We start from the raw sequence: 144,179 nt of genomic DNA, 5'->3' as shown, positions 1-144,179 counted from the left end.
CCTATCACTTAGGGCTTCCCTGGTGGCTCAGAGGTTAAAGCGTATGCTTGCAATGCAGGAGACCTGAATTCGATCCCTGGGTCGGGAAGATCCCCTGGAAAAGGAAATGGCAACTCACTCCAGTATTCTTGCCTGGAGAATCCCATGGACAGAGGAGCCTGGTAGGCTATAGACCATGGGGTTGCAAAGAGTCCGACACGACTGAGCAACTTCACTTTCTATCACGCCACATGTTTTTATTTTGCAGTGAGAATATTTAATATTTAAGATCTAGTCTCTTAAGAACTTAGAAGTTGATTCCATAGTATTGTCGACTGTGATTACTATGCTGAGCATTAGGTGCCCAGAACTTATTTATCTTCAAGTTGCATGCTTGTACCCTTTGGCCCCAAATGCCCCGACCCCCAGCTCCTGGTAACCACTATTCTACTCGTGCCTTTGAGTTCAGATTTTTTGGTATTAACATATAAGTACCTATATTGAATCTGGAGAAGGAAATGGCAACCCACTAAGTATTCTTGCTTGGAGAATTCCATGGACAGAGGATCCTGGTGGGCTGCAGCCCATGGAGTCACAAAGAGTCGGACATGACTGAGCACAGCACACACACCTATATTGAATATCAGGCTACATTTGTCTTTCTCTGTCTGAATTATCTCCCTGAGGAAAACACCTTTGTGATCCATCCATGTTTCAGAAATGACTGGATGTCCTTCTTTCTCATGGATGAATAATATTCCATTATATACATATATACACATATGCTGCTTAGTTGCTTCAGTCGTGTCCAACTTTGTGTGACTCTATGGACTTCTGCTGCTGCTGCTAAGTCGCTTCAGTCGTGTCCGACTCTGTGCAACCCCATAGATGGCAGCCCACCAGGCTCCCCGGTCCCTGGGATTCTCCAGCAAGAACACTGGAGTGGGTTGCCATTTCCTTCTCCAATGCATGAAAGTGAAAAGCAAAAGTGAAGTCGCTCAATCGTGTCTGACTCTTCACAACTGCATGGACTGCAGCCTACCAGGCTCCTCTGCCCATGGGATTTTCCAGGCAAGAGTACTGGAATGGGTTGCCATGCCCTCCTCCAGGGGATCCTCCCTACCCAGGGATCAAACCCCCTGTCTCTTATGTCTCCTGAATCTCCAGCAGGCGGGTTCTTTACCACTAGCACCACCTAGGAAACCTCTATATATTGTTGTTGTTCAGTCGCTAAGTTCTGTCCAACTCTTGTGACCCCATGGACTGCAGCACGCCAGGCATCCCTGTCCTTCATCATCTCCTGGAGCTTACTCAAACTCATGTCCATTGAGTCTGTGATGCCATCCAAACACCTCATCCTCTGTCATCCCCTTCTCCTCCTGCCTACAATCTTTCCCAGCATCAGGGTCTTTTCTAATGAGTCAGCTCTTCGCATCAGGTGGCCAAAGTATTGGAGCTTCAGCTTCAGCATTAGTCCTTCCAATGAATATTCAGGACTGATTTCCTTTAGGATGGACTGATTTGATCTCCTTGCAGTCCAAGGGACTCTCAAGAGTCTTATCCAACACCACAGTTCAAAAGCATCGATTTTTCAGCTCTCAATTTTCTTTATGGCCCAACTCTCACATCCACACATGACTACTGGTGAAACCATAGCTTTGATTTTACAGACCTTTGTTGGCAAAGTAATGTCTCTACTTTTTAATACACTGTCTAGTTTGCATAGTTTTTCTTCAAGAAGCATGTGTCTTTTAATTTCATGGCTGCAGTCACCATCTGCAGTGATTTCAGAGCCCAAGAAAATAAAGTCTGTCACTATTTCCATTGTTTCCCCATCTATTTGCCATGAAGTGATGGGGCCAGATGCCATGATCTTCGTTTTTTGAATGTAGAGTTTTAAGCCAGCTTTTTAACTCTCCTTTTTCATTTTCATCAAGAGGCTCTTTATAGTTCCTCTTCATTTTCTACCATAAGGGTGGTGTCATCTGCATATCTGAGGTGATTGATATTTCTCCCAGCATCTTGATTCCAGCCTGTGCTTCTTCCAACCCAGCATTTTGAATGATGTACTCTGCATATAGGTTAAACAAGCAGGGTGACAATATACAGCCTTGACATACTCCTTTCCCAGTTTGGAACCTGTCCGTTTTTCCATGTCCTGTTCTAACTCTTGCTTCTTGACCTGCATACAGAATTCTCAGGAGGCAGGTAAAGTGGTCTGATATACCCATCTCTTGAAGAATTTTCCACAGTTTATTGTGATCTATGCAGTCAAAGGCTTTAGCCTAGTCAATGAAGCAGAAGCAGATGTTTTTTTGGAATTCTCTTGCTTTTTCAATGATCCAACAGTTGTTGGAAATTTGATCTCTGCTTCCTCTGCCTTTTCTAAATCCAGCTTGAACATCTGGAATTTCTCAACTCACATACTGTTGAAATCTAGCTTAGAAAATTTTGAGCATTACTTTGCTAGTGTGTGAGATGAGGGCAATTGTGCGGTAGTGTGAACATTCTTCATCATTGACTTTGTTTGTGAGTGGAATGAAAACTGACCTTTTCCAGTCCTGTGGCCACTGCTGAGTTTTCCAAATTTGCTGGCATATTGAGTGCAGCACTTTCACAGCATCATCTTTCAGGATTTGAAATAGCTCAACTGGAATTTCATCACCTCCACCAGCTTTGTTCATAGTGAAGCTTCCTCAGGCCTACTTGACTTTGCACTCCAGGATGTCTGGTTCTAGGTGAGTGATCACACCATTGTGGTTTTCTGGGTCATTAAGATCTTTTTTGTGTAGTTCTTCTGTGTATTCTTGCCACCTCTTATTAATATCTCTGCTTCTGTTTGGTCGATACAGTTTCTGTCCTTTATTGTGCCCATCTTTGCATGAAATGCTCCCTTGGTATCTCTAATTTTCTTGAAGAGATTTCTAGTCTTTACCATATATGTGTGTGTGTGTGTATGTGTGTGTATGTAAATATATATATACATAACTTTATATATATATACATAACATAACATATATACATCTTCTTTGTCCATTCAACTAATGATGAACACTTAAGTTGTTTCCATATTTTGGCTACTGTGAATAATGCTGCAATCAACATGGGAGTGCAGATATCTTTTCCACATACAAGCAACTGGATTGACCTTGGATCTTGTCCTAAAACAATAGGAAGAACTTGGAATTTAAAAACGGGATAAATCATCAGCATTATTAGGTGATGCACCCAAATACAAAGAAGATATCAAGTATATGGAAAGAGCCAGCTCAGGAAAACATTAACAATATAAAATCATCTGTGATACTAAGTTGCCTTTGACAACTGACTCAAAAGAAATTGGGTAGCATAAATTGCCAGAACTTCCCAGGTGGCACTAGTGGTCAAGAACCTGCCGGCCAAAGCAGGAGACCTCAGAGATGTGGGTTCAGTCCCTGGGCTGGGAAGATCCCCTTGAGGAGGGCATGGCAACCCACTCCAATATTCTTGCCTGGAGAATATCATGGACAGAAGAGCCTGGTGTGCTACAGTCCTTAGCATCCCCAGAGTCAGACATGACTGAAGCACAGATGAATTGCCAGTATTCTTGTTCTCTGTACCTACATGGATGTGGGATAGTTTTCCAGATTGTTATGACTGACATGGAATGTGCTGAATGCACACAATTGCCCAGGGCCTCGCTGTATCCAGGCCCTCCCTCCTCCTCTCCTCTTCTCTGGTCACCTGCCATCCACCCTCCACTGCCCCCGCCAAGCTACCCTGCACTTTCAGGGCAGTTCTGTTGGGGCAGCGCCACCTGCTCATGCAAGAATTCAGCGTTGTGTAGTCAGCTTTGCTGTGAGAACTGACAACCCTAAAATCTCAGGCTTACACCAGCAAATAGTAATCCCCACTCATGTTACATGATGTCTGCATATGGGCTGCAGGTCTGACCCACATGTCTCTAGGACTTCAGGATCCAGGCTGAAGGAGATATCCCTTGGTGGGAAATGCCATGCTGGTGGGAGAGGGAACCTTCTCCATGGACCCGGCACTCTGCTCCTGCCCTTCTCATTTTACCAGCAGAGTAGGTGCCATGGGCCAGGCACCTGTTGCCACCTGTGGGGATGCTGACCCAACCTGGGAATGGGGAGGAGAGCTGGGAAGGATGACACAGTCTACCACAGCTTGAAGCCACTTTCTGCTGAATAAATCCTCACTCAGTGATCCCAGTTTAGAAGCTGTGGCAGAATTTCTCTCTTGGAATCCTAATTCCTCTCTGATAGATGTTGCTGTTTCCTTGCCAGGTTGCTGTCAAAAGCACTGACCCTCTGACCCTAAGCTCTGTGACTCCAGCCCCTCGTCCACAGCCCCTCTTCTGGCTGATGTCCCTGATGCAGACGTCTTGCCTGGAGGGCTGAGCCTTTCAGCATCCTAACTGCTTGTCCCATTCTCCACCTGCTTTTGGAGAAACCTTGTGACCTGGCATCAGGTCCTCTCCCCATGTCAGTTCTCCATCACAGTGTCGGGCTACCAGGTACTGATTTCTGTCGAGATACAGGATGTTCTGTTCAGCAGACTGGACTTCCTCCAGCAGTGACAGCTGGACCACTGCTCTTGTGCCCTCCTACCTGCCCCCTCTCAGCTACTGGCCAACCAGCCTCACCCTCCAGAGCCAACCAGTCCATGACAGCTGAGTAATGAAAAATGACACTCTCCTTTGCTTCTCAATTTGCCAAGAAACTTTCTGACTACCAATATGTGTAGCAGATTTGACTCTTAATCCATGTCCTTAGATGTGGATGAAATAAAACTCGCATATGTCTTTTGGTACTCACGTTCTGGTGCTCTACATAGGAGGGAAATTGCTGGTTGCAGGGATGTACTTTTGTTCAGACTTGGCGTACTGTAAAACAGTTTTCTAAAGAGATGATGCCAATTTACATCTTAGCAGCAACAGAGTCAGTTCCCAACAGCCTTGAATGTTAGTCATCATGATGGGTATGTAGCTGTCTCTTGGATGCCTTAATATCCATTTCATGATGACTAATGATGTTTAGCAGCTTTTTATATAAACATTAATCATTCAAAGACCTCCCTTCTGAGAAATACTTGGTCAAATATTTTCCCAAATTTTTAGTTGAATCTTTTTTCCCTGATCTGTAAAAGCACACTACATCACCTAGAGAGGCTCCTTTCTCTGTTTTTTGTGCCTGACATTTCCCCCCACTCTATGACTTGCTTTTTCATTATTATTAATGGCATTTTTTTATTATTATTAGTCACTATATCCATGAAGATATGTTCACAATTTTAATGTAATCTGATACTTTAATCTTTTTATATTTTAAGCTTTTTGTAGAAAGCTTAGGAAATCTTTTCCTACACCAGGGTCATTAATATACTTCATTAGAATATATTCTAACAGTTGTTTACTTGTCACATATAGATTCAAAGTCCATGTGGGCATTGTTTTGTGTGTGTGTGTAAATGGTGTGAAGGATCAATTTTTATTTTTTTCTGCATGAATATCAAATTGGCTCATCACTGTCATTGAAAGACCTGTTCTTTCTTCACCGCTCTGCAATGCCATGTCTGTCCAATCAAGTGTGTGTGTGATTCCTTTTGTGCCTTTATTATGTTCTCTTGGTTTGTTTGGCTATACTTTTGCCCCTACCATACTATCCTACTTATCATTGTCACTCTTAATATTTAGTATTGACTTATTTCGTCATGGCCATTTGAATTCCCATGTACATCTTACATTTAGCTTACCATCATTCCCACAGTTACCTAGCAAGCTGTCTGTTGTGATTCCATTAAATCAATGTATCAATTGTTAAAGAATAGATTTCTTTACAAAAATGAGTGGTTAATTCTCTTGATCTGTGAACGTACACATTTTATGTTTTATAATTTTAAGTGTGGCTGTTTTGCACATTTTGTTTTTATTGATTTCTTTATATTCTATAGTTTTTGATATGGCTTTTAATTGGAGTCTTTTAAAATTTTTATTTTGTAATTGTTGCTAATTAAAAATACATTTAAGTTCTCTATGTTGACTTTGCTTTTAGCAATTTTGCTAAACACGTTGTCTGTAGATTCTCTGGGGTTTTTTATAATGCAAGTATGCTTCCTGGGAATAATAACAGTTCTGTTAATACTTTGTTCCAATCTTATAGATAATAATGTTTTACTTTTGGAATAAATTTTAGATCTAGAGAGAAGTTGCAAACATAATGAAAAGATAGACTAATCAGACTCCTTAAAGTTAACATCTTTCATAACCATGGTACATTTGTCAACAATGTATTGCTATTAACTAAAATCCAGAGTTTATTCAGATCCCCCAGTTTTTATTCTAGTATTCTTTTTCTGTTCCCAGAAGTGATCCAGGATGCCCTACTGTGTTTGTTCATGTTTCCTTGATGTCGTTGGTCTAGGACAGTGCCCAGTCATTCACCATCTTCATGACCTTGATAATTTTGAGGGATACTGGCCAGGTATTTAGTAGAACATTCCTTAATCTGGAACATTATCTGATTGCTTTTCATGGTTAGATTAGGTTTATGAGTTTTTGGAAAGAATGTCAGAGAGATTAAGTTCCCTCTTCATCACAGCATGTCAAGGGCACAAGCCATCAACGTGACCTACCGTGGGTGACATACCTTGACCATCTGGTCAAAGTACTGCTTGCTAGGTTTCTCCCCTTTCAGTGCTCTACATTTTGGACATGAATAGCTGGATTCACACCCAAGGTGGAGGTACCATGGGCATTCCATTCCATTCCTGGAGGAGACAGTAACTATTTATATTATTTGAAATACTTCTATAAAGATTTGCTGCTTCTCTCTCTCTAGTCTCTGAAATTTTGTGTAATAGCATTCTCCTCAAAAACTTATTAGTGATTAAATTTTGACCTGGGGTTTCTTTTTGACAAAGTATTTAATTACAGATTCAACTTCATTAATAATTATTGGATTGTGAATATTTTTATTTCTTTTGGATTGACTTTAATAAATTATGTTTTCTAAAAATTTGTCTATTTTTCAAATTTTGACATAAAGTTGTTAGTAATACTTACTAGCTATCTAGTTTATATCTGTAGATAAATGAACTTTTGAACTGGAGGAGACACTTAAGAGCTCCTTGGACAGCAAGGAGATCAAACCAGTTAGGCTTAAAGGAGGTCAACCCTGAATATTCATTGGAAGGATTGATGCTGAAGCTGAAGCTCTGATACTTTGGAGCTGTTCTATTACTGTTCTATTAATAATTGCGAACAGAACTGTAGGAAACAAAACAGACAATAGCTTCTCATGAGCAGACTCATTGGAAAAGACCCTGATGCTGGGAAAGATTGAGGGCAAAAGGAGACTAGGGCTACAGAGGATGGAATGGTTGGATGGCATCACTGATGCACAGGACATGAATTTGAGCAATCTCTGGAAGGTGGTGAGGGACAGAGTAGCCTGGCATGCTGCAGTCCATGGGGTCGTGAAGAGTCGGACACGACTTGGCAACTGAACAACAATGAACTTCGGTGATATTTCATTTTCATTTCTAATATTTGTTATTTATATATTTATGATATATATATCTCATATATAATTATATATTAATATATATAATATAATATATATTATTGTCTTTGCAATTATATATGTGTATATAATTATGTATACTTTACATTTATAATTATATTGCAATGTTAATTATTTTCTTTATAGAAAATCATATATATATAAATTAAATGCATAATTATATTTAATTTTAATTATATATTTATATATGTATGATTTTATATATGTGTACATATATAGAGAAAGAGAAAAGAAGAAAGAAAAGGGAAGAGAGAGAGAATAATTATAGCAAACTGCCATTAACTCATCACCCAGCTTCAAAAATTGTCCACTCATATTCAAATGTTCTCTCTGAAATCCCACAAACCTCTTAACATGAACACACGGGGCAAAATTATTTTAAGTTTCAGTAATCTTTGGCCATAGAGTGAATTCAATGGAGAATAACCTGTTTCTATTGGGTTATTTTCTTTCTCACACTGACTTGTAACCTATTAGGTTCAAGAATAGAGTTTTTATATTTTTCCTCCCTAAATAACCTATCTAAAATAACATCCCTCATACCCTGCAAAGCTCTGTGTTTCTTCAATTGCTTTATTTATCTCTATAGCACTTACTAAAAGCCAAGATTGATAACTGTGCTTATTCATTTATTTACTATTGCCTGTCTTTCCTGTGAGGAGTTATTGTCTGTTTTGTTTCCTACAGTTCTGTTCGCAATTATTAATAGAACAGCAATTTGCATATAACAGACATTCAATAAGGATTTGTTGAATGAACTAATATATTTGTGTTAGATTAATATATATTCTGGATGTACTAATCTGAATATATTTAAATTCTTGTCAGTCAGATTGCATCTGTTTAATCTCTGTAGGTTTACGATGCCTCTTGGTGTGCAGTTGTGTTTAATTTTAATGTTGTCAAGTTAAGAAATATTCTCTTTTATGACTGTCTACTTTAATAAAACTGTGCCTATCCTGAGAGTATAAAAATATCCTATATGTTCTTTTAAGCATATATTTCATTTTGCCTTTCACATTCAGGCTTTCCTATCTGAGACATTTTGATACATGATGTCTTGATAGAAATCTACATTTATTTTCTCTGAGTGGGTAGTCTTGATCAATTTGTTCAATAATTTATCTTTTATCTGTGATGTCATTTCTTCGCATTGAATATTTTATTCTCTTTTAGTCTGTTAATATTTTCTGTTTCTATGCCATTGTCACACTTTAAATCTCCATAGCTTCACAATTATTTCTGAAAGATTTGAGCTAGTGAGTGCCCACCCACATGGGTTCCTTTGTCAGGGTCCTTTAAAAACCGGCCCAGGTGTGACGATTTGTTAGAAGGACACAGGCTGTTATACTCACTCAGTTACTGTTTCTTACAGTGAAAGGATACAAATTAGAATCAGCAGAGGAAACAGATGGGTGTGGCAGAGCACAGCAGCCCCTAAGTGTGAGCTCCCAGTTCTGCTCTCCCATTAGAGCCACAGAGGCAACGGCACTTGATTCTCCCAGCCACCATGTATACCATTTGCACACAGTGCTGCCAATGAGGGAAGCTTTCCCAAGCCTTAGTGTCCAGGTTTTTATTGGAATCAGTTATATAGGCATGGAGCACCCACATCACTGACTTTAGCTACTCAGTCTCCAGGGACCACACCCCAACCCCTAGAGGTCAAAATGATGCAAGGTGGTCCAAAGTTCCAGGTACACAAAAATAGTTCACGATGAGTCTCATTGTTAGCATATACCACTGGACATAACTCAAGGCTCTGGGTGTACAAAGTTACACTCGTATCAGGCAGAATATTCCAAGGGTTCAAGGTTACCTCTCAAGATTTCATCAGAGGCCAGTCCTGAAGACTTTTGGAATATGTAGGGGTTGTATGGCACAGGCTTACTGCCGTTCTTCTTTTTCAAAATTATTTTAATATTTCTTGGCCTCATTCATAAGAATTTTAGATGTGTTAAGTTCAATTAAATATCCTGTTCATCTTTACATTTGAATTGCTGAGTATTTTATGACAAATATCTTTGTGATATTTAGACCTCTGAAGCAAAAACTTCACCTATTTAGTTTGATTTTCTTTTCTGTCTTTGAAAGAAAAAACTACATATATTTATCCAAATAAAAATTTGCCCAGCTATGTAAGGTATATTTTTAAATATATTACTTTCTATAAGCATTGAAAATTTCATGTTCTATTTTTTAATTTATTTACATCTCTCTTTGTAAGACATCTTGGTTTACAACGATTTCTTCTTGTACTTTTCTTGTATTTTTCTATTTCTAGTCTCTCTGGAACAGGTGATATAAGTATTTAAATATTGACTCAGTTGTTTTCAAGTATTGATTTAATTCATTCCAGAAATGTCCTATCTTATGTAGTTAAGTAAGATATATTTCTAGTTTCAGATTTATTTCACCAATTTCTATTTCCTTTATAATTTAAATGCTTTTGATGTGTCTTTACATATATAAAGATTTTAGCCCAAGTATTATTCCATTTGGGCCTTTTCTCTTTATTATGAGACAGGGCTAAAGTTTGTCAATTAGTGTTTTTAAATATTAAATTTTGGTTTTGTTTAACTTACTTTTGAATCTTTATCATCTTTGTTTCCTGTTTCATTAATATCAGCTATCTTAGGCATTTCACTCATCTAATATTTCTTTCTTTTTATTTTTACAAATCCTAAGCACTGCATTATCTGCTTTACATCCTTGTGGGATGCTTTTATTTAGTTAGTTATAACATATTATGGTAATTTTAAAATACATCCCCATGTCTGTAACACTTTCCGTCAAAGTTGGGTTCTATCATCCTTCCCTATGAATGTGGACTGTTAAAATTAGTAGAGAGCTTCTGAACAAACAGAATGTGGTGGGAATGATGTTAAGTGACTTCAGTTGCTAGGTCAAGAAAAGAATGACTTGCGCCTGGCTCCCTCTGACAGTGGGACCTCCCTATTTCTGGGGAAACCCAGTCATCACCGGAGGGGACACCTAATGCAGCCCTGTGGAGATGCCCATAAGGAGAGAGACCAACCTATCAGAATTTTCTTCTCAGAAATGTGAATAAACTCCTTGGAATTGCATTCTCTAGCTCAGGGCAAGTCTTCAAGTGCCTGCAGGCCCAGACAACATCTGGCAGCTGCCACCTGAAAGCCCCCAAGCCAGGACCACATGATGAAGCAATTTTCAAATTGCTGATACTTCCCTCACCAAATGAGACATAATGAACATGACTGTTTTGAAATCACAAAGTCTGGGAATGACCTATTACCAATAATAGATTATTAAAGCAAACATTCTATGGCTATTATAATTTTTGACTAATGAATAATCTAAAAATATTTTTACATATTCACATATAATCTGTTGACTTTTTTATTTTGGTTTCTAATTATATTGCATTGTGGTTGAAGAATGTTAGATAATGTCTGTATTCTTTTTTATAAATTTTTATTAGAGTGTGGTTGATTTTCAATATTGTGTTAGTTTGAGGTGTACAGCAAAGTGAATCCATTATTTATGTACATATATCTACTCTTTTTTAGATTATTTTTCCAAATAGGCCATTACAGCGTATTGAGTACAGTTCTGTACGCTATGCAATAGATCCTTATTGGCTATCTATTTTACATATACTGCTGTGTGCACTGCAGGAGCCACAGGACACGTGGGTTCAATCCCTCGGTCAGGAAGATCCCTGGAGAAGGAAATGGTAACCCACTTCAGTATTCTTGCCTGGAAAATCTCATGGACAGAGGAACCTGGTGGGCTACAGTTCATGGGGTTGCAAAGAGTTGGACACAACTTAGCAACTAAACAACAGGTGTGTGTAAGTCATCACAATCTCCTGATGTATCCCATCTCCCTTTATCGCCTGGAAATCATAATTGTGTTTCTACATCTCTAACTCTCTGTTTTGTAGATACGTTCATTTGTACCCATTATTTAGATTCCACATATAAGCAAGTATGATATGTACCTTTTTCCATCTGACTTATTTCATTCAGTATGACAATCTCTAAGTCCATCCATGGTGCTATAAATGGCATTATTTCATGGCTGAGTAATATTCCGTTGTATATATGTACCACAACTTTGTTATCCATTCCTCTGTCGATGGACATTTAGGTTGCTTCAGTGTCCTCACAATTATAGGTAGTCCTGCAATAAGTACTGAAGTGCATGCATCTTTTTGAATTCTGCTTTTCTCTGAATATATGCCCAGGAGTGGAATAGCTGAATCACATGGTAGCTCTTTGTAGTTTTTTAAAGGAACTTCCATACTGCTCTCCATACTGATTTTACCAATTTAAATTTCCACAAACAATGTTGAAGGGTTCCACACGCTCTCCAGCATTTATTATTTGTAGACATTTTGATGATGGCCGTTCCGACCAGTGTGATGTAATACCTCATTGTAGTTTTTTATTTGCCTTTCTCTAATAATTAGTTATATTTGGCATCTTTTCATGTGCTATTTCCATCAGTATGCTTTCTTCTGCTCTTTTTTTGATCATGGTTTTTTTTTTTTAATTGAGCTGCATGAGCTCTTTGTATATTTTGGAGATTATTCTCTTGCCAGTTGCTTCATTTGCAAATTGTTTCTCCCATTCTGTTTTTCATTTTGTTTGTGTTTTCCTTTGCTGTGAAAAAGTATTTGTTTAATTAGGTCCCATTTGCTTATTTTTGCTTTTATTTTCATTACTCTAGCAAGTGGATCAATAAAGATGTTTCTGTGAGTCATGTCAAAGATTGTTCTATGTTTTCCTCTAAAATATTATAGTATCCAGACTTATATTTATGTCTTTAATCCATCTTGCAAATATTTTTGTATATGGTATTAATTTCATTATTTTCCACATAGCTGTACAGTTTTCCCAGAACCTCTTATTGAAGAGACTGTCTGTTCTCTATTTTATATTCTCGTCTCCTTTGTCATAGATTAGGTGATCATTGGTACTTGGATTTATCTCTGAATTTTCTATCCTGTTTCCTTGATCTATATTTCTGTTTTTGTGCTAGTACCATAGTATTTTGATTAATGTAGCTTTGTAGTATAGTCTGAAGTCAGGAAGATTGATTCTTCCTCATTTTTTCTTTCTCAAGATGACTTTAGCTATTCACAGTCTTCTGTGTTTCCATACAATTTGTAAAATTTTTTTGTTCTAATTCTGTGAAAAATACCACTTGAAATTTGAGAAGAATTGCATTGAATCCATAGATTGCTTCAGGTAGCATATTCATTTTCACAATATTTATTCCTCCAATCCAAGAACACAGAATATCTATCTGTGTCACCTTTATTTATTTCATCCGTGTTTTACAGTTTTCTGAGTACAGATCTTTTGCCTGCTTAGGTAGATTTATTTCTAGGTATTTTACTCTTTTGGATGTGATGGTAAACAGAATTATTTTCTTAATTTCTGTTTCTGATCTTTCAATTTGAATGCAAGATATTTCTTTGTATTAATTTTGTAACCTGAAACTGTTGGTAAAGTAATGTCTCTGCTTTTTAACATGCTGTCTAGGTTGGTCATAACTTTTCTTCCAAGGAGTGAGTGTCTTTTAATTTCATGGCTGCAGTCACCATCTGCAGTGATTTTGAAGGCTAAGAAAATAAACTCTCTCACTGTTTCCATTGTTTCCCCAGCTGTTTGTCATGAAGTGATGGGATGGGATGCCATGATCTTAGTTTTCTGAATGTTGGATTTTAAGCTGGCTTTTTCCACTCTCCTTTTTCACTTTCATCAAGAGGCTCTTTAGTTCCTCTTCACTTTCTGCCATAAGGGTGGTGTCATCTGCATATCTGAGATTATTGGTATTTCTCCCAGCAATCTTGATTTCAGCTTGTGCTTAGATGGGAGTATGGAAATACATTTTTCTGACAAGAGTATAAATTTCTGAAATAGTATAATGTCAAACGGATTTTTTTCCATATTTCAGCCCAGAAACTTGGGGCACAGAGTTTCCTGCCTGAAATATGAATTTTGTCCTATTTCATCCCAAAAACTTGGGGCACAGAGTTTCTGGCCTGAAGTACAAACTCTGCCTTATTTCAACCCAGAAACTTGGGGTGTAGATAAAAATACAGGAAATACATCTTCAGAGTTAACACCTTTTGAATTGCTTTTGAAAATATCATCAAAATTTTTATGTGTCTTATGATAGTTCTCATTATCAGAATGTGACTTTTGCATGGCTTTCTTGTCCATATTTATCTTGCTGGTAGATTCATTGGCCTCTTTTGACTAATTCGTTCTGTTCGAAGCAAAGATTAAAATGGCAAATCTAGTTTATGTGATTGTTAATAATCTCATCCAAAGCAATTCCTCAACTGGTTTTTCCATCGTATAAAATTTCCCATTTTCATTTTGTTCCTTTTTTCTTCTTGTTTTCTTTTGTGTTTGTAACTATACCTCCAGTTTTTCCTGTAATTGAAGTACAATTGATTAACATAAGTATATTTGTGTTGTGATACAACATAGTGATTCAATATTTTTACACTATCAGCTTTATTTAAATACTACAAAATTGTGAGCTGTTTGTTGATTTAGGAAATGAATTGCTTGTGGATATCCTGGTTTGCAAATATTTCTTTACATTCTCGGTTGCCTTCTTCATTCCTTAAGGTTTCCTTTTCTGAGCACCTGGTTTGAGACTGAAGTTGGTCTCCTTTTCCTGGTTTTGGTTTATTTCTCATTGCTCTAGGAGATGGATTCTGAAAGACCTTGCAACGATGTCACCCAAACGCCAAAAGGCCTTGTAGTTTATATCATCATGTGTCCTGCCTATGTTTTCCTTAAGACTTTCATAGAATCTCTCCTAACCTTTAGATATTTGGGATTTGGAGTTAATTTCGTGTATGGTGTTAGAGACTGTTCTAACCCCATTCTCATTTTCTTTCTTTAATAACCCTCACATGATCTTTCATAGTGTCTCGTACCAATTTATATCTCCAGCATCAGGGGAGGAATATTCCCTTTTCTCCACACCTTCTCCGTCAGTGTTGTCAAGTTTCTGACAATGGCCATTCTGAGTGCTGAGAAGTAATTCCTTCCTGTGGTTTCAATTTGCATGTTACCTCTCGATTCAGCTTCTTGCAATTCGTCCCTGTTTTAAATTATTTTCTGATGACTGCCCCTAGGACATTTGTTCAGATCAGCTGTTTTCGACTAGGCGCAATGCCCATCACTACAGCTTTTCAAGCTGTTGTTACAGAAAATGGCCACAAGGCGGCAGAATTTTTCACCCCCACAAATTTTTCCACCAGTCATTTCCGTGTGTTTATATTGAAATAGAGATGATTTCTGATTTTATGTGTGTTTCAGGTGTACAGGAACTTGATTCATTGATGTATGAACATTTATCTCTTCTCTTTCAAGTTCTTGTTCCCATCTAGGTGATTACAGTGTGTTCAGTAAACTTCCATCTACTATTCAGTAGGTCGTTTTCGATCATCTATTGGATACATATATGTGTGTCTGCTGCTGCTACTGCTAAGTCACTTCAGTCGTGTCCGACTCTGTGTGACCCCATAGACGGCAGCCCACCAGGCTCCCCCGTCCCTGGGATTCTCCAGGCAAGAACACTGGAGTGGGTTGCCATTTCCTTCTCCAATGCATGAAAATTGAAAAGTGAAAGTGAAGTCGTTCAGTCGTGTCCAACTCGCAGCGACGCCATGGACTGCAGCCCACCAGGCTCCTCCATCCATGGGATTTTCCAGGCAAGAGTACTGGAGTGGGGTGCCATTGCCTTCTCCGATATGTGTGTCTACGTTAGGTCAAATCTCTTAATTTACTTCACCTGTGACTAAAGATTGAGGACTCCTACAGAGTGTTCTTGCCTGGAGAATCCCAGGGACGGAGGAGCCTGGTAGGCTGCCATCTATAGGGTCACACAGAGTCGGACACGACTGAAGCGACATAGCAGCAGCAGCAGCAGCAGAGGGCAAGAGACACTCCCGAAACATCATGGGGTCACACTGTCTGTCACATCCTCCCAGGACCCTAAGCCCCACAACAATCCAGCCTTCGGACCCAAGCCTGCCCAGTCTCCAGAGATGGGATAACAGCCAAGGTAACCATCAGATCAGATCAGATCAGTTGCTCAGTCGTGTCCGACTCTTCGCAACCCCATGAATCACAGCACGCCAGGCCTCCCTGTCCATCACCAACTCCCAGAGTTCACTCAGACTCACGTCCATCGAGTCAGTGATGCCATCCAGCCATCTCATCCTCTGTCGTCCCCTTCTCCTCCTGCCCCCAATCCCTCCCAGCATCAGAGTCTTTTCCAATGAGTCAACTCTTCGCATGAGGTGGCCAAAGTACTGGAGTTTCAGCTTTAGCATCATTCCTTCCAAAGAAATCCCAGGGCTGATCTCCTTCAGAATGGACTGGTTGGATCTCCTTGCAGTCCAAGGGACTCTCAAGAGTCTTCTCCAACACCACAGTTCAAAAGCATCAATTCTTCGGCGCTCAGCCTTCTTCACAGTCCAACTCTCACATCCATACATGACCACAGGAAAAACCATAGCCTTGACTAGCTGGACCTTTGTTGGCAAAGTAATGTCTCTGCTTTTGAATATGCTATCTAGTTTGGTCATAACTTTCCTTCCAAGGAGTAAGCGTCTTTTAATTTCATGGCTGCAGTCACCATCTGTAGTGATTTTGGAGCCCAGAAAAATAAAGTCTGACCATGGGAAGAGAGAAATAGAGTCAGGATATGTTTCTATATTTATAGTGTTTATCCTATTATTTGAACTTGAGTGTATAGGTGAATTACAAGGCAATTAGTGTTTTGTTTTGTTTTTTAATTCATAGCCGCTTGGTTCACTCACACATAGATATGTATATGTTGTATTTCAAGAACTTTTCTTGCATAGATTATTACAAAAAGTGGAGATCATTCCTGGTGTTACCAAGAGGGTACCCAGGATACTGTGGGTACCCTTGCCTCCAAAAATGTTGCTTTTCCCTGACTATATTCCCAGGCATGTGATTGCTGTTTCTTAAGGCACTTCTTTGTTTTGTTTTTTAAAGATTCTCCATATTGCTCTTTCTAGTGGATGAACTAATGGACATTTTTAGTAATCTTATCCAAATTAATTTCTTGATGGGAATTTCTATTCCTAAACTTTTCCCATTTTTACTTTGCTAACCTTCATTACTGATTATTTCTTGTGTTTGTAGCTATTCATTCACTGTTTTTTTTTTTAACTGAGGTACAGTTGATTAACACTGTTATATTTGCTTTGAGATACAACATAGTGATTCAATATTTTAATGGAATATATGTCATTTAAAGACATTATGAAATCATAGCTATATATCACTCCACTGCATACTATCCTATTATTTTCCTTTCATTATGCATAGAGATTTTTATCTCTTAATTTCTACTTCAATCTGGCAGTACCCATAACCAAATTCCCACAGGCATTCATTTGTTTCTGGATTTGTGAGTCTCTTTCTGTTTCACTGACAAGTTCACTTGTGTCGTATTTTAGATTGAACTTAAATGTGAATTCCTATGGCAGTTTGATGTGTGTTTCTGACAACCTTGCCTTAGATGAGAATATGTAAATATACTTTCCTGAAAATAGTATAATTTTCAGGAATAGTATAATTTCAATCAGAATTTTTTCCATATTTCATCCAGGAATGCACAGAATCTTAACCACTGGACTGCAGGGAAGGTCCCCTGCACATTCTTGTTTAAATTAACCCTTATTTCATATTGTAGTAACATCGATATACAGTGTGTTGTTGGTGGCAGGGGAACGGAATGTATTTTCTATTTTGGTGATGTTCAGTCATCATGTCTGACTCTTTTTGTAGGAGCATTCCCTTTTCTCCAGGCCCTGTTACACTGGTAAGACATCTACTTGTTTATACATAAGTGTACATAGATATAAACATCTGGGTACATAGAGATGCAAACGTCTACATACTTAGATGCATAAATGTTTAGGTACATAGAAATGTACATTCTACTTACATAGAGATATAAATGTCTATGTATATATATATGAATCAAGGCAAATTGGAAGTAGTCAAACAGGAGATGGCAAGAGTGAACGTCGACATTCTAGGAATCCGCGAACTAAAATGGACTGGAATGGGTGAATTTAACTCAGATGACCATTATATCTACTACTGTGAGCAGGAATCCCTTAGAAGAAATGGAGTAGCCATCATGGTCAACAAAAGAGTCCAAAATGCAGTACTTGGATGCAATCTCAAAAACAACAGAATGATCTCTGTTCGTTTCCAAGGCAAACTATTCAATATCACAGTAATCCAAGTCTATGTCCCAACCAGTAATGCTGAAGAAGCTGAAGTTGAATGGTTCTATGAAGACCTACAAGACCTTTTAGAACTAACACCCAAAAAAGATGTCCTTTTCATTATAGGGGACTGGAACGCAAAAGTAGGAAGTCAAGAAACACCTGGAGTAACAGGCAAATTTGGCCTTGGAATACAGAATGAAGCAGGGCAAAGGCTAATAGCGTTTTGCCAAGAGAACGCACTGGTCATAGCAAACACCCTCTTCCAACAACACAAGAGAACTCTGTACACATGAACATCACCAGATGGTCAACACTGAAATCAGATTGATTATATTTTTTGCAGCCAAAGATGGAGAAGCTCTATACAGTAAGCAAAAACGAGACCGGGAGCTGACTGTGGCTCAGATCATGAATTCCTTATTGTCAAATTCAGACTTAAATTGAAGAAAGTAGGGAAAACCACTAGACCATTCAGGTATGACCTAAATCAAATTCCTTATTATACAGTGGAAGTGAGAAATAGATTTAAGGGACAAGATCTGATAGATAGAGTGCCTGATGAACTATGGATGGAGGTTCACGACATTGTACAGGAAACAAGGATCAAGACCATCCCCATGGAAAAGAAATAAATGTCTAGGAACATAAATATATAAATATCTAGGTACATAGAGATGTAAATGTCTAGGTTCACAGTGATATAAATGCCTGGCTACATAGAGATAGAAATATCTACATAAAGAGAAATATAAATATCTATGTACATATAGACAGAAATATCTATGAACATACAGATGTAAATATCTATTATAAATACATATAGATATAGATACTTATATACATAGACATATCTATATACATGGAAGATGGTTACACAGTGGACAATGCAATAGACAATCTTATAAAGTAGACAAAAGAAGTGATACAGATATTGGCAATCAGAAGATCATACTACGAGAGAGAAACGTAAGCAATTTCAAAGCAAAGGGCACAAATCTAACCAGGATTCATGTAACTACTTTTAATCTGGTGGCAGTAAACCATGAAGTCCACAGGGGATTCAGGTAGCAATGGCAAATTCTGGAAGGGTCAGGTAGTGAAAAAAAAGTGAACTGTTTAATCTTTGTTTACAAAGTATACCTTATCAATTTATGGATACATGCTTGTTGATACCCCCTTAAGTATGTATTATCCCATACATCTTCATATGCCCTCATCCAGCCTGTTTCAACTCACATCATTCCAAGCATAACTCCAATTTGTTGCAACTCTAGTTAGTCATTTCTTGCAATTACATAAAAAAGACACATGGTAATTCATTCATATAGACCAGTAAAGGCTAGGATTTCTGTCTAATGTTTTTTTAGGGGCCTTATAAATCATGTAAAATTTCAACCCTTCTCCCTGCTTCACCATGTTCTGATTAAATTGATATGGGAAAAGCTATGGAAAGACTGTTTGATATAATCTGAATTTACCAGGTATCTATTATTTGGTGTACATGAAGATATGAGAAGTGGACTTTGATGGATATAAAAAGAAATGTTTTGAATGTAGGGACATGATTAGAAATTGGGAGAGTCATTTGACCAGAGAGCAATCACAATGAATCAACTCCACCTCCCTCATCCACGAGGACAAGGTTATCTTGGTAATAACATCAGCAACTGAGGAGTTAAAATATTATTCCTGTGAAAAATTATTAACAGAAAGTGAAAGTCTCTCAGTCATGTCCAACTCTTTGTGACCCCATGGACTCTAGCTCGCCAGGTTCCTCTGTCCATGGAGTTCTCCAGACAAGAATACTGGAGTGGGTTGACATTCCCTTCTCCAGGGGACCTTCCCAACCCAAGGATCGAACTTGGGTCTCTTGCATTGCACACAAATTGTTTACAATCTGAACCACTAGGGAAGCCTTAGTTCACAGAAAGGGCAGAGGAAATGTTTTCATAGATAGGACACAACTTTCCAAGAGGAAAACTGCAATTCTTTCTAAATTTCAGATAAATATTTTATTATTTGAAATGTTGAGTGGATTATGTATAAGTTTTATAGACTGTCCAAGGTAACAGTCTATTCCTTCCTGGAATGAATACATCACCTTTTGATTCACACACTAGTGACACACTTAACCAGACTTAGAGATGATCTATATTGGATAGTATTCTAAACCAATTTGTGCAAAACAGCTGCAGATCTGACAAGAAACATTTACTCTCACGTTGTTGTAATTGTTGTTGTTCAGTTGGTGAGTTGTGTCTGACTCTTTGTGATCCCATGGACTGCAGTGCACCAGGATTCCCTGTCCTTTGCTATCTCCTGGAGTTTGCTCAAATTTTTTTCCATTGACTTGGTGATGCCATCTAACCATCTCTTCCTCTGCCTTATTTTCCTTTTGCCTTCAATCTTTCCCAGCATCAGAATCTTTTCCAATGAGTTGGCTCTTTGCATCAGGTGGCCAAAGGTATTGGAGCTTCAGCTTCATCATCAGTCTTTCCAATGAATATTCAGGGTTGATCTCTGTTAGGAATGACTTGTTTGATCTCCTTGCAGCCCAGGGGACTCTCAAGAGTCTTCTCCAACACCATAGTTCAAAAGCATCAATTCTTCGGTGCTCGGTTTTCTTTATGGTTCAACTCTCACATCCGTACATGACTACTGGAAAAACCAGTAGCTTTTACTCTCACATTTTCTTGGGCTCCAAAATCAATGCAGATGATGACTGCAGCCATGAAATTAAAAGATGCTTGCTCCTTAGAAGAAAAGCTATGACAAACCTAGACAGCATATTAAAAAGCAGAGACATTACTTTGCCAACAAAGGTCCATCTAGTCAAAGCTATGGTTTTTCCAGTAGTCATGTGTGGATGTTAGAGTTGGACCATAAAGAAGGCTGAGCACCAAAGGATTCATGCTTTTGAACTGTGGTGCTGAAGAAGACTCTTGAGAGTCCCTTGGACTGCAAGGAGATCAAATCAGTCAATCCTAAAGGAAACCAATCCTGAATATTCATTGGAAGGACTGATGCTGAAGCTGAAGCTCCAATACTTTAGGTTGACTCATTAGAAAAGACCCTGATGCTGGGAAAGATTGAAGGCAGAAGGAGAAGGAGACGACAGAGGATGAGATGGTTGGATGGCATCACTGACTCGATGGACATGAGTTTGAGCAAGCTCCAGGAGATGGTGAAGGACAGGGAAGCCTGATGTACTGCAGTCCATGTAGTAGCAAAGAGTCGGACACAACTGAGAGCCTGAACAGCAACAATGGGGCATCAAATTTGTCTTTACATATTGCCTACTATATTTAGACTCTTGGTTCATACTTCATGTAACCAGGTAGTGTCGTAATTAAATCCAATTAGAAACTAAGCTTATTTTAAGGATGTGGTTTGCCTACTAGCAGCATAGGAACCTTCTGTTTTCACAAGCACCTGTTACCCTGGTGTGACGTCTCAAAACTCAGGAACTCTTACTTGTTGATATGAGTATCAATTTCATTTTAGCACAGTTTGAATAGAGAAGTGAAAAATCAGAGTGCCTATTTTATCAGGTGTCTTGAGGGAGGAATTTGAAACTGTTAGAAGGCAAAGGGCATGCAGCTTATGGGCTCTTTGACTCACTAATTTTTGTAGGAATTTTCTTACATATTTTTTCAAGTGTGACCTTTCATTCATAAAATAGCAAATAAAAGAATTAGAAGAAACTAATTTGACATGATGCCTTTTTTCTACCCAAAAAATCTGAACACAAAGGAGTCAATGGGAACTGCACAGATCAGGTGGCCAAGCTTTTAAGAATATTTTAGGTTGGCAAATAGTAACTAGTGTGCTTGCAATTTCAACAATATATGTTTTATTCTGATAAAGAATATCCTTTTCTGGAAGGCTTCCAATATGACTGCCTCCTGCTGGAAGCCTGGGATGATGGAATCAAGCCACTTCCTGTTTGTCTTCATAGGACACTGGGCTGAACTCTAAGAAATCCCTGGGTGTCCCCTGGATCCTGACCATCACATGGCCAGATACTGGTAACAGTTTTGTTTTGCCTGTTGAAGTGTTTAATGACAAAGGTTCTTTGAGTTTCCTGATGTGGGTGAAGTGGGGAGCCTAGTGATGATTTCTTTTTTAAGAACTGTACATGCTAGTTCCCACATGCAAGTGAGCCCCAAGTCCAACGATGAGAGACCCTGCGTGTGTGTGACCTGTGCTTCCTGGGAGAGCAGCTTTAAGCTAGTTTAAACCTGACCAACTTCTATTATACATGGTAGATTCAGACCTCTCTAAATCCTGTCTATGGGCTTCCCTGGTGGCTCAGACGGTAAAGAATCTGCCTGCCACTCAGGAGACCTGGGTTTGATCCCTGAGTCAGGAAGATCCCTTGGAGAAGGGAATGGCTACCCACTCTGGTATACTTGCCTGGGAAATCCCATGGACAGAGGAGGCTGGAGAGGGCCACAGTCCATGGGTCACAAACAGTCGGACATGACCGAGCAACTAACACTTTCACTTTTGAAGTCCTGTCTACACTGATGATGTTTAGATGAGACTGCATACTTTGTAAAATGAGAACGTTTACACTTGACAATATTCTCTGTGCATGAGGACATGGTGACCTGGGTGGAGACCTGGCCTGGCCTCTGTCCTAGAAAACTCCATGCCTTTGTCTGAATGTCAGTGCTCAGATATCTGGGGTCTGGAGCTGAGGTGGGCTTCTCTGGGTACCGTGCTCTCCACTGAGTGGGCTTCCATGACCCTCCCGGGGTCAGTGCTGCAATAAGGCTCATAGTCTTTTCCCTGCCAGGTTCACCTTCCCTGGGGCTCGTGGAGACCCCTCAGGTGGGCTACCTGGTAATCATTCCAATTTTCCAGCACATTCAGGTTGAGTAGGGAGGCAGATGCACCTGGTGAATTGGTTCCAGGGCAAAGGGATGGGCAAAAAGCCAATGGGAAGCAGGTGAGGCTCCTGCTGTGCTCTCCTTCCAGTTGGCTCTCTCCTCCGAAGACAACTGAGCTGCCCCTCGTCTTTCAGCCCAGCTCTCCTGTTTTCTCAGCACCTCAGCAGGACAAGACAGAGCCCGCCAGAACCAAGGTAGTGTGTTCAATTCTAGCACGAGCTTTCAATCCAGCAAAAAATCACACAAAACCGCAGTGAAAACAGGAGGGGCCTGACTTCTCAGGGACAATTGTAGGGAGAAGAGATGATTCCTACACTTCTTTCTAGGGTCCCCAGAGGTCCCAGGGACCTGGCTTGTTTACACATTGTGAGTCCACCAACCACAGCCTTGGTGTCCTGACCAAGAGGACGTGTGACCCCAGGTCGGGGGTCTGGGGACTGTGTGAGTCTCACCCCATCTCCATGGGTCAGGATCACGTGTACGGGGAGACCCCACACACACAAAGCTAAGAAAAAGGGAAGAATACGTGTGAGTTTCATTTGTGTTTAGTAATTAATGCTTTATGGCGTTCACTTTATAGACATGTGCCTGTTTGTCTCCTTTATCCCTTCAAGATTCACCCTCCCTGGGCCTTCTGGAGACTCCTCAGGTGGCCTACCTGGTAGTTATTCCAATTTACCAGGACAAGCATGGTGGGAAGGGAGCAGGTTTATCTGGGCAATTGATTACAGGGCATAAAAGGCCAATGGGCAGCAGGTGAGGTCGCTGCTGTGCTCTCCTTCTGGTAGATCGTCCCTACTCAGCAGAGAGCAGACCTGGACCTCGTCTCCCAGCCCTGCGCATGGTGTGTTTTCTCTACACCTCAGTGGGACAAGAAAAACCGAGCCTGCCAGAACAAGGTAGTGTGCGCAACATTATCATGACAGCTGTGAAAAACAGTTAATATCATGCAACCAAAGGGAAGAGAGGAGGACTTCTCTGGGACAAGTGTGGGGAGAGGAGACTGACCCCACACTTCTTTCTACCATCCCAGGAATGCTGCAGCCAGCGCAGCAGGTAGGGATCAAAAGTGGTTGACACACAGTTTGGGAAAAAGAAGCTAGAAACAGAATTAAAGTTCTAAAGATGGGATTGGGGGACTCAAGACCACCTGGGTCAAGAGCCCTGTTCCTCGGCCACATCACTCTTATTTAGTGTCTTGGCAAGCAGAAAGTATCTGTCGTGCCACGATGAAGTCAGCCTCCTGTGTCCCCAGTCACATCTCCCATTTTATTGATTACTTTAAACTATCTTTGTTATTTTCTTGTACAAGGGCTGTCACCTAGCTGGACGTCACAGACCCGCATAAGCCTTGGGAAAACATCTTAGTGTGTGCACAAGCAGTGTTCTGAATTTGCGCTGACCTGGTATTCTAAAGTCCACACTATGTTTTTCCTTAGCCTAGCAGGGCATGACAACCCCAACTGATCAACCCGGTGTGCTTTTATTTGGGTTATGTTGTATTGCTGTATTTTGCTTTTATTCTTTTCCCATGGTGATTTTCTCATGGCTTAGCCACAGCAACAGGCAGCTATTAACCCCTGCACAGGAGGTTACAGGAACCCACTCGTTTCCCACTTTAGAGGCCCAACCAGCAGATACTGGTGTCCTAACCAAGGGTTATGTGACACCAGGTGCAGGGTCTGGGGATTGTGTGGGTCTCACCCCATCTTCATGGGTCAGGATCCTGTACCCAGAGACCCCATATCTGCTCTTTACCTGCAGTGTGCCTGGTCCCCTCAGAGATCCCCAACATCTGGGAATTGAGGGTGTTGCCCTGATTAGCCTGTGGTCCTTTTTCTTCTCTTCACCTTGTCACATTCACATGAGGCCAGGTACCTCCGAGCAGGTTGCTGCTCTGTGTTCTGCTGAGTGAAAACCTTTGGTGGTGTCATATTAATGTCGTTGCATATCACATGTCTAATCCACAGGGTCACCACTGTCTGGTGTCTCCTAGATGGATCTCAGGTAATTTAATTTGTAATTTAATTTTTATTTTATATTGGAGTCGAGTTGATTTCCTATTGTTTTGTTAGTTTTAGTTGTACAGGAACTTGATTTTACATAAAGGTGTATCTATTCTTTTTCTATTTTTTCTCATATAAATTATTACAGTTTGTTCAGTAGAGTTCCCTGTTCTATTCACTAGGTCCTATTTATCAATTTGATCAATATTACTGTGTGTATTTAAATCCTAAATTCTTAATTTATCCCTCCTTTCTAGCTTTCTTTGGATAATCATAATCTGATTTTCTCAGGCTGTGAGTCTGTTTTGTACATTAGGTCATTGGTATGAAATTATAGATTCCAGCTGTAGGTGATAACTCATGATATTTGTCTTTTTCTTTCTTACTTACCTTAGTATGATAATTTCTTAGTCCATCGTGCTGCTGACAGTATCCTTATTCTGTTCTGTTTTATGGATGAGCAGTATTCTAGTGTATAGATATCCTCATAGTCCTCAGGTGGATTCTAGGGCTTGCTTATTGTAAATAGTGCTGCCCTAAAATCAAGGTGCACGTCATTTTGAATGGTGATTTTCTCTGGCCCTAAGCCCATGAACGGGATTGCAGGATCCTATGATACCTCCATGTCTTGTGTTCCTCGGAACTGCCATGCTGTTTCCATAGTGGCTTCACCATTTACATTCCCACCAAGATTGGAGGAGGATTTCATTTTCCATACATTCTTTGCAGATCTTTTATTTTCCTTATTTATTTTATCTTTATTCTTTGTAGATTTTTTCAATGATGGCTACTGTGACCAGTGTGAGGTGATACCTTATTGTAGTTTTTATTGACATTGATTTAATAATCATTGGTGTGGAGTAATTTTCCACGTGCTTTTATTATTTTATACCTTGTGAGTACAGTGTACCTCTTGAAACTGGCTTCTTGAAACTTGATGATTTACCCCAGGACATTTCTTGAGGGCAGGTGTCATTTACAGCCCTGTCAAACTTGTGACTATTAACAGCCCTTCAGCACCTGTTTTATGGCTTCCCTGCTGGCTCAGTGGTAGAGAATCCACCTGCAGTGCAGGGGACTTTCGGGAGACACAGGTTTGATCCCTGGGTTGGGAAGATCCCTTGGAGGGGGAAATGGCAACTCACTCCAGTATTCTTGCCTGGAGAATCCCATGGACAAAGGGGCCTGGCAGGCTACAGTCCATGGAGTCAAAAAGAACGTAACTGAGCAACCAAGCAACAACAGCATGTGTTTTAAGGTGTGAATGTTGAGCTGTACCAGCTAATTACTTCCTGCCCCCAATTTTCCATTTTGCTAACTGTAAGTTTCTAAGTCTGTGAATCTGTTTGTCTTTCGTAATGAAGTTCATTTTTATCCATTGAAGTGATATTCTGTATTATCTGCCTTTCCCTGTCTCACTTTACTCAGTATGATCACCTCTAGTTTCTTCCCTCTAAATGGAAATGGCACTATTTCATCCTTCTTTATATCTGAGCAATATTGCATTGTGTATATTTACCCCATTTTCTGTATCCATCCATCTGTACTTGTACATATAAGTTGCTTCCCTGTCTTGGCCATTGTACCAAGTCCTGCCATGATCTTTGGGGTGCAGGTGTCTTAAAATTTTGGTTTTTTCTGGATCTACTCCTAGGTATGGGATTTCTGGGTCGCTGTATCACTGGATTCTTCTCTGTTTAGTTTTTAAAAGAAGCTCCATAATGTTCTCCCTAGTGGATATACCAATTTACATTCCCACCAACAGTGTAGGAGGGTTCCTTTCTCTCCACACTCTCTGCAGAATTTATTGTTGTGGGTTTTCAACATGGCCGTTCTGATCAGTGTGATCATTTGATTTGCCTTTCTTAAAGAACTGGAACCTTCCTTCATAGCTTAGTCAGTAAAGAATTGGCCTACAATGTAGGAGGCCTGGGTTCAATTCCTGGGTCTGGAAGATATTCTGGAGAAGGAAATGCAACCCACTCCAGTATTTTTGCCTTGAAAATCCCACGGACAGAGGGGGCTGGCGGGCTACAGTCCGTGGGGTCACAATAGTCGGGTATGACTTAGCGACTAAACCACAAACCACCAAAGAACAGTGATGCTGAGCATCTTTTCATGTTCTTTATGACTATCTCTATGACATTTTCAGAGAAATACACATTTAGGTCTTTGGCTGATTTTTTTATTGAGTTGGGTTTTTGTTTTTTTAATTGAGTTGTACTAGGAGAAGGCAATGGCACCCCACTCCAGTACTCTTGCCTGGATAATCCCATGGACGGAGAAGCCTGGTGGGCTGCAGTCCATGGGGTCGCAAAGAGTCGGAGGCGACTGCGCGACCTCACTTTCACTTTTCACTTTCATGCGTTGGAGAAGGAAATGGCAACCCACTCTAGTGTTCTTGCCTGGAGAATCCCAGGGACAGGGGAGCCTGGTGGGCTGCCATCTGTGGGTTCGCACAGAGTCAGACACGTCTGAAGTGACTTAGCAGCAGCAGCAGTGGTTTGCACCCACTCAACAGACATGAGTTTGAGCAAACTCTTTGGTGAAGTTTGCTTAGTGAAGGACAGGGAAGGCTGGCGTCCTGCAGTCCATGCAGTCGCCACTGAACAACTACAAAAACCTGGATCCTCCTGAATATTAAATGCCCAGCAGTTCAGCTCTTCATGGTGTTTTTACACAAGGCAGCAGAACTTCTTCACGCTGCATTGCTTTTTTCCTCTCTGCAATTTCCTTGTTATTTTTTATTGGAATGTAGTTGATTTCTGATGTGTTTGTTTCAGGCTTACAGGAACCCAGTTCAGTTATATTAATACATAGATGTTTATTCTCTTTTGGGTTGTTTTTTGCCTACAGGTGATTAGAGTGTGTTCATAAACTTCCCTATGCTATTCAGTAGGTACTTTTTGATTACCTATTTTATATATAGTTATGTGCATATGTTAATTCCAACCTCTTAATTTATTCTGCCTGTATTTGGAGGTTCAGCACTCTGCTAAGGCAACAGGCACTCCAGGTCCATTGTGGAGGCACACTGCCTGCCCCAAGTTCCCAGCTCCCTCAGCCCCAGGACTCTCCAGGTGTGTGACACCAGCCTCGGTCACTATGTCCTGAGGGATGTAGAGTTAGCATTTCTTTTTCATTTTTCCTGCTTCTCTCCCATTATTTGAATTGGAGTCAGGTGGCAGTAGTGGTAAAGACTCTGCCTGCCAGCGCAGGAGATATAAAGAGATGTGGGTTTGATCCCTGTGTTGAGAAAATCCCCCAGAGAAGGGAATCCCACTCCAGTGTTCTTGCCTGGAGAATCCCATGGAGAATCTCAGAGGCGGGAGGGCTACAGTCCATAGGGTCACAAAGAGCCGGACACAGCTGAGCAACTTAGCACTCATATAGGTGAATTACAATCTTGGGGGGGTGGTTTCCCTTTCCCTTTTCCTTCTACCACAACTTGTTTCACTTTTCTTAACACATAGATGTATTTTTTTCCATACAGTTTATTACAGAGTGTGGAGTAAGTTTCCTTATGTCCTACAGAGGGTCCTGGACATTTATGTTATCAATACTAGTATGCATATACTAGTCTGAAGCAGCTCACTTCTCCACACCACACATCCTTGTATATTAGTGACCAAAAGCTTATTTTCTAAGTCTGTGAGGCTGTATCTCCAGGCAAGAAGTTCATTTTTATCCATCTTTTAGCTTACACCTAGAAGCAATGGCACCCCACTCCAGTACTCTTGCCTGGAAAATCCCATGGACGGAGGAGCCTGGTGGGCTGCAGTCCATGGGGTCGCTAAGAGCTGGACGCAACTGAGCGACTTCACTTTCACTTTCATGCATTGGAGAAGGAAATGGCGACCCACTCCAGTGTTCTTGCCTGGAGAATCCCAGGGATGCAGGAGCCTGGTGGGCCGCCATCTATGGGGTCGCACAGAGTCGGACATGACTGAAGCAACTTAGCAGCAGCAGAAGTGATATCATATGATATTTGTCTCTCCCTGTCTCCCTTACTTCACTCGGAATGATCATCTCTACTTTCTTTTCTGTGGCCATGCTTGGCCTTATTTCCTATTTCTTTAAGGTTGAGAACTATTGCACTGTGTTTATGTACCCTATCGTCTGTGTACATTCATCTGTGTTTCTACAATTAGCTTGATTCCCTGTCTTGGCTATTGTATGTAGTGGGGCCGAAATCTCAGGGTTACCCATCTCTTTTAAAATTTTGGTTGTCTCGACCACCCCAGTCCAGACATGAGGCACACATCTGCTCAGGCTCCAGGGGTGGGATAGCAGCCTAATTGAGGAGGTTGCAGGGAGTAAACTAGGCATTGCTTTTTTTCCTTTTCTTTAATCTCATGCCAATGCTATGTTGGAGTATAGTCAATTTGTGCTTGCTGATTTGTGCTTGCTGTCAGTGTACAATTGCTGGATTCAGTTGTGACATGTATATACAGCATACCTGTTCTTTTTCGGATTATTTTGCCATAGAGGTTATTGCAGAAGGTTAAGCACAGTTCCAAGTCCTGAACATCAGGTCCTTCTTGAGTATCTATTAGAGATACAGATTTCTGTGTATACATGGAAGGAAGGAAGGAGGCAATCCTTTTGGATTATCTATGACAGCTACAGATTTCTGTAAATATGCTGAGATATACTTGAAACTGACTTGAATATTGTGTTTGGAATTCGTTTCTTCAGTGCTCTCTGCTGAGGGCAGCTGTCATTAAGAGAACCTCAAGTGTTGTGAATTAGAGGTGCCAGTAAGCCCCGGTGGTTAGGTTGTAGTCAAAGGAAATGTCTACAGGTGGCCACACTTTTTCACGCCCATCTCTGGTTCCTGAGGCAACTGGAGCTTTAGGGAAAGTGGGCTTCCTGGGCTGTGAATTCATGTGGAATGTGCCTGAGCAAACATTTAGGGCTTGTGTCTCACTACTTCCTCCCCCTAAAGCTTCACACCCCGACCCCAGACTTGTCCCAGCCAGGGCCGCAGCACCCAGCCAGGGATGCTAAGGTGCCTAGGAGGCTGCACTCTCAGTAAGGAAGCTTGAGCTGGGAACCCCAACACCAGGAGACCTAGAGGCTAGGTGACCTTTCCAAGGTCCTCAAATCCAGACGGTCAGGACACCATTCTCTGGATGCACTAGAAACTGTGGTCCCAGCCAGATCAAACCAGACAGGAGAGGTTTAATCACTAAATTAAGGGCACCCTGTCTGGTCGTTTCAACCCCACCACAGTGCAGCCATGAAAACCAAGACTGCCCAGCCTCCAGGGATGAAACAGAAGCCCAAGCCAGGTGCATATTTCATATACTAAGATAGAATTTTCTATATTTCATGTATGATAATATAGGTGCAAATTTCATATATGAAATATAGACTTTTCAATTTCATATATGGAAATATGGGGGCAGATTTCCATCTATGGCAATAGAATTTTCTGTTTCATCTATGAAAATGTAGGGGCATATTTCATACATGAAAGTAGAATTTCCTGTATTTCATGTGTGAAATTATAGGGACACACTTCATACATGAAGGAAGACTTTTCTATATTTCATGTATGAAAATATGGGGGGTTATTTCATACATGCATGTAGAATTTCCTATATTTCATGTATGAAAATATGGCATATTTTACACATGAAAGTAGAATTCCTATAGTTCATGTATGGAAATATGGGAACATATTTCATGCATGCATGTAGAATTTCCTATATTTCATGTATGAAAATATGGGTATGTGCATCTGTAGAGTGAATTCCTTTGCTATTGTTTTTTCAAGAAAAGAAGCAACATTTTACTCTAACTTCTAATGATACTAATTCTTACAACTTTGTATTGGTAAATCATGAGTTTCACCTGGACTTGCAGGGCAATAGCTCTCAAACTTCAATGTGCTTCAGAATCACCTGGACAGTTTTGTGAAATGAAAATATCTCCTGCCATGTTAATAAACAAGTAACGTCATAGCCAGCAGTGATTTCTGGCCTCCAATAAGAGCTCCCCAAACTTCGATCCAGTGAATGGAGCCACCCTCCACGGTGATTGCAGAGAACTGGGGGAATGCGAGAAGCAAGCTGAGCAAGGAGAAGGGATTGACCCCAGACAGCTGAGGTGCGTATGAAGGGAGTGAATTCAGTGAGCCCAGAGGCTTGCATCTTTGCATACACCCGGATACCTGATCTTCAGGTTCAGTTAGGACTGGCTGCTCCCTTTGTTGCAAACTTTTCGATAGCCTCCTTGGAGCGTTTCCTCAGAGCTACTGAGATGCTGTCTCTGGGGCTCAGAGTCCTAAACATTCCCCCAAATAAAATAACTCTGCTTTCAGGCTGTGACTATATTTTTTAGTCGACAGCTTATTAACTCACATTGTCAGATGTAGAGCCAGAGGTTCTGATTTAGTAGATTTCCACATACCAGTCTAGGGATCATAATGAAAATCATCATGACTTTTATTTAATGTATCTCTTCTAACCCAAGGATACTGTCTTACATTTTAATACTCACAAAAGTCTTCATATGAAATAAGAAGATTGGTAAGTGACTTCTTCATTAGAGCATTCTGAACTGAACTCAAAATGAAAGCACATTAAAGTGCTCTCTCAGAGAAGATAAACAAAAGCAAGTTAAAAAAAATTTATCCTATAGTTAGATTAATTGCCTTGATTTAACTAATCAGTTCTTTGTGAAGCAAAAATAAAAAGAGTAAACCTACTTTATGTGATTTTTAAAATCACATAATTAGTTTCTTGATGAAGTCTTCTATTTTTGAAAATTTCTCATTTTTATTTTGCTAACTTTGTTTCTTATTGATTATTTTTTGTGTTTATAGCTAGCCAGCAACTATTTTTTAAAAATTGAAGTACATCTGATTTACATTACTATATTTGTTTTGGGATACAAAATAGTGATTGAATATTTGTATGTAATATACTCTGTTTAGAGGTATTACAAAATACTGGCCATATTTCTGTCTGCTGTGTATCCTTGTTTCTTATTTTATACATAGTGGTTTGTAGCTCTCAATCCTCCGCCCATGGCTGGCCCCTCTACCTCCCTCTGCCCACTGGTAAGCTTAGTGCTCTGCATCCGCGAGCCTGTTTCTGTTTCAGTTTCATAGATAAGTTCATTTGTCGCATGCTACATCCCACATATAAGTGATATGGTATTTGCCTTTGCTTTCTCTCTTCACTTAATATGATAATATCTAGGTTCCTGTTCCTGAAAATGGCATTATTTTAATCATTTCTGTATTTCATGTGTGGAACTATGGGGCAGATTAACATATATGAAACATAATTTTGTCTTTAATATATGAAAATATGGGTACATATTCATATTTACAAATAGAAGTTTCCATATTTTACATGTGAAAGATGGATATATGCTTTTGTAGTGTGAACTCCTTTACTATTGTTCTTTAAAGAATCAGCATTTTACTATAACAAACATAAATTCTTACAACTTTGTGTTGGCAAATCGTGAGTTTCGCCTGGACTTGTAGGCAATAGCTCTCAGACTTCCGTGTGCTTCACGCCTCAGATTCACCTGATTGTGTATTAACTGCAACTGTCAAACGGCAGTTCCGGAGCTTCCGATTTACTAGATTTGCAGACACCAGTCCAGGGACCGTAATGGAAATTATTGTGCCTTTGAGTAATGCTTTTAAAGACTTGACTTTTGTAACCCAAGTGTACTGTCTTGCATCTTGGTACACACCAAAATCTTCATTTGAAACAAGAAGATTGCTCAGTGACTGCTGTTTTAGGGCGATGTGAACTGAAATCAAAATGTAGGCATCAAAAAACTAATACAATTATGTAAAGTTTAAAAATAAAATAAAATTTAAAAAAAATGATTAAAAAAGTGTTTTCTCAGAGAACATTGAAAGAAGCAACTTTAAAAAAAAACATATTTACCCTGTAAGACTAACTTGACTAATTGTTTCTTTGTGAAGCAAAAATGAAAAGAGTAAATCTACTTTATGTGATTTTTAAAAATCTCATCAAAGTTAATTTCTTGATGGAATCTTTTAGTTTTGAAAAATTCCCATCTTTATATTGCTTATTTTTTCCTGTTGATTGTTTTTTTTTGTTTGTAGCTAGCCATCAACTGTTTTTTTAAATGACATACAGTTAATTTACATTACTGTACTTGCCTTGCGTGTACAACCTAGTGATTCAATGTTTTTACGAACCCTACTCCATTGAAAGTTATTACAAAATAATGTGTATGTTTCTCTCTGCTGTGTACTATAAACTTGTAGCTAATTTATGTTATACATAGTGATTTGAATCTCTTAATCCTCTACCCCTACCTTAGCCTCCCACGTCACTTTCCCCGTTAGCTCTCTATATCTGTGAATCTGTTTCTCTTTCATAGATAAGGTCATTTGTGTCTTATTTTAATTTCCACACGTAAGTAATATCATACAGTATTTGTTTTTGTGTTTCTGACTTCACTTTGATTACCTCCAGGATTGTGTTGCTGAAAATGGCATTATTTCCATCTTTTCTGTATTTCCTATATGAAATATGGTTGGATATTTCTATACATGAAAATAGAATTTTCTATATATCATGTAAGAAAACATGGGTGCATATATGAAAATTGAATTTTCTGTTTCTTGTATGGAACTATAGGTGCATATTTCCTTATAAGAAAATCTAATTTTCTATATTTCCTATATGAAATTATGGGTGCATATGTTCATACATGAAAATCGAACTTTCTATTTTACCTGTGTTAAAATATAGGTGTATCCATATAAGAAAATCAAATTTTTGTATTTCCTGTGAGAAAAAAGGGTATGTATTTCCAGGTGTGAAAATGTTATTTTCTATATTTCATTTATGAAAATATGAGTTCAGATTCTAGGTTTAGCTCTCTTGATAGTTTTTTTTTTGCCTGGAATGTGGAGACAATCCCTTAAAGAGAATGTTGCCAATGTACATTCCCACTAACAGTGGGAATTAGCATTCCTAATTACTGCCGAGCATCTTATCCTGAGAGACAGTGTGGTGTTTTATATAAATTCCTATTTAAAGAGTGTGAGAAAAACTTGCCAGTGGTGAGTGTCTTTTCGATAGCTGGGAGTGTTGGGAATTTATTTCAGCAGCCCCTGCCCCAGGACTTTCCTGAAGGCAGCTGTCCTTAATGGAACCCCAGGCCTTGTGAGTTGAGGTGCCCGTGAGCAGGAGTGATCAAGTTGTAGTTACAGGAAATGTCCACAAGGAGGCAGCACTTTTTCAAGCCCACCTTTGGTTCCTGTGGCAGACTGAGCCACAGGAAAAGTTGGCTTCCTGGGCTGTGAATAGAGCGGAATGTGCCTGAGCAAACAAGAAAGGGCTTGAGTCCCAGTACTTCCTCCTTCTAAAGCTTCACACCCTTAACCTTAACTAGACTAATCCCAGTGGGGGCTATAGCACCCAGCTGAGCAGGCTAAGGTGCCTAGGAGGCTACAGTGTGAGTAAGGAGACGAGCTGGGAACCCTAGCAACAGGAAAAGGGGAAGCAGGGTGACGGACTATTGCCTCCAAGATCCTCAAGGACTTGATCCAACTCTGATCTGGTCCCAGCCAGAGTGAAGCAGACAGTAGGGGTTTAAAAAGGGCCCAGTGAAGGCCACCCTGCCAGGCTGACTCAATCCCACTCCAGTTCACAATGGGAGCCAAGCCTGTTCAGGCACCAGGGATTATTCATTACAGGTGCAGATTCATGGCCACTTTAGGTAAAGAACTCCTAATTCATTCCAGGCCCTTCGCTTTACTTATTTATTTTCCAAAACCATTTGTTTCACTTTGAATTCTCAGAGTTTCTTTCTGGGTTATCAATTTGTGGACTTGTAAGTCTATTTTCATATGACCTGGATGAGACCTCACATACCATCATCCTCGTCTTCCTGACTGAATTCCCTTTGTGTGTGATCCTTCAAGCTCCATGCCTGTGGCTCTCAGTGTCGTAATTCCCTCATTTCAGGGACAAATCTTAATGACTGAGAAATAGTCTACCAAATAAATGTGCCACATCTTGTTTAAGCTTTAATCTCTAATGGGGGATTCTGCAGCCTGCGTGTCTTGGCTACTGGAACAAAGCCGTGCTGGAGGTTTGGTGGGGTGCAGGTGCCTTTTGGTCAATGGTGATCTCGGGATATAGGCCAAGGTTCAGGGATGTCAGACCCTAGGCTTAGGCCAACTTGACAGTTTAATTCAGGTATTTGGAGACTGTCCATTCTACTGGCTGCTGCCAGTCTAATCCCAAGGACAGCCCAGGTGAATTATTTCTACTCCAGAACTTCTCCCACACTTACGGCCTATGGACTCGTGATGTTGGCCATGTGAGTGTTACGATTTGATTTTCCAAAGTCCTTTTCATTGCATCCATTCAGCAATTAGATTCTGAGCATCTTGTTTTGAGGAGGAGGTTTGGGTGTTCTTTTTCTTCTTCTTTTTCCTTCAAAGAGTGTAAGGACCACTTGCCTTTGATGGTTGGATTCCTCAACATCAGCTGAGTTTGGAATTGATTTCTCAGGTGCTGGACACAGGACATTTCTTGAGAACAGCTGTCATTAATGGAACCCCAGGCCTGTGAACTGAGGTGCTTGTGTGCAAGGGGGATAAAGTGGTAGTAACAGAAAATGTCCACTTTTTCATGCCCACCTTTGGTTCCTGGGGGAAAGAAGAGCCTGAGGGCAAGTTACCTTCCTGGGGTGTGAAATGGTGTGAAATTGGACTGAGCAAACAGGAAAGGGCTTGAGCCACACTACTTTTTCCCCTTAAAACTTCTCACAAAGAGACTATGCAGACTAATTCATTCAGGGTCTACAGCACACTGTAGAGGCTGCTTAGATGCTAGGGGGTGGCACTCCCAGGGAGGAGGAGGCTTGAGCTGGAATCCCCAGCACCAGCAGAAGTTGAGGCCAGCTGAATTTTGCCTTGAAATTACTCGGGGTTTTGATGCCATGTGGGACTCTTGCGCCCGCCAGACGTAGCACACAGTAAAACTTAAAAATGTGTTAATGAAGGGCACGGCTGTGTATACCCTACCCTGGTTCAAAAGTGGGACCCAAGCCATGTGAGCTCCCAGGGATGGGATAGCTTCCAAGTCAGGGAGGTCTCACAGAATACAGTAGTCACTGCTTTCCTTCCCCCTTTTCTTTTTTTTTTAACATCTTGCCAGCACTCCCTGCAGCGTCGTCCAATGCCGTCACGTGACTTTTGTCACCACACAGCCCCCTGATTCAGGTGTTCAGTCATCGTTGGGATATCTTTATGGTTTGTGGTGCTCTTTGCCTTTGAAATTCGATTGGCGTGAGCAACACGTCCTTGTGCATTTTCTAACTCAGACTCACTGTTCTGGAAAAGAATGCAGTAACATAGAAAAGAATTTTTGTGCATTATCTCTTAGTGTTATAGATTTCTGAGTCTATATGGATGGAAGGTAGGAAGAATGAGGATCATCCATGGATGACTTATTACAGGTACAGATTTGTTGTCCCTCTAAGTGCTTACCCCTAATTCGTTCCAGTCTCTGCACTTTATTTTTTGAAACAGTGTTTTGAGTTTGAATTCTCAGAGTCTTTGTCAGATATGTTCATTTGCTGACTTGTATGAAGTTCTCGTTTGACCTGGATGAGACCTCATATCCCAGGATTTTTCTCCTCCTGACTGATCACTTTCCCTATGATCCTTCAAGGTCCCTCCCTGTGTCTCCCAGTGTTACAATTCCCTAATTTTTGTGTCTATATTTTATGGATGAGCAATTGTCTACCAGACGTATGTACCACATCTTGTTGAAGGTTGAACCTCTCACTGGGGATTTTGCAGACTGTGTGTCCTGGCTACTGGAAGGAAGCTGGAGGTTTGTTGGGGTGCCTGTGCCTTTTAATCAATGGTGTTCTCAGAATATAGGCCAAGGTGTGGAATGTCAGATCCTAGACTTATTCTAACTTCATAGTTTTTCAGGCATTTCGAGTCTGTCCATTCTACTGGCTGCTGCCAATGTGCATTGCCACCAACAGCCTTGGACGGTTCTTTTTCCTCCAGACTCTCTCCTGTATTTATTGTGGGTAGACTTCTGTCATTGGCCCGTTAAGTGTTGCCACTTAATTTTCTATTCGCCATTTGATTGTCATGCAGCTTTGAGGGACTTGTTTGAGAGGGGAGTTTTCCTCCCCCCACTTAAAGGGTGTGAGGACAATTTACCTTTGGCAGTTGGCTTCCTGAATGTCAGCCGTGTTGGGAATTTATTTCTCAAGTGCCAGTCATAGGATATTTCTTGAGGACAGCTGTCATTATTGGAACCCCAGGCCTTGTGAATTGAGGTGCCTGTAAGCAAGGGTGATCAAGTTGTAGTTACAGAAAATGTCCACAAGGTGGCAGAACTTTTTTATGCCCACCTTTGGTTGCTGGGGGACAGAAGAGCCTGAGGGCAAGTTGGCTTCCTGGGTTCTGAAATAGTGTGAAATTTGCCAGCAAACCAGAAAGGGCTTGAGCCTCACTACCTTTTTCCCCAAAAGCTTCACACACAGAGGGACCATGCAGAGTAATCCCTTCAGAATCCATAGTACACTGCAGATGCTGCTTAGGTGCTAGGAGGCAGCACTCCCAGGGAGGAGGCTTGAGCTGAGATCCTCAGCTCCAGCACAGATTGAAGCCAGCTGAATTTTGCCATGAAATTGCTTGAGGCCTTGATGCCACATAGGACTCTTGTCCAGCCCGACAGAGCACACAAGAGAACTTTATAAAGTGTTCAATGAAGGGCCCCCTGCCAAGCTGTGTCTACCCAACATGAGTTCTGCATTGGGGCCCAAGACAGCTCAGCCTCCATGGATGGGATAACATCCCAAGTCGGGGAGGTAGCCCAGAATCCCATAGGCACTGCTTTCTTTCTGTTTTTTTGTGGTTTTTTTTTTTCCCATCTTGCCAATACTACCGGCAGCATTGTCCATTTGCCATCGTGTGGTTTTTGTCACCACACAGCCACCTGATTCAGGTGCTTAGTCCTCTTTGGGGTCTCTCTGGTTTTAGGGGGCTTTTTGCCTTAGAAATTCAATTAGAGAGGTGAGCAACATGTCCGTGTGCATTTTCTGACTCAGATACACATTTTTGGGAATAGAATGCAGGAACACAGAAATGAATTTTTGTGGATTATCACTTAATTATCAATTAATTATCACTTGTGCTATAGATTTCTGAGTCTATGTGGATGGAAGGTAGGAAGAATGAGGATAATCCATGGATGGTTTATTACCCATACAGATTTCTTGTCCCTTCAATACTTACCCCCTAATTTGTTCCAGTGCCTGCATTTTATTTTTCTGAAACAGATTTTTGTGAGTTTGAATTCTCAGTCTTTTGCAGATACGTTCATTTGCTGACTTGTATGGAGTTCTCATGTGACCTGGATGAGACCTCATATCCCAGGATTTTTCTCCTCCTGACTGATCGCTTTCCCTATGATCCTTCAAGGTCCCTCCCTGTGTCTCCCAGTGTTACAATTCCCTAATTTTTGTGTCTATATTTTATGGATGAGCAATTGTCTGCCAGATGTATGTACCACATCTTGTTTAAGGTTTAATCTCTCACCAGGGATTTTGCAGACTGCATGTCTTGGCTACTGGAAGGAAGCAGTGCTGGAGGTTTTTTGGGGTGCAGGTACCTTTCAGTCAATGGTGTTCTCAGGATACAGGCTAAGGTGCGGGAATGTCAGATCCTAGGCTTAGCCTCACTTCATAGTTTTTCAGGCATTTGGAGACTGTCCATTCTACTGGCTGCAGCCCATGTGCTTTAAAACTGACAGCCTTCCTGCAAACTCTCTCCTGTATTTATTGCCTTCAGACTTCAGAGGTTGGCCATGTGAGTGTTTCTATTTAATTTTCTATTGTCCTTTTGACTGGCATTGCTGCAGCTTTGAGGGATGCTAGGCATCTGGTTTGAGAGGGAAGGTTTGGGTGTGTCTGTTCTATTTTTTTTTTTTTTTTACTTCTCCTTAAAGGGCATGAGGACAATTTACCTTTGGCGGTAGGCTTCCTGAACGTCGGCTCTGTTGGGAATTTATTTCTCAGGTGCCAGCCACAGGACATTTCTTGAGGGCAGCTGTCATTATCGGAACCCCAGGCCTTGTGAATTGAGGTGCCCGTGTGCAAGGGTGATCAAGTTGTAGTTACAAAAATGTCCACAAGGCGGCAGCACTTTTCATGAGACCCTTTAGTTCCTGGCGGGAAGCAAAGTCTGAAGGCAAGTTGGCTTCCTGGGCTGTGAAACAGAGTGAAATTTGGGAAAAGAGGAAAGATCTTGAGCCTCACCACTCTTTCCCTCTAAGGCTTCACACACAAAGGAACCATGCAGAGTAATCCCTTCAGTATCCACAGTACACTGCAGAGGCTGCTTAGGTGCTAGGAGGCAGCACTCCCAAGGAAGAGAAGGCTTGAGCTGGAATCCCCAGCTCCAGCAGAGATTGAGGCCAGCTGAATTTTGCCATGAAATTCCTCAGGTCCTTGATTCTATGTGGGACTATTGTCCCAGCCAGACGGAGCACACAAGAAAACTTTAAAAACGGTTCAATGAAGGGAACCTTGCCAGGTTGTGTCTACCCCACACAAGTTCACAATTGGGACCCACACCTGCTCAGCCTCCAGGGATGGGATAGCATCCCAAGTCATGGATGTAGCCCAGAATACAGTAGGCACTGCTTTCCTTCCATTTTCATTAACATCCTGCCAATACTACCTGCAGCATCGTCCATTTGCCATAGTGTGATTTTGTCAAGCACAGCCACCCCATTCAGGTATTAAGTCATCTCCAGGGTGTCTCTTTTCATACTGTTCATGGGTGTTGGAGAAGACTCTTGAGAGTCCCTTGGACTGCAAGGAGATCCAACCAGTCCATCCTAAAGGAGATCAGTCCTGGGTGTTCTTTGGAAGGACTGATGCTAAAGCTGAAACTCCAATACTCTGGCCACCTCATGTGAAGAGTTGACTCATTGGAAAAGACTCTGATGCTGGGAGGGATTGGGGGCAGGAGGAGAAGGGGACGACAGAGAATGAGATGGCTGGATGACATCACCAACTCGATGGACGTGAGTTTGAGTGAATTCCGGGAGTGGGTGATGGAGAGGGAGGCCTGGTGTGCTATGATTCATGGGGTTGCAGAGAGTCGGACACGGCTTAGCAACTGAACTGAACTGAGGGTATCTCTATGCTTTCTGGGGACTTCTTGCCTAAGAAGGTCAAGCAGAGTGGTGAGCATCATGTCTTCAAGCATTTTCTAACTCAGATACACTTTTTCTGGGAATAGAAACCAGGTAGATGGGAGATAATTTTTGGTGGCTTATCTCTTAAGGCTACATATTTATCTGTCTGTCTGGATGAAAGGCAATGGCACCCCACTCCAGTACTCTTGCCTGGAAAATCTCATAGGCAGAGGAGCCTGGAAGGCTGCAGTCCATGGGGTTGCTGAGGGTCGGACACGACTGAGTGACTTCCCTTTCACTTTTCACTTTCATGTATTGGAGAAGGAAATGGCAACCCACTCCAGTGTTCTTGCCTGGAGGATCCCAGGGATGGGGGAGCCTGGTGGGCTGCCGTCTATGGGGTCGCACAGAGTCGGACACGACTGAAGTGACTTAGCTTAGCAGCAGCTGGATGGAAGGAAGGATGAACAAGGAGAATCCATGTGGATGATTTATTACAGGTACAGATTTGTTGTCGCTTTAGGTACTTACCCCCTAGTTAGACCCTGCCCTTCACTTTATTTATTTTTCTGGAACCTTGTGTTTGACTTTGAATTCTCAGAGTCTCTTTCTGGGATGTCAGTGTGTTGCCTTGTACATCTGCTCTCATTTGGCCTACATGAGCCTCATATACCAGGATCTTCCTCTGCCTGCCTGACTTCTCTTTCCCTATAATCCTTCAAGATCCATCCCTGTGTCTCCCAGTATTATAATTTCGTAATTTCAGAGTCAGTTTTTAGGAGTGAGAAATAGCATACCAGATGTAAATATGACATCTTGTTTAGGTTTAATTTCTCACCAGGGATTTTGCAGACTGCGTGTCTTGGCTACAGGAAGGCAGCCCGTGCTGGTGGTCTGTTGGGGTACATGTGGCTTTTAATCGGTCCTCAGGATATAGGAAAAGATGCAGGAATGTCAGATCCTACACTTAGCCTGACTTCACAGTTTTTCAGACATTCGGAGACTGTCCATTCTAGTGGCTGCTGCCAATGTGCATTGCCACCAAAGCCTTGGGGGATTCTTTTCCTTCATCTTCTTCTGTATTTATTGCCTGTAGACTTCTGAGGTTGGCCATGTGAGTGTTGCGATATAATTTTATTTTGTCCTTTTTACAGGAGTTCCTACAGCTTGAAGGATCCTGAGTATCTGGTTTGAGAGGGGAGGTTTGGGTGTGTCTATTCTTCTTTATTTTTCCCCAGTTATACTGTGAGGACACCTTTGGCAACTGGCTTCCTGAATGTCGGCTGTGTTTGGAACTTGTTTCTCAGGTGATGGCCACAGGACGTTTCTTGAGGGGAGCTGTGCAGATGGTGACTGCAGCCATGAAAGTAAAAGATGCTTACTCCTTGCAAGGAAAGTTATGACCAACCTAGATAGCATATTCAAAAGCAGAGATATTACTTTGCCAACAAAGGTCCGTCTAGTCAAGGCTATGGTTTTTTCAGTGGTCATGTATGGATGTGAGAGTTGGACTGTGAAGAAGGCTGAGCGCCGAAGAATTGATGCTTTTGAACAGTGGTGCTGGAGAAGACTCTTTTGAGAGTCCCTTGGACTGCAAGGCGATCCACCCAGTCCATCCTAAAGGAGACCAGTCCTGGGTATTCTTTGGAAGGACTGATGCTGAGGCTGAAACTCCAATACTTTGGCCACCTCATGTGAAGAGTTGACTCATTGGAAAAGACTCTGATGCTGGGAGGGATTGGAGGCAGGAGGAGAAGGGGACGACAGAGGATGAGATGGCTGGATGGCATCACCGACTCGATGGACATGAGTCTGGGTAAACTCCGGGAGTTGGTGATGGACAGGGAGGCCTGGCGTGCTGCAATTCATGGGGTCGCAAAGAGTTGGACACGACTGAGCGACTGAACTGAACTGAACTGAGGCCTTGTGAATTGAGGTTCCTGTGATCAAGGGTGTTCAAGTTGTAGTTACACAAAATGTCCACAAGGCGGCAGCACTTTTTCATGCCCACCCTTGTTTCCTGGGGTCCAGCGGAAAGCTTCTCACAAAGGGACCATGCAGACTAATCCCTTCAGGGTCTACTGTACACTGCTGAGGCTGCTTAGGCGCCAGAAGGCGGCACTCCCAGGAGGGAGGAAGTTTGAACTGAGATCCCCAGCACCAGCAGAGATTGAGGCCAGCTGAATTTTCCTTGAAATTCCTCAGGGTTTTGATGCCACGCGGAACTCTTGACCCGGCCAGACGAAGCACACAGTAGAACTTTTAAAAGTGTTTAATGAAGGGCGCCCTTCCAGGCTGTGTATACCCCAGCCCGGTTCTGCAGTGGGACCCAAGCCTGCTCAGCCTCCAGGGGTGGGATAGTAACCCAGTTAGGGAGGTCTCACAGAATACATAGGCACTGTTTCCCTTCTGGCTTTTTTTTTTTTTTTTTTTCCATCTTGCCAATACTCCCTGCAGCATCGTCCATTTGCCATAGTGTACTTTTGGTCACCGCACAGATGCCTGATTCAGGTATTAAGTCATCTTTGGGGTATCTCTATGGTTTGAGCGGTTTTTTGCCTTTGAATTTTGATTAGAGGGGTGAGCATCACGTCCTCGTGCATTTTCTAACTCAAATACACTTTTCTGGGAATAGAATGCAGTAATATAGAAAAGAATTTCCCTGGATTTACTCTTAATGCTCTAGATTTCTGAGTCTATATGGGTGGAGGGTAGGAAGAATGAGGATAAACCACAGATGATTTATTACGGGCACAGATCTGTTGCGCCTGTCGCTGCTTACCCCCTAATTTGCTCCAGTCTCTGCACTTTATTTATTTTCCCAAAACAGGTTGGTTTTTTTTTTTTTTTTTTTTTTTTAGTTTGAATTCTCAGAGTCTTTTTCAGATATGTTCATTTGTTGACTTGCATGAAGTTCTCATTTAACCTAGATGAGACCTCATATCCCAGGATTTTTCTCCTCCTGATTGTCTTCGCTTTCCCTATGAACCTTCAGGGTTCCTCGCTGTGTCTCCATGTTATAATTCCCTAGTTTTAGTGTCTTTTTTATGAGTGAGAAATAGTCTGCCGGATGTATGTACCACATCTTGTTTAAGGTTTAGTCTCTCAGTGGGGATTTTGTAGACTGCGTGTCTCGGCTACAGGAAGGAAGCAGTGCTGGTGGTTTGTTGGGGTGCATGTGCCTTTTAATTGATGGTGTGCTCAGGATACAGGCCAAGGTGCGGGAATGTCAGATCCTAGACTTAGCCTCACTTCATAGTTTTTCAAGCATTTGAAAACTCCATTCTGATGACTGATGCCAATGTGCATTGCCACCAACAGCCTTGGGGGATTCTTTTTCCTCCACACTCTTGTATTTATTGCCTGTAGACTTCTGACATTGGCTGTGTTCGTGTTGTGATTTAATTTTCTAATTAACCTTTTGATTTGCTTTCCTGCAACTTTGAGGGGTGCTGAGCATCTCGTTTGAGAGGGGAGGTAGCATGTGTCTGTTCTTTGTTTTTTTCTTTCTTTTCCTTAAAGGATGTAAGGACAACTACCTTTGTTGGTTGGCTTCCCGAACGTTGGATGTGTTTGGAATTTATTTCTCAGGTGCCGGCCACAGGACATTACTTGAGGGTGGCTGTCATTTATGGAACCCCGGCACTTGTGAACTGAGGTGCCTGTAAGCAAGAGTGATCAAGTTGTAGTTACAGAAAACATCTACCTTTTCATGCCCACCTTTGGTTCCTGTGGGCAAATAGAGCCTGAGGGTAAGTTAGTTTCCTGGACTGTGAAATAGAATAAAGTTCTACTCAGCAAACACTAAAGGGCTTGAGCCTCACTGCTTTCTCCACCTAAAGCTTCTCACAAACAGACCATGCAGACCATTCCCTTCTGGGTCCAGAGTACACTGCAGAGAGTGCTTAGGTGCTAGGTGGTGGCACTCCCGGGAAGGAGGAGGCTTGAGCTGGGATCCCCAGCTCCAGCAGAGATTGAGGCCAGCTGAATTTTGGCTTGAAATTTTCCGTGTTTTCATTCAATGCGGGACTCTTGTATCTGCAGCTGTAGCACACAGTAGAACTTTAAAAAGGGTTTAATGAAGGGCACCATACAAGGCTGTATCTACCCGCCCCAGTTCAGCAGTGGGACCCAAGCCTGCTCAGCCTCCAGGGACGAGATAGCATCCCAAGTAGGGAGGTCTCACAGGATACAGTAGGCACTGCTTTCCTTCTGGTTTTGTTTTGTTCTGTTTTTTCGTCTTGCGAATACTCCCTGCAACATCCTCCATTTAGTGCAGTATGATTTTTCACCGCACAGCCCCCTGATTCAGGTACTAAGTCATCTTTGGGGTATCTCTATAGTATTTGGGGGCTTTTTGCTTTAGAAGTTCGATTAGAGAGGTGAGCATCACATCCTCATGCATTTTCTAATGCATACACTTTTCTGGAAATAGCAGGAACATAGAAAATAATTTTTGTGCGTTACCTCTTAGTGCTATAGATTTCTGAGTCTATGTGGATGGAAGGTAGAAAGAATGAGGATAATCCATGGATGATTTATTACAGGTACAGATTTGTTGTGCTTTCTGTACTTACTCCCTGATTCATTCTGTTAGGGGATGCACACTGACTGAAACCACCCACCCTGGCCAGGCACCATAGTAATCATTTGCATGAGTTGTTTTACGACAAGAGGTAAGGAACACGAAACTAATAAGCCACCACCAACTGGAAGAGTTCGGGAAAGGTCAAAAGGAGACCTCACATGTCCGACCACCTCCCAGAATCCTTCTCTCTGGCATCTATCTTGGCTGAACAAGGCGTGCACCCCCAGGAAGGACTCTGAGTCAGAATGATTGGCTAAAGACTACCCGGAAACTAATCCCATCACCATAAAACCCGAGACTGCAAGCCACCCAGCAGAACAGTTCTCCTGGGTTCCCTTTCCCTGCTGCGCTCCATCCAGGTGCCCCTTCCCAGTAATATCTCTTGCTTTGTCAGCACGTGTCTCCGACAATTCATTTCCGAGTGTTAGACAAGAGTCCAGTTTCAGGCCCCGGAAGTGGTCCCCCTTCCTGCAACAGTTCCAGTCCTTGCACTTAATTTATTTTTCCAAAAACAGTTTTTCTGAGTTTGAATTCTCAGAGTCTTTTTCACATATGTTCATTTGTTGACTTGTATGAAGTTCTCATTTGACCTAGATGAGACTGCATATGCCAGGATTTTTCCCTCCCTCCTGACTTCGCTTTCCCTATGATCCTTCAAGGTCCATTCCTGTTTCTCCCAGTGTTATAATTCTCTAAATTTAGTGTTTATATTTTATGAGTGAGAAATTGTCTACCAGATATATGTACCACATTTTGTTTAAGGTTTAATCTCTCACCGGGGATTTTGCAGACTGCGTGTCTTGGCTACAGGAAGTAAGGAGTGCTGGAGGTTTGTTGTGGTATATGTACCTTTTAATTGATTATTTTCTCAGGATATAGGCCAAGGTTCAGATATGTCAGATCCTAGACTTAGCCTCACTTCATAGTTTTTCAGGCAATCAGACACTGATCATTCTACTGGCTGCAGCCAATGTGCTTTAAAATTGACAGCCTTGGGGGATTCTTTTTCCTCCAGACTCTCTCCTGTGTATATTACCTTCAGACTTCTGAGGCTTGCCGTGTGAGTGCTGCAGTTTAATTTTCTATTGTCCTTTTGACTGGCATTGCTGCAGCTTTGAGGGATGCTGAGCATATCTTGTTTGAGAGGGGAGGTTTGGGTGTGTCTGCTCTTTTTTTCTTTTCTTCTCCTTAAAGGGCATGAGGACAATTTACCTTTGGCGGTAGGCTTCCTGTGCATCAGCTGTGTTGGGAATTTATTTCTCAGGTGCCAGCCACAGGATATTTCTTGAGGGCAGCTGTCATTATCGGAACCCCAGGCCTTGTGAATTGAGGTGCCTGTGTGCAAGGGTGATCAAGTTGTAGTTACAGAAAATGTCCACAAGGCGGCAGCACTTTTCATGAGCACCTTTGGTTCCTGGGGGGAAGCAGTGCCTGAGGGCAAGTTACCTTCCTGGGCTGTGAAATTGGCCTGAACAAACAGGAAAGGTCTTGAGCCTCACTACTTTTTCCACCTAAAGCTTCTCACAAAGGGACCATGCAGGCTAATCCCTTCAGGGTCTACAGTACACTGCAGAGGCTGCTTAGGTGCTAGGAGGCAGCACTCCCAGGGAGGAGGAGGCCTGAGCTGGGGTCCCCAGCACCAGCAGAGATTGAGGCCAGCTGAATTTTGCCTTGGAATTCCTCAGGGTTTTAATGCCATGCGGGACTCTTGTCCTAGCCAGATGTACCACACAGTAGAACTTTTAAAATATGTTTAATGAAGGGCACACCTGTGTATACCCTACCCCGGTTCTGCAGTGGGACCCAAGCCTGCTCAGCCTCCAGGGATGGGATAGCATCCCAAGTCAGGGAGGTCTCACAGAATACATAGGCACTGCTTTCCTTCCTTTTTTTTTTTTTTCCATCTTGCCAATACTTCCTGCAGCATCATCCATTTGCCACAGTGTGATTTTTGTCACCACACAGCCCCCTGATTCGGGTATTAAGTCATCTTTGGGGTATCTCTATGGTTTGGGGGGCTTTTTAACCTTAGAATTTCAATTAGAGTGGTGAGCATAATGTCCTTGTGCATTTTCTAACTCAAATACACTTTTCTAGGAATAGAATGCAGTCATATAGAGAAGAATTTTTGTGTGTTATCTCTTAGTGCTATAGATTTCTGAGTCTATGTGGATGGAAGGTAGGAAGAATGAGGATCATCCATGGATGATTTATTACAGGTACAGATTCATTGTCCCTTTAAGTGCTTACCCCCTAATTTGTTCCAGTCCCTGCACTTTATTTATTTACTTTTCTGAAACAGCTTTTTTGAGTTTGAATTCTCAGAGTCTTTTTCAGATATGTTAATTTTTTGACTTGTATGAAGTTCTCATTTGATCTAGATGAGACCTCCTATGCCAGGATTTTTCTCCTCTTGAATGACTTCACTTTCCCTTTGATCTTTCAAGGCCATCCCTATGTCTCCCATTGTTATGATTCCCTAATTTTAGTGTCTGTTTTTTATGAGTGAGAAATAGTCTACAGATGAATGTACGACATCTTGTTGAAGGTGCATCTCTCACCGGGAATTTTGCAGACTGTGTGTCTTGGCTACAGGAAAGAAACAGTGCTGGAGGTTTGCTGGGGTGCATGTGCCTTTTAATTGATGGTGTTCTCAGGATACAGGCTAAGGTGCGGGAATGTCAGATCCTAGACTTAGCCTCACTTCATAGTTTTTCAGGCAATTGGACACTGATCATTCTACTGGCTGCAGCCAATGTGCTTTAAAATTGATAGCCTTGGGAGATTCTTTTCCTCCAGACTCTCTCCTGTATATATTACCTGCAGACTTCTGATGTCGGCCGGGTGAGTGTTTAATTTTCTGCTGTCCTTTTGACTGGCATTGCTGCAGCTTTGAGAGATGCTGAGCATCTTCTTTGAGAAGAGATATTTGGGTATGTCTGTTCTTCATTTGTTTTTTCCCCCTTGAAGGGTGTGAGGACAATTTACTTTTTGCAGTTGGCTTCCTGGACGTCGGCCTTGTTTGGAATTTATTTTGCAGGTGCCAGCCATTGGACATTTCTTGAGGGCAGCTGTCATTTCTGGAACCCCAGGCCTTGTGAATTGAAGTGCACGTGTGCAAGGGTGACCAAGTTGTAGTTACACAAAATGTCCACAAGGTGGCAGCACTTTTTCAATTCCACTTTTGGTTCCTGGGGGACAGCAGAGCCTGAGGGCAAGTTGGCTTCCTGGGCTGTAATATAGAGTAAAATTTACCAGAGCAAACAGGAAAGGGCTTGAGAGTTGGACTGTGAAGAAAGCTGAGCGCCGAAGAATTGATGCTTTTGAACTGTGGTGTTGGAGAAGACTATTGAGAGTTCCTTGGACTGCAAGGAGATCCAACCAGTCCATTCTAAAGGAGATCAGCCCTGGGTGTTCTTTGGAAGGAATGATGCTAAAGCTGAAACTCCAGTACTTTGGCCACCTCATGCGCAGAGCTGACTCATTGGAAAAGACTCTGATGCTGGGAGGGATTGGGGGCAGGAGGAGAAGGGGACGACAGAGGATGAGATGGCTGGATGGCATCACCGACTCGATGGACGTGAGTTTGAGTGAACTCCGAGAGTTGGTGATGGACAGGGAGGCCTGGAGTGCTGCGATTCATGGGGTCGCAAAGAGTTGGACACGACTGAGCAACTGAACTAAACTGAGCCTCACTACTTTTTTCCTAAAGCTTCACACAAAGGGACCATGCAGAGTAATCTCTTCGGTATCCACAGTACACTGCCGAGGCTGCTTAGGTGCTACTGCTGCTGCTGCTAAGTCACTTCAGTCGTGTCCGACTCTGGGCGACCCCATAGATGGCAGCCCACCAGGCTCCCCTGTCCCTGGGATTCTCCAGGCAAGAACACTGGAGTGGGTTGCCATTTCCTTCTCCAATGCATGAAAGTGAAAAGTGAAAGTGAAGTCGCTCAGTCGTGCCCGACTCTTAGCGACCCCATGGACTGCAGCCCACCAGGGTCCTCCATCCATGGGATTTTCCAGGCAAGAGTACTGGAGTGGGGTGCCATTGCCTTCTCCGGCTTAGGTGCTAGGAGGCAGCATTCCCAGGGAAAAGGCTTGGACTGGAATCCCCAGCACCAGCAGAGACTGAGGCCAGCTAAATTTTGCCATGAAATTCCTTGGAGTTTTGATTCCATGTGGGACTCTTGTCCCAGCCTGATGGAGCACACAGGAGAACTTACATATACACAATGGAGTATTACTTGGCCATTAAAAAGAATACATTTGAATCAGTTCTAATGAGGTGGATGAAACTGGAACCTATTATACAGAGTGAAGTAAGCCAGAAAAAAAACACCAGTACAGTATACTAACGCATATATATGGAATTTAGAAAGATGGTAACAATAACCCTGTGTACGACACAGCAAAAGAGACACTGATGTATAGATCAGTCTTATGGACTCTGTGGGAGAGGGAGAGGGTGGGGAGATTTGGGAGAATGGCATTGAAACATGTATAATATCATGTATGAAACGAGTCTCCAGTCCAGGTTCGATGCATGATACTGGATGCTTGGGGCTGGTGCACTGGGATGACCCAGAGGGAGGGTATGGGGAGGGAGGAGGGAAGAGGGTTCAGGATGGGGAACACAGGTATACCTGTAGTAGATTCATTTCGATATTTGGCAAAACTAATACAATATTGTAAAGTTTAAAAAAAAAAAGTGTTAAATGAAGCCCTGACAAGCTGTGTCTACCCAATGCGAGTTCACAATTGGAACCCAAGCCTGCTCAGCCTCCAGGGATGGGACAGCATCCCAAGTCAGAAGATAGCCCAGAATACACCGTTTCCTTCTGTTTCTTTAACATCTTGCCAATACTACCTGCAGCATCGTCCATTTGCCATAGTGTGATTTTGTCACAGCACAGCCACCCCATTAAGTCATCTCTGGGGCTCGCTCTATGCTTTGGGAGGATTCTTTGCCTAAGAAGGTCGAACAGAGTGGTGAGCATCAGGTCCTCATGCATTTTCTAACTCAGATACACTTTTCTGGGAATAGAAAGCAGGTAAATGAGAGATAATTTTTGTGCCTTATCTCTTTTTTTTTTTAAACTAATTTATGTAATTGGAGGCTAATTACTTTACAATATTGTAGTGGTTTTTGCCATACATTCACATTCACATGTACATGTGTTCCCCATCCTGAACCCTCCTCCCACCTCCCTTCCCATACTATCCCTCAGGGTCATCCCAGTGCACCAGCCCTGAGCACCCTCTTTCATGCATTGAACCTGGACTGGCGATCTATTTCACATATGATAATATACATGTTTCAATCCTATTCTCTCAAATCATCCCACCCTTGCCTTCTCCCACAGAGTCCAAAAGTCTGTTCTTTGCATCTGTGTGTCTTTTGCTGTCTCATATACAGGGTCATCGTTACCATCTTTCTAAATTCCATATATATATGCTGTATTGGTGTTTGTCTTTCTGACTGATTTCACTCTGCATAATAGGCCCCAGTTTCATCCACCTCATTAGAACTGATTCAAATGTATTCTTTTTAATGGCTGAGTAATACTTCATTGTGTATATGTACCACAGCTTTCTTATCCATTCATCTGCCGATGGACATCTAGGTTGCTTCCATGTCCTGGCTATTGTAAACAGTGCTGTGATGAACATTGGGGTACATGTGTCTCTTTCATACCCAGCAGTGGGATTGCTGGGTCATATGGCAGTTCTATTTCCAGTTTTTTAAGGAATCTCCACACTGTTCTCCATAATGGCTCTACTAGTTTGCATTCCCACCAACAGTGTAAGAGGGTTCCCTTTTCTCCACACCCTCTCCAGCATTTATTGTTTGTAGACATTTTGATAGCAGCCATTCTGACTGGCATGAGATGGTACCTCATTGTGGTTTTGATTTGCATTTCTCTGATAATGAGTGATGTTGAGCATCTTTTCATGTGTTTGTTAGCCATCTGTATGTCTTCTTTGGAGAAATGACTGTTTAGTTCTTTGGCCCATTTTTTGATTGGGTCGTTTATTTTTCTGGTATTGAGCTGCATGAGCTGCTTATATATTTTTTAGATTAATTCTTTGTCAGTTGCTTCGTTGGCTATTTTCTCCCAATCTGAAGGCTGTCTTTTCACTTTGCTCATAGTTTCCTTCATTGTGCAAAAGCTTTTAAGTTTAATTAGGCCCCATTTGTTTATTTTTGCTTTTATTTCCATTACTCTGGGAGGTGGGTCATAGAGGATCCTGCTGTGATTTATGTCAGAGAGTGTTTTGCCTATGTTTTCCTCTAGGAGTTTTATAGTTTCTGGTCTTACATTTAGATCTTTAATCCATTTTAAATTTATTTTTGTGTATGGTGTTAGAAAGTGTTCCAGTTTCATTCTTTTACAAGTGGTTGACCAGTTTTCCCAGCACCACTTGTTAAAGAGATTGTCTTTTCTCCATTGTATATTCTTGCCTCCTTTATCAAAGATAAGGTGTCCACAGGTGTGTGGATTTATCTCTGGGCTTTCTATTTTGTTCCATTGATCTATATTTCTTTGTGCCAGTACCATATTGTCTTGATGACTGTAGCTTTGTAGTATAGTCTGAAGTCAGACGGGTTGATTCCTCCAGTTCCATTCTTCTCTCTCAAGATTGCTTTGGCTATTTGAGGTTTTTTGTAATTCCATACAAATTGTGAAATTATTTGTTCTACTTCTCTGAAAAATACTGTTGGTAGCTTGATAGGGATTGCATTGAATCTATAGATTGCTTTGGGTAGTATACTCATTTTCACTATATTGATTCCTCTGATCCATGAACCTGGTATATTTCTCCATCTATTTGTGTCATCTTTGCTTTCTTTCATCAGGGTTTTATAGTTTTCTTTATATAGGTGCCTTATCTCTTAAAGCTACATATTTGTCTGGATGGATGGAAAGAAGGATGAACAAGGAGAATCCATGTGGATGATTTATTATAGGTACAGATTTGTTATCACTTTAAATATTTACCCTTTAATTGGACCCAGCCCTTCACTTTGTTTATTTACTTATTTGTTTTTCTGGAAACTTTTGTTTGACATTGAATTCTCAGATTCTCTTTCTGGGATGTCAGTTTGTTGCCTTGTACGTCTGCTCTCATTTGGCCTAAATGAGACCTCATAAGCAGGATATTCCTTTGCCTGACTGACTTCCCTTTATGTATGATGCTTCAAGATCCATCCCTGTGTCTCCCAGTGTTAAAATTCCCTAATTTTAGTGTCTTTATGAGTGAGAAATAATCCCAGATGTATGTACCACACATTGTTTCATTTTAATCTCTCATTGGGGATTTTGCAGGCTGCCCATCTTGGCTACTGGAAGGAAGCAGTGCTAGAGGTTTGTTGGGGTGCCTGTGACTTTTAATCAATGGTGTTCTTGGGATATAGGCCATGGTGTGGGAATGTCAGATCCTAGATGTAGCCTGACTTGATAGTTTTTCAGGCATTCAGAGACTGTCCATTCTACTGGCTGTTGCCAATGTGCATTGCCACCAATAGCCTTGGGGGATTCTTTTTCCTCCAGACTCTCCTATATTTATTGCCTGTAGACTTGGGACATTGGCCATTGTGAGTGTTGTGATTTGATTTTTCTTTGTCCTTTTCACTGGCATTCCTCCAGCTTTGAGGAATGTTGAACCTCTTGCTTAACAGGGGAGGTTTTGATATGTCTGTTCTTTTTTTATTTTCATCTTCTCCTTAACTGTGTATGGACAATTTCAGTTCAGTTCAGTTGCTCAGTCGTGTCCGACTCTTTGTGACCCCATGAACTGCAGCATGCCAGGTCTCCCTGTCCATCACCAACTCCCGGAGTTTACCCAAACTCATGTCCGTTGAGTCAGTGATGCCATCCAACCATCTCATCCTCTGTCATCCCCTTCTCCTGCCCTCAATCTTTCCCAGTATTGGTCCTCTCAAATGAGTCAGTTGTTCACATCAGGTGGCCAAAGTATTGGGAGTTTCAGCTTCAACATCAGTCCCACCAATGAATACCCAGGACTGATCTCCTTTAGGATGGACTGGTTGGATCTCCTTGCAGTCCAAGGGACTCTCAAGAGTCTTCTCCAACACCACAGTTCAAAAGCATCAATTCTTCAGTGCTCAGCTTTCTTTATAGTCCAACTCTCACATCCATACATGACCACTGGAAAAACCATAGCCTTGACTAGACAGACCTTTGTTGACAAAGTAATGTCTCTGCTTTTCAATATGCTGTCTAGGTTGGTCATAACTTTCCTTCCAAGGAGTAAGTGTCTTTTAATTTGATGGCTGCAGTCACCATCTACAGTGATTTTGGAGCCCAGAAAAATAAAGTCTGACACTGTTTTTGCTGTTTCCCCATCTATTTCCCATGAAGTGATGGGACCGGATGCCATGATCTTCGTTTTCTGAATGTTGAGCTTTAAGCCAACTTTTTCACTCTCCTCTTTCACTTCCATCAAGAGGCTCTTTAGTTCTTCTTCACTTTCTACCATAAGGGTAGTGTCATCTGCATATCCGAGGTTACTGATATTTCTCCCGGCAATCTTGATTCCAGCTTGTGCTTCCTCCAGCCCAGCGTTTCTCATGATGTACTCGGCATATAAGTTAAATAAGCAGGGTGACAATATACAGCCTTGACATACTCCTTTTCCTATTGGACAGTCTACCTTTGGCAATTGGCTTCCTGAACTTCAGCTGTTTTGGGAATTTATTTCAGGTGCCAGCTACAGGACATTTTTTGAGGACAGCTGTCATTATCGGAACCCCAGGCCTTGTGAATTGAGGTGCCTGTGTGCAAGGTTTATCAAGGTGTAGTAACAGAAAATGTCCATATGGCGGCAGCACTTTTCCATGCCCACCTTTGGTTCCTGGGGCAAAGCAGAGTCCGTGGGCAAGTTGGCTTTCTGGGCTGTGAAATAGAGGGAATGTTGCCTGAGGATACAGGAAAGGGATTGAGCCTCACCACTTCCCAACCTAAAGCTTCTCACAAAAGGACCATGCAGACTAATCACTTCAGGGTCCATGGTACATTACTGAGGCTTTTAGGTGCTAGGAGGTGGTACTCCCAGGGAGGAGGCTTGAGCTGGGATCCCCAGCTCCAGCAGATATTGAACTAGCTAAATTTGCCTTGAAAAATCCTTGGGGTTTTGATGCCACTCAGGACTCTTGTCCCAGCCAGACGTAGAACTTTTAAAAGTGTTTAATGAAGGGCACCCTGCCAGGCTGTATCTACCCCATCCCATTTCACCAGTGGGACCCAAGCCTGCTCAGATTCCAGGGATGAGATAGCATCTCAAGTCAGGGAGGTCTCACAGGATACAGTAGGCACTGGTGTGCGTGTGTGTGTTTAACATCTTGCCAATACTACCTGCAGCATCGTCCAATTGCCATACTGTGACTTTTGTCACCATACAGCTGCCTGATTCAGGTATTAAGTCATCTTTGGAGTATCTTTGGTTTTTTGGCGATTTTTTGCCTTAGGTGTTCAATTAGAGTGGTGAGCATCATGTCCTCATGCATTTTCTGACTCAGATACATTTTTCTGGGAATCGAATGCAGGAACATAGAAAAGAATTTTTGTGCATTATCCCTTTTTGCTATAGATTTCTGAGTCTCTGTGGATGAAAAGTAGGAAGAATGAGGATCATCCATGGATGATTTAATACAGGTACAGATTTGTTGTCACTTTCAGAGCTTACCCCCTAATTCGTTCTAGTCCCTGCACTTTATTTTTCCAAAACAATTTTTTTGAATTTGAATTCTGATTCTTTTTACATATGTCCATTTGTTGACCTGTATGAAACTCTCACTTGACCTAGACGACACTTCAGGTACCAGGACTTTTCTCCTCCTCACTGACTTCCTTTTGCCTGTGATCCTTCCAGATCCATCACTGTGTCCCTCAGGGTTATAATTGACTAATTTTAGTGTATGTTTTTTATGAGCGAGAAACAGCCTACTGGATGTATGTACTGTATCTTGTTTAAGGTTTAACCTCTCACTAGGGAGTTTGCAGGCTGCCTGTCTTGGCTAATAGGAAGGAAGCAGGGCTGGTTTGTTGGGGTGCCTGTGCTTTTTAATGGATGGTGTTCTCAGGATATAGGACAAGGTGCAGGAATGTCAGATCCTAGACTTAGCCTGACTTCCTAGTTTTTCAGGCATTCCGAGACTGTCCATTCTACTGGCTCCTGCCAATGTGTATTGCCACCAACAGCCTTGGGGGATTCTTTTTCCTCTAGATACTCTCCTATATGTATTGCCTGTAGACTTGTGACTCTGGCTATGGTGAGTTTGGGGGTTTGATTTTCCATTCTCCTTTTGATCGGAATTCCTGCAGCTTTAAGGGATGCGGAGCATTTGTTTGATAGGGGAGGTTTGGGTGGTCTGTTTTTATTTTTCTTCTTCTTCTCCTTAAAGGGTATGAGGAGAATTTACCTTTGGCGGTTGGCTTCCTGAACTTTGGCTGTGTTTGGAATTTATTTCTCAGGTGCCGGCCATAGGACATTTCTTGAGGGCAGCTGTCATTATCAGAATCCCAGGCCTTGTGAATTGAGGTGCCTGCAAACAAGGGTGATCAAGTGGTAGTTACAGAATATGTCCACAAGGGGGAAGCACTTTCTGATGCACTTTCTGATTTTTTTGTTTGTTTGTTTGTTTGTTTTTGGTTGGGGGCGGGGCAGAGCCTAAGGGCAAGTTGGCTTCCTGGGCTGTGAAACAGAGTGAAATTTGCCTGAGCAGACAGAGAAATGCTTGAGCCTCACTCGTTTTCCCCCTAAAGCTTCATACACAAAGGGACCATGCAGAGTAATCCCTTCAGGATCCACAGTACACTGCAGAGGCTGCTTAAGTGCTAGGAGTTGGCACTCCCAGGATGGAGGAGGCTTGAGCTGGGGTCCCCAACTCCAGCAGAGATTGAAGCCAGCTGAATTTTGCCTTGAAATTCCTCGGGGTTTTGATGCCACACAGGACTATTGTCCCAGCCAGACATAGCACACGGTAGACCTTTAAAAGTTGTTCAGTGAACGGCATCCTGCCAGGCTGTGTCTACCCCACTGCGGTTCACCAGTGGGACCCAAGCCGGCTCAGCCTCCATGGATGGGACACCATCCCAAATCAGGGAGGTCTCACAGAATACAGTAGGCACTGCTTTCCTTCCGTTTTCTTTAACATCTTGCCAATACTACCTGCAGAGTCTTCCATTTGCCATAGTGTGATTTTTGTCACAGCATAGCTGCCTGATTCAGGCAGGTATTAAGTCATCTATGGGGGTATCTCTATGGTTTTTTGTGACTCTTTGCCTAATAAGGTTGAGCAGAGTGGTTAGCACCACGTCCTTGTGCATTTTCTAACTCAGATACACTTCTCTGTGATTAGAAAGCAAGTAGATAGGAGATTGAGTTAGACAAGGCTGTAATCAAAGTGATCAGTTGGTTAGTTTCTGTAATTGTGACTGTCATTCTTCATTGTTATGCTAAAACTTGTGATTGTGTGGATCACAACAAACTGTGGAAAATTCTTCAAGAGATGGGAATAGCAGACCACCTTATCTGTCTCCTGAGAATTCTGTATGCAGGTCAAGGAGCAACAGTTAGAACTGGACATGGAACAGCAGACTGGTTCCAAATTGGGAAAGGAGTATGTCAAGGCTGTATATTGTCACTCTTTTTACTTAATTTATGTGCAGAGTACATCATGGTAAATGCCAGGGTGGATGAAGCACAAGCTGGAATCAAGATTGCCAGGAGAAATATCAATCACCTCAGATATGCAGATGACACCACTCTTATGGCAGAAAGCAAAGAGAAACTAAAGAGCCTCTTGATCAAAATGAAAGAGGAGAGTAAAAAAGCTGGCTTAAAACTCAACATTCAAAATACAAAGATCATGGCATCCGTTCCCATCACTTCAAGGCAAATCGATGGGGAAACAATGGAAACAGTGAGTGATTGTATTTTCTTGGGCTCCAAAATCACTGCAGATGGTGACTGCAGCCATGAAATTAAAAGATGCTTGCTCCTTGGAAGAAAAGTTATGACCAACCTAGACAGCATATTAAAAAGCAGAGACATTACTTTGCCAATAAAGATCTATATAGTCAAAGCTATGGTTTTTTCAGTAGTCATGTATGGATATGAGAGACCATAAATAAGGCTGAGTGCCGAAGACTTGATGATTTTGAACTGTGGTGTTGGAGAAGACTCTTGAGAGTCCCTTGGACTGCAAGGAGATCAAACCAGTCAATCCTAAAGGAAATCAGTCCTGAATATTTATTGGAAGGACTGATGCTGAAGCTGAAGCTCCAATACTTTGGCCACTTGATGAGAAGAACTGACTCATTGGAAAAGACCCTGATGCTAGGAAAGTTTGAAATCGGGAGGAGAAGTGGACAAGATGGTTGGATGGAATTACTGACTTGATGTACATGAGTTTGATCAAGCTCCCAGATTTGGTGATGGACAGGGAAGCTTGACATGCTTTAGTCCATGGGGTTGCAAAGAGTTGGACACAACTGAGCAACTGAAGTGAACTGAAACAGAAGATAATTTTTGTGGATTGTCTCTTAGAGGTAAAGATTTCTGCATCTATGTGGATGGAAGGAAGGAAGTAAGGAGTAGGAAGATCCATGTGGATGATCTATTACATTACAGATTTGTTGTTGCTTTAGGTTCTTACCCACTATGGTTCCAGGCCCCTCTATTTATTTATTCCAAAACCATTTGTCTGACTTTGAATTCTCAGTCTCTTTCTGGTTTGTCAACTTGTTAACTTGTACGTCTGCTCTCATTTGCCCTACTAAGTCCTCATATACCAGGATCTTCCTCTGCCTGACTGAATTCCCTTTGTCTATGATCCTTCAAGGTCTATCCCTGTGTCTTCTAGTGTTATAATTCCCTAATTTCAATGTCTGTTTTTTATGAGTAAGAAATAGTCTACTGGATACGTATACTATATCTTGTTTAAGTTTTAATCTCTCATTGGAGATTTTGATAGTTATGTATCTTGGCTACTGGAAGGAAGCAGTTCTGGAGGTTTGTTTGGGTGCCTGTGCTTTTTGATCGATGGTGTTCTCAAGATATAGACCAAGGTGTGGGAATGTCAGATCCTAGGCTTAGCCTGCCTTGATAGTTTTTCAGGCATTCAGAGAGTGTCCATTCTATTGGCTGCTGTCAATGTCTGTTCACATTGACAGTCTTAAGGGGATTCTTTTTCCTCCAGCCTCTCTCCCACATTTATTGCCTGCCGATGTGACCTTGGCCATTGTGATTGTTGCGATTTACTTCCCCCTTGTCCTTTTGATTGGAATTCCTGAAGCTTTGAGGGATGCTGAGCATCTTGTTTGGTGGGGAGATTTGAGTGTGATTATTCCTTTTTTTATTTTTTCCTTAGAAGTTGTAAGGACAAGTTATCTTTTGCACTTGGCTTCCTGAACATCAGCTCTTTTTGCAATTTTTTTCCTCCAGTTCTGGCTATAGGACATTTCCTGAGTGCAGCTGTCCGTAATGGAACCCCAGGCCTTTTGAGTTGAGGTGCCAATGGCAAATAGATAGGTAAAAATGGAAACAGTGACAGACTTTATTTTCTTGGGCTTCAAGTCACTGGGAATAGTGACCACAGCCATGAAATTAAAAGACACTTGCTCCTCTGAAGGAAAGCTATGACAAACCTAGAAGAGTATCAAAAAGCAGAGACATCACTTTGCCAACAAAGTTCTGAATAGTCAACACTATGTTTTTCCAGTAGTCATGTATGGATGTTAGACCATAAAGAAGGCTGAGCACTGAAAAATTGATGCTTTCCAACCGTGGTGTTGGAAAAGACTATCAAGAATCCCTTGGACAGCAAGGAGATCAAAACAGTTAATCCTGAAGGAAATCAACATTGAATATTCATTGGACAGACTGATGCTGAAGCTGAAGCTCCAATACTTTGGCCACCTGATAGGAAGAACTGATTCATTGGAAAAGACCCTGATGCTGGGAAAGACCTGAGGGCAAGATAAGAAGGGGCTCAGCAGAGAATGAGATGGTTCCATGGCATCACCGACTCAATGTGCAGAAGTTTGAACAAATTCAGGAAGATAATGAAGGACAGAGAAGCCTTGCATGCTGCAGTTCATGGGATCAGAAAGAGTCAGACATGACCGAGTTGTTCAGTAGAACAACACCAACAGGACGTCTGCCCATTTTTTAATCTAGTTGTTTATTTGACTGAGTTGTATGAGCTATTTTATGTACTTTGGATATTAAACCCTTACCGGTCATATAATTAGCAAATATTTTCTCTCTTTCGGCATGTTGTTGCTTCATTTTTTCATGTTATCCTTTGATGTGCAAAAGTTTTTATGTTTAATTAGTTCCCATATGTTTCTGTTTTGCTTTTGTGTCTCTTAGGAGACAGATACAATCCTATTGCTATGATTTATATTAAATGTTCTGCCTATGTTTTCATTTAGGAATTTTGTGGTTTCTAGTCTTAAGCTTAGGTCTTTAATCCATTTTGATTTTATTTTTGTACATGTTCTTATAGAATATTCTGATTACACTCTTTTACATGTCTGTCCAATTTTCCCTCCAGTTATCAAAGAAATATTCTTTCCCTGTTATATATTCTCGTATCCTTCATTGACTGTAAGTGCATGAGTTTCTATCTAGACTCTGTCCTGTTCCATTGGTCTGTGTATCCTTTTGGGGCCAGTATTATCTGCTTCGACCAGCTTTGTAGTATTGTCTTTAGTCAGGGAATGGGATATCTTCGGTTTTAAAGTTGTTGTGGCTATTCAAGGTCTTGTTTTTTTTCATAAAAATCTCAAAATTGTTTGTTCCAGTCATTGAAAACTGCCAGTGATGTTTGATAGGGATTGCATTGAATCTCAGGTGACACTGGTTAGTATGGTCAGCTTAACAATATTGACAATTCCAATCCAAGAACATGGTCTATGTTTCCATATAGTTGTGGTGTTTTCAATTTCTTTCACCAGAGTCTTTAGTTTTCTTAGTACAGATGTTGAACCACCTTAGGTGAGGTTATTCCTAGTTATTTCTGTTTTAATTTTTATGTGATTATAAATGGGATTGTTTCCTTAATTTCTCTGATAGCTTGTTAGTGTACAGAAATGCAACAGATTTCTGTATATTAATTTTGTATCCTGCAAACTTATCAAATTCATTGAGCTCTAGCAGTCATTTGGGATTTTCTGTGTATAGTATCATTTCATCTGAAAACAGTGACACTTTAATTTCCAATTTGAAGTGAAAGTGAAAGTCGCTCAGTCACGTTTGACCCCATGGACTGTACAGTCCGTGGAATTCTCCAGGCCAGAATACTGGAGTGAGTAACCTTCTCAAGGTGATCTTCCCAACCCAGGGATCGAACTCAGGCGTCCCACATTGCAGGCAGATTCTTTACCAGCTGAGCCACAAGGGAAGCCCAAGAAAACTGGAGTGGGTAGCCTATCCCTTCTCCAGCAGATCTTCCCAACCCAGGAATCGAACCGGGCTCTCCTGCAATGCAGGCAGATTCTTTACCAACTGAGCTATGACAGAAGCCCAGTATTCTGTATTCTGGCCCAGAGAATTCCATGGTCCATGGGATCACAAAGAGTCAGACATAACTGAGTGACTTTCACTTTCAGATGGATGAGACATGAGTTCCAATTTAGATTCCTTTTATTGCTTTCTCTTTGATTGCTGTCACTAGGACTTTCAAAACTGTATTGAATAATAGTGGCAAAGTGGACATTCTTATCTTGTTTCTGATCTTAGAAGAAATGTTTCATCTTTTCACTGCTGAAACTGTTAGCTGTGCACTTATGTACATGGTCTTTATGCTGAAGTATGTTTCCTCTATATTCACTTTCAGGTTTTATCATAAATGGCTATTGACCTTTGTCAAAAGCTTTCTTTGCATCTACTGAGATGGTAATATGGTTTTTGTTTGAACTGTTACTGTGTTGTATCACATTGATAGGTAGATTCTGAATCCCTGGGTTTCCTTGCTAATTCATTGAGGGTTTTACATCTATTTTTATTCATGTTACTGGCCTGCAACTTTTTTGTTTCTGAGATTTATTTGTCTGGTTTTGACAGCAGGGTGATGCTGGCCTCAGAATGAGTTCAGAAGTATTCCTTCCTCTGCAGTGTTTGTGGAATGGTTTCAGAAGGGTCAGTATTAACTCTTCTCTGAAGGTCTAGTAGAATTCACCCATGAAGCCATCTGGTCCTGGACTTCTGTTTGTTGGGAGCTTTAAATTATGGTTAACTCTCAATACTGGTAATTGGTCTGTCAGTGTTTTCTATTTCCTCCTGTTATAATCTTGGGAGATTGTACATTTCAGAGAATTTGTCTGTTTCTACTAGCTTGTCTATTTTATTGATGTATCAGTTCAATTGATGTATCAGTTCAGTCACTCAGTCCTTTCCGACTCTTTGTGACCCCATGGACTGGAGCACACAAGACCTCCTTGTCCATCACCAACTCCCAGAGTTTACTCAAACTCATGTCTATTGAGTCAATGATGCCACCCAACCAACTCATACTCTGTTGTCCCCTTCTCCTCTCGCCTTCAATCTTTCCAAGGATCAGGGTCTTTTCAAATGAGTCAGTTCTTTGCATCAGGTGGCCAAAGTATTGGAGTTTCAGCTTCAGCACCAGTCCTTCCAATGAATATTCAGGACTAATTTCCTTTAGGATGGACTGGTTGGATCTTATTGCTGTTCAAGAGACTTTCAAGAGTCTTCTCCAACACCACAGTTCAAAAGCATCAATTCTTCAGTGCTCAGCGTTCTTTATAGTTCAACTCTCACATCCATACACGACTACTGGAAAAACCATAGGTTTGACTAGACGGACCTTTGTTGCCAAAGTAATGTCTCTCCTTTTTAATATGCTGTCTAGGTTGGTCATAGCTTTTCTTCCAAGGAGCAAGCATCTTTTAATTTCATGGCTGCAGTCACCATCTGCAGTGATTTTGGAGTCCCCCAAAATAAAGTCTGTCACTGTTTCCACTGTTTCCCCATCTATTTCCCATGAAGTGATGGGACCAGATGCCAAGATCTTAGTTTTCTGAATGTTGAGCTTTCAGCCAACTTTTTCACTCTCCTTTCACTTTCATCAAGAGGCTTTATAATTCCTCTTCACTTTCTGCCATAAGGGTGGTGTCATCTGCATATCTGAGGTTATTGATATTTCTCCTAGCAATCTTGATTCCAGCTTGTGCTTCTTCCAGCCCAGCGTTTCTCATGATGTACTCCGCATATAAGTTAAATAAGCAGGGTGACAATATACAGCCTTGACGTACTCCTTTCCCAATTTGGAACCAGTCTGTTGGTCCATGTCCAGTTCTAACTGTTGCTTCCTGACCTGCATATAGGTTTCTCAAGAGGCAGGTCAGGTGGTCTGGTATTCCCATTTCTTGAACAATTTTCCACAGTTTATTGTGACCCACACAGTCAAAAGCTTTGGCATAGTCAATAAAGCAGAAATAGATGTTTTTCTGGAACTCTCTTGCTTTTTTGATGATCCAGAGGATGTTGGCAATTTAATCTCTGGTTCCTCTGCCTTTCCTAAAACCAGCTTGAACATCTGGAAGTTCACAGTTCACATATTGCTGAAGCTTGGCTTGGAGAATTTTGAGCATTACTTACACTGTGACAAAATCAGCTTCTAAGTTTCAGCAGCTTTTTTTGATTGGGGCATCTGCATAACAGCCAAATCAACAATGACTAAAATTTTCTTCAAATTGCCAACATCCGCTGGATCATGGAAAAAGCAAAAGAGTTCCAGAAAAACATATATTTCTGCTTTATTGACTATGCCAAAGCCTTTGACTGTGTGGATCACAATAAACTGTAGAAAATTCTGAAAGAGATGGGAATACCAGACCACCTGACCTGCCTTTGAGAAATCTGTATGCAGGTCAGGAAGCAACAGTTAGAACTGGACATGGAACAATAGACTGGTTCCAAATAGGAAAAGGATTACGTCAAGGCTGTATATTGTCACCCTGCTTATTTAACTTATATGCAGAGTACATCATGAGAAATGCTGGACTGGAAGAAGCACAAGCTGGAGTCAAGATTTCCGGGAGAAATACCAATAACCTCAGATATGCAGATGATACGACCCTTATGGCAGAAAGTGAAGAGGAACTAAAAAGCCTCTTGATGAAAGTGAAAGTGGAGAGTGAAAAAGTTGGCTTAAAGCTCAACATTCAGAAAACTAAGATCATGGCATCTGGTCCTATCACTTCATGGGAAATAGATGGGAAAACATTGGAAACAGTGTCAGACTTGATTTTTCTGGGCTCTAAAATCATTGCAGATGGTGACTGCAGCCATGAAATTAAAAGACGCTTACTCCTTGGAAGGAAAGTTATGTCCAACCTAGATAGCATATTCAAAAGCAGAGACATTAGTTTGCCAACAAAGGTTCATCTAGTCAAGGCTATGGTTTTTTCAGTAGTCATGTATGGATGTGAGAGTTGGACTGTGAAGAAGGCTGAGCGCCAAAGAATTGATGCTTTTGAACTGTGGTGTTGGAGAAAACTCTTGAGTCCCTTGGACTGCAAGGAGATCCAACCAGTCCCTTCTGAAGGAGATCAGCCCTGGGATTTCTTTGGAAGGAATGATGCTAAAGCTGAAACTCCAGTACTTTGGCCACCTCATGCAAAGAGTTGACTCATTGGAAAAGACTCTGATGCTGGGAGGGATTGGGGGCAGGAGGAGAAGGGGATGACAGAGGATGAGATGGCTGGATGGCATCACTCACTCGATGGACTTGAGTCTGAACTCCGGGAGTTAGTGATGGATAGGGAGGCCTGGTGTGCTGGGATTCATGGGGTCACAAAGAGTCATACACAACTGAGTGACTGAACTGAACTGAAAATTTTCTTCTACTGCTTTTCTTCCACTGGCCTTGTCCAGCTCTAGCAGCACATGTATAGTTACTCATAGCAGTCTCTCATGATCCTTTGTATTTCAGTGGTGCCATTTATAATTTCTTTTTCATTTCTGGTTTTTTTTTAATTGATTAGGGCCCTCTCCCTTTATTTCATGATGATGTCCATTTAAAGGTTTATCAGTTTTGTTTTACTCTTCTAAAAACCAGCTGTTTGTTTCCTTGATCTTATCTGTTTTTCAATTTTTTATTCACTTATCTCCTCTGATAGTTTTATTTTCTTCTCAACTTGGATTTTCTTTATTCTTTTTCTGTTCCTTTGGGCATAAGGTTAGATTGTTAGAGGTTTTTCTTGTTTCTTGAGGCAAACTTGTATCACTACAAGTTCCCTCTTAGAACTGCCTTTGCTGCAACCCATAGATTTTTGGATCATTTCATTTTCATTTGTCTCCAGGTATTTTTATTAATTTTATTACAACCCACTGCAGTATTCTTGCCTGGAGGATCCCAGGGACGGGGGAGCCTGGTGGGCTGCTGTCCATGGGATCGCACAGAGTCGGACACGACTGAAGCGACTTAGCAGTGGCAGTAGCAGTATTACTTTGTTAACTTCCTCAGTGACCCATTGGCTGTCTAATAGCATATTGTTTAGCCTCCAAGGATTTGTAGCTTTTTCAGTTTTCTTTTTGATTTCTAGTCTCATAGTGTTGTAGTTAGAAGAGATCATTGATATTAATTTCATTTTCTTACTTATCAAGGCTTGTACTGAGGCCTAGCATGTTATGTATCCTAGAGAATGTTCCATGCACACTTGATAAGAGTGTGTATTATGCTTCTGGAAGGAAAAATATAAATATATATATATATATTGTTGTTGTTGTACAGTCGCTTAGTTGTGTCCAACTCTTTGTGACCCCATGGACTGTAGCATGCCAGACTTCCCTGTCCTTCACTATCTCCTGGAAAGTGAAAGTGAAGTCTCTCAGTCGTGTCCAACTCTTTGGGACCCCATGAAGTAGCCTACCAGGCTCCTCCATCCATGGGATTTTCCAGGCAAGAGTACTGGAGTGGGTTGCCATTTCCTTCTCCAGGGGATCTTCCCAACCCAGTGATAGAACCCGGGTCTCCTGCATTGTAGGCAGACGCTTTACCGTCTGAGCTACCAGGGAAGTCTCACTATCTCCTGGAGTTTGCTCAAATTCATGTCCATTGAGTCTGTGATGTCATCCAACCATCTCATCCTCTGTCACCCACTTCTCCTCCTGCCTTCAACCTTTCCAGCATCAGAATCTTTTCCAATGAGTCATCTCTTCTCATCAGGTGGTCAAAGCTTCAGTTTCAGCATCAGACCTTCCAATAGATATTCAGGGGTGATTTCCTTTAGGATTGTCTGGTTTGATCTCCTTGTTGTCCAAGGGACTCTCAAGAGTCTTCTCCAGCACCACAGTTTTGGTGTTGGCATTCTGAAAATACCAGGGAGATTGACACCAATTTGACATTTAGCTCCACAGCTTACATTTTTCACATAATGATTTCAAATGTATAGAGATCAATTTCTAAGTTTAGAGATAGCACAAGTGGCTTTTTTGTTGGGTTAGGTTGAGTTGGGTTTTTATATCCACTTGTTTTGACTGATTTAAGTGTTTCACCACATACAGTTATGGAAAGGAAATTTGCTTCCTCCTTTGTCATAAAATATGAGATTCCACCACCACAAAATGAGTAAATTAGGCAGAATTTAACTGGATTTTTAAAGGTTTTATATTTCGCAATTCTTGCATTCAGTGAAAGCCAAAATTGATTCCAACTTACAAAGTAACACACAGGATATAAAATTTTCACTCTGGAGTATTTCTGTGAACTCCAAAGGGCTGTGTTTCCTAACTTCCCTGATGAACAATTGAGGGGGAGATGGCAGGTGGGGAGTTGGGGAAAGTAGACCAGATTGTCAGCCTAGGACCCTAAGAGGACGACAATTCATGTTTGACTTTATCCTCATAACAGAAGACTGTGGGGCAAATTTAAAGGAATGATTGTGCTCCCCTGGCTGTCGGATCACAGCCTGGTTTCCATCATGTATGGAGGTCTCTGTGGGACTCCGTGGCTCTCAGTAGCTGTCCAACTCCCCATCCTGTTGTGGGGAACAGAACAGCAGGAACTACTTACAGGCAGAAACTTGCTTGAGAAAATGACCTGCTGTTTAAAGTGTTTCAGACTCTCCTTTAAGCCCCGGTGAGTGTTGTCCCAAACAAGCCAGGAATGAAACCCCTGTTCCCATCTTTAAGAGTAAAACCTAGTGCATCTGAAGGTCCTTAGTTGCTATATAAACAAGGTAAGATTTTTAATTCTGAACTTTCATCATTTCCTGAAAGAATATAGTTAAAATGCAGTTTTGGCTTATTGTTGTTTTGTTACATCCATGGATCTTACCTTTAGGATAAAATTACATTCAAAAGCCATGGTACAACTATAAGCAATGCCTGTGTTTGTCTCCTGACTGTGCTGAATGGTATGATTAGAGTAGAGATGGCTCAGGTCACAGCATGAGTGCTCTGTTCCCAGGTGTGTTTCCCTTTTCTTTCTACCATCATAAGTTCACCCACCTGGTCTTCATAACTACTTTTCAAGCTCTTCAATGAAGTGTAAACTGTGGCTCAAATGGTATCTCCCTGCAATGTGGGAGACCCAGGTTTGATCCCTGGGTCAGGAAGATCCCATGGACAGGAGGGCATGGCAACCCACTCCAGTATTCTTGTCTGGAAAATTCCAGGGACAGGGGAATAAGAGTCGGACACACACACACCCCTAGAAAGTACTAAGCCTGCCTGTTTAATTTTTGTAGTGACAATATGTATTAAGATTGAAAAAGCAGAGTGACACTAGACTTGAGGAGGATGAGTGCAGAGCCCATGGCTGGTCTTTTCACTTCACATTGTCTCCTGTAATGAAGCCCTCGTGGGGAAGGGCGTGTAGCAACAGAGTTGCATAGGACACTGAGATGAACAGAGTTGATGTAAACCCCCAAAGACACACAGCTATTAAATTACAACTGGATTTCAACTCCAGTTGAAGTATTTGAATGCTCAGGACAAAAGGTGATACTGGCAAGTAGAGGTGGGTCCTCAAAGGATAATTTTCTAATAATTTCAACTAAAGATTTCCCTAACATTAGTGATATAAAATGCAGTACATAAACAGTTTGACTACAGTACTGAGTGGATACAGTCAGCGAGACTCAACAGTACAGCTTTGCTGGGTCTCTGGATTGGTTTGCTCAGGTATGTCAGGAATAACCAGAAATAATTATTAAAAGAATTTTAAAATGGCCTCAACTGGTGGGGAGAGCAGATGTCAGAAGGCTGGCAAACCTTATATATGCATGTGTGGAAATTTAAGGGAGCCAGAAAGCAATAATTATTCACTTAGTATGAATTTTTAAATGTGCATTTTAATCTAATATTCAGAGTGAAATGTCAGTAGGAAAACACATTTAAGAAAAAGTTTTATTTTTAAAAAGTCTCTTTTAAATAATTTTTAAAAAAGAAACATTTTGCCTGTTAGCCCCTAAGAGAGCTTCAAATGCAATAACTACCAAAACATATTGATTTTTATAATTCACCTAAAATAAATTCCAAGTTATGTATAAGGCTTATTGTTTCATAGTTGTTGATGATTTCCATGTTTTTTTCCATTAAGGCATTTAGAAAGAAAATTAAAATATAATTGGTACAAACTGTGAGGTTCTAAAAATCTAAGGGAAAACAAATTTTCCTCATTATAATAATTCTTTGTCAAAAACATAGCATTGTTTAGGGGGTAGGGAAAGGAAGGATTGGGAGTTTGTGATTAGCAGATACAAATTATTATATACAAGATGGATAAACTGCAAGGTCCTACTCTATAGCACAGGGAACAATATTGAATGTCCTGTAATAAATCATAATGAAAAAGAAATACAAAAAAGAATATACATTTATGTAACTGAGTCACTTTGCTGTTCAGAAGAAATCAACACATTGTAAGTCAACTGTACCTCAATAAATGTTGAAAAAATAGATCAGTTATTGCTCTGTTACTATTAAATATATTAGGTACTGGATACTACTGAATGTTTTTGAAGGCTCTGACCTTTTAAATTGGAGCAAAATGAAAGATGCCAACATACAAATTAACTGAGGTTACTTATTTTATTTTTTAATTTTATTTTTTTAGGTTACTTATTTTAAACAGAGCCAGAGGTTCAGGTCCAGGCTGACCTCCATTCAGGTCCCTGTACCAGGACACAGGGATGCTGTGTCTCGTTTCCCTCCCTCCCACCCCCAACCTCCATCCTTGCCTCTCACTGTCCCCCTTCTGCACATTATTACCACTGCTGCTGCCCTAGGAAATCAGATGCAGTGTGCAGTTATTTTCTCAGTTATGCTACGAATGAGAGTGAGATAGAACTCATAAAATTCACCATTTTAATGCATACATATTAGTCAAGGGTTTATCTTTTTTACTATTAAAAAATGGGGGGAGGTTGATACTGCAGTGATCACCACAGTGTATAACACTGCTGTTGCCCCTAAAATTGAATGGGGCCCCTCAGCAGTCACTCCTCCTCCTCACCCAAGCCTCCAGCTTTTAGCAACCACTACTGTACTGTCTGTATAAATTTGGCTGCTCTGGATAATGCATATAAATATAATCATTCAATATGTGTCTTTTGGTGAATGGCCTCTTGTATTTAGCATGATGTTTTCAAGATAATAGTCCACTGTATGAATGCACCACACTTTGTTGGTCTCTTCACTAGTTGATGGACATTTGGGTTGTTTCCACATTTGGACAATTGGGAATAATGCTGGTATAAACATTCATGTACAGGTTTATGTCTGAACATGTGTTTTTTAGTTCTGTTGCCCACATGTTGGAGTAGAATTGCTGAACCTTGTGGTAACCCCATGTTTCAACTACCCGATGAACGACTGCCAGGCTGTTTTCTGCAGCAGCCTTACCATCTTTACTTCCCCACCAAAACAGGACAAGTGTCCCAATTCCTGCACATCTTTGCCTCCACTTGTTTCTTGTCGTTATGGTCTGACCCATCCTAGAGGTTGTGAAGTGTTTTGATTTGTATTTCCCTAATGATTAATGATATTGAGCATCTTTTCATTTGCTTGTGGGTCATTTTTATGTCTTTGGAGAAATGTGTATTCAAATTCGTTGCCAGGATTTTAGTTATTTTATCTGCCTATGAACTATTTAGCCACAAGGGTTTACATATTCTGGATACAAGTCCCTGAATAGACACATGGCTTGCACTTTCTCCCATTCTGACTGGGGGGCAGGTGGAGGGGCGGCTTCAATTTTCTTAGTATTTGTTCATTTTATTTATTTGTTTGGCTGTGCTGGGTCTTAGTTGTGCCACGTGGGATCTAGTTCTCTGACCAGGGATCACACCTGCGCCCCCATTGGAACATGGAGTCTTAGCCACTGAACCACCAGGGGAGTCCTGGGCGCTTTGATTTTAATGGAAAAACCAATTTATTTTTGTTTGTTAGACAAGTTTTGCATTAGAGTTTCCCTTCAAACTAACTTGATTTAGTATCCACTTAAAGATACTTTTTTTTTCAGTTTACCTACTGACTACAGATAATTAAGAGGCTGTTTATTTTTATCCACAAAAATATAGTGTAGCCATAACTCTGAAATGAATGACTGTTGCTGAAACATCACTTACACACAGACTTTTCTCACTAGTTGTGTGGGAAATCTGCTTGTGATTCAGATTATTTTGTGAGACAAATTGTTTTTCCTGACAATAAGCTCATCATCACAAGAAAAAGATTACTTGTTAAAAGCAAGCTGTTCTTTTGTTAGATTAAAAAGAAATGGGGCTGTACAAAGAATTCTCAACAGCAAAGTGATGGTCCCAGTCAGGCTGACTGGATCAGTAGGCTCAAACATCCACAGAGTATAGTGCACAGCTCACTGGGGTGTCCTTAGATGGAATTACTAGAGTGTGTGCCTCGGAGAAAGGAGGGCAGATAACCACAGGGTTTGGCTTAGAGCAAGAGAAAACATCACCATCATTAGTGCTGGCCTACTTTCATTATTTTAAAATGATATACCCCCATTGAAAGCACCATCTTAGCCATGGCTAACATTGTAATTTAAAGCTCATTCTATGTAAAAGTTCTTAGTTTGGAAAGGTGAGTTTAGAATATTTAATGATTAGTTATCCTTTTCGGTCAAGTTTTTGTTTTTTAAGAGTGGTATTAGGTTGGTATATATTTCCTTCAGAATCCCTCAGGATATTGATTAAGGTTTTATGAAATGAGTACCTCAGTGACAACCATCACCAAGTATTACACCCGTGTTCCTCTGAAAGGCTGCTCAGCATCAAATCATACATAGCAGTACTCCTCTGCGTATGATTAATACATTAGTAGCATTTTGTAAGTAGGAAGCAGCTGATACTATTCAGGAGAAACGTGGTGTTCGCCTCATTACAAAATGTTCAGTTCAGTGGCTCAGCCGTGTCTGACTCTTTGCGACCCCATGGACTGCAGCACGCCAGGCCTCCTTGTCCATCACCAACTCCTGGAGCCTATTCAAACTCATGTCCAATGAGTTGGTGATGCCATACAACCATCTCATCCTCTGTCATCACCTTCTCCTCCTGCCTTCCATCTTTCCCAGCATCAGGGTCTTTTCAAACGAGTGAGTTCTTTACATCAGGTAGCCAAAGTATTGGAGTTTCAGCTTCAGCATCAGTCCTTCCAATGAACACCCAGGACTGATCTCCTTTAGGATGGACTAGTTGGATCTCCTTGCAGTCCAAGGGACTCTCAAGCATCTTCTTCAACACCACAGTTCCAAAGCATCAATTTTCAGTGCTCAGCTTTCTTTATATTCCAACTCTCATATCCATACATGACTACTAGAAAAACCATAGCTTTGACTAGACAGATTTTTCTTGGCAAAGTAATGTCTGCTTTTTAATATGCAGTCTAGGTTGGTCATGGCTTTTCTTCCAATAAGCAAGTATCTTAATTTCATGGCTGCAGTCACCATCTGCAGCGATTTTGGAGCCCCCCAAAATTAAGTCTGTCACTGTTTCCCCATCTATTTGCCATGAAGTTATGGGACTGTTATAGCCATACGTTCTGGGAAACAAACTCACTCAAAACGACAATGTGCACGGTGGAGTGCAGTTTATTACACTGGCGGGCCCAAGGCAGAGTCTCCTCTTAGCCAAGGACCCCGACCAGTTTTTGTGAAAATCTTATATACCCGAAGTGTACGTGCTCAAACCTACCTCCCCAAACTCTGAAACTAGTCTGAACAAAGGAAAAGAAAGATAGAATCAGATTTAACTCCATGTGCCTTAAACCTGTGATTTGTATGCCTTAAGCCTAGCCAGTTAACAGTGGACAATTATCAATAGGCCTGTGGTCATACCCCAATAAGCATAATAGAATTTATGATTATATTTGGTTACACAGATAATTAGGGTATTTTTTAGGCGACACAGAGTCTAGGTATGAGCCCTGGGGCTCTTCCATCCGGGGGTCTGATTTTCCAGTTTGTATGTTGTTTCCATAGATACAGGGTATATAGCTCAAAGTCCACAGTCCAGCTCAAGATGGAGTCCTGCTTTCAAGATGGAACCCATTCTGTCTGTTTCCTCCTTTATCTCCCCTCTTGATGCTCTTAACTCATAGTGTGAGCATCACTCATAGGGATATATTGCACCCTGGCTCTCCGACTGCCAATTTGGGAGAACGACACCAACCTTTGGGTTACAAAGTTCATAATACATTGTAAATGCAGGGTCCACAAAGCAGAACTATCAAGACAACTATAACAATGGTAAATATAGTTTTCCATCAATTACCCTTCACCCAAGATAGAACCAAAGTCCAGAAAAGAGTGTTTTCATTTGACATTACTTTTACCCGGTTTTTCATGTCATCTAAAGCAGCTGATACATTGCCAGATAAATCAGGAATATATACACAACATTCAACCTTAATTATAGCACAGTTCCCTCCTTGAGCTGCTGTGACCATGTTCAAAGCCATTCAATTTTGAATTACCGCTTTTCTCATTTGGGTTTGTTCTTTTAAGGCCTGGATGCTTTAGCACTATCTAGAAGGGCCTGTTTTGTGAAATTAGTCAAGGCCTCTACTTTAATCATAATATCTGTTGTCCCTATAGAAGGTACATATAAGGCAGCAATCTACTCATGCCATTGAAACACAGACCTTGTCCACCTAGCATGATTTACCAGGGTTTGCTGTAGGTTAGGCTTTATGCTGCCATGGGCAAAAGCGAATCCCAGTGTGCAGCGGCCTACCCAGCAGACTGGTAACCAAGGCCAAAGGTTAGGCCCCCAAAGCCATTAGGTTCCGTTGGGCGCCACCCAGCAGATTCCAGGGTTTTATTTCCAATCAGAGCCTGGCCAGTGGATGGACTGGTTGGGGTGGTATGTGACCTCAAATGTTCGTTTACATTGTTCGGGGGATAGGTACCCCTATTTTAGTTCTTTTGGGTCTAAGCGATGGTCACCAAACCCTACCCTTGTTCTTTCTGTTCCCAGCATATAGCAGCGGGAGTAATTAATTGACCCTTTTTGGGGGTCATCCAGAAATATACACCCCAAACTTGGTAGAACTGTTCAACATACCTAGAGGCCTGTCCTCCCTTGCTGGTCAGGGAGCGTTTTTTGTTTTCTTTAAATATGAGGTATAAGTTTTTGTTACTTCTATGAAACTGGTGTTTACATCATAAATCTGGTGTTTACATCATGAACCGAGTCTATTGACTGTAGGTCTGGCTTACACCAAGAGAGCAGGGAGAGATTATGATTGACAAGAGAAAGGAAAGTCTCTTTCTGTCATCCTAGAGAAGAGCAGAGTGGTTTAAAATCCCCTTGGCAGAGCAGTGACACCACCAAGGAAGTCCATCCATCACAGACAGAGGCATAGCCCCACATATCCAGCAGTTGGAGGTGTTGTGGAAGTCCATGTAGGAGTGTGCCCATAAGATGAAAACATTGTCCTGAGTTGAAGTTAAATTCAAAATCATGTTGATGAGGACAAGCAGCAGGAGTTATTATGTGGCTTCATCCTGAAGGGGCTCATCTGGGATCTTCTTTTCTTTCTTCTTAAGGATGATCTTAGTCCCTCGAGGGTCAGCGGGGTCCCTCTGTGCAATCCACTCAGTGTTTTCTGGGTCTGCATGGTATGCTTTCTTCACCCTCGTATGATGGCTCCAAGGGACAATACCTGCAACTTTAACTGCAGTAGGGATAGTTAGAGTAACAGTATAGGCCCTTCCACCGAGGGGCTAGTGAATCATGTTTCCAATCTTTGACCCATATTTGGTCACCAGGTGTAAACTCATGAATCTGTTCCTCCAAGGGAACAGCACTCTTTCTTGTACAAACTTAGTTACCTGATTTATTACCTTACCCAGTTCCATCTGCCGTGAAATCCCATCCCCCGTTACCTGAGGCAAATTGGTTGACACCTGTTTTATTATAGCAGGGGGTCTCCAATATACAATTTCATATGGAGAGTAGCCATGAGATTGTGGGGTCATCCTAAGTCTGAGTAGAGCCATCGGAACCAAGTCCACCCAGGAGCAGTCAGTCTCTATGATGCATTTGGAGGGTGTCTCTTTAAGTGTTCCGTTGGTCCATTCCACCATCCCAGAACTCTGGGGCCTGTATGCAGTGTGCAGTTTCCATTTGATGTTTAAAGTTTTGCTTGCTTCTTGTACTAAATCAGCTATAAAAGCCAGGCCATTGTCTGATCCAATGCTGGTAGGAAATCCAAATCTGGGAACTATCTCCCGAAGCAGGGACTGGTCTACTTCTGATGCTCTTTCAGTCCAGGCAGGAAAAGCTTCTACCCATCCCGAGAACGTACATATCACGACCCGCAGGTAATGGTAGTGTCAGTAAGGTTTCATTTCAGTGAAGTCCACTTCCAGGTGTTCAAAGAGCAGCCTGCCTTTTAGCTGAATCCCCAGAGGTTTCTGTCTGTGCCAAAAGGCAACATTGACCTGTGAGCAGGCAGTGCAGTTCTGAGATTCTGTCCCACATAGGGGAGAGAGGCGGGGAACCAAGAAATATTTTCGAATTAGCTCTTCCAGTTTATCATGGCCTAGGTGGGTCGCTTGGTGTGTTTGGCTTCCCAGAGTAGGTGCCAGCTCCTCTGGTACCAGTAATTTGCCACTTGGCAATTCCCACCATCCCTTTTCAGTCTTGATAGCCCCTTCTGCTTTGGCTCGTTGGTTTTGGGCTTCAGTGTATTTTGGAGAGTCCAGAGTTAGCTCAGGCAGCTCCACCAATACGAGAGCTTTAACAGGGGCTCGCTTGTCGCCCCCACGCCCTCGGCTGCTTGTTTAGTGGCCTTATCTGCCAGTCTGTTTCCCCGAGCCTGGGTTTCCCCGGGTATCCTCTTTCTGATGTTCTCGGCAGTGTATGACTGCAACACTGTCTGGTTCTCAGATAGCATCTAATAGGCTCAGAATTTCTTCCTTATTTTTGGTATGTTTTCCACTAGCTGTCAAAAGGCCTCTCTCCTTATACAGAGCCCCATGTACACGTGTGGCAAAAGCATACCTGGAGTCGCGGAAGATGTTTACTTTCTTGCCTTTTGACAGCTGGAGTGCGCGAATCAAGGCCCATAACTCAGCTCGTTGAGCAGACCAGTGTTGTGGCAAGGAGCCAGCTTCAATGATAGTCTTTTCTGTGACTACAGCGTGACCCAACAGCCATTGTCCTTGTTTTATCAGGCTAGTGCCATCAGTATATAGGACCCAATCAGGGTCCAGAATCGGTTGGTCTTGGAGGTCCGGTCTGCTAGCGTAGACCTCTTCCAAGACTTCCCTGCGGTCATGAGAAGATCCACCCTCTCCCACCAGAAGGAGTGTGGCTGGGATTAAAGTCTGGCAAGGCTCAAAACGGAGGTTAGGGTTTTCACATAACAGCCCTTGAAACTGAATAATCCAGGAGTTTGATAGCCATTTGTGGGGATCTCCTCATAAGAGTGTGTTGACCTCATGTGGGACTCTTACGACCAGATCTTGGCCTAAAGTCAATTTAGTAGCTTCTCGTACTAGTAGGGCAACTGTGGCACTTGCTTGCAAGCATCTGGGCCACCCGGTGGCAACATTGTCAAGACGCCTTGAGAGAGAAGCTACAGGCCTGTCCCACGTCCCCACCATCTGAGTTAACACTCGCATTGCTGTTTTGTCTTTTTCAGTTACATACAGAGTAAATGGCTTGGCAAGGTCTGGCAGCCCTAAAGCGGGGGCTGATATAATTGCCAACCTTAGTTCATCAAAGGCTTTTTGTTGTTTTTCAGTCCAATTTAGCAGATTCTCCTCAGGCCCTGTCAGGAGTTCATATAAAGGCTGGGCCATTGGGGAATATCCTGGAATCCAGATTCTGCAAAACCCAGCAGTTCCCCCAAACTCCTGGACCTGCCAACAAGTCGTAGGTGTTGGGATCCTCAGGATTACCTCTTTTCTGAACTGGTCTAATAACCTTTTGCCCTTCTTTAAAACAAACCCCAGATACCTTACCTCCTCCTTGAAGATCTGTGCCTTCTTCTTCGACACCCGGTAAGCTGCTTCCATCAGCAGTTGGAGCAGTGCTTTCATCCCTTTCCAGAATTTTTCCTTGGTCTTGGCAGCCAGTAGCAGGTCATCACATATTGTAGGAGCCAACAACCATACTCTTCTGAATGGAATGAGTCCAGGTCAGAAGCCAAGGCTTCCCCAAAGATGGCTGGGGAATTCTTAAACCCTTGTGGGAGACGAGTCCAGGTTGTTTGTTGTTTGGTTCCTCCGACTGGATCTTCCCATTCCAAGGCAAAGACGGGCTGTGATGCTGGAGTGAGGCATATACAGAAAAAGGCATCCTTGAGATCTAGGCAAGTATAAACTTTAGTCCTCGGTGGGAGGAGGCTAAGTAAGGTATAGAGGTTTGGAACAGTGGGGTGTAAAGCCACAGTAGCCTGGTTGACTAGCCTGAGATCTTGCACAGGCCTATAGTCCTGTCCTCCTCTTTTGACTGGCAGGATTGGCATATTCCAAGCCGATCGGCACTCTGCTAGAATGCCCACCCGCTTGTTCCAATCTATTGATGTGGGGTATTATGCTGGCCGGGGCCTCTATCAGTAGCGGGTACTGGCACTTTTTAACTGGAATGGTGCCTGGGTTGAGTTCTATTATCACTGGGGCTTAATGTTTAGCCAGCCTGTGGGGAGAGGGGGTTGTCTTCCGCCCAGACCTCAGGGAATAATTGAGTTAGCTCTCTCTCATGCTCTTCCAGCCCACCTGGTTTTTCCTTTGGAGGCTCATGCAACCTCCACTCATCTTGGGGTGGGTATTGAGAGAGAGAGCAATAAGTCATAGTGCCCACCCGGAAGGTGGGCCTCTCCTCAGGGGAGAAAGTCACTTGTGCTCCTAGTTTGGAGAGCAAGTCTCTTCCCAACAGGGGTACTGGGCACTCAGGAATGTAGAGGAATTCATGAATCACTTGGTGTCCCCCTATCTGGCATTTTCCGGGCTGGCAGCATGATTTAATCATCTCTTCTCCTGATACCCCAGTTATAGCGGTAGTCTTTTTGGGTAATGGTGCCACAGGTTTTACTACTGACAGTTCTGCTCCTGTATCCACCATAAAGTCAATGTTTTGGTCCCCCACTTTTAAGGTTACCACAGGCTCTTGGGGACCTGGTATCTCTGAGCCCCAGCAGCCCTATTTAATTTTCAAGTCGGCAAGTCCCACAACTGCGGGAGCTTCCTCTTCCCTCCTTGCCTTAGGGCATTCATTCTTCCAATGGCCAAAACCTCGGTACCGGCACACTGGTTTGGGCTGTAATGGGGCCTGGGGCCTCCACTGGGACCGGTTGAAGGTCTGTCTTGTCCCTGGGGCGGGAGGAGGTTTTTCCGGAGGGCCCGAGATAGACTTTCCCAGAGCAGCAGCTAGCATTGCAAATCTCTGGTCTGTTCTCTTTTGTTCCTCTTTATATCTCTTTTCATATTTCTTTTCTATTTGTGTCCCTGTTCCAGAACACTTTGTCTGCTATTTCAATTAACTGGGAGCTGGACATGGACAGCACCCCTTCTGTCTTTTGAAGCTTTTGCTTAATATCAGGGTATGCCTGTGAGATGAATGCCGAGTTTACAACAATCTGAGAGCCTGCAGCTTCCAGGTTATAGGTGTATAAAGTCTATAGGCTTCGCAGTCTTTTATAAAATTCAGGTGATGCATTCCCCTTCTGAATTACCCCAGCAAGTTTTGACATGTCCATTGGCTTACGGGCTCCCCTCTACAGCTCTTGTATAATGGCTGTCCGATATCTGTCTAATTGAATCCGCCCTTCTTCTGTGTTACGGTCCTAATTAGGTTTTATCAGTGGGGAAGACTTGCTCTATCCACCCTTCTGGGTTTGCAACACCTTCTGGAACCATCTTTCATAACCATTTTTTTGCTTCCGTATTAATTCTGTATCTCTCCTCAGTACTGAAGAGAGATGTCAATAATTGCATGACATCATCCCATTGTTGGTCGATGGGTGTGAAAGATGGTTTCCATCAATCTAGTCATACCTTGTTGGAGAAGGCAATGGCACCCCACTCCAGTACTCTTGCCTGGAAAATCCCATGGACAGAGGAGCCTGGTAGGCTGAAGTCCATGGGGTCGTTAAGAGTCGGACACGACTGAGCGGCTTCACTTTCCACTTTCCACTTTCATGCATTGGAGAAGGAAATGGCAACCCCCTCCAGTGTTCTTGCCTGGATAATCCCAGGGATGGGGGAGCCTGGTGGGCTGCCGTCTAGGGGGTCGCACAGGGTTGGACACGACTGAAGCAACGCAGCAGCAGCAGCAGCCATACCTTGTGGCTCTTCTGAGTAACGGGGTATGCTTTTGCCAATTTAGTATGTCAGTTGATGAGAGAGGCTGGTAGTAATAAGCTACAGGAGCTTGATGGTAATTACTGTCCTCCCCTTGCAAGGGGGGTTGTTGGACTTCTCTAAGAGGCATCTGTAGTGGTGCCTTTCCCTCCGGCTCTCTGGCAGAGCATAGTCTCTGCTTAATTCCAAAGTCTCCCTCCCCTTGTTTGGAAGTACTTACAGGGAGCAGAGGATAGAGCTTGGGGCGTATGATGTCAGCAGTGGTTGAATCCGATGGGTTGTAGCCTGTTGCTCCTTCAACACCTTGCCAGAATGGCAGCTCTACAACCTGTGGGGCTGTCAGGAAGACTGGTGAAGGGTGGAGGCTCTGGGATGCTTACCAGCCTCTGGTCAGTTCCCTGTGGGGAGGCTCTCGGCACCATGGGAACATTGGTTGGTGGGATCATCATCCAGTATGGTGGCGGGCAAAGTTCTTCCCTCTCTGGATCCTGTAAGATCTCCTTTTCATCTTTGGTTATTTTTTGAGCCATTAATATCTTCCCCTCTCCATTTTGGATATAAAATCAGGCCCATGTGGGGGGTCCTGGGCTATCCCTAGCCAAGAGTCTATGTATGGGAACTGATCAGGGTGTCCAGGTTTTCCCATAACTATGGCATAGACTGTCTTTATTAAATTTAAGTCCATGGTATCATCTGGTGGCCAACTGACTCCCACTGCGGGCCACTCGACCTCACAGAGTGCAGAGCCAGCTGGGCGTCATCTTTGTCCCATCATTTCAGTTCAGTCGCTCAGTCATGTCCGACTCTTAGCCACCCCATGAATCACAGCACGCCAGGCCTCCCTGTCCATCACCAACTCCCGGAGTTCACCCAGACTCACGTCCATCGAGTGAGTGATGCCATCCAGCCATCTCATCCTCTGTCATCCCCTTCTCCTCCTGCCCCCAATCCCTCCCAGCATCAGAGTCTTTTCAAATGAGTCAACTCTTCGCATGAGGTGGCCAAAGTACTGGAGTTTCAGCTTCAGCATCATTCCCTCCAAAGAAATCCCAGGGCTGATCTCCTTCAGAATGGACTGGTTGGATCTCCTTGCAGTCCAAGGGACTCTCAAGAGTCTTCTCCAACACCACAGTTCAAAAGCATCAATTCTTCAGTGCTCAGCCTTCTTCACATAGTCTCCGTCAAATCCCTTTATGAAGTTTTTAATCATATTTTCTAGTACAGTTGCCTTAGATCCGTTTCCTCTCATTTTTCCTACCCTCTCGTTGATGTTTCCTTTTCTTTTTTTTTGGCTCGAGAAGCACTCGGTATCCCAGGTATTTTTGGTATTCCACTCGATGAAACACTTAAACTGCCAGTCTGCCTCTCATCTAATAGGGTCAAGGAGGGCTTTACCTGCTAAGTCCCAGAGGATGGGGGGGAGTCAGGCATTGTTTCTCTTGCAGCCTTATTCGTTTAAACCAGACCACCACAGCATCCACAACCTCTTCTCCCCTTTGCTTTAGATGCCCTTCTTGTCCCGGTGGGCTTAATTGGGTGAGGATGAAAACACAGATCGATTAGATACCCCACATCCCAGGCTTCTCCTGGAAAGGCCAATTCATACTCACTGATATACTTTTTTCTTTCTACCTAACTAGTTTGAGGGGATTGGGGTTTTGCAGCAGATAGGGCACCTCCTGGGGGAGGGTAGAACACAAGCACACAAGGACCAAGTTTCTTCTCCTTAAAATCCCCTGGCAATTGCTTGGTAATAATTTCCCCAAGACAGCGTGGCCACCACCTCCTAAATGACCTTCACAAATTTCCTTCCTAAGCCCTAACACACTCGTTGACCTGTGTACCAAGCAATCGCTGCCACCTGCCTATTCCAGGCTCCTGTGGGTCTGTGTCCCTTCTAGTCCCTCCCAGGGGGGTGATCAGGCCCCCTCTTCCACCCTGCCAGGTGGGTTCCTCCTCACCTGAGCACTCAGTTCCCCTGCTGCTGTCTGGGAGTTGAGAAGCAGAATCCTTCCAGAAGGGCGAGGCACCCTCCCACCTCTAGAAGATTCAAGCCTCAAGGCCTCAGAGTAGTCCCAAATGGGACTTGTCTCAGTGAGGAGTTTCCCAGCCAATGCACCAAATGTTGTAGCTGTGCATTCCAGGAATCAAACTCACTCAAAAGGACATGCAGATAGTGGAGTGCAATTTATTACACTGGTGGGCCCAAGGCAGAGTCTCCTCTTAGCCAAGGACCCTGACCAGTTTTTGTGAAAACCGTATATACCCTAAGTGTACGTGCTCAAACCCACCTCCCCAAATTCTCTAGTCTGAACAAAAGAAAAGAAAGATACAATCAAAGTTAACCCATGATTCGTATGCCTTAAGCCCAGGTAGTTAACAGTGGATAATTATCAATATGCCTGTGGTCATACTCCAATAAGCATAATAGAATTTATGATTCTTTTTGGTTAGGGTATTTTTTTTTTTACAGATAATTAGGGTATTTTTTTAGGCAACAGAGTGTCTAGGTATGAGCCCTGGGGCTCTTCCATCTGGTCCGATTTTCTAGTTTGTATGTTGTTTCCATAGATACAGGGCATATAGCTCAAAGTCCACAGTCCCATCCAAGATGGAGTCCTGCTTTCAAGATGGAGCCTGTTCTGTTTCCTCCTTCAGGACCAGATGCCATGATCTTCATTTTTTAAATGTCGAGTTTTAAGCCTGCTTTTTCACTCTCCTCTTTCACCTTCATCAAGATGCTCTTTAGTTCTTTGCTTTCTGCCATAAGGGTGGTGTCAGCTGTATATCTGAAGTTATTGACATTTCTGCCAGCAATCTTGATTCCAGCTTGTGCTTCATCCAGTCCAGCATTTCAAATGTCACCCTGCTTATTTAACTTATACGCAGAGTACAATATACAGCCTTGACATACTCCTTTCCCAAGTTTGAACCAGGAGACAGGGGGTTGATTTATTCAAAGCACTGAAGGAAAAACACGTCAACAAAGAATCCTGTAGATGGCAAAACAGAGAGTTGTTTAGCACTAGGCCTGCCTTGCATAAAGAATACTGGACAGTAACTCAAAAACACATGTCTATATGGGGAAAAATAGGAAGTCACCACACAAGCCAAAGTCTTAGAAAAGACCTGAGAAGATCTTCAGCTTACATCTCAGGTTGGTCCTCAGCACAGAGGAACAATTAGAACAAAACCAGTATCAGTAAACAACAAACCCTGGGGAAGAGTGGGACCCTTATTTCCAGAGTTACCACATTACTGCACTCAAATGTCCATTTTTCAACAAAAATCAGAAGGCAGAGGAGCAACATCATCAAAATGGTGGAATAGGTTACTATCTTCCCTGAAAGAAAACTGATTTGGACAAACGCCCACAGACTAGACAGCCTTTGTAGGAGGCCCAGAGTCCAGCAGAGTGTTCCAGCACACTGTGTGGGAGGCCCGGAGTCCAGCAGTGGGTGCCAGCACGCTGCTGGACAGAAAATCAGATGCTGGATCCATTGAGGAGGGTACGAGAAATGGTCCGATTTTTCCCGTTTCCCCCACACTCCCTAAGGTGACAACTCAGGACTAAGGGTAATGGAGAAGGGTTAATTTTAAATTTACACTGGATCTGCTTCTGTGACTTTAACCCTTTTTTGTTATACACAATGCCCTGCCTCAGGGAGATAACCTGAGCTGCCCACCTGTGAAGGACTGTAAGGAAGTGAAACTAACACATTCCCCTGCCTACGGGTTGCCATTTGCAAAAACTGAATAGTCTTTGTTTCCTCACCTCCCCCTCATCTCTGATTCATAAAAGATCCTGGCAACCAGGTCCAGACAAGATGGCTATTTTGAGGCACAAGCCTGCCATCTTCCCAGTCAGCTGGCTCCCAGATTAAAATCTCTTCCTTGCCCCTTGGAGAGCACCCACCTGATGCCCCCTGCCTCCCTGTGCACATGCTGAGAGCTGTGAGAACGCACTCGGGGAGTAAGGGAGCCTGAGCAGAAAGCCACCTGAGTCAGCAGGCCCGGGAGAAACCACCGGATGAACCATTCGGCATCCCTTTCTGTCAGCACTCAGCCAGGTTTGGCAGGATCCAGAGAGGGTATGTGTGCGTCAGCATTCTGCCACAAGAGGTGTGGAGCAGTTGTCCCCACAATAAAGATGTGAGAATTCCTAGCACAGCCCACAGAGGGTGTTTCTCTCCTGAAGTCAGCCAGTAAGGACTAGAAGTGGTTACTCTTCTTCAGATGTGAAAACAGCAACACAGGACTTCAAGGAATATGAAAATTTGAGGTCCAGTTATAAAATATATAAGGCACTGGGATGTAATGTACAGCATAGGGAGTACAGTCAGTAAAACTGCAGTAACTTTGTATGATGACAGAAGGCTCCTGGACTTAATAGTGATCAACTTACAATACATGAAAATGTTGGATCACTATGCTGTACACCCCAAATATAATACTGTATGTTAACTATACTTCAGTTAAAATCTTTTTAAAAAAGAAACTTTAAGGAAACATGACCATCAGTGGAACACAATAACTGTGTCTAACGACCCCAAAGAAATGGAAATCTGCACTTTACCCAATAAATAATTTAAAACAGCTGTTTTAAGGAAGCTCAACAAACTACAAAAAAAACATAGAAGAACAATTCACCAAAATCAGGAAAATGATACATGAACAAATGAGAAGTTCTGTAGGGAGAAAGAAAACATTGTGAAAAAAAATGTACAAATTCTTAGGCTGAAGAATACAGTGGATGAAATTACAAATGCAATAGATAACATCAACAGCAGAATGGGTCAAGGGGAAGAAAACTTGTGAAGTAGTAGATAGGAGCTTGAAATCATTCATTCAAAGAAGAAGAAAGATGAATGAAGAGTGAAAATTCTGTGAATTATTCTATAATTTCCTTAGACTAAGAACATTAGATTAAAAATTAGATTAGATTTTAGATTAAAAATCCCTTAGATTAAAAAACATTTTAAGAAGTATTAGGGTCTCAGAAGAAGAGAGACAAGAGTCATAAAGCATATTTAAAGAAATAATGGATGAAAACATCTCAAATCTGGTGAGAAATTTTGATATCCAAGTTTATAAAGCTAAAAGTTACCCCAAATTTTCAATACAAAACAATCTTGTCCAGTTTTTTGATAATACTGTCTAAAATAAAAGATAAAGGTAGAATTTTAAATCAACAAGACAGAAAAAAAGTCTCTCTAATATGAGGGTACTCCTAGAAGCTGAGTTCTCAGTAGGAAGCTTTCAGGTGAAGAGAATGGGTAGATATAATATTAATAAACACTCTTGAAAATGCCAACAAAGAATACTTTACCTGGTAAATTTTTCTCTCAGAAATTAGGTAAGGTAAAGACTTTTCCAAACAAACAAAAGCAGAGGGAGTTCATTAGCACTAACACTGAAATGAGTTCAAGTTGCCATGAAAGGGCATTATACTCCTATGAAAACAAAGGATGCAGGTAGATAAAGAAGATAAGGATAAGCATGTAGCCAAATTCAGCATATTCTAATACTGAATATGGTTGTGTGTTAATCATTTAACTCTTAATATAAACGTTAAAGGACAAAGGTAGTAAAAGTAACTATAGCTATAAAATTTGTTAATACATGATATAAAAAGGTAAACTGTGACAAAAAAACATAAAAAGTGAGGGGAGGTAGAGGTTAAAAATCAAGTTATCATCAGCATGTAATAGACTGTTATATCTGTAAAATGATTTACGTAAGCCTGGTGGCTCAGTCCCCAGATTTGGTGGCTCAGTGGTAAAGAACCCGCCTGTCAATGCAGGAGATACATGTTCAATCTCTGATCTGGGAGGATGCCCTGGAGAACGGAATGGCACTTCTCAGTAAAAACCCACTCAAGTATTCCTACCTAGGAAATCCTATGGACAGAGAAGCCTTGCAGGCTACAGCCCATGAGTTGCAAAGAAGTCAGATGACCTGGGGATACACTGGGCTACATCTAATGGAAGCTGCCGCTACCACCACTACGATGGTGTACCTGGAGGAGACTCAGGATGCCAAACACAGTATACTGGCCCCAGATGGCTGAGGTGCATAGTAAAGGAATGTTTTCAGAGAGCATCATCCCATACACAGAAAAGTGCTAAATTCCTTACCTTCAGACATCTGGTTTTCTTTTATTAACAGCAATCCTTTCATGTTCCAACTAACTAAGTGGTCTTTATTGCAGAAACTTCTATCTATCCTGGCTCCCTCCTTGCCTCTTTGGAGCAGTCTCTCAGTTATCTGCAGTCCTCAGTTTTGCCCACCAGATAAAACATAACTCTCAACTTTCAAGTTGTGCATTTTTTTTTTCAGTTGACACTAAAAAGACCCAATTACTGACAGTGGAAAAATTAAATAGGGTTAGCTATGGAAGTAACTCTGAGCAATTTATTTACCATGATCAGATAGTCTCCACTGGATTAAACCTCCATATCATTCCACCCTATCCTTCAATGTCTGCTGAGAAAACACAAAGAGAACTTGAGAAAACACACTAGTTTATAGCTCATCCATTCAACAGGTGACATTAGAAAGACAATCTGTGGAATGTTAGATTAATTAGTTAAGCTAGGTTTTATCTATTAATAGAAAATACATTAGTATTCTTACCAAATATATAATAGTGTACAATTACCAAACACCAAAGAATATTGCTGAAGTTGAACGGTTCTATGAAGACCTACAAGACCTTTTAGAACTAACACCCAAAAAAGATGTCCTTCTCATTATAGGGTACTGGAATGCAAAAGTAGGAAGTCAAGAAACACCTGGAGTAACAGGCAAATTTGGCCTTGGCATACGGAATGAAGCAGGGCAGAGACTAAGAGAGTTTTGCCAAGAAAATGCACTGGTCATAACAAACACCCTCTTCCAACCACATAAGAGAAGACTCTACACATGCACATCACCAGATGGTCAACACCGAAATCAGATTGATTATATTCTTTGCAGCCAAAGATGGAGAAGCTCTATACAGTCAGCAAAAACAAGACCAGGAGCTGACTGTGGCTCAGACCGTGAACTCCTTATTGCCAAATTCAGACTTAAATTGAAGAAAGTATGGAAAACCACTAGACCATTCAGGTATGACCTAAATCAAATCCCTTATGATTATACAGTGGAAGTGAGAAATAGATTTAAGGGCCTAGATCTGATAGACAGAGTGCCTGATGAACTATGGAATGAGGTTCATGACATTGTACAGGAGACAGGGATGAAGACCATCCCCATGGGAAAGAAATGCAAAAAAGCAAAATGGCTGTCTGGGGAGGCCTTACAAATAGCTGTGAAAAGAAGAGAAGCAAAAAGCAAGGGAGAAAAGGAAAGATATAAACATCTGAATGCAGAGTTCCAAAGAATAGCAAGAAAATATAAGAAAGCCTTCTTCAGCGATCAATGCAAAGAAATAGAGGAAAACAACAGAATGGGAAAGACTAGAGATCTCTTCAAGAAAATCAGAGATACCAAAGGAACATTTCATGCAAAGATGAGCTCGATAAAGGACAGAAATGGTATGGACCTAACAGAAGCAGAAGATATTAAGAAGAGATGGCAAGAATACACAGAAGACCTGTACAAAAAAGATCTTCATGACCCAGATAATCACGATGGTGTGATCACTGACCTAGAGCCAGACATCCTGGAATGTGAAGTCAAGTGGGCCTTAGAAAGCATCACTACAAACAAAGCTAGTGGAGGTGATAGAATTCCAGTTGAGCTATTCCAAATCTTGAAAGATGATGCTGTGCATGTGCTGCACTCAATATGCCAGCAAATGTGGAAAACTCAGCAGTGGTCACAGGACTGGAAAAGGTCAGTTTTCATTCCAATCCCAAAGAAAGGCAATGCCAAAGAATGCTCAAACTACCGCACAATTGCACTCATCTCACACGCTAGTAAAGTAATGCTCAAAATTCTCCAAGCCAGGCTTCAGCAATATGTGAACCGTGAACTTCCTGATGTTCAAGCTGGTTTTAGAAAAGGCAGAGGAACCAGAGATCAAATTGCCAACATCCGCTGGGTCATGGAAAAAGCAAGAGAGTTCCAGAAAAACATCTATTTCTGCTTTACTGACTATGCCAAAGCCTTTGACTGTGTGGATCACAATCAACTGTGGAAAATTCTGAAAGAGATGGGAATACAAGACCACCTGATCTGCCTCTTGAGAAATCCGTATGCAGGTCAGGAAGCAACAGTTAGAACTGGACATGGAACAACAGACCAGTTCCAAATAGGAAAAGGAGTTCGTCAAGGCTGTATATTGTCACCCTGTTTATTTACCTTATATGCAGAGTACATCATGAGAAACGCTGGACTGGAAGAAACACAAATTGGAATCAAGATTGCCGGGAGAAATATCAATAACCTCAGATATGCAGATGACACCACCCTTATGGGAGAAAGTGAAGAGGAACTAAAAAGCCTCTTGATGAAAGTGAAAGTGGAGAGTGAAAAAGCTGGCTTAAAGCTCAACATTTAGAAAATGAAGATTATGGCATCTGGTCCCACCACTTCATGGGAAATAGATGGGTAAACAGTGGAAACAGTGTCAGACTTTATTTTTCTGGGCTCCAAAATCACTACAGATGGTGACTGCAGCCATGAAATTAAAAGACGCTTACTTCTTGGAAGGAAAGTTATGACCAACCTAGATAGCATATTCAAAAGCAGAGACATTACTTTGCCAACAAAGTTTCGTCTAGTCAAGGCTATGGTTTTTCCTGTGGTCATGTATGGATGTGAGAGTTGGACTGTGAAGAAGGCTGAGCGCCAAAGAATTGATGCTTTTGAACTGTGGTGTTGGAGAAGACTCTTGAGAGTCCCTTGGACTGCAAGGAGATCCAACCAGTCCATTCTGAAGGAGATCAGCCCTGGGATTTCTTTGGAAGGAATGACGCTAAAGCTGAAACTCCAGTACTTTGGCTACCTCATGCGAAGAGTTGACTCATTGGAAAAGACTCTGATGCTGGGCGAGATTGGGGGCAGGAGGAGAAGGGGACGACAGAGGATGAGATGGCTGGATGGCATCACTGATTCGATGGACATGGGTCTGAGTGAACTCCGGGAGTTGGTGATGGACAGGGAGGCCTGGCATGCTGCAATTCATGGGGTCGCAAAGAATCGAACACGACTGAGCATCTGATCTGATCTGATCTAAGAGAGACCCAAAATGCATTGTGACCTCAATCTCAATCTGACAAAATAAATTTAAGGGGAAAGTAATTTAGAAATTTGAATATTTAAAAAGCATCTCTAGGACTGATGTTCAAAATATATAAGTAGCTCATGCAGTTCAATACCAGAAAAACAAACAACTCAAACAACTCAATCAAAAAGTGGGCAGAAGACCTAAATAGACACTTCTCCAAAGAAGACATAGAGATGACCAATAAACACATGAAAAGATGCTCAACATTGCTCATTATTAGAGAAATGCAAATCAAAACTACAATGAGGCATCACCGCACATCAGTCAGGATGGCCGTCATCAAAAAATCCACAAACAATAAGTGCTGGAGCCAGTATGGAATAAAAGGAATCCTCTTGCATTGCTGGTGGGAATGTAAATTGATACAGCCACTATGGAGAACAGCACGGAAATCCCTTTAAAAACTGGGAATATTTAGAAAGATGGTAACAATAACCCTGTATACGAGACAGCAAAAGAGACACTGATGTATAGAACAGTCTTTTGGACTCTGTGGGAGAGGGAGAGGGTGGGATGATTTGGGAGAATGGCATTGAAATATGTATAATATCATATATGAAACGAGTCGCCAGTCCAGGTTCAATCTATGATCCTGGATGCTTGGGGCTGGTGCACTGGGATGACCCAGAGGGATGGTATGGGGCGGGAGAAGGGAGGAGGGTTCAGGATGGGGAACACATGTATACCTGTGGCAGATTCATTTTGATATATGGCAAAACCAATACAATATTGTAAAGTTAAATAAAATAAAATTAAGAAAAAAAATGAAATAAAAAAAAGAGAATATGGAAAAAAAAAAATCCAATTGCTAATGCAGAAGATGCAGGTTTGATCCCTGGGTCAGGAAGATCCCCTGGAGGAGGAAATGACAACCCATTCCAGTATTCTTGCCTGAAGAATTCCATGGACAGAGGAGCCTGGTGGGCTACAGTCCAGGGGGTCGCAAAGAGCCGGACATGACTGAGCATGCATGCAGGCTCCTTCCATCAGAAGCCTCTGAAATGCTATAAATCTGTTTTCAACGTGTTGCAATTTGACAGCATGACATTCTGAGTCATTAAAAAAAATAAAATAAAATAAAAACTGGGAATAAAACTACCAGGTGTGTGTGTTAAGTTGCTTCAGTCATGTTCAACTCTGTGACCCTATGGACTGGGGCACCACGCTCCTCTGTCTGTGGGATTCTCCGAGGCAAGAATACTGGAGTGGGTTGCTATGCACTCCTTCAGAGGATCTTCCCAACTCAGGGATCAAATCCACGTCTCTTCTGTCTCCTGCATTGGCACTTGGAAAGCTCCATAAACTACCCTATGACACAACAATCCCACTACTGGTCATATACCTACCCTAAGAAAACCATAATTGAAAGAGACACATGTACCCCAGTGTTCACTGCAGCACTATTTACAACAGCTAGGACATGGAAGCAACCTGGATGTCCATCAACAGATGAATGGATAAAGAAGTTCTGGTATTAATACATATATACAATGGAACATTACTCAGCCACAAAAAGGAATAAATTTGAGTCAGTGGTGTGGATGAACCTAGAGTCTGTCATACAGAGTGAAATCAGTTGGAGAAAAACAAGTATCATATACTAAAGCATATATACGGAATCCAGAAAGATGGTACTGATGAACCTATTTGCAGGGCAGCAGTGGAGACGCAGACCCAGAGAACAGACTTGTGGACACAGTGGGGTAAGAAGAGGAGGGATGAAGTGAAAGAGTAACACTGAAACATACACATTACCATACATAAAACAGAGAGCCAATGGGAATTAGCAGTAAGACACAGGGACCTCTAACCCAGTGCTCTGTGACCCCTAGAAGGGTGGGATGGGATTGGAGGTGAGAGTGTCAGGTACAAAGTTAGACATGAGCACCTAGAGGAGGCCTGGCTGAAAGGATGCAAGCCATCTCTAAACTCCATCCCAGATGCACCCAGGAGAGCTCACAAATATGCTGCAAAATAACCATAGAAACTTTTCAATTCCTGAACAAGGCCTTAGGCACACAGTAGATACAAAATGACCACAGGGGCTTCTCCAAATAACCTTAGGCATTAGGAGTGCATCAAGGGCTCATGAATATTCTACATCTAATTATATCAGATGGAATTATGGGAAGACATAAACAACACAGCCTGTTGTTATATAACTTGAAATTGTCAATCGGCCTTGAGCGTATGCCCATTTGTATTCCCTTTCATTGACTGGTAGTGGGTACAAGCCCTGCTTTGCACCAGGCATAACCAAAAGGAGGGGGACTGGAGGAAGCCAAGAGAGCTGGACAGCAAGGACGAGAAGGACTCTCTGGGGAGTGTCAGTCTAATAAAAGCTCTGTATGCTTAAGGTGAACTGAGCTTTCACTTGGCTGTTGTACTATACATTTTGGTCCATTGCTCCATATTTTTGTTGTGACGAGATAAGAACCAAGGAAGATAAATAAACCAACCTGAGAGGAGGGAGGTCTAAGAAGGAAGGGGCATATGTATATCTGTGGCTGATTCATATTATGGTGGAAACCAACACAATATTGTAAAGCAACTATCCTCTAATTAAAAATAAAATAAAAAGCATTTCTATTAGTTAGTATCCTCCAGAGGAAAAAAACCATAGGGTACATATAGACAGCTAGAAAGAGTTTTTAGGTGGGACTGGCTCACATGATGTTGGAAGCTGAGAAGTCCCAGAGCTGCTCTGCCGTCTACAAGTTGGAGGTCCAGGAAAGTCAGTGGTGTGGTTCCGCTCCAAACCTGGATGCCGAAGAATGAGGGAAGCCAACAGCATCAGTCCCAGTATGAAGGCCTGAGAACAAGGAGAACCAAAGCCAATGGTAGGAGACAGAAGTCCAGGCTCAGAAAACAAGCTCCATCCTCCACCCCTATTCCCCCCAATCCCCAACATCCCCTCCCACCACACACCATTTTGCTCTGTCTGGACCTTTAGGGGACTATCCTGTTTCCTCTATGACCCACCTCCCAGAATATTGGAAATAAAAGCAAAAATAAACAAATGGGACCTAATTAAACTTAAAAGCTTCTGCACAACAAAGGAAACTATAAGCAAGGTGAAAAGACAGCCTTCAGAATGGGAGAAAATAATAGCAAATGAAGCAAAGCAACCGACAATCTCAAAAATATATAAGCAACTCCTGCAGCTCAATTCCAGAAAAATAAATGACCCAATCAAAAATCAGGCCAAAGAATTAAACAGACATTTCTCCAAAGAAGACATACAGATGGCTAACAAACACATGAAAAGATGCTCAACATCACTCATTATCAGAGAAATGCAAATCAAAACCACTATGAGGTACCATTTCACGCTAGTCAGAATGGCTGTGATCCAAAAGTCTACAAGCAATAGATGCTGGAGAGGGTGTGGAGAAAAGGGAACCCTCTTACACTGTTGGTGGGAATGAAAACTAGTTCAGCCACTATGGAGAACAGTATGGAGATTCCTTAAAAAAACTGGAAATAGAACTGCCTTATGACTCAGCAATCCCACTGCTGGGCATACACACTGAGGAAACCAGAATTGAAAGAGACACGTGTACCCCAATGTTCATCACAGCATTGTTTATAATAGCCAGGACATGGAAGCAACCTAGATGCCCATCAGCAGATGAATGGATAAGAAAGCTGTGGTACATATACACAATGGAGTATTACTCAGCCATTAAAAAGAATACATTTGAATCAGTTCTAATGAGGTGGATGAAACTGGAGCCTATTACACAGAGTGAAGTAAGCCAGAAAGAAAAATACCAATACAGTATACTAACGCATATATATGGAATTTAGAAAGATGGTAACGATAACCCTGTATGCGAGACAGCAAAAGAGACACAGATGTATAGAACAGTCTTATGGACTCTGTGGGGAGGGCGAGGGTGGGATGATTTGGGAGAATGGCATTGAAACATGTATAATGTCACATGTGAAACGAATCGCCAGTCCAGGTTCGATGCATGATACAGGATGCTTGGGGCTGGTGCACTGGGATGACCCAGAGGGATGGTATGGAGAGGGAGATGGGAGGGGGGTTCAGGACGGGGAACACGAGTACACCTGTGGCAGATTCATGTTGATGTATGGCAAAACCAATACAATATTGTAAAGTAACTAGCCTCCAATTAAAATAAATAAATTTATATTAAAAAATAAAGTCAATTAAAAAAAAACATTTAATAAAAAAAGTTATTACTAGTAATGGCACAGACATTGTATTTTTTCCAGTACACAGTAATAATAAAACAAATGAAATAACATACCACAGCTAGGGATTTTCATGTACAATTTCCCAAGCATTCTAGGAAAACAAAAATTTCTTCTTTTCTATGAATCACTAAAATAACTGAAGTGAAACCTGAGATGAGCACAGGGTTGAAGAAAAACAAAGGCTGGTTTAGAGAACAAGCCCACCGGGTTGTCTCTGCAGCCCCACTATGCTCCACACAGGCCTGGGCCATGTGCCCTCACTCACTCAAGATGTCTGGACCACAGAGCATATAGCAGGGTCAGGCTGGGGACCCAGAACTCCCTCGCAACCTTCTCACACAGCATTAGGGGAAAACACACGAAAGGTACTAGAAACAAAATCACCAACAAGGCAAAAGGCTCAAGGTTTCAGAGGAAGAAATGCAGTATTATTTTAAATTCTCCCTGGATCAGAGAAGTAAGCTTATCTTCCTGAAATGGGTCTTTCTTGAAGCATCTGCAGACACCCCAGGACTGCTTGAGGCAAAGTCTCTCCTGCTATCTAATAGCCCAGAGCATCTTTCTGAGGCCCCAAGAGGCTGATCTTTATCTCAGGCAAAGAGACGGAAAGGAAGCATGGGGTGGTGATGCTCCCTCATCCCTTCAAACTGGGCTCACACTTGGCATGGAGAGATCACCCTGGAGTTTAGACATCCAAGGGCATCATGAAACCCAAAGATCTCCAAAGTCCAGTGAAGAGAAACCTACACTTGCAGCCAGGGATTCCACGCCTCTGGCTCATAACATGCAAACATAAGCTGTTGGCCTGTCTTGCTGGGTGACCAGCCAGTTTCATCTGGTAATCCACCATGGAAAATTGAAACCAGCTAGTGAAGCAGCACAGCATACTGGTTAAGCCACATGCTCAGAGAAACTGGCTTCAAATCCCTGCATTGTCCCTTAGCAGCCACATGGTATGTAAAAGCTTTGGACAAGAGACAAACCCCTCATGTTTCTCATCTGCAAAATGAGTACATATCACTGAATGGTTGTGAAGATTAAATGAAGCTAATATTCATAAAGTACTTAATTCAGTGCCTGGCACAGAGTAGTGGCTCTACTTTTTATCTTTCTCACTGATTATCATAAAGCTTATATTTATTTCAAAAAAATCAAGGGAATGCAGATTTATGAGTGCTCTAAACTGATTCTCTAAAATAGTAGATTGGAAGATTATCTCTGACAGTAAAACATGACTCACACTCCTCATCGTTTTGTATGGGCCCTTGGGTAGGTTTTGGTTGCCTGGGAGAGATGACCTGGTCTTCCTTTAATTAAAAGTATTGTTACTGTGAACCTTCTCAGTTTTCAAAACTTAGCTTGAAGTGATTTGAGTACTGCACAATTGTTCCCAGCCCTAGCTAGTCCAGAAAGTGTGGCCAGAAGGTGTGGCCCTTCCATGGCAAAGACCTTCCCCTTAGGTATGTTCTCCAACTATGTCCCCACTTCTGGGTCTCTCCTGGGCCAGCCTTAGGGTCTGCATATCTTGGCAGATCCAAGTGCTATCCCTTTACACAACACTGGAATAGAGGCTTTCAACTTCCCTAAAATACTTCTACAAGGGTCTCTTTTATACAGAAGCTGCTCTTTGCACAGATCCTGAATAACTCAGTAACTCCTTAGCTAATCTGGCATTACCATGGCTCCATGCTCCCATGAATGGATTGGCAGTTCTGGACACACTGTTTAAGGTCACATTTCTCAACTTAGTTTCAAAACTCTAGGTAGAGAAGCTCACCGCACCATGGAAAATGATCACTCACTTGCTGCTGCTGCTAAGTCGCTTCAATCGTGTCCGACTCTGTGCGACCCCATAGACGGCAGCCCACCAGGCTCCCCTGTCCCTGGGATTCTCCAGGCAAGAATACTGGAGTGGGTTGCCATTTCCTTCTCCAATGCATGAAGGTGAAAAGTGAAAGTGAAGTCGCTCAGTCCTGTCCGACTCTGAGCGACCCCATGGACTGCAGCCTACCGGGCTCCTCTGTCCATGGGATTTTCCAGGCAAGAGTACTGGAGTGGGGTGCCATCGCCTTCTCTGGATCACTCACTTATTTGACCCTAAATACACCAAACAATACAGCCTCTGGCATCTTATCTAAAAAGGCCTCCCATGTAACAGTTTATAATTTAGGGAACCATCTGCTTTTCAATATTTCTTTTAAAGAAAAAGAATAGGCAAAACATCAAAATTCTTTAAACTAGCAGTGACCTAACAAGAGACAAACAGAAGTTTATATTTTAAATCTTTTACTAATCATCACTATCCAGTCTCCTATAAAATTCTCATTGGCTCAAGTTTATTTGCTCAGCTTCACTTGATTAGATAAAGGGAAGTGAAAAGTCAAACCAAACAAACAAAGCAAAACAAGCCTTGGCCCTCTGTTGAAAGTATAACCTGGAGTAAGAGACATGATGTTTGTGTTGTGTAACCTTGCTCTCAGAGGAGTGGTTAATTTCTTGTTCAGCAGCATGGTGGTGGTTTCCACTCTTCTTCCCATCATTTTTAGACTCCAGAGTAGGCCGCCTTAATATTCTTCCTTTAAAGAGCATCTTTGCTTTTAACTTTTTTTTTTTGGTTTTGGTTATAAGAAAGAGATACGTGATAAATACTTGGAAGGCAGTAATTAAGAACTGTCATTTGTAATGCTGGTGCTCAATGTGGCTGAGGTACTCTCATCCACTGCTGGTGGCATTTTTAAATGAGTAAGTTCTCTGGGAAAGCAGTATGCCAACATGGCGCAAGAATCAAACACAATATTTACTCTAGAACTCCCTTCACCTCTAGGAACTCAGCCTAGGGAAATATCAATAAAATAGCACAAGCAGTAATAACAGAAATGATGATGGTGAAAATTATGACCAAGTCACCAAATCCCAAGGTCTGTTCCTGTTTCTCACACTTGATCTCTATGATTGTGGTGACCACTGGCTCCTTCATAGCATGATATTTCTTTCAGTGTTCCTGACCCTAAAACTCTGTTATTTCCGCCTCTCACTATAATTTTGGAAGGCTCCTTATTCTTTCCATCCCCATAAAGACAGACATTCCCCCAACCAGAGTTATTTCTTCTCCTCTCACCTCTATACTCTAACTGTAGGTGATCCCAAAGATGTCCACACATCTTCTGCAAAAGATAACTCCAGTCCTCAACATCCTTGAACTCTAAGTCCTAACTTTTCACATGCTTTTTGGATATATCCGTATGTAACATCAAAGCCATTTCACCCTTCCTCATCTTGTCCGTCTTTCCTTCTGTATGGTGACAATCCTCCTTCAGACCTTCTGTCCTTTTTATCAGATCAATAGTTCCGCCAAACATGTCCTCAAACCCCAAAAGCATCATAAAAATGCAGTGACCAGACCTCAACTAAAACCTGTGCCTTAGGTATGTGTGTTTCTAATAAGCTGCCAAGTAAACTCAATAGAAGCCACCAGATACAGGAGCCAGGAATCTCAGCTATCTAAAAGACCATACTTGCCACCCAGATGCAGATCTCTTTTCCTATGGCCACCTTCACATGCTTCTACACCCACCTCCACCTCCTCCTCCTCTGTTTGCCTTCACATGCATTCAACCCTTACAACCCTCCTCCACCTCCACCACCTCCTCCTCCATTTCCCTTCAACACAGTCTACACCCCACACCCTTCCTCTTCCTCCTCCATTTCCCTTCACATACAGTCTACACTGCACTCCCCTCCTTCTCTCCTCCCCTATTTATGAAGGACCTAATATGTGTCAAAACTCTAGGTACAGTAGTAGTGAATCAAAAGCACCTCTCCCATGCTGCTACTACTGCTGCTAAGTTGCTTCAGTCGTGTCCGACTCTGTGCGACCCCATAGATGGCAGCCCACCAGGCTTCCCCGTCCCTGGGATTCTCCAAGCAAGAACACTGGAGTGGGTTGCCATTTCCTTCTCCAATGCATGAAAGTGAAAAGTGAAAGTGAAGTCACTCAGTCATGTCCGACTCTAGTGACCCCGTGGACTGCAGCCCACCAGGCTCCTCCGTCCATGGGATTCTCCAGGCAAAAGTACTGGAGTGGGGTGCCATTACCTCTCCCATAGGAATATACAAATTGTAGATGACCTGGAAAAATGCTTTATTATTGCTCACCTCTATGAGTACAAATATTTGAGAGTACAAATATTAGTTTCATAGAAACACTTCCTTAGATGGCTTCAAGTTAAATATGTCAATTTACTGGAAATTTAGAAGAATTCCTTGATGTTTGCCCTCCTTGGAGGTCTAGCACTTATTGTGCTGTACAATGAATTCTCCACTACTTACTGAATGAGTGTGATGAACAACTGAACAAATAAACAGTCCTATTTGCCTTTTCTGAAGATGGGTGAGAAGTGTGAGGGCAAGTTGGTTCCCTAAGAAACAGCTTTTCCTTTATTTTTTTAAAAAAATGAGAGAATAAATCAGGGCATGTCTGCCCGACTCTCTTCACCTCTACAAGCCACTTGTGAAGAACTCAGTCTTGGATTGCATGACGCCATCACATGGTCCCAGAATTTTCAGACTTGCTTCTGCATTGAAGAAAGCCTATGTTGAATATGCTGATGTCAATGCATGAATGGATAAAGAAATTGTAGTACATACACAAATATATATTATTCAACCATAAAAAATGAGGACATCCTCCTCTTTGTGACAACATGGATGGACTGTGAAGACATTATGGTAAGTGAAATAAATCAGACAGAAAAAGACAAAACTGTATAATCTCAATGATATGTAGAATGCAAAAAAGCAAATGTATAGAAAAAGAGATCAGACTTGTGGTTACTAGAGGCAAAGGGTGGGGGTAGGCGAAACTGGATGAAGGTGGTCAAAAGGTACAAAATCAAGTTGTAAGATAATCAAGTACTCAGTTCATTTGCTCAGTCGTGTCCGACTCTTTTCGACCCCATGGACTGCAACACACCTGGCTTCCCTGTCCATCACCAACTCCCGGAGCTTACTCAAACTCATGTCCATTGAGTCAGTGATGCCATACAAGCATCTTATCCTCTGTTGTCCCCTTCTCCTCCTGCCTTCAATCTTTCCCAGCATCAGGGTCTTTTCCCAGGAATCAGTTCTTCACATCAGGTGGCCAAAGTATTGGAGTTTCAAATTCAGCATCAGTCCTTCCAATGGATATTCAGGACTTATTTTCTTTAGGATTGACTGGTTTGATCTTACAGTCCAAGGGACTCTCAAGAGTCTTCTCCAACACCACAGTTCAAAAGCATCAATTTTTCAGCACTCAGCTTTCTTTATAATCCAACTCTCACATCCATACCAGCATTAGTCCTTCCAATGAATATTCAGGACTGATTTCCCTTAGGATTGACTGGTTTGATCTCCTTGCAGTTCAAGGGACTCTCAAGAGTCTTCTCCAACACTACAGTTCAAAAGCATCAATTCTTTGGTGCTCAGCTTTCTTTATAGCCCAACTCTCACATCCATACATGACTACTGGAAAAACCATAGCTTTGACTAGACAGACCTTTTTGGCAAAGTAATCTCTGCTTTTTAATATGCTGTCTAGGTTTGTCATAGCTTTTCTTCCAAGGAGCAAGCATCTTTTAATTTCATGGCTGCAGTCACCATCTGCAGGGATTTGGGAGCCCAAGGAAATAAAGTCTGTCACTGTTTCTACTGTTTCCCCATCAATTTGCCATGAAGTGATGGGACTGGATGCCATGATCTTAGTTTTCTGAATGTTGAGTTTTAGGCCAGCTTTTTCACTTTTTTCTTTCACTTTCATCAAGAGGCTCTTTAGTTCTTTGCTTCCTGCCATAAGGGTGGTGTCACCTGCAAATCTTGAGGTTATTGATATTTCTCCCGGCAACCTTGATTCCAGCTTGGGCTTCATCCAGGCTGGCACTTTACATGATATACTTTACATATAAGTTAAATAAGCAGGGTGACAATATACAGCCTTGACATACTGCTTTCCCAATTTGGAACCAGTCTGTTGTTCCATGTCTGGTTCTAACTGTTGCTTCTTGACCTGCATACAGATTCTCAGGAGGCAGGTCAGGTGGTCTGGAATTCCCATCTCTTTCAGAATTTTCCACAGTTTGTTGTGATCCACACAGTCAAAGGTTTTGGCATAGTCAATAAAGCAGAAGTAGATGTACTACTTCTACTACTAGGTACTAGGGCTATGCTATACAACATGATGATGAAAGCTGACACTTATATGACATACAGGAAAGGTGCTAAGAAAGTAAAGCCCAAGAGTTCTCACTGCAGGGAGAAAATGTTTTTTCTTTTGTTTTTATTGCATCCATATGAGACAATGGTGCTAGTGGTAAAGAATCTGCCTGCTAATGCAGGAGACATAAAAGCTGTGGGTTCAATCCCTGGGTCAGGAAGATTCCCTGGAGGAGGGCATGGCAACCCGCTCCAGCATTGCATGGGAAATCCCATGGAGAGAGGAGCCTGGCGGGCTACAGTCCACAGGGTCACAAACAGTAGGACATGACTGAAGTGATTTAGCACACATGAGATAGTGCATGTTAGCTGAACCTATTGTGAAGATCATTTCACAATATACGTAAATCAAACCATCACGCTGTGTACATTGAAGAGTGATTGCTGTGCGCATTAAGGAGTGATACACGTCAACTATTTTTCCATTAAACTAGGAAAGAGGACTACCATTCTGCTAGCTTGTGCTGAGAAATAAAAAAGAAGTCCAGTAACCTTCTCTGCAAATGAGCTTAGCAACTTTTATTGATCCCTGAAGCAACCACATCAGAGCCCATTATCTTTCTTCTTTCTATTCAGGGTGGAGAGACCCCCCTGAGGGTAGGGTACTGAGCTCCTCCCAGTTCTACAGTTTTCCTGAATTCTTGTTGCTTTTGTCTTCTCTTTCGAACAAATCACTAGTCACTAATTGGACAAAATAGTTTGGGCCAATGACAGCATCATGCCAAACAGATCATCTCCAGAGTATCATCCCAAAACTTTCTCTAAGTGCCATTTCCAAAAGTAATACACTGAATAATAAGGACATTTAGAAATCCATCATATCACTCAATCTTTCAGAATCATTGATGTTGCTCCCCAACCTCAAGGATTTCCTTACTTTGGATGGGCAGTGATGATGATAAAGATTTTCTGATGTCAGGAATAAAATTGGAACAATGAAGTATTTACTTTAACCAGGCTCTTTTTAAAAAGCCTCTTTCTTAATTTACTGTGTGAAAAACTTCCCTCCATTGGCCAACAGCAAAACCCTAACCTGGAGCTCAGACATGGGCCACACTAAGCCACACAGAAGTCCATCTGAGCTGAATTTAAAAAAAAATAAATAAGACTTCCTCTCAGAGAGCAAGCGTGTATGTCCCCAGATCTTGACCACAGAGGACCTGTGGTCAAGCAAGCAGTCTCTCTAGAAGTTCAGCAACCCCTTGCTAAAAGCAGATGCTCCAACTGTTACTGTAACCCTATGGGTATCCACAGTGCTCTCTGCCTGAGACACAGTGACAGGACAGCAACAGTTTTTAATTCATCAGTCCATGTGCTACATAAAGAGAAAACCCAGTAATACACACTTTATTTTAATTTCCAAAGAGACTGGCTTCTAATCAGCCTGCAATCCACTGATTTCAGTCTCCCTGAAGTCCAATTAGCTGGGAGCGTCTGTCAACTGCTCTTTACATAAAGATCATTCAAGCAATTCCATATATACAAAATCTTAAGTCTTATTAAATTTCCCCCAAGGTTTTGCATTACCATACCTTTTCATCTTTATTATAACCTCCTTAAGGTTTTCCCTTTAGCCTCTGATTCATCAGAGCACCTTAAAAGATAGCAATGTTTCCACCAAAAAGAGATAAAAATAATCTGAGGTGCATGTAGTTTCAGAGAATCCAGTGGAGTCCCAACTGTGGATGAAGTTGAAGGTCCTGAGGACTTTCTGTTGGGCATTAAGCCCACGTGGCCCCTGAGCACATTTTCCTCTCCTCAAATCATGAGACAAAAGTGGTGAATAGGTGCAGCCAATACAAGTTGATCATGGATACATTATTCTAATTGCCTTACTCTTGAGTTCATAGTTCACTAGATAGTTAGGGGATCAGGGAAAGGCAGAGTTTATCAAATATCTGAATTTTACCCAAAGTATTGCGTCTACATGAGGCTTAATATTGACTATATGGAGGCTTAATGTTCAAATTGAAGAGCAGAGAATAGCAGACATCTGTTCCAACTCTGATCTAGAGTGTATGTGAAGTTGGAAGCCAGAAAGACCCTCCCTCAATCCACTCACTGCGTACTTCTCTAAGGTTCCCCTGAGGGGGGCCCCACCTCTCCAGAGAAAATCTATGGATGGAAGGGTTTTGGTTGATAGATGTTGACAGCTGGGAGAACAGGCATTAATTTTAAATATAATAGGATTATGTTGGGAACAACTGGGGAAATGTGTAGATGATACAGACACTAGATAAGATGAAAATGCACTGAAATGATAAATAGAGATACTTGAATAGAAAAGAAAGTTCAACAGTTTGTACAGTATGATATCATTTGTCATTTACATGATAACATATATATTGTGTGAAAGAATATACACTAAGCTATTAAGAGTGTGAGTGCATATTCTCTGATTGTAGGAATATGATTTTTTTTATTTTTGTCTATATTTTCTAATTGTATAAAATGAACTGATATTGTTCCTATAGTAAGAGACTATTACAAATAAAATGCAGGGGAGCTTGAGTGTACCTGACTGATCGGAAAGTAGAACTGAGGGATGGTGTTAGACTCCACAATATGTTATCACATCAATACATATTTTATCTTTGAAAGTTTTCCTCTTGAATCAGGTTTGGGACAATGCGTAGGCTGTGCCCTAGTGTACAGTGAACTTTCTGATGTCAGTACTCTCCTAGTTTCTACAGGCCAGTGCAGTCTCTGCTTTAGCTTTGTCACTGGGAAGCCTAAAGAATCTCATCAAACACGAGAAGAGCCCTAGTGTGGCATCCTTGTGCATAAGAAAGATAAATGTGGGCTGAATGGTTATCACTTAAATGGATTCATTTCTGGTTGAGTATCTGAAGGTTGGGGATTAAGGGTAGGGATAAATCAAACAGTAATAGCTAAAACTCACATATTCTCAATATATACCAGACTCCTTTCCTGGTGCTTTACAGATATTAATTTGTTTAAAGCAATAGCCATATGGAGTAGGTCATGTATCATATGGCAATCTTTGTTAGAGATGATGCAGGGCTAAAGTATAGACTGGGGAAAGTTGCATCAACTTGCCCTGGTTCAAGCCTAGCACTGTAGCTACAACCTGTGTGAACCTGAGAAAATCATTTACTCTCTGTGCCTCAGTGCCCTCATCTGTAAAAAGTAGGGTGATACTTGATTTTTTCAACAAACATTTAACAAATACCTACTATAGGACAGAACTACAAATGTCACTCCCTGCTCTTAAGGAACCTGTCATTTCCCGAGGAAGAGAGACATGTATTCAACTAAACGTAAGCAATTTTTCTTTAAGATCTATAAAGTGCCAACGCTTCACTCTCATGTATAAAAGATGTAAGCTCCTGGTTTGAAATTAATATTCTTTATCATTTTGAGAAAAACATTTCTATTTTAGTTTACTAAGTTTAAAAATATGAGACTAGATGTTTATATTTTGAAAGTATCATTTCAATATATACTGCAAATGTTTACTTTTCCCTCTTTGACTTTTTTATGTGCTGAATTAAGGTAACATATCTTCCTGTACAAAAATATCCTTGAATTTTTGAATCCATCCCAATTAAGCATAACATTCTATCTTCTTAATATTGCTTTGGATTCCAGTTGCAAATAGTATGTTTAGAATGTTTTCACTGATATTTATATGTAAGACCAGTCTTTCAAATTTTTTTATTAATAGACTTTTTTGAAACCCAAGAACCATTCTTTGTTCAGTATGTTTCAATGAGAAATGATTAACTGGTTCTATCAAAACTAATTACAAGAAAGAGAAAAGTACCACAAGTGTAAACTATAAATGAGAAGTAGGCTGTAACAACAGAAGCAGAAATTGGAACACAAATTATGACACTCTTAAGTTTAGAAATTAAATCATACTAGTATAATTGAAAAATTATTAAATATATCTACTATCTATTCACTCAATTTAGAAAATTTACTTAACTGCTCTTAAAAATCAATAAAATCAATAAAAGAAATTTTTGTTATACTTGATATTTTTAAAGCACTAACTTTTTTTTAATAAAAGGGCATATTAAGTATTACAATTTCCAAATGCACCACTTACAGGGTTTATATGAGAAATGTTTGGCAATTTTGGCTCTGAAAAGAAACTGCAATTTTGGTTTGAAACTTTGGCAAATGAATGACAGAATTTATGTGTACCCTTTTAGGTAGAACCAGACGTGTTGATTTGGTTCTGAGTTATCGTCTGAAAGATATTCCATTTTTCAAAAAGTCCAAATTCTACACAAATATGCACATTTATGATGACAGAGTTATATTCTTGGGAATTACCAAGCTCTTCTCTCAGTCTCATGTTTTATGAAATGTTAGAGTTAATAGTAACTATTTTCAAAGATGTTTCTTCCACAGAAAAAGGCATTTCAAGGGGAATTTAAAAACTGAAATACAACATTCTTCTGAAATTGAACTCTCATATATATATATTATGGAAACAAAAACATAAATTTGCACGGAATGTTCCTAAGTTCAAAACAGGGACAAGATTTACTAAGCTATTCTTAATGCCTTCTCCTTGAGCCAACTTTGTGCTCAGTTTTTCTAAAAAAATCATCATTTCCTCAATGTCAATTGCCTCGCATTTTTATGAAATCTGCACTTAGCACTGAACCCGGTCAGTTAAAAATCTCTTTCAAAACAAAGCAAAATGCCAGGCTGCTTTATTTTACACTTAGTTTCATCCCCTTGTGCTGTTTACTGTGCTTGGGAATTGTGTTCCTTCGCAGCTGGCAGTTCTAGAAAGCACCGCCGTGTGCACCTAGGTGAGCAGCCATTCTGCAGATAGGAGAAACAAGCCCACAGATCAAGATCAATGCAGGCTGGAAATCTGACAGCAAGAGTAAGAAAAGGAAAACACTAAAGAAAATGCAAATACATTTTTTTCTCTATCCTTCAAGTACAAGCCAAATGTCCTTCACACAGAAGCTACACCAAACAGCTAAGGTGGCTCCAGGCCAGAGGAAAATGGCTTTTCAGTATCACACATGCCAAAGAAGACATATGGGCAGAAAGAAACCTCAGTACACAGTGCAGATTCCCATTTGGTTTCAATCATGTGCAATTTCCTTTATTTCATAAGGTAAAGGGTTTAACTATTCTGTCCAAATCCTATAACACAATGGCGGATCTATTAAGATACCAGGAATTTTCATGTGGTTCTACAATTAATCCACTGATTACCCTCTGCAGTAAGTCAGAAGGTAGGTCAGAGACATGGATAAAAATTGAAAATGGGGTCTACCCTGGCCAGGCCCTTTGGCAGAGATGCAGGGGTAGTTCAGAATTTGATCATGGTTTAAGGATGCTTCATCCGTTTTACTCTTAAGGCTTAATTGCTGGCTTTATGCAGGTTATGCTATGCTAAGTCACTTCAGTCGTGTCCAACTCTGTGCGACCCCATAGACGGCAGCCCACCAGGCTACCCTGTCCCTGGGATTCTCCAGGCAAGAACACTGGAGTGGGTTGCCATTTCCTTCTCCATTACGCAGGTTAGGGGAGAAGATATTCTACTGTTGTGTTTAACCAGTGTTCACATTCAACAGAACTTCAAAGGCTATTTTGAAGCAAAAATATAATTGAACAGTGTCTAATACATTATCACTTGCAACTAAGTAATAAAAAGGCTTGTCAGCTCCTCAAAGAAGCTCCATCACTCAAGTATCCCACAGCTTACCTCTTCCATACAACAAGGAAGCTAACAATCAACGTCTCATTGGTGTTTATGATACCATTGTTACAGATATGATTTTACCTACTACAAACTGAGGTTTAAAATGCTTTTCCATGGTGTTTTAGTTTTGTGTGTATGTATTGAATGATATTCAGAAATAATTTATATTATTATATATAGCTTTTTCTTATTTATATTGATATGAATACCATTTATTGTGGACAGGATAATTTTTATTGTTAATTTAAGTAATTATGGAAATAAATGAAAATTTATTTTAATATAAAAGCCAATGATGGAATTAAAAGATGAACCACTTATAAAAGGAAATCTGATACTGTTTTTATTTGTATGTATTACTTTTAAAGCTTTTGTTTTACTATATTGGATATCATATAGTTTTACAGACATCCTAGGATTACTCTGAAATGTATGAAAAGCAAATGGATAAAGAAAAAAAATAGCTTATCCATGAGCGATATATGGTTAAGTGACATAAGAAACATATTATGAACAAGTTACCTTCAACATAAATAAAACAAATAGCTCAATATCCAAACTGTGGATAAAATGAGGAAATGGATAATGAGTTGGAAGAAGGGCGCTGCAGTAAAGATGCCAATGAAGCCAAGATATACAGCAAATCAAAGAAATTTAAACGTGTGAATTAGCTGCTAATCTGTCAGCATTTTAAGTTTTCCTTCAAATTTCCTACTGAGCATTCTATTTTTCATCACTCTGTGCCTGTGGTGGTTATGAAATTCATAACCAGATTCACAGTATTTACACTGGCAGAGAGAGGTTGGGATTTAGCAATGGAAATGAAAAACAACATTTTTATTCAAGATTTCTTGAATTTACCATGGGGTAGCTCATTTATTTACATCATCTGATGTGAATAGCCAATTCATTGGAAAAGTCCCTGACGCTGGGAAAGATTGAGGGCAGAAGGAGAAGAGAGAATCAGAAAATAAGATGGCTGGATGGCATCACCAATGCAATGGATGTGAACTTGGACAAACTCTGGGAGATGGTGAAAGACAGGGAAACCTGGCATGCTGCAGTCCATGGGGTCGCAAAGAGTCAGACCAGACTGGGCAACTGAACAACAACATCAATCATTTAACAAGTATAAGATACTCTAATAGTAACACAATAGAGAAGGCTGACCAGGGCATCAGCCAATAAGCAGCAAATTGCCAGCAACTCTACAATCTGTCCTCCTATCTCCTTCTGGCCCCTCAATTTCAAAAGCAAATATACCTGAACCATAAGCCAAAGTATTTCTTAAAATATGAAAACAAAAAGAGATGTAAAAGAATAGTAAACACTGGATATGGTACAATCACTCTTTGTGAGCCCATGGACTGTACAGGCCATGGAATTCTCCAGGCCAGAATACTCGAGTGGGTAGCCTTTCCCCTCTCCAGGGCATCTTCCCAACTTAGGGATCGAACCCAGGTCTCCCACAATGCAGGTGGATTCTTTACCAGCTGAGCCACAAGGGAAGCCCAAGAATACTGGAGAGGGTAGCCCACCCCTTCTCCAGCGGATCTTCCCAACCCAGGAATCAAACCGGTGTCTTCTGCATTGCAGGCAGATTCTTTACTAGCTGGACTATCAGGGAAGCCCATGGTACATCACACGCAAGTCAAATCTGAGAAAACAGTAACACAAAGCATTCTGAAGTACCTAGAGGGAGCTCCAGACAGACTGCCATACTTTGCAGCAGGGCCTCTGTCTCTCAGTGTTTATAATCCAGGTCAGAGTCATCCTAAACTTGTTCTTTCGTCTGCTGTGTATCAGCCTACAAAAGTAAATGCCAGAGAGAAAAGTGCATAACAGAGCTAAAAGTATGCTTCTCCTGGATGAAACTGAAAATGATAAATGCACGGCTGCAGAGACCAGGCAAAAGTCCTAAATAGATATAATCGTGGGTAGAAAGGATAAAAAACATTGTAACTGCTCCATTTAGTAATTACTAATCCAGTACTTTTCTTTGGGTTGAAGGCTTTTTCCTGCCTCTACCACTGATACCAGAGTTTTCCTCACTGAGTTTCAGAAGAAATCGTCGAGATAAAAATTTTCTAACTGGGATGTGAATTTTAAACAAAAATTCTGCCTGGTATTTTTTAGATCCCATGTCCCTTCTGGGAAGACATATTACTAGTTCATGATGAGTGTGTGTTTGTAATATTGATGGCTCACATTTGGGATTATGCCAAATCCAAATTATGTTTATTAAGGCATGTGAACAATACCTGTGTAAGTAATGTTACTTAACTCTAATTTTCTTAGGCTTTCATTACACATATTAATTCAAACGAGAAAATTATGCATGTAGAAAAATATAAAACAAAAAGTTAATTTGAAGAGAGACATTCTTTCCCACTAAGAATACACTGCCTTAAAAACACATGTGTGTAAGCCTCTGACAGTAACATCCTATGCTCGGTTTGTCTTTTTATAGGATAGAAACAAGTTAAAATACAGGTTAAAGAAGGTTACTAGTGGAATTCAGGGGGGTGGGGAGCGGAATTAAATACTCAGGTTTCTTTCCTTTTCCATAACACAGTTACGACTTAAAGCATTTGCCCCACATCTGAAACATGTAACATTCTATTTGACATGCAGCCACCTCACAACAAGGCTTTGTGTGTTTCCAGGAGTGAGGCTGTTGTGGTCAACAGCCAATTAACCACTTACTAGACACACCTTTCTCCCCAGGGGCAAACTGGACTCCCTAACAGACACATTATCTTTTTCGGGAGTGCAAAGTACATTGTAAAGCAGTGAAGCATAATTTCCATGGTGGCATCTAAAGCAGAAAGAGTTCACGCAACTTTGACTCTCAGATGGTATACCGACACCCTGACCACAAGCAAAACACATCTTTGCACATAGTGCTGGGCTCTGTTACTATTCAGCACAGGCTTAGAATACACTCAGGTACTACCTGTCATCAGAGGAGAAACTCCCTTTATGCGGATCGATAAGGTAGAAGAAGCAGGCTCTCTCATGTAATCCAAAGAATTCTGAAACGGCAGTTTAATCTTGGAAGATATGAATGTTCACTTTCCCAATTTTGTGGAAAAATGTTTGTTAGTTCAAACATTTGAACTAACAAAGTTCCAAAGTTTATGCATACAACAGAGGCAAAGACAGAACTAAAATAAGGAGGAGGACCTCGCAGAGTAAGGATCTACATCAACATTCACCTATTGTAAGGTTGAAACAGGGAATGAAGGAAAAGGGGGCAGGGGAATGACAGAAAAGGGAATCACCACTGTCACTACTGAATACAAAAGGGGAAAAAAAAAAAAACCCAAGGAAGCCAATATGGAATAGCATGTGAAGAGTTCGCATGCGACAGTGAAGAGTTAAGCCATAACTGGACTGTCAGCTTCACTGAGAGCAGATGCATGCTTACTTTGTTTACCATTAGATCCTCACATCTAGAAGTCAATGCTCAAATAATAAGAAATGTGTTCAATGAATAAATGTTCTGCCTTTGGAAATTGTAATTCTATAGCTGTTGAATCTAAGATTTATATACCCTTTGGGACATTCCCACCAGCTATACCCGCTTCAGAAAGCTCCTTTACACCACCACCATGACAAGGCATTATCTAAACTACTGGCAACCCAGTGCTCATGACAAAACCATTTCTATATTCCAGCAACAACAACAACAAAATCTGACCTTTCTTCATCCTTTCAAGGACAGCAGGGTGCTGGTGGTAATGAACATGAGAAGTTCTAATGAAGCTCATATACAGGGAACAGAAAAAGATCTGTCTAGTCTTTTCCTTTTGAATAAACTTAAGGCATATTATCTATAACTTTCTGTAACTTTCTATCATGTATGCCCTATGCAGAAAGGCACAGGTGGCTCAGATGATAAAGAATCTCCCTGCAATGCAGGGGATTTGGACTCGATCCATTGGTCAGGAAGATCTCCTAGGGAAGGAAATGGCATGGACAACAGCAAATATCTCCAAAGAAAAGCATTATGCTCACTGTCAAGGGCAAATGAACTATGGCATCAGTCAAAGCGTAATGTACCAAGAGAATGCCAGGAGGATAGAGGGCAATGCAATTATGTTTTACTTTACTGAAAAGTAATGTTTTAGAAAACATCTTTTTACCTTGGTCTCTTAGCCTTATAGTGGAAACAGCACTTAGCTTGTAAGTCTTCAAAATACATTCTTTCATCCTTTAAAGAAAAACTCTTGAGGAGGGAAGCAGGTCTGCTGTCTATACACATAGCATATCACACTATACAAACTGTCCTGCTTAGAAACTACTCATGTGGCATCTGGTTTTTGTACAAGATGTGGGCTATTTCTACACTGTCACAACAAATTGGAGAATTAAAAAATAAACTATTTTTGGATTGAGATAGAAGGGAAAAAAACATGCTATGACAGAAAGGCACTGAACCGAGAACCAAGAGTCCTGGATTCCACTCTGACACTGCTGGTGGGAATGTAAGCTGATGCAGCTGCCATGAAAAACAGTATGGAGTTTGCTCAGACAACTAAAGTAGAATTACTATATGATCCAATAATCCCACTCCTGGGAATACACCCAAGATAAAACTATAATCCAGAAAAATACATGAACCCCTATGGTCATAGCAGCACTATTCACAGTAGCCAAGACATGGAAGCAACCTAACTGTCCATCAACAAATGAATGAATAAAGAAGATGTGGTGTCTATGTACAATGGAATATTACTTCATCATTAAAAAAATGAAATAATGCCATTTGCACCAACATGTAAAGAGATTATCATACTAAATAAGTCAGAAAGACAAATACCATGATATCACTGAATGTGGAATCTAAAATATGGCACAAATGAACATATTTACAAAGCAGAAACTGACTCATAAGAGAACAGACTGTGATTGCTAGTAGGAACAGGGGAGGGAGAGGGATGGACTGGGAGCCTGTGGTAGCTGAATGCAAATGACTACATTCCGAATGGATAAACAAGGTCCTAATGTATAGCACAGGGAACTATAATGCAAATCCTGTGATAAACCATAATGAAAAAGAATATACAAAAGAATGTCTATATGTGTACAGCTAGTCACTTTGCTGTACAGCAGAGATTGGCACATTATAAAACAACCGTATTTCAATAAAAATTTTAAAAAATATTTTAGAATATAACAGAAAAAGAATATACTTTATAATTTCTTTAGAAATAGTGAGAGCAATTGAGAGAAGATTTAGAAAGAATAACTTTTCCATTATAGTGTGCTTATTAAATTGTCTAAAGATGAGGAAAAAAAAAAAAAAAAAGCAGAGTCCTGGATTTCAGGTCTCGCAGGCAGACAAGCTCCACTTCCACTCTGGGTCTCTGCTGCCTTGCTGGCATGAAGAGGGGCCTCAAAGGAAGATCACTAACATTTCTTCTAGATGTCATGTCTCCTATGGCAGGCTCTGCTATACTATCCCCACTCTCACTAAGGGAGAGACATAGAGCTCTCCCTTCAGCAGACCCAGACTTCTTATTTACTCTGACAAATATACCCTCAGGAAATCATGGTAGTCCCCTGAATCATTTTCTGTTTTCCTCCTAAAATGTTCTGGCCAGTCGTTTTTCTAAAACCTTCCCATGACACTAACACTTACTAGTATTAGTCACTTCAGGCGTGTCTCTTTTCGACACCATTGACTGTAGCTGGCCAGGCTCCCCAGTCCGTGGGATTTTCCAGTCAAGAATACTGGAGTGGGTTGCCATTTCCTCCTCCAGGGGATCTTCCTGACCCAGGGATTGAGCTCATGTCTCCCACACTGCAGGCAGATTCTTTACACTTATTAAGGAGCAACTATATCCCAGGTATTGTTGAATGTTTTATAAGACTAACTTCTTTAAACCTCATGACTGCACACTGCTATTCCCAAGTCAAGCATAGGGATCTGAGACGGTGAAAGGCAGAGATATCACAGACCATTTTCAGAGTTCTGTTGAAGTCTGGGGCTGGGGTAAACCTGGGGCTGGGGACCTTTAGACCAAAGGTTATCTACCATTTATGTGATACCTGACCAGTACACAGCAGATGGCAATGCCCTTACTACTGTGAGTATGTTAGACATCACTCAATTTATTCAGGTATCGTAAAGGCATTCTTCTACAGGCTTCTCTTTATCCATTTGACCAGCCTCTCGGAATCGAGTGGTTTTCCTTTCCCCCTACCACACTGCAGCACCCGGTACTTACGTCTTTCATTTCTCTCTCCTCTTTCTTCTTTTGCCTCTCCTCTCTCATCTTTATCTACTCCTCTTTCTTCTTTTTCAACTCCTCTTCCTTCTTTCTCAACTCCTTTTCCTTCATTTTCCACTCCTCATCATCCTTTTTCCTCTCCTCTTCCTTCTGTTTCCAATGTTCCCTTTGCTGTGCTAAGTGCTATTTTTTGCACTGTAGCTCAGCTTTAACTCACTTTTGTTAGACATCTGTTTCCTTTGAGTAAAAGAAGAAAAAAGTGAATACACAAAATAACTTTTCTGTATTATCATTGCAAAAATCATTCAAAAGGAAATCAAGCTTGAAAATAGAACTTTTGGGCAGTAAAAGATTGCACATCTTAACCTCTGTAGAAGAATCCAGTAAATTAAGTTTGATCTGGTCTCCCTCTATATAAAATCATCCCTTTTCTCGTACACATAAATATCTGAAAAAAATAAAATGTTATAGTCTACTCTGGCCTGAAGAATAATAGCAACTTACTTTAGAACAGGTAACACATTTTTTCTATACAAGTTTCTTAACAAGTATACAAAAAATAAATAATAAAACAATCAAAAAGAACAATTATTAGACAAGAACGAACCCATTCATCCTCACACGGAGAAAAGAAAATGGGCTGTCATAAACTATAGAGACATGCCCTACTCAAATTTCTATGGCTCAATAAACATTCCTCCACTGAGCTTGGGCACATAGGGATTTCATTTTGCCCAACATTATACACATCAGTGAGGACAGCCACTGAAGACCTAACATGTTAATCTTCTTTTCCTGTAAAACTCCTCCTGAACTGTCACAGTTAATTTCATCTCCATACAACCTTATCTCTATAAAACTTTTATTTGCATAATGAATGCAATATTGATTATCCTGGCACTTTCTCTTTTCAATGCAAAAGATGTTTGTGAACACATGAATTAGGAGATAACACCATGACATGATCTTGGGAAAATTTATCTGAAAGAGATTTTTTAATCTTAATGGTGAGGATGATCCTAGTGGTGATGGTACCAGAAATTTCAAATAAAGTGAGTTTGGGAAAGACTCTCATCAATGATCAGTGATTATATTTGTCTCTCTTCTGCTTTCAATTGGAAACTAACAAATGGAAGCACTGAGAAATAAAGAACCCTTCTCCAACCCAATAGGAAATAGGCGATCTCCCAGAAAAAGAATTCAGAGGAATGAAAACAAAGATGACCCAAAATCTTGGAAAGAAAATGGAGGCACGGATAGAGAAGATGCAAGAAATGTTTAACAAGGAGTTTGAAGAATTAAAGAATAAACAATCAACAATGCAACAACTGAAATAAAAAATACACCGAAGAAACCATGGTTGAAAAAGACACATGTACTCGAGTGTTCATTGCAGGACTATTTACAACAGCTAGGACATGGAATCAACCTAAACGTCCATCAACAGAGGAATGGATAAAGAAGTTGTGATACATGTGTACAATGGATATTACTCAGCCATAAAAAAGGAATGCATTTGTGTCAGTGCTAATGAAGTGGATGAACCTAGAGCCTATTATACTGAGTAAAGTAAGAAAGAGAAAAATAAATACTGTATATTAACACATGTATAGGGAATCTAGAAAGATGATACTGAAGAACCTATTTGCAGGTCAGCAATGGAGACAAAGACATACAGAACAGACTTATGGACACGGGGGCATGGGAAAGGAAAGGGTGGAATGAATGGAGAGAGTAGTGTGGAAACATATACACTATTATATGTAAAATAGACAGCCAGTGGGAATTTGCTGTATGACTCAGGAAATTCAAACCAGGGTCTATGACAGCCTAGAGGAATGGGATGGGGTGAGGGGTGGGAGGGGGGTTTTTAAGCAGAAGGGTCCATATGTTTACCTATGGCTGATTCATGTTAATCTATGGCAGAAACAACACAATATCGTAAAGCAATTATCCTTCAACTAAACACAAGTAAATTAAGGGAAAGAATTCACTGGAGGAAACCAACAGAAGAGTAACTGAGGCAAAAGAACACATAAGTGAGCTGGAAGACAGAATGGTGGAAATAACTGAAACAGAGCACAATAAACAAAAAAGAATAAAAAACAATGAGGACACTCTCGGAGACCTACAAGACAACATTAAACATAACAACATTCGAGTCATAAGGGTCCCAGAAGAGAAGGACAAAAGGAAAGGCCATGAGAAAATATTTGAGGAGATTATAGTTGAAAACTTCCCTAAAATGGGAAGGGAAATAGCTACCCAAGTCCACAAAGCCCAGGAGTCCCCATATAGGATAAACCCAAGGAGAAACATGTCAAGACACATATCAAACTAAGAAAAATGAAATACAAAGAAAAATATTAAAAGCAGCAAGGGAAAAGAAACAAATAACATACAAGGGAACACAAGCCCCAAAGGCTACCAGCTGATCTTTCAACAGAAACTCTACAGGCTAGAAGGGAATGGCAGAACATACTTTAAGTGATGAAAGGGTAAAACCTACAACCAAGATTACTTTTTCCAGCAAGGATCTGGATTCAGATTCAAAGGAAAATCAAAAGCTTTACAGACAAGCAAAAGCTAACAGAATTCAGCATAACCAAACCAGCTCTTCAACAAATGCTAAAGAACTTCTCTAGATAGGAAACACACAAAAACAGAGGCCTACAAAAACAAATCCAAAATGATACAGTAAGTGGTAACAGCATCATACATACCAATAATCACCGCAAATGTAAAGAGCTAAATGCTTCAACCAAAAGGCACAGACTGGCTGAATGTATACAAAACAAGACCCCTATATATGTTGTTGACAAGAAACCCACCTGAGACCCAGGGATGTATACAGAATGAAAGTGAGGGGTTGGAAAAAGATATTCCGTGCAAATGGAAATCAAAAGAAAGAGTAGCAATTTCATCTCAGATAAAAAAATTGAAAGACCGTTACAAGACACAAAGCCATTATAAATATATATACAACCAACATAGGAGCATCTCAATATGCTAACAACTATGAAAGGGGAAATCAACAGTAACACAATAATAGGGGGGACTTGAACACCCCACTCACACCAATGGACAGATTATCCAGACAGAAAATAAGGAAACCAGGCTTTAAATGATACACTGGACTAGTTGGACCTAATAGATATACACAAATCAATATTTGTTTTCATCCAAAAACAATAGATTTCACTTTTTTCTTAAGTGCACATGGAACATTCTCCAGGATAGATCAGATACTGGGCCATAAATCAAGCCATGGTAAATTTTTAAAAACTGAAATAATTTCCAGCATCTTCTCTGACCACAACAATATGATTAGACATCAACTACAGAAAAAAAAAATTATTAAAAAAACACATACACATGGAAGTTAAACAACATGCTTCTCAATAACCAACAGACTACTGAAGAAATCAAAAAGGAAACATAAATATGCATAGAAACAATTAACAATGAAAACACAACAATGCAAAACCTATGGGATGCAGTAAAAGCAATACTATGAGGGAAGGTTATAGCAATACAAACCTATCTCAAGAAACAAGAAAGACTACCAAATAAACAATTTCATCTTACACCTAAAGCACTTAGAAAACAAACAAAAAAACCCAAAGTTAGAAGGAAAGAAATCATACAGATCAAAGCAGAAATAAATGAAAAAGAAATGGAGACAACAGCAAAGATCAATAAAACTAAAAGCTGGTGCTTTGAGAAGATAAACAAAATTGACAAACTGTTAGCTAGACTCATCAAGAAAAAAAGTGGGGGGGAGAGGGAGAAGATGCAAATCAATAAAATGGAGAAAGGAGAAGTTAGAGAAAGTAGAAATGTAAAAGGAGAAGTTACAAAAGATAACAGAAATACAAAGTATCAATAAGATACTATGAGCAACTATATGCCAATAAAATAGACAAACTGGAAAGAGAGAAATTCTTACAAACGTTTTACCTTCCAAAACTGAATCAGGAAGAAATAGAAAATAGGAACAGACCAGTCACAAATATGAAAATTGAAACTATAATAAAAAAATCTTCCAACAAACAGCAGGCCAGGGCCAGCTGGCTTCACAGGCGAATTCTACTGAAAGTTTAGAGAAGAGCTAGCACCTATCCTGCTCAAACTCTTCCAGAAAATCGCAGAGGAAGGAAAACTCCCAAACTCAATCTATGATACCAAAACTGGACAAATATACCACAAAAAAAGAAAGTTATAGGCCAGTATCACTGAACATAGATGCAAAAATCCTCAACAAAATTCCAGCAAACAGAATCCAACAACACATTAAAAGGATCATACATCATGATCAAGTGGGGTTTATCCCAGGATGCAAGGATTTTTTAATATATGCAAAATCAATGTGATACACCATATTAACACATTGAAAGATAAAAACCATATGATCATCTCAATAGATGCAGAAAAAGCTTTTGACACCCATTTATGATTAAAAAAAAAAAAAAAACTCCGGAAGGTAGGCACAGAAGGAATATACCTCAACAAAACAATGGCCATATATGGTCTATCCACAGCGAACATTATTCTCAATGGTGAAAGCCCTCTTTTCATGTCTCTGCTGTTAAAATGAGGCCATCAATATTAGGATATTTTGCTCCATTGTGCTTTTTTTTACTTACTCTTGAAATAAAAATGAAACACAGCAAGAATTTTCTCTAAAATCAGGAACAAAACAATGGTGCCCATTCTCGCCACTAGTATTCAAATAAAAGGAATCAAGATTGGAAAAGAAGTAGAACTCTCACTGTTCATAGATGACGTGATGCTTTACATGGAAAACCCTAAAGATACCACCAGAAAATTACTAGCACTGATTAATGAATACAGTAAAGTCACATATAAAATTAATATACAGAAACTCCTTGCATTCCTATACACTAACAATGAACAATCAGAAAAAGAAATTAAGGAAACAATCCCATTCACCATTGCTACAAAAAGAATACAACTCTTAGGAGGAGACTTCCAGTTCAAGATGGCGGAGTAGGACTTGCACTCTCCTCCTGCAAGAGCACCAAAATCGCAACTAGCTGTTGACCAACCATCCACAGGAGGACACTGGAACCTATCAAAAAAAAAAGATACCCCACGTCCAAAGACAAAGAGGAAGCCACAGCAAGATGGTAGGAAGGGCACAATCACAATAAAATCAAGTCCTATACCCGCAGGGTGGGTGAATCACAAACTGGAGAACAATAATACCAAAGAAGTTCTCCCACTGTTGGGAAGGTTCTGAACCCCAGGTCAGGCTTCCCAGCCTAATGATCGGACAAAGGGACTGGGAATTCCCAGGGAATCTGACCTTGAAGGCCAGCAGGATTTGATTACATGACTTCCACAGGACGGGGGAAACAGACACTCCCGTCTTCAGTTCAGTTCAGTTGCTCAGTCATGTCCAACTCTTTGCGACCCCATGAATCACAGCACACCAGGCCTCCCTGTCCATCACCAACTTCCGGAGTTCACCCAGACTCACGTCCATCGAGTCAGTGATGCCATCCAGCCATCTCATCCTCCGTCGTCCCCTTCTCCTCCTGCCCCCAATCCCTCCCAGCATTAGAGTCTTCTCCAATGAGTCAACTCTTCACATGAGGTGGCCAAAGTACTGGAGTTTCAGCTTTAGCATCATTCCTTCCAAAGAAATCCCAGGGCTCATCTCCTAAAGAATGGACTTGTTGGATCTCCTTGCAGTCCAAGGGACTCTCAATAGTCTTCTCCAACACCACAGTTCAAAAGCATCAATTCTTCGGTGCTCAGCCTTCTTCACAGTCCAACTCTCACATCCATACATGACCACAAGAAAAACCATAGCCTTGACTATATGGACCTTTGTTGGCAAAGTAATGTCTCTGCTCTTGAATATGCTATCTAGGTTGGTCATAACTTTCCTTCCAAGGAGTAAGAGTCTTTTAATTTCATGGCTGCAGTCACCATCTGCAGTGATTTTGGAGCCCCCCAAAATAAAGTCTGACACTGTTTCCACTGTTTCCCCATCTATTTCCCATGAAGTGATGGGACCGGATGCCATGATCTTCGTTTTCTGAATGCTGAGCTTTAAGCCAACTTTTTCACTCTCCTCTTTCACTTTCATCAAGAGGCTTTTGAGTTCCTCTTCACTTTCTGCCATAAGGGTGGTGTCATCTGCATATCTGAGGTTATTGATATTTCTCCCGGCAATCTTGATTCCAGCTTGTGCTTCTTCCAGCCCAGCATTTCTCATGATGTACTCAGCATATAAGTTAAATAAGCAGGGTGACAATATACAGCCTTGACGTACTCCTTTTCCTATTTGGAACCAGTCTGTTGTTCCATGTCCAGTTCTAACTGTTGCTTCCTGACCTGCATACAAATTTCTCAAGAGGCAGGTCAGGTGGTCTGGTATTCCCATCTGTTTCAGAATTTTCCACAGTTGATTGTGATCCACACAGTCAAAGGCTTTGGCATAGTCAATAAAGCAGAAATAGATGTTTTTCTGGAACTCTCTTGCTTTTTCCATGATCCAGCGGATGTTGACAATTTGATCTCTGATTCCTCTGCCTTTTCTAAAACCAGCTTGAACATCTGGAAGTTCACGGTTCACATATTACTGAAGCCTGGCTTGGAGAACTTTGAGCATTACTTTACTAGCATGTGAGATGAGTGCAATTGTGCAGTAGTTTGAGCATTCTTTGGCATTGCCTTTCTTTGGGATTGGAATGAAAACTGACCTTTTCCAGTCCTGTGGCCACTGCTGAGTTTTCCAAATTTTGCTGGCATATTGAGTGCAGCACTTTCACAGCATCATCTTTCAGGATTTGGAATAGCTCGACTGGAATTCCATCACCTCCACTAGCTTTGTTCATTGTGATGCTTCCTAAGGCCCACTTGACTTCACATTCCAGGATGTCTGGCTCTAGGTGAGTGATCACATCATCGTGATCACTCACTTAATACCACTGCATGAGGACTGGTGAACAGAAAAATAACAGAATTCTGTATCACCAAAACTACCATTTAATAGAAAAACCTGTAATCACTTTTTAAAATCCATATGCATATCAGAATTATCTTGGGATTTTTTGAAAAATACAAATGCCCATATACTGCTTTTTTTTCAGCAGAGCTCCAGATATATTTCTAATGAGCAGCCATGTTTAAAAGCCACTGGACTATATCAGGATTTTACTTTTATCTAGTTTGTTTTACTCTTTCTATTTCATATTCAGTGCTCCTATTTCATTCACTTTATGTTTTCCAATTTTTCCATCTCCTCTTTTTGATGTTCTTTCTCAAGACTTTATCAAGCATAGTAGAAAAGCCCTTGTATACATATTAATAATATGCATAATATATATATTTAGAAAATTTATGAACTTTTGCCTAACTAAAAAATTTATGACATTTTGATTCCACTTCTTTGACTATGAATAGAATGCTCGATTTCTATTAAAAAATAGATATGTAACAAGCAACCAAGGTTAACTATATAGCACAGGGAACTGTAGTCAATATTTTACAGTAACATATAATGGAAATTTCAAAACCAATAATAAGTGTACTGGCATAAATGAATTACAAAAAAAAAGAATTTCACATTTTCAAATTTAGTCAGCTTATTTTTGCTAGTTTTTCAAAATGCCCTATGAACACCTAATAACAACGTATGAGATACAAAATTTGAAATTTATTTGTGTAGGATATAAGGTTAATACAAATAGAAATCATTATATTTAAATTATTAATGACATCATTCAAGATGCTTACTTTTTTCTGCACTTGATAAAATACTCTCAGCAAAATGATAATATGCCTATGATTGTATATTTTTTTCTTTTCACTTATATTTCTTCTGATTTTTGCTTTGTGTATTCTTGTTTCTTTGTTGTTAGCTGTCTGATGGTTTATGATGAATACCTTATTTGTGAATTGTTCCTTTTATCATTACAAATATTCATCTTTGTTTCATTTTAAAATTAATTATTTAATTTAAAAAATACTTAGGAGTAAACTTACCTAAAGACCTGTATGCAGAAAACTCAGACACTGATGAAAGAAATCAAAGACAAAACAAACAAATGGAGAGATATACCATGTTGTTGGGTTGAAGAATAAATATTGTGAAAATGACTATCCTACCCAAAGCAATCTACAGATTCAATGCAATCCCTATCAAAGTACCCATGGTATTTTTTCACAGAGCTAGAGTAAATAATATCACAATCTGTATGGAAACACAAGACCCTGAATAGACAAAGCAATCTTGAGAAAGAAGAATGGAGCTGGAGAAATCAACCTAACTTCAGACTTCATTACAAAGCTCCAGTCATCAAGACAGTACAGTACTGGCACAACAGAAACATAAACCAGTGAAACAAAATAGAAAGCCTAGAGATAAATCCACCCACCTACAGGTACCTTATCTTTGACAAAGAAGACAAAAATATACAATAGAGAAAAGACAGTCTCTTCAGTGAGTGGTGCTGGGAAAACTGGGCAGCTATGTGTGAAAGACTACTTCCTAACACCATAAACACCAAACAAAAAACAAAGTAAACAAAAATAAATGCCAAATGGATTAAAGACCTAAATGTAAGACCAGAAACTATAAGACTCTTGGAGGATAACATAGACACAACAGTCTTTGACATAAACCATAGCAAGATCCTCTATGACCCACCTTCTAGAGTAATGGAAATAAAAACAAAAATAAACAAATGGGACCTAATTAAACTTAAAAGCTTTTGCACAACGAAGGAAACTATAAGCAAGGTGAAAAGACAACCCTCAGAATTGGAGAAAATAACAGCAAATGAAACAGCTGACAAAGAAATGACCTCCAAACTATACAAGTAGCACATGAAGCTCAATACCAGAAAAACAAACAACCCAATCAAAATGTGGACAGAAGACCTAAATAGACATTTCTCCAAAGAATATATACAGATGGCTAATCAACACATGAAAAGATGCTCAACATTGCTCATTATTAGAGAAATGAAAATCCAAACTCAATGAGGTACCATCTCACACTGGTCAGAATGGCCATCATCAAAAAGTCCACAAACAATAAATGCTAGAGAGGGTGTGGAAAGGGGAGAACACTCTCGCCCTCTTGGTGGGAATGCAGACTGATACGACCACTATGGAGAACAGTATGGAGATTCCTTAAAAAGCTAGGAATAAAACTACCATATGACCCAGCTATCCCACTACTGGACATAAATTCTGAGGAGACCATAACTGAAAAAGATATGTACCTCTGTGTTCACTGCAGCACTATTTAAAATAGCTAGGACATGGAAGCATGTCCTATAGTATGTCCAATAGCTAGGACATGTCCACCAACAGATGACTGGATAAAGAAGTGGTAATACAAATATACAACACAATATTACCCAGCTATAAAAATGAATGCATTTGAGTCAGTTCTAATGAGGTGGACGAACCTAAAGCCTATCATACAAAGTGAAGTATATCAGAAAGAGAAAGACAAATAATGTATATAACGCACATATAGGAATCTAGAGAGATGGTACTGATGAACCTATTTGCAGGGCAGCAGTGCAGTCGCAGACATAGACAACAGACTTGTGGACACAGCTGGGGAAGGAGAGGGTGGGAAGAATTGAGAGAGTAGCATTGTATATACGTAAAATAGACAGCCAGTGGGAATTCACTGTATGACACAGGGAACCCAATCCGTGACACCTAGAGGGGTGGGACGGGGAGGGAGGTTTTTAAGAGGGAGGGGGCATATGTATACCTATGGAGGATTCATGTTGATGTTTGGCAGAAACCGTTGCAGGATTATAAAGTAATCATCCTCCAATTTAAAATAAAAGATTGTAAAAAAAAAAAAAAAAAAGACAGCTATGGAGTTTCTTCCACTTACTGATTTTTGGATCTATTCCAAACTACTTTGCATCAACTCCTGGACGAATAGGAAAGCTCAAGAGACCACCTCATAAAAGCTTTGGAAAGTACACATTAGAGTAAATGAATGGACCTTTACACACAGTGAAATGGCTTAAAAAGTGGCACCAAATGCAGTGTCAGCGCTGAACTCCATAGGCTTTCCTGAGGGGCTTGCCAGTCAGCCCCACTAAATCTCCTGGCACAAGGAGCAAGGCTTGGGGACATGAGTTATGGAGCTTCCTGGGGATAATGCAGGTCATTGCAAAAGGACTTTTGATGCTCTCAGTTTAAGAAAATAAGAGTCAGAGCTACCTGCTGTTAATTAATACTCATTTCACACATATAAAAAGCTGGTCTCTCATTTACAACTAGCAAGGGGTTAAAAGCAGATAAATCAAACCCACCTATATGTCTCCTCCCTGTCTGATTGTCAACCAACTCTCCCACCCACCAGCCAACCACAGTTCAACTCTACCCTGGCTTAGGAACACTTACAGTGGTTCTGCCAGAGCTCCATCCAAGCCAGGTCAGTAGACAGACTTTCATGATGTCTGCTTAGTTTGCCCCTTACAGAGTCCATGTTCTGAATTTGTTTTCCGTTAGTGACATCCCCCGGAGAAGGCAATGGCACCCCACTCCAGTACTCTTGCCTGGAAAATCCCACAGACGGAGGAGCCTGGTGGGCTGCAGTCCATGGGGTCGCTGAGGGTCGGACACGACTGAGCAACTTCACTTTCACTTTCCACTTTCACACATTGGAGAAGGAAATGGCAACCCACTCCAGTGTTATGCCTGGAGAATCCCAGGGACGGGGCAGCCTAGTGCGCTGCCGTCTATGGGGTCGCATAGAGTCGGACACGACTGAAGCAACTTAGCAGCAGCAGCAGCAGTGACATCCCCTCAAACCTATCTGCATTGCCTGATCCATCTTCCTCTCCTCTGCATCTTAGCAGTTTTCTCCTGTGGTTTTCCAGCTTTACTATCACTGAATACAACCCCCCCCCCCCCATCAAATCTTTTCTTTCTTTTCTTATCCTCCAATTACCCTGACAACAGAAATCTCAAAGTTCAAATCAGCTACTCCATGTTCTCTGAATGTTTTACCCCCATTCCCAACCCCGAGAACTTTTTTCAAATTTCCACTCTACTGATTTCCTTCTTTTCCCTGGTTCACCATTTATCCCCCCGTTTCACTATGACTCATCTCCATCCCTCCTCCCAGATGTCTCAATTCTCACAACTTGTGTTTCAGCCCATCTTGGAGTTCAGTAAACTCCCATCCTTACCATCCAAGTAAACGAATCAATAGAAGAGCTTAAAACTGTGCCTGGCAAGTAATGAACAGCAAAGAGAAGTTATTTCTTCTCCTCCTCCTCTTTTTCTATTATTAGTATTCCTATTTTTTCACCCTGCGAACTCTTTCCCCATCACGCTAATTCCACCCTAATTCAATAACTAAAACCATCACTCAAAGTTCACTGCAAATGATCGATCTAACTCTTAAAAAAAAAAAGCAGAGGGAGGTGACGGAATTTCCTGGTAGTCCCGTGGTTAGGACTGAGTGCTTTCACTGCCAGAAGCCAGGGTTCAATCTCTGGTTGGGGAACAGAAGATCCCACAAGCTGCGCTGCATGGCCAAAATTAAATTAACAACAAAAAAGCACGCTCATAGCCAGAGAACAGATTTAATTAATGTCTTGCTGGAAGTGAACACCCTTCGACTTGACGGGTAACAGCAGCATCTACCAGCTTTGCAGACAGCTGAAAATACTCAAACAGCATCCATTCCCCTTCCTCTGCGAGTTAGCTGGTGGCCAGGAGGGGTGCGGCACGGAACGCCTCTCCCAGGGCGGAAGGTGGGCGCCCAGGTGATGCCACTATGACTCTCTCTCTCTCCCTCCTCTGTGCTTGCCTCCTGGCTCAGGTGGGAGATCTGCAGCAGGGGGCTGCCTCAGGGGCCCTTTGGCCGCTTTCGGGCGCCGCGGAGCACGCAGGAGTCCCGGGAGGGGGCCGACGCCAAGGTCCGGATGGAGCTGCGGCAGGCTACTACGGCCTGAAGCTCCGAAAGCCAAGGACCCCAGCGCGGGAGGGTGTAGGAGGCGCGCAGAGGCTGCGGCCCGGGGAGTGCAACCCCCTCGCAAGCACCTGGATGCGGGACCTCCCCTCGCGTTTACCTGGACTCGAGCTGCGGCGGCGGCCTGGGCTTATGCTGAGCCAGCCGACGGTTCGGGCTCCTCAAAATCTTCATGGCGACCCTCTACGGAGTAAGACTCTGCAGGCTCCAGGGAGCACTCAGACTGCGGCTCGCCCGGCCCGGGCCAGGTCTTCTACGTCCCATGCTCCGCCCTGGCCACGCCCACTACACCCACACCACACTCAGGTCACGCCCTCTACGTCCCGCGCTCCGCCCCAACCACGCCCTCCACGCCCCCGGCTCCTCCAGACCTGGGCGCCGCCCCCCCCCCCCCCCCCCCCCCGCCCATACTCGACCTGGGCGCCCCCACCCATACTCGACCTGGACTCCCAGGAAGCGGATGGCGCAGAGGACTAAGCACCCTTGTGCTATGGACAGGACTCACCTAAGTGGCTGCAAAGGAAGGGTGTCAGTGTTTTGGGAGCTCCTGTCAACGTGCCAGCAAGGAACAACTTTCACTCCCTGACAACTACTTTAGGTTAGTTGAATAGAAATGGAAAAAAGCGCAGATCCAGCTGCCACACACAAAGACTTAAAGATTTACCTAGTTTTGACCAGAGGAAAAAATACATATTCAGCTTGCCTCCACGACATTGCTTCTTTGAGTCCTAGCTTTTAAAAGCCTGGGTAACAAAACACCCTGCATATGCTAAGTGAAATTAGTCAGTTCGACAAGGACAAATACTGCATGATATCCCTTGTACATGGAATCTAAAAAATGTGAGGAGCTACTGAATATAACAAAAGAGAAGCAGGCTCACAGATCTAGAGAATAAATTAGTGGTTACCAGTGAGAAGAGGGGGACGCATTATAGGGTAGGAGATGAAGAGGTACAAACTATTATGTAAAATAAGCTACAAGACACGGGGAATATAGCCAATATTTTACAACTATAAATGGAGTATACCTTTAAACATTGTGAATCTTGATATTGTACACCTGTAGCATATAAAGTGTAACCAAGCAAAACCAAATGCTGCCTTCCCAGGGACAGACTCCCTCACCCATATCCTCTGCTTTAGCTCCTCTGATAAGTGCCTAGATGGTAGCAGCTGAGTACATTTCCTGAGTAGTTTTACAGATGCTAAAACCTCCAGGTGGAAGATGCTAACTAGTTCACTACTTCGTGACCAGAGTACATAGCCTCCAGGTCTACTGGAGCCTAATATTTTTCAGTGGCTTGGTCAAGTCTGACTCTCTGTGACCCCTTGAACTGCAGCACACCAGGCTTCCCTGTCCTTCACTATCTCCCAGAGTTTGCTCAGACTCATGTCCATTGAGTCCATGATGCTTAAGGACAATGCCTAACCCTAAGTTAACTCCTGTGACGCGCCCTGTTACCTCGCCATTAACCAGTCGGAGAATTGTGCATGGGGTGGTCATGTACCCTTTGGCTTACCTCCCTCACCTTGCCCATTGGCGATTGCAGGCTTTTTAAGCAGTAGCTGTCCCAGACTCCTTGTATGGTGCCTTCCAATAAACGCTGCACTTTGCTTTACCACAGCCAGGTGTCAGTAGTTGGTTTTACTGCGGTAAGGCTCAGTAACAAATGAATATCAACTACACTTCAATTTACAAAAGGAAAAAGAAAAAAGATTAATAAAAATCCAGGTAACCATTCTTGGACTCCCCCAAAACTGCCATAACAGTTGAGTTTTATGACCCCAAAATGGAATTTGGGATTCTAAAAAGCAGGTTTGGCCCCATTTTTACACAAGCTTTTCACCATGTTTCTTAGATGTCTATGGAATCACTTCACACATTAGAATCAAAGTAGAGAGCAAGGGCTGTATCTTATTCACAGCAGTATCCCCAATACCTACAACAGTGATGCAAAACAGGTGCTCAATAAATATATGTGAATCTATTTAATTGACAAGTACTACAGTATTTTCAGGGCTTCCCTGGTGGCTCAGCTGGTAAAGAATCCTCCTGCAATGCAGGAGACCTGAGTTAGATCCTTAGGTTGGGAAGATCCCCTGGAGAAGGGAACTGCTACCCACTCCAGTATTCTGGCCTGGAGAGTTGGACATGACTGAGCGACTTTTACTTCACAGTATTTTCAAAATAAACATAGACCTTATTGTAAATACAATATCAGGTCTATCTATAAAATGGCTTTCTTTGTGCCAATTTTGCCTTGCTAGCAAATTATTGTAAGCATAAGTAAGACTAAAAAAGAGAGACTTAAAATGTCTTTAGTTAGAAGGAATTAAAGGTATTCCAGAAGAAAAATTCTATGAAACAAACACTTGCCACTGCCATATGTTAGATACTTAATAAATGTTAAACTCTACATGTATTTTCCTGTGTATCAGATACAATACTATGCCCATAGAAAATGAATCTGAGTCTCAAAGAAGTTAACTACCTTGCCCAAATTTCACAGCTACTGAGAAATTTCCCTGAGACTGGAATCCCTGTCCACCTGACTCTCCAGTTTATACATTCCTACTTGGTGTTACTGTCTCTCCAATGTGAGGGTTGCTGAATGTCCACGACCTGCAAAGCATTGTGATGGAAGGTTTGGATGGTCCAAAACTGAGGACACTGTAATCCCCTTTCAAAAGTAGGGTTAAAATCCAGTTGAAAGTGGAAAAATGGTTGAAGGCAGCATACAATTAAAGACAAACAAGAAGGAAATGGTCAAAGGAGTGCACTGTGTTAAAAGAACTCAAGTAAGAGCCGTCTGGTGTGAGTGGGGAGATGGTAGGAGGAAATTAGAATTATGAACATGGTTAAAGCTTGAAATGGATAGGTAAGGGTTTTAACAGTAGTAATGCAGAACAGAGAACATTTTCAGGCATAAACAAAGCTCCAAAGAAGAGAAAGCAATATGTGTACTTAACAAATGATGAGTGAGCCAGCTTTTTGGAGCATAACAGACTCTTAGGGGAGCAGATTTGGGCCTTAAGGGATGCTGAAGAGCAGACAATAGAGTCCCACCATTATAGATATTTGAGCAGAAAATGACACGTGGGAAGAGGCATCCAAGGGTGTCTAAGTGTGGGGGACTGGAACATACAAAGGCTGAAGAGACCAATTCACAGTTTTTTGTAAGAATCCAGGCCAGGATTGTTGTTGTTTAGTCGCTAAGTTGTGTCCTACTCTTTGTGACCCCATATGCTATAGCACACCAGGCTCCTCTGTCCATGGAATTCTCCAGGCAAGAATGGAGTGGGTTGCCATTTCCTTCCCCAGGGGTATCTTCCCCACCCAGGGATGGAAAATGCATCTCCTGCATTGCAGACAGATTCTTTAACATCTGAGCTACCTCGGAAGCCCCTTAGGTAGTGTAGTAATATCATATCTTGTTTTAATCACATAAACATAAGTCAACTATCCTCCAAAAAAAGGAAACATTAAATGAAAAAACAAACAAACAAACAAACCAAGGATTAATGAGACACAACTTTTGATGGTTTCTTCTGGCACATGCCACTCTAATTTACAATCGTGACCTAGGAGTAATGCTGAGGCACTGGTTACTGCAGTAACAGGAGTAGGGCATGAAGAAATCCTGCCTCCTTGTGGCCATTTCCCACAACAGCAAACTTAAAGATATTGCTTACATTGCAGTGAAATAAGTTTTCTTTTTCTCTTTTGCCTTTTGAGTCCCTTTCTACTTTAACTGTTCCTAATCTACAGTCTGAATTGATAACTAAGTTTTCTTCTTTTCAGAACTAACCTATTGGCTGTTTCGAAACAATGCAAAAAGGAAAAAGAATACACGATCCTTACACCTTCGTGGAAATAAATTTTTTTGGAGGAAATAGAAAGATGGCTTTAATCCCCAAGCTGGCAGAGTAAAGAACACAGTAGGCCCGTGCCTCAGGAACTGTGCCCCCGCCATGGGGAATCAAGGAGATGATATAGTCGGGGCTCACAGTCAGAGGTTGGAGATAAAGAGCAAAGGTGTAAGGACCCTGTATTCTTTCTTTCTGCATTGTTTCAAAACAGTCAATAGGCTGGCTTCAGGTAACCTGGGTCTGGGATTCTGTTCCAGTAGTTAGGTCCATTGTCTTTTGTGGATTGCACTACAGCTTTCTTTCCTTAATGCAAAGAGGGGAAAACAAACTACAAGGGGTGTTTACAGATCAAGTGCTGTAAAGTTAAGCATCAGGATGTGACTAGCATAAAATTAAAAGATAATAGATGCAGAGTGTAGCTCATGCAGAATTGGAGGGTGATAGGTGTGGGATATCCCTGGAGAAGAGCAAGGCAACCCACCCCAGTGTTCTTGCCTGGGAAATCCCATGCACAGAGGAGCATGGCAGGCCAGGCCACGGGGTTGTAAAGAGTTGGACATGGCTGAGCGCCTAAACAACAACAACCTAAACTCCAATGACATTTTTCATAGAAACAGAATAATCTTAAGATGTGTGAGGAACCACAAAGGACCCAGAATAGCCAAAGCAAACCTGAGAAAGGAGAACAAGCTGGAAGCATCTCACTTCCAGACTTCACATTACATTACAAAGCCACCATAAAGAAGTGTGGACTTGGCACAAAAACAGGCACACAGACCACAGGCCCAGGATAGAGAGCCCAGAAAAGTTCTAAGGGCATGTACTCTTGTTAACTCACAAGAATTAAGGAGCCAAAGACATACACCAGGGAAAGGAAAGTCCCCTCAATAAACGGTGCTGGGAAAACTGGGCACCACGTGCTGAAGAGCAGCACTGTACTTTGCCCACACCACACACACAAAACTGGCCATACACTGGGTTCTCCACACCAAGTCCTTCCCCACCTGGCCCTCTGAAGACAGACACTCCTCAGCAGTCAACCACACACAGGCACCTTTCCCCCACTCTTCCTCACGTTTCTTCACCTTTTTCTTCAGCAGGACCACCTACCAGCAGGTCCTGAGGAGACCAGGCTCCTGTCTGAGTGAACAGGACCCCACAATGTCCCAAAGCTGAAGTCCTGGTGGGTCCTGAGGGATCCTGGCTCCCATTAGCATGGACTTGACCACCCCCACCCTCGAGTTCCAGAAACCAAAGCCAGGGCAGGTTCTCAGGAGATGGGGCTCCCATCAGCTGTGCTGGGAGCCAAGTCCAAAGGCAGAACGCACATCCCCAGGGTGACTCAAGGAGGTGGGCTTACGTTCCCTGCCAGCCAATGGGAAAGCGCAGATCAAGCCACCCTCGCCTTCAGCGGAGGCCCTGCCCCCTGAGGGCAGTTCTGCTGCCTCCATGAAACTGGGGAAAATCAAACTGAAACAGAACCAAACAGCCCATGACTTTTCCAAAATTGTTACAGAACAATTAACTGGAAACCATATGAAATGAAATGACTATAAACACAAACTTTAAAATACAAAACTATCAAAATTACTGAAAAACAAAGAAGAAAATCTTCATGACTTTGGCTTTGGTCTGCAGATCATGAGCTTTGAGGTTAGCCCACAAAAAGCAAGTGCATAAAAGAAAAAAATATTGTGGACTTTATAAAATTAAATATTTCTACTCTGAAAGACCTGATTCATAAGGTCAAAAAACAAACCATGAACTGGGAGAAAAATATTTGTAAACTACATACCTAATAAAGCATCTGGACTCAAAACAGATAAAGACCTCTAAAACAACCCCATAAAAAATTCGGTAAGGATGTGAAAAGACACCTGGCCAAAAAAGATATATAGATAGTAAATACCTTACAAGAATTAGATTGTAAAAACATCATACTATTAAGGAATAACAAGTTAAAATCATGCGATATCACACCACACCTTTTAGGACTGCTAAACTCCATATATATGACAATATCAACTGCTGGAGGGTGAGGAAAAAGAAGTCTCCCTCACTGCTGCTGGCATGTACGTACAGCCACTTTATAACACAGTTGGGCAGTGTTTTCCAAAGCTAAACAATGCAATCCAACAACTATGATTTCAATATTGACTCAACTGCTTTGAAAATTTATCACAAATTCAAACAAGGATGGAATTATGCACAGCAGCATTATTCATAATAGCTAAAATCTTGAAAAAAACAGGATATCCTTCAACAGATGAATGCATAAGCAAAGTAGGGTATAACCATGTCAAGGTGAGTAGAATATGCCACCCCAAAATATGCCTCTCTGGTATAAGGATTATTCAGTCTAATGAAAAAACAAACAAACAAAACAAAACAGGAATCTCAGAAAACTAAGAAGTGATTGCCCTTTTGTGAAGGACATTTACAAAAGAGAAATCTCATATTTAAGGGCTTACCCTCTTTGCACCAGAAATAGAAGGATAATTAAAACCCAAAGAACTTATCAATGGAGAGATCCTGACTTAAATCTGCAACAATCATATGCTTCTTTACTGTGTTTTGCATGATAACCTGTCATAATGGGCTCCCCCCCCTTCCCCAAGGTCTTTCTTTTATTTTTATCTGAAATGGTATTTGAGGTGATGGCTTTGGACATTTCAGGAAGTGACTCAGGTTTCCTGGGTAGCTCCCTTATACACATGACATATACAAGTTATTAAACTTCTGTTTTTCTCCTGGTGGTGTCTCAAACTCTGCTACAGTGCTTTTATAAAGAATGGGAAAATGAAGCTGGGCTCCTGAAGGCTGCTCCTTCTGGTCTAAGCTGCGTCCATCAATGTCACAGGGAAAAGAAAAAGAGAGGAATAATTTTCTTTTCTTTCCTGAGAACAAAGAAGATAAAGAGAACACTGAGCAGCCCTGATCCCTCCTAGATTTTACTTCACTGTTCCTAATCTGTAGTCTGCAAATAAATTTGCTTTTCTGTCCCCTAACTGCAGGAGCTACATCCTCCACCTATTTTCCTTTAACTCCATGCTACTTACAACCTGGTGCTTACTTTTACAGCAGACCACCCCTTGTAGTTTTCTTTCTTTTTGCATTTCAGAAAGAAGGCCGCAGGGCAATAAACCAGAGACAACCAGACCTAATTACCAGGCTATCTGATACCGGCTCTGACTTTTGTGGGTTCCTATTGTTGTTGTTGTTTTATAATTTTATTTACTTATTATCTACTTTTGGCTGTGCTGGGTCATCATGCTGCGCGGACTTTTCTCTAGTTGAGGAGAGCAGGGGCTTCTCATTGCAGTGTGAGGGCTTCTCATTCAACTATTGAGCCTTTGTTCTAGAGCCTGGGAGCCACAACTGCTGAGTCCACGTGCTGCAAATACAGAAGCCCTCATGCCCTGAAGCCTGTGCTCCACAACAAGAGAAGCCACAGCAGTAAGAAATCCTCGAAACAAAACGAAGAGTAAAAAAAATTTAAAAAAAAAAAGTAAAAAAAACAAAAACAAAAACAAAATGAAGAGTAGTCCCCACTCGCTGCAATTAGAGAAAACCCGTGCACAGCAACAAAGACGCAGTGCAACCAAAAATAAAAATAAAATAAACAAATAAAATCAACATTTTAAAAAATTAAAACAGATAAACAAGGACTACTCTATAGCACAGGGAACTACACTCAATATTTTGTAATAACTTAAAAGGGGAAAGATTATGAAGAACAGATATCTATACCTATATTAAGACCAGATCAGCTGGAATGTAACCCATGCTGATGGTGACTGGTTCTGACTCTCAAGACTTCAATCAGCTGAAGCTTGGACTCTGCCATGGGCAGAGGCCCTGCATGAACATGCCGGTAAAATGAAAATCTTAGTCACTCACTCGTGTCTGAATCCTTGCGACTCCATGGACCACCAGGCTCCTGTGTCCATGGGTTCTCTAAGCAAGAATACTGGAGTGGATAGCCATGCCCTCCTCCAGGGGATCTTCCCGACCCAGGGATCAAACCCCGGTCTCCTGCATTGCAGGTGGATTCTTTACCATCTGAACCACAATGGAAGCCTCAACATGCCTGTTCCCATAGATTAAAGCTTCCCTAATTTTGCCATTTGGAGAGACATTGCTCTGGAAAGCTCCCTGGCATTCTCCATACTTCTGCAAGTAATACACCTTTCCTTCCCATGAGCTTTGGCTGGGTTGTATCTTCCGGCTCAACACCACCCAGAGGCAAACCCACTTTTCCTGGTAACATCTTTCCATCCAGACTCCCAACCAGCACTTGTGGCCCTGTTAGGGGAAACACGCTGACTAAAACCGCCCACCCTGACCAGGCACCATAATAACCATTTGCATGAGTTGATTTACAACAGGACATCCTGGTAAGGAACAGGGAACTAATAGGTCACTACCAACCAGAAGAGTTCGGGAAAGGTCAAAAGGAGACACCACATGTCCAACCACCTCCCAGAATCCTTCTCACTGGCATCCATCTTGGCTGAACAAGGTGTGCACCACCAGGAAGGACTCTGAGTCAGGATGATTGGCTAAAGACAACCCGGAAACTAATCCCATCACCATAAAACTTGAGACTGCGAGCCACATGGCAGAGCTGGTCTCTGGGGTTCCCTTATCCTACTGCTCTCCATCCAGGTGCCACTTCCCAATAAAACCCCTTGCTTTGTCAGCACAATTCATTTCCGACTGTTAGACAAGAGCCCAGTTTCAAGCCCTAGAAGTGGTCCCCTACCTGTAACAGCCCCACTTGATAATTTCTAGTCAGTCATCTTGCTTCCAATACATGGAAATCATGTTATTTTTCTGTGAGAAAAGATATGTAAGGGCCAGAAACGGTGGCCCTATTTTATCTTCTGAAGCCAGTAGGTCTCAAGCAAACTTACCTCTGTAGATCCAATTCAATGCCTTGTTCTATGGAAAACACTGGCAGGGCTTTGGGGTTTTACTTATATCTCATTTCTGAAGACTTTTAATACCTACATTAAACATACAGATTACTCATCAGTGACACTTCTACTTTGAGGTTAAAAATCCTCCACGTTTTTCCCAATATACTTACCATTTCATTCGTTGCGTTTAAATCTTTGACCAAATGCTGTTTCTCTCGTGTTTCATCATAATTTAGCTAATTACACAGTTGTCGCCTGAATAAAACAGTACTCATCACCTACAGTTTTTACAAGGTAGGGCACAGGTGGGCCAGGAGAAAGTTCAGGAGCACGACTACAGTCTCCTGGAGCCAAGATTCTAATTCAGGGCACTGGATGAAAACATCCACCCTAAGGAAGCACCGCCCACTTCAAGTGCAAGATTAAAACGCATTGCCTGAAAACACGGAGAGGGCAATGGCACCCCACTCCAGTACTTTTGCCTGGAGAATCCCATGGACGGAGGAGTCTGGTGGGCTGCAGTCCATGTGCTCGCTAAGGGTTGGACACGACTGAGCGACTTCATTTTCACTTTTCACTTTCATGCATCGGAGAAGTAAATGGCAACCCACTCCAGTGTTCTTGCCTGGAGAACCCCAGGGATAGGGGAGGCTGGTGGGCTTCCGTCTATGGGGTCGCACAGAGTCGGACACGATTGAAGCGACTTCCCGGGTGGCTCAGACGGTAAAGCGTCTGTCTACAATGCGGGAGACCCGGGTTCGATCCCTGGGTTGGGAAGATCCCCTGGAGAAGGAAATGGCAATCCACTGCAGGACTATTGACTGGAAAATCCCATGGACAGAGGAGCCTGGTAGGCTACAGTCCATGGGGTCGCAAAGAGTAGAACACGACTGAGCGACTTCACTATAGTCACTATAGTAGTAGCAGCAGCAGCCTGAAAACAAGCTATGAAACCTGGCAAGATGCGCCTGCGCGCTGGAGGTCTCGGAGACAAGCGCGGGACCCAATCGGTGGGGCGGGACGTTCTGCGCGCTCCGCACCTCCCCGGCTCCTATTGGCTGGTCTGCTTCGGTCGCAACGCCGATTGGTGGCTTGTGCTTGACGCGGCTGTACAAGCCAGCTGCTCGTCCTTCGCTTCGCCTCAGCTGGGGAGGACTGGATGACGCCTATCGCGGAGCTCTTGCCAGACAGGGGTGGGCAGCGCCGGAGGACAGCGGGGAGACTGACAGGAACGCGCCCTGCGAAACCCTCGTAAACCCTTTGCCTGACGTCTTCAAATTCCAGGCTGCTGCTGCTAAGTCACTTCAGTCGTGTCCGACTCTGTGCGACCCCATAGACGGCAGCCCAGAAGGCTTCCCCGTCCCTCGGATTCTCCAGGCAAGAATACTGGAGTGGGTTCCCATTTCCTTCTCCAATGCATGAAAGTGAAAAGTGAAAGTGAAGTCGCTGAGTCGTGTCCAACTCCTAGAGACCCCATGGACTGCAGCCTACCAGGCTCCTCCATCCATGGGATTTTTCCAGGCAAGAGTACTGGAGTGGGTTGCTATTGCCTTCTCTGCAAATTCCAGGCTGGAAGGCTCCAAATCCCAACAGCTTTGAGGAACCCACGTCCTAACCTGAAGGGAGCGCGCATCTCGTCTGCTTCAGGGACTACAAGTCCCTTCACCCACAGAAACAAGAAATGCCCTAGTGCTGAGATCCCCAAATACCTGAAGTAACCCCAATTCCCCTCAGTCTGAGGCACCCTAAAAATGGCACCCGCAGAGACACCAAATGCCCCTAATCTCAGAGTCCCTAAAGACCTCAGCCTGGGAACTCTTAATCCTTTCATCCTCAAGACCCCAACTATCCTGTAGGAGGGAAACTTAAAGCTCCTTAATGAGAAACCCCCGATTTCCTCAGCCTCAGAGATCCCAAGTTCTCTCAACCTGCACATTCTACATCAGCCAAAAGACCCCCCAATCCCCTTCGTTTGAGGAACCCCAGTTCCCCCAGCCCTGTGACCCTGATCTCAAGTCAAGCGATTTGTCCCTTAGATATAGAACACACATTATGCTCAGATTTTCCCAGAGTCCCCAGGCAGAGAGCCACCAAACCCCTTCTTGGAAAAATATTCTCTCTCCTGCACTGGAACAGAGCCCTAACTTCAGCCTGACACCAGTCCAGCAGTTACGAACTTCCAGGTCTCCTTAGGACTCCCTCCGTCACCCACAGACACATCCCTCCTGGTGCCTTTCCTCAGAGGGGCCAAGTTGTAGGGGAACCAAAGAAACCAAATCTAGCTCACATTAGGCTGGTCTGTCACAGCCTGTCAGGATTCGTCCATCCCACCAAGATCCCCACCCTGACTTTCCCCACACCTTCCTGCCCCAAACACTCCAAGGAAGACAGGCCTGGCTCTGGACAGTGGTCTGGGCTATCTCAGCATCTTCTTCCACAGGCACCCAAGGCCATGAACCCTTACAGATCCCCAGAGGAGAGCACTGAGGGAGATGCTGGGAGAACAGAGTGGAGGTGGAGGTCGCAAAGCCAGGCTGTAAGCCGGCTCTATAGGAAGGATGTGGAGCTGGTCCCTTAAAGACCATAGACTGCTAGCCTGCACTGCTGAGTGAACTTCTCTGTGAAGATACACAGGATGGGAGTGCCTGGCCCTGTCTGGAACAGGTAGGGTGGAGTGGGGCAGAACAGGATACTAGCATCGTCAAATGTTTTGTGTCAGGGAGAGTTAGGAAAATGCTCAGTGTTTGCTCAGTTAAGCAGGGCACAGTCAGTAAGGAAAGTCTTCATCCCTGTCTCACAGACATCCAGTGGCGTCAGGCTACTCCCTGCACATAGGTAGAGGAGAAGGCCCAGCTCTAAGGGCTGACTTATATTAGTAAGTTACTGATGAAGTCTATTATTTTCTTTAGGCTTTCAAAGACATTTCCATATACTTCCCCAAGGAAGAATGGGCAGGAATTGGCTCAGTAATAAATATGAGACCTTTTGTTGAAACAAATTATATATATATATAGACACATATATCCCCACTCCAGTACTCTTGCCTGGAAAATCCTATGGACGGAGGAGCCTGGTAGGCTGCAGTCCATGGGGTCGATAAGAGTCGGATACGACTGAGCGACTTCACTTTCACTTTTCACTTTCAGGCATTGGAGAAGGAAATGGCAACCCACTCCAGTGTTCTTTCCTGGAGAATCCCAGGGATGGGGGAGCCTGCTGGGCTTCCGTCTATGGGGTCGCACAGAGTCGGACACAACTGAAGTGACTTAGCAGCAGCAGCAGCAGACACACACACACATACACACACACATATATATTATATATAATCATTTATACATCAAAAATGGAGCAACAAAGAATTAAACTAAAAAATATACAAGCAACTCCTGCAGCTCAATTTCAGAAAAATAAACGACCCAATCAAAAAATGGGCAAAAGAACTAAATGTCTATTTATGTCTATGTCTATTTCTCCGAAGAAGACATACAGATGGCTAACAAATACATGAAAAGATGCTCAACATCACTCATTATCAGAGAAATGCAAATCAAAACCACAATGAGGTACCATTTCAAGCCAGTCAGAATGGCTGCTACCCAAAAGTCTACAAGCAATAGATGCTGGAGAGGGTATGGAGAAAAGGGAACCCTCCTACACTGTTGGTGGGAATGAAAACTAGTTCAGCCACTATGGAGAACAGTGTGGAGATTCCGTAAAAAACTGGAAATAGAACTGCCATACGACCCAGCAATCCCACTGCTGGGCATACACACCAAGGAAACCAGAATTGAAAGAGACACATGTACCCCAATGTTCATCACAGCACTGTTTACAATAGCCAGGACATGGAAGCAACCTAGATGTCCATCAGCAGATGAATGGATAAGAAAGCTGTGGTACATATACACAATGAAATATTACTCAGCCATTAAAAAGAATACATTTGAATCAGTTCTCATGAGGTGGATGAAACTGGAGCCTATTACACAGAGTGAAGTAAGCCAAAAAGAAAAACACCAGTACAGTATACTAATGTATATATATGGAATTTAGAATGATGACAACGATAACCCTGTATGCAAGACAGCCAAAGAGACACAGATGTACAGAACAGCTTTTGGACTCTCTGGGAGAGGGTGAGGGTGGGATGATTTGGGAGAATGGCATTGAAACATGTATATTATCATATATGAAACAGATCGCCAGTCCAGGTTCGATGCATGATACAGGATGCTTGGGGCTGGTGCACTGGGATGACCCAGAGGGATGATATGGGGAGGGAGGTGGGAGGGGGGTTCAGGACAGGGAACACGAGTACACCCGTGGCAGATTCATGTCGATGTATCGCAAAACCAATATTGTAAACTAATTAGCCTCCAATTAAAATAAATATATATTGCAAATAAAAAAAAGGAGAATATTTAAAAATCTAAATGTGAATAAGAAGTACCAAATTCAGCACCAGAGGAGTAAGGGCTGGCAGGTGGCTTCACTGTGTGTTGGTTAGTTTTTTAATCTTATTTTTGAATTCTGAAATAGAGATTAAAAGACCTGAAGTGGTTGTGACAGAGTATTGACGTAAGCCTGAATGAAGGTGGATGTATAGGTTTTCCAGTATAATTCTCAATAGTTTTATGTTTAAAATTTATCACTTTTAATAAATTATTTTTGCTAAACATTCTTAATTAAAGGGCAATTAAAGCCACCTTAATTAAACTATAAATTCACCAAAGAACTTTCTAATACTAAGCTCATAGAGATTCAGTCACTGGGTTAAATCTCTTAGAATAGGAAAGAGATTAATATATTATGTCGATATATTATTTATGCATATATATTTAACCACACCACATGATCTTCTTATGCTAAGGTGAACCTAATTCTTTGTCTTGATTCTGGGAAAGGGTTTGAGCTAACTATTTAGTCTCCCTGATCTTTCCCACATTTCACTGCTGACCAGAGACAGCATCAGGTAAATAAAATGAAGTATACTCATTATAAAATAGAAGTGAGCAGTTCACTTCCTCTTCTGCTGCTCAGAGAGTTTAGAAGAGTTAATCTGCCTAGACTGGAGAAAACAATATAGATTAGTTCCATGATTCTCCACATATGGATTTCTATTCTCTTAGTTTCTTTTTCATTATTTATTCTTGGTTATGCTGGGTCTTCGCTGCTGCGAGTGAGCTTTCTCTTGTTGCAGTGAGTGGGGGCTACTCTCTACTTGGGAGTGCACAGGCTTTTCCTTGTGGTGGCTTCTCTGGTTGCAGAGCGCATGCAGGCTCAGGAGTTATGACACACATGCTTAGTTGCCCCACAGCATGTGGAATCTTCCTGGACCAGGGATCAAACCTGTGTCTTCTGCACTGACAGACAGATTCTCATCCACTGTGCCACCAAAGAAGTCCATTTGTTCCCTTAGGTTATTAAAAGTAGTGTAAGAGACATGAAAACCAAACATATGTCTGCAAAGGTTTTGGTATGGAGAGATACTCTTGACAGGGAACATGTACCCCACGATTCACCATACCTCTACATATTTTTATTTATCCTCTGAACAGTTTTTTTGTGTGTGGTGCACTATTGCTAACTATATGCACATTGCTGTACAAATCTGTAGAACTTTTTCATCTTGCATGACTGAAACCCTGTACCCATTGACCAACAATTCTCCATTTCTTCCTCCTCATAGGCCTTGGCAACCACCATTCTATTTTCTGTTTCCATGAATTTGATTAGATACCCAAGTGAAATCATGCAATATTTGTCTTTTTTTATTGGTTAATTTCACTTAATAATGTTCTCAAGGCCCATCCCTGATGTAGCGTATGACAGAATTTCATTCTTAAGACTGAAAAATATTCCATTATGTGATGTGTGTATAATATGTATATATTTTATATATAATCTGTATGTTTATCTGCCAGTGAACTGTGAGGTTGCTTCCACATCTTGCCAATTGTGAATAATGCTGCAATGACCACAGATGTGCATATATTTACTCAAGATCTTGTTTTCAATTTTTTATAAATATATACTCAGGAGTTGGATTGCTAGGTCATATAGCAGTTCTAATATTCAGAGGAAACTCCATACTGTTTTCTATAAAGGTTGCAACATTTTACATTTCCAACAATAGTGTGTGTGTTACTGTGTAAGTTTCTCCATATCCTTACCAAACTTGCTTTTTTTCATACTGGCTATCATAAAATATGAGGTAATTTCCATTGAGCTTTTATTCTATGTTTCCCCATTGATTAGTAATATTGAGCATCTTTTCGTATGTTTTTTGGCCATTTGTGTATCTTCTTTGGAGAAATGTCTATTTAATTCCTTCTCCCACTGTGTTAGTCAGCTCAGGCTGCCATAACAAAACAGACCACGTGGCTTAAACTGCAGGAATTTGTTTTCCTACAATTCTGGAGCATGCAAGTTCGATATCAGGGTGCCATCATGGTTAAATCAAGTTCTCTTCCTGGCTTACACGCAGCCTTGATACAGGTATGTGCTTATAAACCCCTTATCAGATATGTATTTTATAAATATTTTCTACCATCCTTTTCATTCTGTTCATTGTCTCCTCTGCTGCACAGAAGTTTTAAGCTTGATAAGTTCCATTTGTCTCATTTTGTTATTAATACACGTGCACTTAGTATCATATTTAAGAAATCATTACTGATTAAATTCATGACGTTTCACCCTAAGAGTCTTATCATTTCAAGTCTTACATTTTTGAGTTGATTTTTCTACATGGTGTAAGAGTTTCATTATTTGCATGTGGATATTTTGTTTCCCAGTGCCATTCATTACAGGGATTAAGCTTTCCCCATTGTCTTGACACCTTTGATGAAGATCATTAGATCATGTATCCAAGAGTTTATTTCTGTTTACTTCTAGCTACCTCTTCTGTTCCACTGATTGATAAGTCCATCTTTATACCAGTGGGCTTCCCCAATGGCACAGCAGATAAAGAATCCACCTTCAATGCAGGAGACACGGGTTCAATCTGTGAGTTAAGAAGATCCTCTGGAGAAGGAAATGGCAACCCACTCCAGTATTCCTGCCTGAAAAATACCATGGACAAAGAATCCTGGTGGGCTACAGTCCAAAGGGTCACAAAGAGTCGGACATGACTGAGCAACTTAGCACGCACTTTATGCAACTACTACACTCTTTTGATTACTCAACCTTTGTAATATGTTCTGAAATCAGCAGCTTCCAGTTTTGCTGTTCTAAGATTGTTTTGGTTATTTTGGGGTCCTCTGAGATTCCATATTAACTGTAGGATGGATTTTTCTGTATCTGAAAAAAAAAGTCCATTGGGATTTTTATAGGAATTGCATTGAATCTTTAAATTTCTTTGGGTAGGATGAACAGCTTAATAATATTGTCTTAAAATCCATAAACATGGGATGCCTTTCTATTTACTTGTGTCAGATTTCTTTCAGCAATACTTTGTAGTTTTCAGTATGTAAGCCTTCCATCTCCTTAAGTTTACTCCTAATCATTTCATCTTTTTGATGCTATTATAAATAAGATTGTTGGGACTTCCCTGGTGGTCCAGTGATTAAGACTACACACTCCCAATGCAGAGCACCTGGGTTCAATCCCTAGTCACAGAACTAGATCCCACATGCCACAACTAAAGACCCCACATGTCACAATGAAGACCTGGCACAAAGAAATAAATATTTTTTTTAAAAATTTAAACTTACCTCTTGACTATAGCTTTAAAAAAATTAAAAATAAATAGGACTGCTTGCTTATTTTCCATTTTGGAATGGTCAGTGAACAATGAATTTTCCATTCAAATATGCATGGGAAGATATTTGAATGCTGATTTTGTACCCTGAAAGTTTCTGTGCAAGTTTTTTGTGGAATTTTAAAGGTTTTGCTACACATAAAGTCATGTCCTCTGTGAACAGATGTAATTTTCTTTCTTTCTTTCCAAATTGGAAGCATTTTATTTCCTTTTCTAAATTAATGCCCTGGCTAGGATTGTTATTATGTTGAATAGAAGTGTTGAGCATAGGCATCCTTGCCTTTTTTATTGATCTTAGAAGATTTCAGCTTTTCCCTGATGACTATGATGTTAGAGGTAGACTCTTCATATATGACTTTTATTATATTGTGGTCACTTCCTTCTATTCCTACTTTGTTGAGTATTTTAGTCATGAAAGGCTAGTAAATTTATTAAATATTTTATGAACATCAGATGAAGCACAGATGAAGTTTTGTCTTTTTTTAACTTTAAGAAAACTATGGAGTATTACTCAGCCATTAAAAAGAATACATTTGAATCAGTTCTAATGAGGTGGATGAAACTGGAGCCTATTATACAGAGTGAAGTAAGCCAGAAAGAAAAACACCAATACAGTATACTGACGCATATATATGGAATTTAGAAAGATGGTAACAATAACCCTGTGTATGAGACAGCAGAAGACACTGATGTATAGAACAGTCTTATGGACTCTGTTGCAGAGGGAGAGGGTGGGAAGATTTGGGAGATTAGCATTGAAACATGTATAATATCATGTATGAAACGAGTTGCCAGTCCAGGTTTGATGCACGATACTGGATGCTTGGGGCTGGTGCACTGGGACGACCCAGAGGGATGGTATGGGGAGGGAGGAGGGAGGAGGGTTCAGGATGGGGAACACATGTATACCTGTGGCGGATTCATTTTGATATTTGGCAAAACTAATACAATTTGTAAAGTTTAAAAATAAAATAAAATTTAAAAAGAAAAAAAAAAAAGGAAACTATGTGATGCTCCTAGTGGAAGAATAATAGTTGATGGTACAAAAATCACTTACTATTCCTCCTTTGGTAAATCCTTGTCCTTGTCACTCTCTGGCTCAGAATTCTGTGTTCTGAATTAGAATGCACAGAGTTTGTAAATATTTACCAACCAAAACACTGATTCTCATCATCTTTTAGGTAAACCTTCTTGGATGACCTTCAGAGTGAAGCACAGTAAACACCAGAAGGTATTTCCCAAATCCTGTTGACAAGAAAATCCTCCTCATGGATCCAATCACAGGTAAGAATAGGAGAATACACAGAGATCCTAGAGACTGCTGCCTTCCTGTGCTGTCTTTAGCACAATGTCTGATATCATCACCAACGCTGGGCTGGAAGAAGCACAAGCTGGAATTAAGATTGCCGGGAGAAATATCAATAACCTCAGATATGCAAATGACACCACCCTTATGGGAGAAAGTGAAGAGGAACTAAAAAGCCTCTTGATGAAAGTCAAAGAGCAGAGTGAAAAGTTGGCTTAAAGCTCAACATTCAGAAAACGAAGATCATGGCATCTGGTCCCATCACTTCATGGCAAATTTATGGGGAAACAGTGGAAACAGTGGCAGACTTTATGTTTTGGGGCTCCAAAATCACCATAGATGGTGATTGCAGTCATGAAATTAAAAGACGCTTACTCCTTGGAAGGAAAGTTATGACCAACCTAGACAGCATATTAAAAAGCAGAGACATCACTTTGCCAACAAAGGTTCGTCTAGTCAAGGCTATGATTTTTCCAGTGGTCATGAATGGATATGAGAGTTGGACTGTGAAGAAGGCTGAGCGCTGAAGAATTGATGCTTTTGAACTGTGGTGTTGGAGAAGACTCTTGAGAGTCCCTTGGACCGCAAGGAGATCCAACCAGTCCATTCTAAAGGGGATCAGTCCTGGGTGTTCTTTGGAAGGATGGATGCTAAAGCTGAAACTCCAATACTTAAGTCACCTCATGCAAAGAGTTGACTCATTGGAAAAGACTCTGATGCTGAGAGGGATTGGGTGGCAGGAGAAGAAGGGGACAACAGAGGATGAGATGGCTGGATGGCATCACTGACTCGATGGACATGAGTTTGAGTGAACTCTGGGAGTTGGTGATGGACAGGGAGGCCTGGTGTGCTGCAATTCATGGGGTCGCAAAGAGTCAGACAAGACTGAGCGACTGAACTGAACTGAAGAATAGCAACAATAATTGGCTGTCTATTGTTACATTCGGAGAAGGCAATGGCACCCCACTCCAGTACTCTTGCCTGGAAAATCCCATGGGCGGAGGAGCCTGGTAGGCTGCAGTCCATGGGGTCGCTAAGAGTCAGACATGACTGAGAGACTTCACTTTCAATTTTCACTTTCATGCATTGGAGAAGGAAATGGCAACCCACTCCAGTATTCTTGCCTGGAGAATCCCAGGGACAGAGGAGCCTATTGGGCTGCTGTCTATGGGGTCGCACAGAGTCGGACACGACTGACGTGACTTAGCAGCAGCAGCAGCATTGTTACATTATTTTCATAGTATTTCAAACTTTAAGCATTTTACCCGAATAAACTTAAACCTTAATCCTACAGTACTTACTGGTAGGTACTATAACTATCACCATTTATACGTCAAGAAACTGTGGTAAAGAAATGTTTGATTATACGCCTGAGATCACAGTATCACTGGTAGTGCATGCAGTCTAATCCAAAGCACCTTCTCTAAACCCCTTACAAGCTGCTTAAAACTTCCATAATTCTATAAAGTTTACACTGTCTTATTCATACATCTTTATATCATTCGAGGATGGTTTCAACCTCAGTTCTTTTGTGCTGTGCTAAAGTGAGGGATCTATTAAGATATCCAACTAAGGGAAGCTTACAGATACATAGTGAAATTTATAGAGCAGGTGACAGGATCCCCAACCTCAGAGCCTCCTACTCCAGTAAGAAAGGGGAATCAACTCCCAACTCTGACAAGCCTCAGATTTTATGACTAAAAAACAACATGTAAGAAAATAACTGAAGGGACTTCACATAGGTAGTAGAAACAGGATCCCCAACCTCAGAGCCTCCTACTCCAGTAAGAAAGGGGAATCAACTCCCAACTCTGACAAGCCTCAGATTTTATGACTAAAAAACAACATGTAAGAAAATAACTGAAGGGACTTCACATAGGTAGTAGAAACTTACCACCTGGAACTGATTTCAAATGCTCATTCTTGTAAGAGGACATAACAGCCCCTTCCTCTGAGCTCTGATTAGGCAACTCTTATATGTGGAATTGTCAGGGGAGTGAAGTCTCCTCGGTTCTGTCTCAACAAAAATTTGAAGTGACAGACATTAAAGCCCTCGGCATGTCACAGCTCTCAGACAGACCATGTTACAGCTCTCAGGTCTCAAACAGACCGTGTTATAGCTCTTGGACAGATCAGTGTTACAGCTCTGTGTTACAGATCAGTTTTATTTAGAAAATAACAGGAAAATACATCCTCAAGGCATGAGGCCATGTCGACCCAAAATCGCAGAGAGGAGAGAGAGAGAATGAGCGCGTGGTGGGGAGAGAGACTCCTGGCCCTTTGGCTCCTCTTTTTTAATGTTTTTTCCTCCCCCTGGGCCTGCCCTGTGTAAATTGGGCTGGCCAGGAGTCCTGTTTGTTCTACCCGAGGTCCTCACTCAAGTCCTTGGACCTTCCTTTGTTCCGTTTTCGAGGGCTTTTCCCTTCCTTGTCTTTTAGCCACCGCCATTCTGGACATGTTTCCTATTCTAACTACCTAACATTACCCCCTCAAGAGATGGGAGGCCCAATTCTTTGGGAATAGGGGCGTCGAGGTCTTTCTGGCTACTTCCTGCTGAACTGGGACGGCGAGGGGTATTGGGCCTCCCCCTCTTGCTAGTCTCAGGCCTCAGAGTCCTTATAGCGGTGTCCATCTAAGGGTGAGTGATATTTTCCGTGGTCGGCTGTAGTGCTTTGTATCTTTGTTGAACTGGCGCTGCACGTTGTAGCTTGTTGACCTGGGCAGAGACAAAACAGGTTAAACAATTGATAATACACTGAACAAGCAGCATCAATATGGCAAAACAAGGACTAGTAGAGGCATTAGCCAATTTCCAAATTCCCATTGCCAGGATGGCTCAAGTCCCTCCTTGTTCAGGGATCAGAAGATCTATCTCTTGTTTTGGAGTACAACCCATAGCAAGCTGTGTTGGCTTTTTAGAGCTGTCCTGAGAAATACTATCCCTAGAAACCAGATTTTTGGGGTGCTCATTAGAATGGCACTCATTGGTAGTCCAGAATTGATATTTGAGATCTCCTAGGGGCTCACAGGTGTATTGAGTGTCCTCTTCTGTTTTCTTCCACAGCTTGACTCATGAGTAGTGAATCCAGGAGTCATGTCCTGGTACCTTGACTGCTGTGGGGGTAGAAAGTATTACAGGGTAGGGGCCCTTCCATGTGGGCTGGAGTTGAGCCTCTGGGGACCCATCTTTCCAGACTTTAATTAGGATTTGAGTCCTTGGAGCATATAGTGGTGACTCCTTATAATCTTTTGGGTCTCGGTTCACACCCCACAAGCGTATATCCTGTTGGAATTGCCCAATGGCTGTGGTATAAGACTGGAGGGTCTGAGCCTCTGGATCTAGGAAGAGGTCATTGACATAAACAAAAGGTCTCCCATATAGCATCTCATAAGGACTAAGACCAACCTGTTCCTTAACAGCAATATGAGTACTGAGGAGAGCTATTGGTAAACAGCTTCCATCCCAGGGAGGTATTCTGGGTTATCTTTTTTATCACTGATTTTAAGAATTGGTTGGCTCTTTCTACTTTTCATGAAGACTGAGGCCTCCAGGCACAATGGAGATAATAAGTAATGCCCAATGCTTTAGAGACCCCTTGGGTGACCTTAGAAGTAAATGATGTCCCATTGTCACTTTGTAATGACCTGGGCAGATTAAATTGTGGAGTGATTTCATGGAGCAGTTTTTTAACACCTCCTCAGTAAAGCCTTCAATCCATCCTGTGAATGTATCTATCATGACTAATGGGTATTTATACCCTTGAGAAACTGGCATCTGGGTGAAGTCCATCTGTCAGTCCTCTCCTGGGTAGGCCCCACGTCGTTGGACAGGCTGGGCCAGCTCGGGTCTTCGAGCTCCTTGAGGGTTGTTTAATTGGCAAGTGGGACAACAGCAGACCACTTGCCTTAGTCATTTGGAAGCCTGTTCCTCTGAAGGACCTTTCTAGTAATCTTTGGAGGGCCTTTTCCCTTAAGTGAGTGGTGGCATTTAAGAGTTAACCAACTTCCATTGGAGGTTTCCAGGCAGAAAATGGAGTCCCTCCTTTTGTAACCACTCCATATGATCTTCTTGAAAGCCCTCACTCTTAGCTTTAAGAGTTTCACCTTCAGTATATGAAGGAGTTTCTGGCAAATTTGTCTGTGAAACTAAGATGGCAACCCCTATTAGGTCATCTTTCTGTAATGCTGCTCTCTTAGCTGCCTGATCAGCTGCTTGGTTCCCTCGTGCCACTTCTGTGCTCCCTTTTTGGTGTCCTTTACAGTGGGAGACTGAAACCTCAGTGGGCATATGGACTGCCTCCAAGAGTCTAAGAATTTGATCACCATATTTGATTGGGGACCCTCGGTTGGTCAAGTGGCCCCTTTCTTTCCAAATAGCAGCAGGTGCATGTCGCACCAGAAAGACATACTTGGAGTCAGTGTAAATAGCTACTCTTTTTCATTTTCCCAGCTCTAAAGCTCGAGTCAGGGCTATGAGCTCAGCTGATCGGGCTGAAGCACCTGGTGGCAGAGGCTTAGCCTCTATGGTCTCAAAACTGGAGACTTACCTGCATATCCTGCTCTTCTTTTTCCATCCAAGACAAAGCTGCTTCCATCAGTGTATCGGATTTCCTCAGGGTTGGTCAGAGGATCTTCAGACAATCCCTCTCAAGGTTTTGTCCAGTGGTGCAGGTTTCTAGGCAAGAGTGAAAGGGGAGAGAGCCCTTGGGGGTAGGCAGGAGGGTAGCTGGGTTAAGAACCTCACAAGGGGATATAGTGAGGCCTGGACTTTCCATCAGCACTACTTGATATCTGAGGCTTCTTTGATCAGACATCCATAATGGTCTCTCCTATTTAGGAGTTGTTTCACTTGGTGGCTGGTAAAAATAGTTAGTTTGCCCCCAAAAGACAGTTTTAAAGCATCTTCTATCAGGATTGCAATAGCTTCAAGATTTCGAAGGCAGGGGGGCCAGCCTCCGGCAGTTGGGTCGAGCCTCTTGGATAAGTAGGCAACAGGCTGGCGCTCAGATCCCAACCTTTGAGTTAACACTCCCAAGGCTATTCCCTCTCTTTCATGGACATAAAGTTGGAATGCTTTTTCTGGGTCTGGCAACCTCAAGGCAGGTGCCTGAGTTAAGGCTTGTTTTAGTGTAGCCTCTGCCTTCTTTTGAGGAGTTCCCCACATCAGTGGGATTGAATCATCCTGTCCCTATAAGCTGGGCAATTAGACCATAGTTGGGTATCCAGATTCTACAATACCCAGTTAGCCCCAGGAAAGACTGCAATTGTTTTTGAGCTGTGGGGGAGGGCAACTGGAGGATTCCTTGTATCCGA

The 144,179-nt window shown here is 41.7% G+C and overlaps 2 long non-coding RNA genes across 3 annotated transcripts; both read right to left on the bottom strand.

Moving 5' to 3' along the window:
• Positions 1-72,917: 72,917 nt before the first annotated feature.
• LOC113880099 lies at positions 72,918-121,283 on the bottom strand. Of its 2 annotated transcripts, none has more exons than XR_003507587.1 (3): positions 121,110-121,283; positions 89,269-89,410; positions 72,918-75,330 (listed from the first exon to the last, which is right to left on the bottom strand). It is a non-coding gene; the product is annotated as an uncharacterized LOC113880099 (long non-coding RNA). The 2 variants fall into 2 exon arrangements; XR_003507588.1 differs by lacking the exon at positions 72,918-75,330 and adding an exon at positions 80,218-80,356 and having other exon boundaries at positions 121,110-121,277.
• Positions 121,284-141,011: 19,728 nt separating this feature from the next.
• LOC113880100 lies at positions 141,012-143,663 on the bottom strand. Its single transcript, XR_003507589.1, has 2 exons — positions 143,414-143,663; positions 141,012-141,582 (listed from the first exon to the last, which is right to left on the bottom strand). It is a non-coding gene; the product is annotated as an uncharacterized LOC113880100 (long non-coding RNA).
• Between the last annotated feature and the right edge of the window lie 516 nt (positions 143,664-144,179).

Source organism: Bos indicus x Bos taurus, chromosome 21 (genome assembly GCF_003369695.1).
Source record: "Bos indicus x Bos taurus breed Angus x Brahman F1 hybrid chromosome 21, Bos_hybrid_MaternalHap_v2.0, whole genome shotgun sequence".
NCBI lineage: Eukaryota > Metazoa > Chordata > Mammalia > Artiodactyla > Bovidae > Bos > Bos indicus x Bos taurus.
This window is presented reverse-complemented; position numbering and strand designations above follow the sequence as displayed.